The sequence below is a fragment of the Eretmochelys imbricata genome, chromosome 6, assembly GCF_965152235.1.
Source record: "Eretmochelys imbricata isolate rEreImb1 chromosome 6, rEreImb1.hap1, whole genome shotgun sequence".
NCBI lineage: Eukaryota > Metazoa > Chordata > Testudines > Cheloniidae > Eretmochelys > Eretmochelys imbricata.
In genome coordinates this window covers 124,123,451-124,246,447 of record NC_135577.1, presented here as the reverse complement: position 1 = coordinate 124,246,447, position 122,997 = coordinate 124,123,451, and the positions used below count along the sequence as shown (strand labels likewise).

The window sequence follows — 122,997 nt, the reverse complement described above, 5'->3', positions numbered from 1 at the left end:
GGCCCTGGGTCACGGCAGGACAGCAGAGAGTCAATGGCTCAGGCCCTTAGGTGGCTGAGCAAGGCAGGTAAACAACAAACCCAGGCTCTTGGCTCTGAAGGGCCTGGGCGATGGGGAGACTGTCAACCACAAGCTGGGGTGGCAGGAGGGATGCAGGCCCGCCCACTCCACTGCATCCCAGCCCGGGGCCTTAGCAGCAGCAGAAGGCCTGCTGCCGAGTCAGTGAGGATCCTGGCTGCAATACACTGACATAGGCTCTGGCAGTGCTGCAGCCAGACTCAGGTCGGCTGCCCCCGGTCTACTTCTGAACTCCCCCTCGGGAGGTACCTGGGTCTGGATGGTGTCCTCCGGGGGATTGAGCACTATGGGGTTCTCTGGGTAACTGGTGAGGGGCAAGCCAGGCAGCTCCTCTGGGGGGTCAAGCACCATGAGGTCCTCTGAGTAACTGGCGAGGGGCAGGCTGGGCAGCTCCTCTGGGCTCTGGTCGGCATCAGACATTGGCAGGTCAGGCCAGTCCTCGGGTCTGCCGTATATCGCCAGGGTCTCCCAACCGGGAGCTAGGCCAGAGGCATCTGGCCTCTCCGGCGGCTGCCCTCAAGTGAGCTCTGGGGTTGGGCTTTTATACTTCCTGTCCTGTGCCTTCACCTCTGGGGGGCGGGCGCAGGACTTGCTGGCTCTGCCCATTTTGGTGTCAGGAGGGGCTCATCCCTCTCTGGGGCAGCGGGGAACCAGACCGCCTCGCTACAGCGGGGCTTGTTGCACCTTGGCGGTACCGACAGACCCAGTGCCCGGGAGGTAGATGGAGGGCTGCTCCACTCCTCTCTGGTAGTTACGCCAGTCATGGATCCAATTGCGCAAGTGGGCGCATAGCCTCTTCCATGAGGAACTTGCGGAGATGAAGTTCCCCAGCTTCCCATACCTGGGACAGGAACGATTGGCAGATGGTGCAGCTAGTGACCACGTGAGCTTCGCCAAGGCTGTACAGAAACCACTGGTGCTCACCACTCACTGAGAAGAAGTGCGGGCACAATGCACAGTTTTTGAAGCCAACTTGATGGGGCATACTCCCTGGGATGGGAGACCTCTCCAACAGGGGATGAACTCTGCTAGAGAGAGAACTAACTACACTACAAAAAACAAGAAAAGCACTATTGAGAACGATTTACAAGGAAGAAGAATGGACAAAGCACTCTCTTAGCTAGGCTAAGAGTGTGGGGGAACAGGGGTTCTGACTCAGGCCATGTGACAGTAAGAGGGAACTGGAGCAACATTATCCTGCATGGCCTCTTATAGCCTCAGCTGCAGACATGAGGATGATGAACGACACTCGTGCACGTCAACCGACCCTGCTACGAATCGCTCTGACTCCAGAGCATGGCACACATGTGCAGCCATGTTTGGAATCCATCACTTGAAGAAGAATCACTGTTCTATGGTAATGACAACCTGTCGCAGACCCCTTAGACATAGTCTGAGGACCCCTCAGACCACAGGTTGAAAACCACTGATCTACTTCATCAGACCAGGGGCCCGAGACTGATGTACAATATCCCGTAGAAGAATGTTACACTTTAACTCCAGAAACTTGACAAAGCCAGAAAATGTAATGTTAAGATAACATCTCCACTACTTCCGGACAACCATAACTCTGTCCTCTTTGGGATGCCATGAGAAACTTGAGTATCAATACTTTATGCTTCCATAATAGACACTACCATTATATCAGTGTCCAGCACAAACAGACAGGACTCTGATTTCACATAATCCAAAAAGTCCCTCCATAAGGCCCACTAGATACTTATTACTGTTCCCGTAGAGACCTAAATGGATGCACTGAGCTGACTTTATTACTTGTGTTCTGTACAATGAAAGACTAACAGAGCTTGGGAGTTCATGGGCTTGGTATACACACAAGTTTTGTACCAGTATAACTATGCCAGTAGTGTGATATTTTTAAAAAACCACGAACAGTCAAACCAAAAGAAGCATTCTTATATTGGATATCAATCTCCTTCCTGTATGGGAATAAGCTATACCTGTATAAGCACACACATACTAGATGAACTGTTCACATTAAGCAGTATAGCTTCTATGTTTAAACAAGGCACTAAAGTTGCCTTTCCTGGAGCTTCCATAAGGAAATTATCCAATTAAGAACAGGAAAGGGGATTGTAAGAAGCTGGGAATGAGTCCTATGGCTGTCTAATACTAAATGAGAAATGGGACAGTGCTTTCAATCCTTAGTCACCATTTCTATATAATTAGCTACGTCACACTGAAGAAAAATATCACACAAAGCATAACTGCCAGGTGGCGGAAACAGTCACTTACTGCTGCGGCTCAACATTCTGGAGGAACAAACCCACTGATACACTTCAGCAGGCAATTTTCCATGTATTATTAGATACAGACTTACCAAGTCTGTTACTGTCATCCCTAAAAGGGCAGAGTTAAGGTTATCCAAATATATTGTGTGGAAAGTATCACCTTCACTCTGCATGTCCTGGTTCTCAAGTTCAGGACAAGGGGGATATTTGTTAAATTAACTTTCTTTTAAGGGAAGCACGTGTGTAAGCTAAGTTGGCACTTCCTGGTTTACATGTAAATTTGGAGATTTAAAAAGGTTAATATTCAAGAGGTACAGGGAAGAGATGATGCTGTTGTGCAGCTGCAAACTTAACAAAACTATGTGGAAATTTAACCCTAACTCAGTTTCGGAGTTTGGGGGTGTGTATGAGTGAGTGATTGGGAGGGAACTGGCAGGAGAGGAGGAGGAGAATATTTAAAGTTCTCCTTATTCGTATATGCAATACTAGATTCTATTTACAATGTTACTGCAACTGCATAATTATAGTTTTGAATCTCACCGAGGCAGTGATAGTGTGATATATAACATTCACCAGAAAGGTCCTGGACACAGATTTTCCTCCTCTATAATCATGGCTAGTTTTTATGCACTTCAGCATGAAGAACTAACAGTGCCAGCTGCTGTGTAAATTTGCTCACACTGCTCAGCCAGTAAAGTCAATCCTTTGTAATTCCACTGCTACAGCTCAGAGTTTACTGGGGGGCCTGCCCGTTGTGCAGATTTCCACTAAACCTCCCTTAGGGCTAAGAGGGATCTCCAAGAGTATAATGTGGGGTTTTTTTTAATCTAAACCAGCAGTTCTCAAGCTGTGGGTTGGGACCCCAAAGTTGGTCATGACCCCATTTTAATGGGGTCGCCAGGGCTAGCTTAGACTTGCTGATGCCTGAGGCCAAAGCCTGAGGGCTTCATCCCTGGGCATAGGGACTCAGGTTACAGGCCCCCTGCCTGGGGCTGAAGCCTTTGAACTTCGGCTTTGCGTCTCCCCCATGCTCCCACCGGGTGCTCAGGCTGGCTCAGACTTCAGTCCCCCCTCCTGGGGTCACATAATAATTTTTGGTTTCAGAGTAGCAGCCGTGTTAGTCTGTATTCGCAAAAAGAAAAGGAGTACTTGTGGCACCTTAGAGACTAACAAATTTATTTGAGCATGCATCCGATGAAGTGAGCTGTAGCTCATGAAAGCTTACGCTCAAATAAATTTGTTAGTCTCTAAGGTGCCACAAGTACTCCTTTTCTTTTTATAGTAATTTTTATTATCCAAAAGGGGTCACGGTGCAATGACGTTTGAGACCCCTGATCTAAACTATGATTTACGCTGGTCTCTGGGAAGGGAAGCTCTGCTAATTAATCTCACCACAGTGCACTGATTTAATCTTCCATTTCTCATGGATGTGCAGTTACCATGTTAAAACATCATTTGGCCACAGCAGAGGTATCAAGGGGGATACAGCTGGGTGGTGCTGGAAAAACAACTCCCTTCTTACTTAAGAGGTAAACAAGACAGTCAGCAGGATACCATTGCTCAAATTGGGTACAGGATAGAATTAGGTCTGGGGAGGGGAGATGGCGGCAAACTCACTTAATCTCTAGAGCCTCACTTTCCCCAGGGAGACCAGGACAACCCCCCTACTCCCAGCATGGTCATTAAGTCTGTAGTTGAAGAAAAAGCCCATATGTAGCTTGTGCCCAGACTGCCTCACTGAGGCAGACTTCAGAGTAGCAGCTGTGTTCGTCTGTATTCGCAAAAAGAAAAGGAGTACTTGTGGCACCTTAGAGACTAACAAATTTATTTGAGCATAAGCTTTCGTGAGCTACAGCTCACTTCATCGGACTGTGGCTCTCTGGTCTGTCTGAGCATGGAAGACAAATCTTAGCACCAGAAAGTTAACCCCTCTCCAAACTCTGCTTCCTCCCTTTAATTTCCTGTTCTCCTGCTTATTTCCTCCAGCTGAAGGTTCTATCCTCTCAGCTTGACTTTTATGGCTGATGTTGCTGGGGTGGAGTCTGCTAGCCATCTCATTAACCCCTTCCTGCCCTGGCCCTATGGGAGTGGGGGACAACTCCATTGTGCAAATAAGAAAAGGGACCATTTACTGAACCTGGTTTTTGTAAGCACAGAGTAAAACGTGGAACAGGGATCTGCAATGTGCAGTGAAATGAAAATGTGCTCTTACAGGATGGTAAAGTACACAGAGTGTGCACTCCATCATATATTATCATAACCATTCATTGATTATTTATTTGTTTTGTGACATCACCCAAACCCCCCCAGCACCCAAACTCTAGGGCTGTGGTTTTCAACCTGGGGGACAGCAGACTATGTCTAAGGGGTGCACAAAAGGTTGTCATTAGCATAGAATAATGGTTTTCAACCTGTGGTCTGCAGACTATGTCTAAGGTTTACAAAGGGGTCCGCACTTCCATTCAAAATTTTTTAGGGGTCCACAAATGAAAAAAAGGTTGAAAACCAATGGTCTAGTAGATTAGACGCTAGGCTATATCTCAGGAGACCTGGGTTAGATTCCCAGCTCTACCACCGACTGACTATGGGCAAGCCGCTTCACTTCTGTTTCCCATCCCTGCTGCAGTGTTTCCAGCTCTCCTGATACTCGGTCTTTTCCTTAAAGCCCCAGATCTTGGAGTCAGGGGATTACATGATAATATCAGTTTTCATTTTTTTTTTAAAAGTAAGTTTCTAGCCCTCATGCTTATGGAAAAAAGCCTGAAAACATTGCTCATGTGTATCCTAAAGGCTCAATAAAAAAAAAAAAAGAGCACCCCAATGTGTTATAAAATCTCATGGTTTTTAAAGTAATTTCATGACATTTGAGGTCCTGACTCACGATTTTTGAACATCTGGTAATACTGTATCTGTCTTATTTATTTAGACTGAACGCTTTTCAGAGCGGGGGCCATTCTCTGATCACATGTTTGTGCAGGATTTAGCACACCAGGGCCCAGATCCAGGGCCCTAGGCACTACTGAAATACAAATAACTAATAATTGTGCTGTACAAATACACCACGTAGGAACACATGATCCCTTCCCTGGGAGCTTAGTGGAGATGGGGCTAAGCTGTAAAATGCCAAACCAGATTTTGAGCTCTCCAATGTTTGCATCTATAGATTTGGTTCAGCACCATCATATATATATATAAAACTTAAGGTCAGTCCCAAAATTCAGACCTATATCACGGCTTAGATACCATAACCATAATAAACAAATCAGTGTGCTAGTACCCGTGATGTGGTAGGAGCCTTCTAGATATTCAAGAAAGGATGGTTCTTCCCCAAGGAGCTCAAAGGCTAAGGACAGATGGATGGGTAGGCAGATCAGGGGACAAGGTTAAATAGTTAAATAGTTAAAAAACTATTAATTTTTTTTATACAAGTCATAGATATATTAGATCAGCAGTTCTCAAACTTCATTGTACCGTGACCCCCTTCTGACAACAAAAATTACTACATGACCCCAGGAGGGGGGGACCAAAGACCAAGAGCACCCAAGCTCCGTTGCCCCAGGCGGGTGCGGGTGGGAGGGGCAAAGCTGAAGCCCAAGGGCTTCTACCCTAGGCGGGGGGCATGTAATCTTAGCCCTGGGCAGTGGGGCTTGGGCTTTGGCCCTTGGCCCCAGCAAGTCTAACATCAGCCTTATGGTTCCTGACCCACAGTTTGAGAACCCCTGTATTAGATGAGTTTCAGAGTAGCAGCCCTGTTAGTCTGTATCCACAAAAAGAAAAGGAGGACTTGTGGCACCTTAGAGACTAACAAATTTATTTGAGCATAAGCTTTCGTGAGCTACAGCTCACTTCATCCACTGAATGCATCCGATGAAGTGAGCTGTAGCTCACGAAAGCTTATGCTCAAATAAATTTGTTAGTCTCTAAGGTGCCACAAGTACTCCTTTTCTTTTTTTTGTATTAGATGAAAAGATTAGAATAGATAACGTACATACACACTCTCCACCCTAAGTCTGGGGGTAGTTGGAGCTGCTGAGAATTTGCTTCAGGCCCATTTCTAAATTCCAGGTGGCTATTGTTTAGCTGTAACCTCTCCTGTCTCTCTCTATTTCTGCAAGCAATGGCCAGCCTGTGCCTCACTATGAAGTCCTTTGAAGCAGTCCAGGTAAGTTTTGACCTTTCCCCGGCTTTATACTCATGCTATTAGCTTCTTTTGTCCTTTCTCACATGGGGTCTGTCTGCCTACATTCTCAGTATCAAGTACTGTAGTTGCCACATGGCACCTAGGAAATGGTAAAAGGGTCAAAGAGACAAGAACAGGGCAGGGAAATGTGTCATAGAACATGACTCATTTACCCTCATCTCCCTGCTAGTACCAATGCTATGTTCACTAAAAACAAGGTTGGAAACAGAAACACCCAAATATCGTGGCTCTGATTTTGACCTCAGTTTGCTCCAGTGTAAACCCAGAGTGGTTCAGGTGAAGTAAGTGGAGTTACACTGACATAGAGGCAATATGGGAGCAAAAATCAGAGCTTCTGTTTTTATTGCTCATGACGCCGGATCAGGAATAGACACTGCTGACTAATTGACACAGGGAATCAAAACCGAACACGGATGTATAACCCAATCTTGGGGGAAGATACATACCTCCGCAGATACTTGACGGGGGTCTATCTTGGTTTTACATTTGGCAACATTTTCGTAGCTTGTCATACCAATATCTCATTGAATTGAACTGATTCAAATTCTAGAACATCTGTCTATGTAGGCTGTGCCAGCGCCCTTAGTCCAGATGTGCAGATTAAGGGCCTAAGCCAAAACTCATTGAAGTCAATGACAAGAGTACCACTGATCACAGTGCCTATTTCACAGGTTAAAGATTTGCTCGGTAGGCCCTGCTTTATTTCCTCCAAGATACATAACTATACGATAAGCATCTGAAAGACTATTTTAATCAAACGAAAGATGCAAGTAAATGGGGATAGGAATGAAGAAGAGTTTATTAAACCATCATCGTGTACCCACTGTGACATGCCTAATCTTTTTCATTTATTTCTTAGAAAACATGAGAACAAAGTTGTGCCTGAGTCACACTATTATATGCTTAGGAATTCTAGGGTCTGGTTTCCATTTTTACTCATGGTGATTGTTCCTTTTTCAAAGTTACTGCAAGTGCCTTGTGAATTCCTAGAAGAACCCATTTCTATTGGTGTTTGAGTTGCATCTGCAGAAGTCTGAGCAGGATCTTGCACTGCCTTCTGAATCATCAAAGTTTTAGTGTTAAGTGTATTTATAGTGATCTGGGTATAAGCCATGCGCTGCCCGTAGTGATATGTAGTGTCATAAGATGACCTACTGTATAGAAAACTTTACCTGCCCACCCCTCAGTGCCTCAAGAAACCAGCCACTCTGCAGGGCAGTACTACCACTGGATTGCTTTAGCCCCACTGTGTGCCTCTGCCACCCTGGGACCGCTCGAGGTAAGCCAGGCCGGGCCGGAGCCAGCACCCCAATCCCCTCCTGTACCCTGAACCCCAACCCCCTGCCCTGAGCTCCCTAACCCCCTGCTGCACCCCAATCCCCTGCTGCACCCCAACCCCTGGCCCTGAGCTCCTTCCTGCACACCGCACCCTCTCCCACACTCCCTCCCACACCCCAACTTCCAGCCCCAGCTCTAGCCCTGCATTCATGGCCCTGCATACAACTTCCCCACCCAGATGTGGCCCTTGGGCCAAAAAGTTTGCCCACCCCTGCCATACATTGATACAGGCCACTTCAACGTTCACTCACTTGGGTATTCTGCATAGTAGGGAAGGTGAGTGCAGCCATCCTCCCAGCCTCACCTCTTTCCATCTGCCTTTCCCTGTCCATCTGTAAAGTCCAGTCTCCTTAGCATTTGGGTCTGACGGGGTCACGGAGAACACCGTAGCATGCTCTGGAGCCAGCACTCCCTCCTCTCATCCTCACATTCCCACCCCTGTCATTTTTTTGGCTCTTCTCCTCTCCTGGAAGAAGAGAAGCATTGGCTTTTTGCCGCAACATTAATAATTACAGCAGCAGTAAGTGGTTGCTTTCACAGCTACATCAGTTTGTAGTCACCCTGCTGTTGCATGCTGTGCCACTGCCTGTTTTGAAAGGATAATCAAGAGGAATGGCTGGAGCAATTAGCCTTATCTGGCACAACAATAAGTTTATAATCAAACACCAGTATGAAGAGCAGAGTCAGCTGACAGAATGCCAACTACAACTTTGTAGCACAAAAGGACAAGACATGCTCAATGTCACATTGGCTAGACATAGTCCTTGCTGATTTGTTAAGTTTTTAAGGAGTGGCTAGAAGGTACTGTGGGTGTGGGAATAAAGGGGGTCTCAGCACTGGATCTGGCCTACGGGACCCAGGCATAAGAGCCTGCCTTCATAATTCTCCACAGAAACTCCAGCTTGGAAGCAAGACAACCCTCAGCTGCATGGGGGGCCCCTGTCTAACAGGAAAGAGGGCAATACAAGTATTGCCTCAGGAGTAGTGTTCTCTCATAAATTAAACCACAAAGTTCCCTAATTTGGGGCCTTACCGTAAACTAGGCTATTCAATTACCCAATCTGCCAGTAAAATAGGGCTTCAAAATGCACCATATAAGGAATCGAATAGGTAGGGTCCAGGGAAAGGTAACCTCTCCATATTAGGAAGCAAACAGGTCGGATCTGGGAAGGAGTAATCCTCACCATATTAGGAAACAAAAGGATGATTCGGAGGGTAAGGGCTAGGGCGGGTACCAAGAGAAGGGTAAGGGTAAAAGATGCTGTAACCATAACTCGGGGTTCACTTCGTTGGTCGTGAGACTGAGGGGAATGAGCAGTCTGGATGCTGTAACCGAATAAATCGCTTCTTACCACTCCACCCGGCTTCATCCATCATTCGGCCCTGCAACAAGTACCTCCTTAAGATATTTGCCCCCAAAAGTTGCCAAACTTGGTGGATTACACAAAGCAGAGAGAAGAGGCATCACAGTGGCAAAGACAACGCAGTGACTTGCGAGCGCAGACCATTTTGAACAGCACAAAACAAAATGAGACCTACAGCATTCCAAGTTCTTGGCTGATAAGGTGCTGAAAAGATGCACCTCTGTCTTCGGAGAGTATAGAATGCAAATGAGAGGAGATGTTCATTTTTGGAGAAGCGAGGCAAATCTGCCAAAAGCATTATTGCTCATTTAGGACTTGATCCTAAGCCATTGATGTCAATAAGAGTCTTTCCGTTTACTTCAGTGGGCTTTGGGGCTCTTGGGGCTCAATCTTGTGAGGTAAGGAGCACCCCGAATTCTGATTAAAGTCCTGGGGAGCTGAGAGGTCTCAACACCTTTCAGGATTCACGCTCTTAAAAGAACCAAATTGTGCAATGTTTGCTAATAAAGAGACTCTCTAACTGTCCGCTGTAGTCTCTATTGCCATAATATACCATTAACAGCTCAGAGGAGAATAGGATGGTTCAAATAAATGCTGCTAATAGCATTTAAGCAGAATTTAACCGGACTGTGTAAGGTGAATAACGATATACACAGGTGTACACGTTGAATACAGCAATAATCAGTGACAATGTCACAAAGTACTTACTTATTTCCTATAGACTATTAAATACACACGGAACATTTCTCTCAGTGCTATGATTCATCAGTCATTTGGATCTGGATCTGTCAGTTTAAAGAAACATTGAGTTAAATGTAGTAGAATTTCAGCATCTAGAATAAAAAAACAAAATAGATGAGTATTTAAGGCACCATACCCCTATGTGGCCTTCTTCTCCCTAGGGGACAGGAAACACTGCAAGTTTCCACTCACAGTTTTCCTATAATGCACCCTCTCCATTAACTTACCTGCAAAAGTCCTCTGGTGTTAGAGGAGAAAATGATGCTGCAAAGAGCAATTTTGCTCAGCCCCATATGCTCCAAACCATACCACAGAGCTTTGGAGCAGGGACCATCTCTTTGTCCTGTGTTTGAAAAGCACCTAGCACAATGGGGTCCTGGTAAATACTTATCATAATAAACACATGAGAACCTCTCCGCAAAGGAGCTGCTGTGGGGATGGTGGAAGGATTGGGGGTGAAGCTATAGAGGCATAGCTTCCGTCTTACCTATTTCCCCACACAGATCTTCTGCTATATAAACAAACAACAAATATAAAATACATTAAAATTAAACCGCCTAGTGTTATAAACATTTCCAGCTGATTACAAGGTATAAAAATTGTAATCTGAAAACAAATATAATAAGGCAACTCTGTTTACACCAAAGATTATAACTGCTCTTCCCTTAAAAGCAGCAGTCTTCTATAAACCTTCATCTAAAACAAGATCAAGCCTTTGATTAAAGGAAACTAATTTAGTAGTTGTGTCCCTGCATCTCTCTACTCGTTTACTTTGTGGCATTATCATCCTGGGATCAATAATGTGATTTGTACACTGGACACAGTTTCCAGGCAACACACATCTTGGAACGATTCTTGTGAATTTCCTCTGTCATTCATGTCCAATTGAATCTCACATCAAGTGGCTCATTTCACAACCTTGGTGGATATTAGTTTTGCGTGGCTTTGGTGAATGAGGGAGCATAAGATTCTCCTCTTTGCTACTGCTGTTAGTTTTCTGCAAAACTGTGTTAACAAGGTAGTAGCCTATCGTTTTACAGAACGGCAGTTTATTCTTCCAGTGGAAAAAGATATTAATTTTTTTAAATGAAAGTTTAGTATTTTGCATAATGTAGAATGCAGCAAAAAATGTGGAGACCTTTACTTTGTGGGATACACACTTCCTTCTTTCATTCCTGTAGTTTTCTCACATCTCTTAAGTTGTCAGGTTGAGGGGATGATTTTGCTGTATGTGTTTCCTTGAGAGCCTTAGTCTCCCTTGTATGAAGTGCAGTGAAATGCAAGACCTATCTTGTCCTTGCCTGGCCCTTTGGCCTGGATTAGGCCAACATGAGAAAATGTGGAGTGATATAAAACGGTCCAGGGACTTCATTAAAGGAACATTTTCAAAATCATGAACCACATCTTCTGCTTCTATCAGCTCAGGATCTGCCCCTATGTATTGTTAACAAGCCAGGGTCTTTTAAATAATCAAGAACATTATTAGTAAATACCTACAGAGAGAGAGAGAGAGAGAGATTCATTTGTACTGGACAAATATGATGCCAGGATGTGCAGCAATTGTATGGGTACTTGCAAAACCTTTAAGATGGGATTTTCAAAAGCACTTGTCATTCATCTATTTTAATTTAAATCAGGAGTTTTACCATTGGCATTTACCAAAGCAAATGCTAAGCGCTTTTGAAAAGTCACTCTTAAGTTAAAAATAATGTTCCTGGTGTGGTTTTGCAGTAGGCAGGCAGGAAGCTGATTAGCCTGCTTCACTAAATTTCTACCAGTCCAGTTCATTGTCCTACGTTTTCCATCATTTCACGTACCTGTTTTACTCCTTGGTAGACTGCCAAGCACAATGTTGGTACCTGGCACACTAGGAATGAACATGTGTCAAGTCAGTGCTTCTGTAGCAGGGTTTGCGCCAATATAGAGCAGCAACGCTGCTGTGCTTGGTCTTCATTTATTTCATCCTGGGATCTCTAAACACTTTACCAGCAGTATACAACTGAGCTGAAGTGGGAGAAACAAAGTGCAGCTACCTCTGAAATGGATTATCACTTTCATATACATACATACACCAGCAAAAACCACAGAATGGCAGGTATTACTACACACACACACACACACACACCCACCCCTTTGTTTTTTTATTTCTGTGGCAAGAGGATGTCACAGGTAGGTAAAATAAGGTTCTGTTGCTCTCAGTCTAATCGCTTGAGGCCAGAATTGAGCCCAGTGCCTTGGAAATACTATAGATAGGAGAGGTAAAACAGGAATTTTTTTGCCATCCATTATATTTCATCAGAAAAGTTTCAAACATTTTTCATGAAGTGTATTTCACAACATGGAGATTATATGGCCTGCTGTGAAATAGCTCTGACTAGCAAACAGAATGTGCGTTGTTGAGCCACCTCATAAGGGGTCACATTTCCTGCTCCTTTTAGGACATGCTATTATGGTGCTATAATCCACATGCACAGGAAGGGGCATGCTCATGGAGACTGGATTTGGGACACATTTCACACTGGAAAAAAGATTAAACAAGAAACGTCATGTCAGAATCTGCTGTCACAATGCTCTGAATCCATCCCCAGCCAGTGGGCTGATAAGAGTTACGCAGCCCACAACAGCCTTAACTGGCAAATCCAGACATTTCACTTAAATAACCACTCTGCTTCTGCCATCTAGTAATAAGAACACATCCCAAACTAGTTAACCAAGCTGTCCAAGCCCAAGCACACTGTTACAGGCTATTGAAATGCCAACATTGGCCAACACCAGAGCAGCCACTTCTTTGAAACAACTTACAGCCCTGTAAGTTGAACGTACATCTCTGTCATGTTGCACTACTCATTCTTGCAGCAACAAAAAGGGGAAGGTAAGATTTACCCAATAGTTACTTATTTTTCTAATCAGTAAACAGAAATGCAAAAGAAATCACCAGTGTGCAGGGAAGGAGCATATGGCTTGTTGGAGTGCCTCAGTGAGTAACTATTGCAGCAGAACATAAGAACAGCCATACTGGGTCAGACCAAACGTCCATCTAGCCCAGTATCCTGTCTTCCAAGAGTGGACAATGCCAGGTACCCGAGAGGGATTGAACAGAACAGGTAATCAAGTGATCCATCCCCTGCCGCCTATTCCCAGCTTCTGGCAAACAGTGGCGAGGGACACCATCCCTGCTCATCCTGGCTAATAGCCATTGATGGACCTATCATCCAGAATCCTTTAAGAATGGATAGATTTTCAGAAACCCAATCTAGGGATGGTCTATTTTAGTTAGACACAACATGTAATGTTAAGACAGTATTTAAATGCACAGAACCAAGTTTATCCTTTATGTATAATACTAGGAGAACACGAGTAGATGCCCTAAGCAACCCAAATGACATAGGCAGTGGAGAGTCACTTTTCTTCACCTAATGGAGATGAGTATCTTAATTAAAAATTGCATTGCTAATTCACTGATACAAGATGATGACATAAACTTCTCAGTCAAATGTTATTCCACAAAAGAGCCTTCTCATTTGAACTCCCATGCCAGTTAGGAAAGAAAATTAAGAGGGCTTAAAAATCCTTGTATTAAAAGGCATTGTGACATTACCCCAGGGTACAAATTGCACGGTTGAACAGCTATGTCCCCTCAGTTTTCCAGCCTGGGGTGCCTTTCACACTGCTTTGCTGTGAGAACAACCACTCCCGATCTGCTCTCACACTGCCTCCAGCATGTAAATTACTCCCAGCTATACTGTATGAGAGCTATGTCAAACCACTCTTGAATTACACTGCAGAGCAACACCAGCAAATTCCCAGTCCCAGACTTTCCCCCAGAAATGTGCATCTTGTACCGCCCAGCCCTCTCCTGGACAACACAAGCTCATATACAGACTAGCATTTTATTAATAGAAAATGATATGCACAAATCCTGTTATCTCAAATGGAGTTTCCCAAACACTTCAGGTGCCACAAGTACTCCTTTTCTTTTTGCGAATACAGACTAACATGGCTGTTACTCTGAATCCAAACACACTGGTTTAAATAAAACAAATGTATTAACTACAGAAAGATAGATTTTAAGTGATTACAAGTAGTGAGGCATAAAAGTCAGAATTAGTTACAAGAAAATAAAAGATAAAACACAACTAATATATAACTTAACAAGCTAAATGAATTCAAAGCAAATGTCTCTCTCACCACATGCTTCAGCAATCTTACTGGCTGGTTTCCATCCAGCCAAGATGCCTCCCCTAGTTCAGTGTTACTTTCCTCGTCTTTCAGGTGTTGTTGATGCTGTGGGCAGAGAGAAAAGGGGTATTTTGAGGCATCTGTTCCCCTTTCTTATAGTTCTCTTTTCCTTCTGAAAATCATCCCCAGCTGGGGTTCAGGAGACAAAGTCAGTGGGGATGGGAACCTCCAGCTGTTTGTTTGACAAGATGTAAATTTCTCGCTCAAACCCTTTTTCCTGTCAAAGAATGGCTACTTAACCTGGTGATAGTCTATTTGATTTTGTTGACACCTGCTGAGGCTTCACTTTGCCTTTTGTCTCTGAGAAACTGGTTTGGAACCTGTCTGAGTAGTATCATACCGTAGAATCTTATAACTTTACATACAATGTTGCCACAATACTTTACCAGGACAGTAATGATCAGCAAATTATGAGTTTTCAAATGATACCTCACAAGGTATATTTTGAACAAAATTTATCTTAGTCTTGTAAAAGGGGTAAACATAGTGATACAGACTGTCACAGGTATAAACTCTACAGTATTTTATTTGATTATATCTTGTCTAAACAATATGGATAGAATCATAGAATCATAGAATCATAGAATATCAGGGTTGGAAGGGACCCCTGAAGGTCATCTAGTCCAACCCCCTGCTCGAAGCAGGACCAATTCCCAGTTAAATCATCCCAGCCAGGGCTTTGTCAAGCCTGACCTTAAAAACTTCCAAGGAAGGAGATTCCACCACCTCCCTAGGCAACGCATTCCAGTGTTTCACCACCCTCTTAGTGAAAAAGTTTTTCCTAATATCCAATCTAAACCTCCCCCACTGCAACTTGAAGCCATTACTCCTCGTTCTGTCATCTGCTACCATTGAGAACAGTCTAGAGCCATCCTCTTTGGAACCCCCTTTCAGGTAGTTGAAAGCAGCTATCAAATCCCCCCTCATTCTTCTCTTCTGCAGGCTAAACAATCCCAGCTCCCTCAGCCTCTCCTCATAAGTCATGTGTTCTAGACCCCTAATCATTTTTGTTGCCCTTCGCTGGACTCTCTCCAATTTATCCACATCCTTCTTGTAGTGTGGGGCCCAAAACTGGACACAGTACTCCAGATGAGGCCTCACCAATGTCGAATAGAGGGGGACGATCACGTCCCTCGATCTGCTCGCTATGCCCCTACGTATACATCCCAAAATGCCATTGGCCTTCTTGGCAACAAGGGCACACTGCTGACTCATATCCAGCTTCTCGTCCACTGTCACCCCTAGGTCCTTTTCCGCAGAACTGCTGCCTAGCCATTCGGTCCCTAGTCTGTAGCGGTGCATTGGATTCTTCCGTCCTAAGTGCAGGACCCTGCACTTATCCTTATTGAACCTCATCAGATTTCTTTTGGCCCAATCCTCCAATTTGTCTAGGTCCTTCTGTATCCTATCCCTCCCCTCCAGCGTATCTACCACTCCTCCCAGTTTAGTATCGTCCGCAAATTTGCTGAGAGTGCAATCCACACCATCCTCCAGATCATTTATGAAGATATTGAACAAAACCGGCCCCAGGACCGACCCCTGGGGCACTCCACTTGACACCGGCTGCCAACTAGACATGGAGCCATTGATCACTACCCGTTGAGCCCGACAATCTAGCCAGCTTTCTACCCACCCTATAGTGCATTCATCCAGCCCATACTTCCTTAACTTGCTGACAAGAATACTGTGGGAGACCGTGTCAAAAGCTTTGCTAAAGTCAAGAAACAATACATCCACTGCTTTCCCTTCATCCACAGAACCAGTAATCTCATGATAAAAGGCGATTAGATTAGTCAGGCATGACCTTCCCTTGGTGAATCCATGCTGGCTGTTCCTGATCACTTTCCTTTCATGCAAGTACTTCAAGATTGATTCTTTGAGGACCTGCTCCATGATTTTTCCAGGGACTGAGGTGAGGCTGACTGGCCTGTAGTTCCCAGGATCCTCCTTCTTCCCTTTTTTAAAGATTGGCACTACATTAGCCTTTTTCCAGTCATCCGGGACTTCCCCGGTTCGCCACGAGTTTTCAAAGATAATGGCCAATGGCTCTGCAATCACAGCCGCCAATTCCTTCAGCACTCTCGGATGCAACTCGTCCGGCCCCATGGACTTGTGCACGTCCAGCTTTTCTAAATAGTCCCTAACCACCTCTATCTCCACAGAGGGCTGGCCATCTCTTCCCCATTTTGTGATGCCCAGCGTAGCAGTCTGGGAGCTGTCCTTGTTAGTGAAAACAGAGGCAAAAAAAGCATTGAGTACATTAGCTTTTTCCACATCCTCTGTTACTAGGTTGCCTCCCTCATTCAGTAAGGGTCCCACACTTTCCTTGGCTTTCTTCTTGTTGCCAACATACCTGAAGAAACCCTTCTTGTTACTCTTGACATCTCTCGCTAGCTGCAGCTCCAGGTGCGATTTGGCCCTCCTGATTTCATTCCTACATGCCCGAGCAATATTTTTATACTCTTCCCTGGTCATATGTCCAACCTTCCACTTCTTGTAAGCTTCTTTTTTATGTTTAAGATCCGCTAGGATTTCACCGTTAAGCCAAGCCGGACGCCTGCCATATTTACTATTCTTTCGACTCATCGGGATGGTTTGTCCCTGTAACCTCAACAGGGATTCCTTGAAATACAGCCAGCTCTCCTGGACTCCTTTCCCCTTCAAGTTAGTCCCCCAGGGGATCCTGGCCATCCGTTCCCTGAGGGAGTCGAAGTCTGCTTTCCTGAAGTCCAGGGTCCGTATCCTGCTGCTTACCTTTCTTCCCTGCGTCAGGATCCTGAACTCAACCAACTCATGGTCACTGCCTCCCAGATTCCCATCCACTTTTGCTTCCCCCACTAATTCTACCTGGTTTGTGAGCAGCAGGTCAAGAAAAGCGCCCCCCCTAGTTGGCTCCTCTAGCACTTGCACCAGGAAATTGTCCCCTACGCTTTCCAAAAACTTCCTGGATTGTCTATGCACCGCAGTATTGCTCTCCCAGCAGATATCAGGAAAATTAAAGTCACCCATGAGAATCAGGGCATGCGATCTAGTAGCTTCCGTGAGCTGCCAGAAGAAAGCCTCATCTACCTCATCCCCCTGGTCCGGTGGTCTATAGCAGACTCCCACCACTACATCACTCTTGTTGCACACACTTCTAAACTTAATCCAGAGACACTCAGGTTTTTCTACAGTTTCGTACCGGAGCTCTGAGCAGTCATACTGCTCCCTTACATACAGTGCTACTCCCCCACCTTTTCTGCCCTGCCTGTCCTTCCTGAACAGTTTATAACCATCCATGACAGTACTCCAGTCATGTGAGTTATCCCACCAAGTCTCTGTGATTCCAATCACATCATAGTTCCTTGACATTACCAGGACCTCCAGTTCTCCCTGCTTGTTTCCAAGGCTTTGTGCATTCGTATATAAGCACTTGAGATAACCTGTTGATCGCCCCTCATTCCCAGTATGAGGCAGGAGCCCTCCCCTCACAGACATTTCTGCCTGTGCTTCCTCCCGGTATCCCTCTTTCCCACTTACCTCAGGGCTTTGGTCTCCTTCCCCCGGTGAACCTAGTTTAAAGCCCTCCTCACTAGGTTAGCCAGCCTGCTGGCAAAGATGCTCTTCCCTCTCTTCGTAAGATGGAGCCCGTCTCTGCCCAGCACTCCTCCTTCATGGAACACCATCCCATGGTCAAAGAATCCAAAGCCTTCTCTCCGACACCACCTGCGTAGCCATTCGTTGACTTCCACGATTCGACGGTCCCTACCCAGGCCTTTTCCTTCCACGGGGAGGATGGACGAGAAGACCACTTGCGCCTCAAACTCCTTTATCCTTCTTCCCAGAGCCACGTAGTCCGCAGTGATCCGCTCAAGGTCATTCTTGGCAGTATCATTGGTGCCCACGTGGAGAAGCAGGAAGGGGTAGCGATCCGAGGGCTTGATGAGTCTCGGCAGTCTCTCCGTCACATCGCGAATCTTAGCCCCCGGCAAGCAGCAGACTTCTCGGTTTTCCCTGTCAGGGCGGCAGATAGATGACTCAGTCCCCCGGAGGAGAGAGTCCCCGACCACCACCACCCGCCTTCTCCTCTTGGGAGTGGTGGTCGTGGAACCCCCAACCTCAGGACATCGCATCTCATGCCTTCCAACCAGCGGAGTCTCCTTCTGCTTTCTCGCCCCAGACATATCATCTGGTCCACTCTCCGCAACGGTACCTGTGGAGAGAACATGAAAGCGGTTAGTTACCTGTGTCTGTGTTACTGGAACCCGGACATTCCGCTTACCTCTTCTGGAGGTCACATGTTGCCAAGCTTCTTCACTGGCCTCTTGGCTCCTGTGTGCAACCTGCTCTATATCTTTAGAGCTTTGTGCCCCTAGAAGCCTATCCTGAGTTTTGTCCAGAAAATCCTCAGTTTCTCGTATGCAACGCAGGGTCGTTATCTGTTGCTCCAGACCTTCAATCTTCTCTTCCAATATGGAGACCAGCTTGCACTTTGTACAGACAAAGTCGCTTCTGTCCTGTGGAAGACAAACATGGCACATCCAGTGCAGGTCACAACAGCTGAACCCCGCCCTTCCATACCACCTTCCTACTACGAGCTTCCTCAGAGCAGTTTGCAAGACGTAAGCCTCACTGGGTTCACTCCAGGCGAACTCCCAGGCAAACTCCTGCTGTGAGCTGCTCTGCTGTCCCCGCTGCTCAGCTGGTTCGCTGCCGCTCAGCTGGTTCGCGAAGCTCTGGCTCCTTTTAAACAGCCAGGCTTCCCTGACGCAAACAAACAGACACCCTAGTGCCCGCCCCCTGCAGGCTAGCAGCCAATCAGACACTCACTCAGGCTCTCACACTGCCCTCCCAGCAAACACACGCTCGGATACTTCCTCAGCAAGCAAACAAACACACACTCGGATACTTACCAGTCCCAGGCAAACTCCTGCTGTCCCCGCTGCTCAGCTGGTTCGCTGCCGCTCAGCTGGTTCGCGAAGCTCTGGCTCCTTTTAAACAGCCAGGCTTCCCTGACGCAAACAAACAGACACCCTAGTGCCCGCCCCCTGCAGGCTAGCAGCCAATCAGACACTCACTCAGGCTCTCACACTGCCCTCCCAGCAAACACACGCTCGGATACTTAACATCCAGGACATGGGGTTGATTATTGCTGTTATTTAAAGGGCAGTGAAAGAAAACAATGTGGACAAATCCAATATTCTGAGGACTACAGATACTATTTTATGCTCAGGAGTCTTCAGATTCCAAAAAAATTAATCATCACAGACTTATGCAAAACAAGTGGCTAAGAAATTGGGGAGGGAGAGGGCGAGGAAGAAGGAAGAAATACCAGGCTTTATTTTTGCAAGTACCTTGGCAGTACAGGCCAGAGAAAATTAGACAAGGCAAGCTATGCAAAGTACATTTCAACAATTCTTTGTGAGCCCAAGCATCATCCTGGGTGCCCTCAGGCAACCCACCTACCAGATCATTAAACAGATCTATGAACCAAGTGCAGAGGCTGTGTGAGTCTGGCAGTCATGAATTTGTGCCAATGGGGAAAAAGCACATTTTTCTTCACTTGGAAGACAACACACAGACCTTCGAAGCCTCACTTCTCTGTGTTGGAAGCTCCCTCAGTTTGTGTTAAACTTCCTTAAAATTAACTCTTTCCTCTGATGAAGGATTTTGCTCTGTGTCTGAATGAGGCACTTAAAATTTAACCTTTAAAAAAAATTAAAAATCCCTCATTCCAGTTGGCACAGCTTGAAAGCCTTGCATAATTGTCTTGTTTTGGACTCAAATATTATGGAGCAAGTGCATGGAAGGCCAAAGAAAATGTTCCTTAGTAGGATGATTGGTGTATTTTACTTATTTATAGCACAAATGTTTCTCTCTTGAAGAGGTGTGTAGGTTATGAAATGCAATATGCCTGGTATTCAGGTATATTTTGCCTGTGTTCAATTTAATCTGATCTTTAGGATGGCTGAGTACTGTAACTCCCATTTGAAGTCAATGGGTCTCAGCATGTCTTTTAGGCTCAAACCTCAAGTGTTGCACTTATAAAACCCTTCTTTAAGATGGGACCTCAGTGTGTTTCTTTTAGGGATGTAAATATTGTTTAAAAAGTTAACCGTTTAATCGGTTAACTGATTAAAGGGAGAGGGGCTGGGGCCGCTCCAGCTGGCGTTGCTCTAGCCAGCCCAGGGCTGGGGTCAGCCGGCCGATGCGGCTAGAGTTGGTCGGCCGGCCCGGGGCTGCTCCAGCTGGTGGGCAGCTGGGGCTGCTCCACCCAGCACAGCAGGGGTCAGCCAGTTGGCGCGGCTGGGGCTGGGATTTGCTGGCCTGGGGTTGAAGGTTAACAGTTAGGGTAGGTTAACCGATAAGACTAATGCTTACCTGTTAACCGTTTAAAATTTACCTCCCTAGTTTCTTTATGTAACTAAGTGGATGTGCAACCACTGAAACACATCAGCCATTAAAAGCCACCAGACAACTTTCATTTTGTGACCGTTGCAGCACGACGTGTGCATCCTTACAGACTACATGGTTTTTTTTAAGATCGCTGGGCAAATTGTAGCAGTCACAGCTTCTCAGCAAGAAGCATCTCTGACCTAGGCATTGACAGTATGAGACAGATATATATGGTCTAATTGCAACGATTTTCCATTGCGGAAAATTGTTGTACTGAGCCATAGCTGAGACTTCATAATGCTATCAGCGGTGAAATTTTATGGCGCTCTTGCTATGAGTTACTGTGGCAACCAAAATGACAGCAAAAGCAGATGCCAAGTAAACTAAAACACCTAAGGGGGTTCAGCGAAGATGGGTAAAGATGTTCTTCTAGTGTGAACACTATAGTAACTGTTATCCATTTTGTCCATACAACTTCATTTTGTACATCATCTTTCTGACATAATGCACGAGAAAACAGCTTTCTGGGGTCACATGCAATGAGATGGTTGAGCAAAACAAAATCCTTTCCCCCAAAGAAATAAAGTTAAACTGACCAAAAAGATTCTTTCTTCAGCGGGGATTTGAAAAGAGGTGAAAGCAGTGAGGATAAGAGGCAGTTCACTCCAAATGACAGGAGCCACGGCAAAGACTCTCACCAATACTAAGGAGAAGACAGCCGAGCAGTTGGCCAATATTCAGAGCCTTGCTGGGCTGTTCCCATTAGGAAGAGAAATTGATTATGTGAATCAGCTGTTTCCTCAATGCGATCCTGTTTACTTCAAAAGAATGTACACAAAGCCCTGTTTCCCTGAACACTGAATGAACAAACAGCAGGCAGTTTCCTTGCTCATGATTTCCAAGGCAGGCTTCGCAGACAGTCCTGTGCCAGACATGCCAAACCCGCGGGGAAAAATGCAGAATTGGCCTTATTTTTGGCTTAATTGGCTTGTGAGTTGCTTGTTGGATAGTTTTTGGCTTGTAGCTTCTTGCAGCTTGTTGCTGCCGCTTTTTTTTTTTTATTGGCTCCTGGCGAGCAGGGTCAAGGGGCAAGCCAGGGGAAGAGGGAGAGTGTGTCGGGGTGCACAGCGGGCCCACCACAGTCCCAGACTGCACTTCGGAGGGATCTAGTCACATAGAGTGTTGGGGTTCTTAGGGATTGGCTTGTTTTGAAATGGGATTAGCTTGATTTTTGGCTTATTGTCAAAGTCGGGGTGCTTATTTACCATGTGAAAGTTGGCAACTGTGTCCTGTGCCCCAAGGAGCTCTTTCTCAGGGCCATGCTCACAAATGCTACTCTGACTTTCTGCATAGGACTCCAGATCAATGCCCCAGCATTTGCAATCAGTCCCAGGGAAATCCCTCTTATTCTCCCTTCCCATGAGATCTAGTACCTTGGATGGTGGTTTCTTCTGTTTTAGCCGTCTCACTCCATCAAGGTGCTCAATTATTTCTTCCATTTAACTTGAATGAAGGGTGGCTAGCACAAGGTCTGTGCAGCCATAAACACCTTTTAGAATAACAGTACACAGATAGTGCTAGAGAAGCAGACTGAGGGTCTCTCTATATTGCAATCACAGGGTCTGACTGCAGCTTAAGTAGACACACCCAAGCTAGCTTAGATGGAGCTAGCTCGAGTCCCAGTAGTAGTAAAGCAGCAGCAGCAGCAGCAGCATGTGCTTCAGTACAGACTGGAGAAGCCCACCACAAACCCTGGGTAATTACTTGCCGGGCTAGCCTGTGTTGAAGCATGCACTGCCATAGTGTCACTGCTTGGGTACTCGAGCTAGCTAGATTAAAGCTAGCTCACGTAGGTCTACATGTGCTGCAACCGCACCCTGTGATTTCAAGACAGACAGACCCTGAGGACAGACTATGGTCGGAGAGGAGGTGTGGAGTGAGGTCATTGAAGGCTCCAGCCTCCTGCACTTGTCATGCTGCCATGACCAGACATGTGAGATAGGTGTATGCCTCAGTGTTTTATAGTATATACACACATAAAATGTACTATGTAAATCTTAGGAATTCAGTCAGTATTTTCTAAAATGGCAGCATTTGCATAATGATCCCAGAATGGTTTAATCTGTTTTCTCTCTTTTTACTTACTGATGTGTACAGTGCCTTATATCATTTGTTTAAAAGCATGTAAGAGTAAAAACAGTATGCAAAAGTTTGTGTTTATCAAATACAGATAGATTATTTAAGCTTTATATTAACTGGGTTAATACATCTTCAGATTTCCTTCCATTTGCTTGCTCATAGCTGCCAAGATCACCTCCACTTTTCCACATATAGTGAAAATTGCCGTGATACGCTGAAATCTCAAGGTCAAGTTTTTCAAAATGAAAAACGTTAAAACGTACAAAAATTCTCACTTTATCACTAACATCTGAAATTTAAATTCTCTAGGATTTAAGAGGTTTTTGCTAAATCTGTTACTCCTAGATCTTAAAATGAAAATCAATGTGTGCTTGACTTCCAGTCATCAGACACTGTATTTTATCCATCTGCAAGAACGGTGTATATAACTGGCTTCTGACTATGAGGTGCAAGTCTACTTCCTAGTGCAACATGAAAAAACTGAAAAGGAGACTTCCACCAACCTAAACACAGAAATGTTCACATTTTATTGTAAACAAATATTACATACAAAACCCACAAATTCTAAAGTTAAGAGCGCTTTATGGACCAAATTCTGGGGTAGAGTTCTTCTGCAGAGTGTAGGTCAGGGGAGGAGCATACGCATGTACACACAAGACAGCTTAAACCTCTCCTCTGTACACCCACTGTTTCCAGTACAGCTTCGGTACATGGCTGGACCCTCATTACTAAATTAGGCTGCTGGAGCTCAACGGCTGGAAATCACCATAAGGAGTTGAAACTGCAGCCAAAGATCAGTATGGTACAGGGGCATCTTTCTCTTCCCCCATAGCTTTTTCTCCTTTCTACATTGACAGGAGGAAGAGTAAGTGACATAAGAGCCCCTACTTTGGCTCGACAACACCATGAGATCATCCTTACACTTTGCTGATTCTCCATGGGCTAACTAGCTGGCTTTAGGATCAAATATCACAACCGGTACGGCACACAAAGGCAATGAGGCATCATAGAATCTGGCCCTATATCTAGAAAATAATCAGTGAATTATGACTATTTGTATTAACTATACACACTTCATATAAAAATTAATTTGCATGAAGGATCTCAGGGATGCTGCATCACTTCCATCATTCCACTTTGTAAAGGAATGTTTAGGACAAAACACTTACTCTTTTTTGCAAGTGCACTTAGAGTATGTTGGCAAAATTTCTTAATACTGGAGAAACTAATGTCTTGAGACAAGAAAACAGTGGAAAGGTACCAATTTTGATTTAGCTCTGCTTGAATGCAAAGGCTGACAATCTGACATTTGTAGATGGATCTAACGGCTTCCGCTTTTTGGGCAAACTGGAGTCCTCCTTTGATTTTTCTTCTAGTTTCTCTTTCTCCTCATTCTTTGCATCTGCTGGGCGCTTCCTCTTTTTTGCTTCAGCTGAATTACTAGCTGCTCCTCCTTTGGCTTTCTCTGTCCAGATCTTAAAAAAGCAGGTATGTTAAAAAACTAAAAACCAAGCATATTATTGTGAATTCTACTACCCTACCATATAATCACAGAAAGAAAACATTTGCAGAATAAGTCAGCACTGGAATAGTGACTACACTGACCACTGCTAAAGTTTGAGACACATTGGTAAGGTTGGAAATTACTTCCCAAGTCCAGCTTGTGCTACTGTGGGACTCTTCTTTACATCAATATCTTAACTAGTCTAGTTGTGAACACTAATGGTAGTATTTTAATGATCACTCTTGACAAATTATTCAATGGTCCTTTGTTCTAAATGCACACACACACACACACACACACACACACACACACACACACACACCACGTTAAGGTTGTGTTTAAGTAATTTTGACAACAAAAAGAAATATTAGTGATACAACAATATCGCTTAATATTGTTAATTCCATATTAAGATATGTACCTATACGTGTCAAGACAATGTAATTGGATGTCTTAATGTGAATGACCCAAATATCAATAAATAAAAACCCCCTCACCCGCCAAAAAAATGTATTATGTTTCTCTCAATTTAGCATGATGGATATTTAATGCCCCAGGCTTTAGAGCACAGTTATAGTCCCTTTGTTGATTTCTCTAGCCTATACATTTTAAAAGCCAGGTTTTATTCAGGCCTTGGTCCATTTGTTTTTGTAGGTGAAATTTGGACATCTAATCACTAATATTTGCACCACGAGATCACTACAGGTCCAAAATAGCAAAGTTTTCTTGCCTTCCTTCACATGTCTTTTCTGTAACAAATAAGGAAGTGCTGCACACACCATTTCACGTAAAGATGGTCTAACCAAGGCATTGTGAAGAACTATTATCTCTTTGCTCTTACATGCCACAGCTTATTTATACATACCATTATGGCATTTGCTATAACTGCAGACTGTAAGTGCTTGTCTAATTTGCTGCGAATGATCACATCTAGGTCTTCTCAATATTTCTCCTTTGTAACAAGTATTCTTCCATTTTGAACTTCCGTTTGGTGTTTTCACCTCTTTCTCTCACCTTACTAATTCTTGACCACTTCTCTGAACTTTTAAATTCCTTCCTTTACTAGTCTCTGCATCCTTTCCAAATCTGATTTCATGTCTGCAATTTACTATTGCAAACATTACTCCTTCCTCTAAATCATTATGAAAATAAACAATTTATAAAGATCTGGCTGATAATTAAAGCATGTATTTTGGGTTTTGGCCTGGTATAATATTTTGAGTCCAGATGGAGAGCAGCAGCATTTAAGGAAATTTCAAAACTGGAATTTCCACAGGATTCAGTGGTAAAAGAGAAACAATTCTTGAAAAATATAGCGCAACACGGCTTTCTTACCATCCTTTCATCAGATGACAGCACTCTAAATTGACTCATGCCTTCTTTTATTATGTCTGCTTCCTCCAAATCAGGATTATCTGCCAAAATACTCTCTCTGTTTTCTTCTAGCCACATCTGGAATCCTGTCTTTGGTCTAAAATTGTCACAAAAAATAATTTCCAGTGTATGAAGCCTATAGAACAACTTTACAAAAATAGCATTTGCAACAAGAACTGATTGGAGTGTTTTTTATTGCCACAGAGATCCTGTCTAGAAAAGCAAGTCAGCATACTCAGCAGTTTCTATTCTCTCTTCAGAACAATTCACCAGTAGGTTGCAGCAACAGATCAAATCTGAGTGTTTTTAAAACAGAGTACTTGATTTTAAAACAGTGGTGGGCAACCTGCGGCCCATGGTCAATGTAAACAAATTGTCTCACGGCCCACCAGCAGATTACCCTGATGGGCCACACGCAGCAGGTTGCCCACCACTGCTTTAAAATGATCTCTGCTAAAAAGTTCTCTTTTCAAATTGGAGACTTTCATGCAAGTCCCTTATGAATCTGGAACCACTTGTGAAGCCTTTAGATTTAGATTTTAGATGTCAGGAAATGTTTCAAATTTAAATACTTCCAGTACTTCCATCTAGCATAGCAGCATGGCTTAACCTATTGTTCAACGATCAACATCAGATGCATAAATAATACCCAGGCAGAAATCATGGCCGAGGGCCTAAAACTTACATTACACATCGTACATGACTATCAGTCACATACAAATGCACCTCTCTCAAAGTGACACAAAATCAGCTGTGAATGGATTTTCTGTAACTATCGGGAGACATGCAACATTCTATGCTTTCACTGTGTTTTCCTTACAATCGCACGATTTGTTTTATGCAGAGACAGGTTTGACAATACATATACTATAAATAGCAGCCAGCTAAGATCATAAAAGTGGCTTCACAACTGCAAAAACTTATTAATGAATGCTCTTATCATGGTTTTATACAGCTTCATCTCATTCCAATGCCATCAGAAATCGTTCCTACAATCTTGGTGTGTAAGGACTACCTCTAGAGGCGAGGCAGCTAAGTCTTCATACTCAATTAGCTAGTGAGACTCAGAAGATGAATATAACAGAAGTGTTGACGCACCACTTTTATAGCTCATGTTCCAAAATGTTCAAACCAAACTTTTAAAAAAAAATGTGACACTTCTAGGGTACATCAACATTGCAGCCTGGGGCGCAAATGGCAGCTCATGTAGATGTAATCTAGCTAGCTCGCGAAAAACGGAAGTGAAGATGCTACAGCACAGGCTTCAGTGCGGGCTGCACAAGTCCACCTGACCCTTCTGGGTATGTACTCACTTGCGCAGCAACTGCTGAAGCCCATGCGGCTGCATCCTCACTTCTATTTTTAGTAAACTAGCTAGAGCACAGCTAGCATGGGTTCATCTCTGAGAGTTACCATTCACACCCCTGGTTGCAAAGCAGACATACCATGAGACTAGCCAGATCTAAAGCACTGAAGAACATTAATGTACAGATGAGAAAAATGAAATAGCAACAATTAATGAGCCTTATATTAGAAATGCAGACATTTCTGAAATTGTGTCAAGTGTATATATCAAAATTAAAATTAAGTGTTATGTGAGAAACAAAATCCCTTGTATTCACTCACTTTTTGTTTTCAGTGTTTTCACTGGCAGCATATTGGATTTCAGGCAATATATTTTCAGCTTTTTCTTCTCTTTCTTCTACTGTTTTGTCACCAGCATGGGGTGTACGGGGCTGGAAAAAAGTGGCTGCTAAAGCCTATAAAAATTTATAGAGATTTTAAAAAATCCACTGGTGATATTTACACATTGTGAATACGTCTACATCTGACAATACAAATCATATCATCCCAAGGAAAAGCGATTTGACTGAGGGTTTCTGTTGTTAAACTGATGGTTTAAAACCTTAAGATGGTACATGGTTATTATCAATACGCTATTATTAAATAAGAATAACTACTGAAGTCACCGCAAGGACATGCTTTCTACAGCTTGACAAAAAAAATCTCATATTGCTTTTTAGTCTGCACATGGTGTAGTTCTACACATTTCTGTACTCTGCTTGGACAGAGTTTTCCATCTGGGTTGTTTCATTCAATCAACAGTGTTTCCTATATGCAATAAGAGCAGGGAAAATTCAATTTTACTCACTAACTTTTTGCTCACTGAACTAGTGTAAAGACCAGAAATATTACCTGCTTGGACTTGGGCTTGGGGATCAGAGGCTTTATAACTGGAGACTTTTGTTTGTTTACAGCCCGGCTGTTAGGTGTTGGGGTATTCTTGGAGAACTTGCTCATATTATCTAGAATGTTAGCTGAGTGAGCTGGTGGGTCTTTTTGATTAGCAGATACCTAAAGTAACGAACAGTTGGGAGCATTTTATTTTCAGTGACAAAAGGGAGTCTTCTTTTCCAAAGAATTTCTTTTATATGAAAATCTTAACTTTAAAAAAAAAAAAAAAAATCACTATCAGATGAACTGCAAAATTCTTACCTTAAAGGGATTGACTCGTCCTTGGCTGCTTGATGTAATTACAGCTTTTGTTACAGAAAAGGGAAAAAAACAACACATGAAAATCTGAGAAGTACTGTGTGTGTTCCATAAGATTAAATGGAACATTTTTCATTTTATTTCCTTAATTAGAAAAATAAAAGTATTCCAGCCTTGTTAAATGAAAACTGAAAGGTCTGCACTTTTACTACGATGTTAGGAAACAGGAGGCAAGGCAGATGGATAGATACTGACAACAAAATGATAGACCTGATAACAACATTTTCTTATTGGAATAAAATGAGATTTACTCACCAGATTTAGGAGTAGACATTTCTGGCAATCCTACAGTTTTGCAGAATGGATTCTGTCCTTCAGAATAAAAAGATACATTTTAAACTCATAACAAAACGCAAATATTAAAACAGCACAACTCATTTTAAAAAAATCCTAGTGAACTCATATGTAACTTTCATCATTACTTTATATTTTAATATTTGTGTAAGTGCTTTAACAGACACATTTAAATCATTGTATCCCTATTTGGGCTCACCTTTTCTAAGAAGAAGGAAAGAGCTGAATGTTTACTTTGCTAAGCTAAGCTTTACTTTGCCACTTTTATGGATAACCCCACTTAAACTTCATCTTTTTGAGCAGTAGAAGCAACAGCATTTATTTAAAATAATTTCTAGTACTTAAAGTGTTACCATAATACAGAAAAGAGCATGCTAAGAAAAAATGAACTTATAATTGCATGTCTTCAAAGCAAGTTTCAGTGTTCGCACTCTTCATTCCTTCAAACAATACGGTAAGCACATGCTAGACAGTAGTTCAGTGATTATTTCCCCTCCAACCCCTCCATCTTAGAGTCCAAAGCATTCATATTACTATATATGTATTAACACACAGAAGGCGGGAAATGGAAAGCGCACAAGGAGATGCGTGCTAGAAAGTCTGTCTGGAGGTGATAGTGAAGATATAGCAGAGCATCACAAGCTCCCTATAACCCTTTTCCTTCAGGTGCCCCAGAAAATGGGCATTGGCAGCCAGGGAGAGGGCACAGCCAGGGTGTGCCTTCATTCTGTTAATTCAGCCCATGTAAGAGCTGAAATGAAACCAAGAAAACAGTTCCATCAGATAAGCCAGAAGTCAGCAGGTGCTATTGTTAAAAATAAAACCACCAAAAAAAAAATGCAATGATAGTAACGTAGTTAAGTGGGATGTTCAAACCAGACAGAACATGTCTAATGGTTAGTGTCCTAACTGGAGTCAAGAATACTTATTTCTTTCCACTGACTTAAGTGGGCTTTGGATCAGGCCCTATGTGTAGAGCCCTACAAATCCACTGATATCTGCTTTGCATCCGCAGATATGGATATCCGCGGACCATTTTTGCAGATTGAGGATGGATGCGGATCCAAATTTTATATCTAAAGCCTTGCAAATCTGCAGATATCAGCTTTATATTTGCGGATCATTTTTGTGTATCGCAGCTCAGATGCGGATACAAATTTTGTATCCGTGCAGGGCTCTACCTATGTGTCTGACCTGCTGTGTCACTTAACATCTGTGCCTCACTTTCCTTGTAAGATGGAGATGATACTTACCTACCTCACATTGGTCTCCTGAAAATTAATTCTTTAAAAATGTTAAACGCTATATAAATTGTTGTGTTATCATCCAATCCATTTTATAAAGTTATGAGGGGAATTTCCATAATGAAAAATTAATTCCTATTAAATCTGTAAAATAAAGGTCTGTGTAAACTTCCCAACCTGTCCCAAAAGTGTTTCTTACTAAATTTTTGTATTTCTGGCATTTTTTCCACTTCCTCAACTGCATCAGCCTCCTTGCTGTCTTCCATATCTTGTTCATGCAGAAGGTTTCTGACTCGAGGCTGGCTCCACTCTGTACCAGAGTTGCTATAACTAAGTGGAAATAATTAATTTTAATAAGGTTGTGCATGAAACTCCACCTCATCCAAAGGGAAAGAGGAACACTCATTAACAGAAAGGAATAAAGTAAGACCAAGTTACATTTCTGTATTAATTTTATAAAATGAAAACAGTCTGGGCTTTTTTTTTTTTTTGATTATGCTGTTGATTAATCTGTGGTATGACAGTCAAAACAATTCAAGGGTTTAATAAATTAAATATCAATAACCACTTCAGTGCCACCACCACACAAAATACGTTCAGCACCACCACCACAGTATTCCTATGACACTAAGGGGGATCACAAGTGCCCGTGTTTTCTCTTGAAGTTCACAACACTGAATTCAAACAGCCTGCACTGACCTCTAATGTACTCAGAACTCAAAGGCTCAAAGACAGACCACACAATTTTACCTTACTCCCCAAGATGGGCAAGAGTAAGGTGGGCTCTGAATAAGAAGAACCTTGCAACCATTTCTGGAGGAAGAGTTAAGGAGAAAGGTGCTAACTATTGAGGAAAGGGATAAAACATCCGAGATCTCCTGCTATATAGTGTTGACAATTTGCAAAAATATAAATGGGCCAAGTTTTCAAGACTAATAATTTAATTATGCACACATGCCAATTACATGCACAAACTACTCATTTAAATACAAAGCCAAATTACTGGATTCATATATTTTCAAACTGCAATTTAGGCAGAAAATGTTAAAAATATGATCTTGTATTTTACTGAAATCCCATTAAATTACCAAGTACATTTTCTATATTTCTCTCTCAATCTTTGCTGATTACTAAGATGTGCATATATGTAAACAGAAGCTCTCGTTTTCCAACAAGACTCTTACAGCAATGACTGAATCTGGCAATAAGAACAATCTAGTTTTCGTGATATAATCCAACCCTAGAAGAGACTAAAATCACTAACATTAGACTGTGGCTTCCATTCATGAACCAGGAAATTGGAGCAGACTACTTGGAAGGGAGTTATCAACCTGTTTGCAGCCACATATTCCAAAGGAAACCTGCAGACATTTTTACGTATGGGCCTTAAACTTGTTGCAAAATTAGACTTCTTTCTATCAAAATAAGCTCCCTAACTTTATGCACTGTACTGTGATGCCATTATCTCAGTGCTGGTGAAAGGCTGTGAAAGCTTTTCTATCACTGGATTAGTGATACTGTTTAATACCAGCTCTAATCCTGTGTATTCCTAGAGGGGACAGGTGCTGTGAAGAACATCCACTTTGGCTGTAAATAGCAACTAAGGGCTGTTCTACCACATTCTTGCATTGAAATAACTAAATTGGTTTTAAGTCACAATTTTTGTTATTTTGGTGCAAGTCTGCGTGTGGACACTAATAACAAAAGGTGTGCATTAAAACTGATCTAGTTATTTCAGGATCAGTTTGTGTGTAGACCAGCCTTAAGTCCCTGCACTGCCAACTCAGCCTAGAATCTCGAGAAATCAATCTGCGTTCCTTCAGCCTCATGCATCACCAACAGTAGTTTGCAATCAGAAATTAATTCTATTCTATATAGGTTCATATGCCACCCTCATTACTGTGGTATTTGAGTGACTTCGATAAAAATTCTTCGAACACCACATAAGCAGGAAATGAACCAACCCACTCTCTCTAGCTTTGCTGGCTCTTCAGAGCTAATTTATTAAAATGAATCCCAAGAAGTAGAGCTATTGAACAACACAGCTCTACTTTTATATAGACCATTGTTAGAGTAGAATCACACTAGGATTAGAGCCAATTGTCACACACTAATAAATATATTGCATGTTTATAGCATCGGACAATAAAATTGTATTGACTGCACCATAATTTTGAATATATCCGTATTAACAAAAAAATCTGCAGGTTTCTTTATCATGTCAAAATTATTTTTACCCAGCATTCAGATGGTTTCGGAAATCCTCCTCCTCCTCATTTTCTTCAGGTGCTGCCATCTCTGTCGCTTTCTCTACAGCCATCTCACTAAGCCGCTGGGCTAGTATTAGTTTTCTAGAGCGAGATGCATACTTGATAGCTAAATTGACAGCATTTTGGGTCATGAAGTCAGCAAGCTCCACACAACGAAATTCACGTTCCAGTTTACACGAAAGCTAAGAAAGAAAAACAATCCTTTAGTTACACACTCCACAGGCATGCTTCCTAGAATAACCGAAAGAGAATAATTAATCGTAGTAATGGCACTAAGCACCACCAACTTAATATCTCATAAGGGGTATAGCTTAGCCAGACACCTGTATATACACCTTATAGCTCCCTTATTTTGTAAGGACAGTAACTTTTCTTAGGCAACACAGACCTATTGGCCAATTATATATACACACACACATATATATAAAAGCCTGGAAATTCAAAATAGTTTTTTAATAGGAGCATGCATGGGTATGCAAGCCCATCAATTAAGGCTTTCGTTTATTAAAAAAATGTTGGAAATTTAGTAATCATGACAGTGAAAATTTAACAACACTCCCTTGAACAACGAACGATAGACCTTATCCTGCTCTCCTGGCTCTCTTGATTAGTGTTACTGATTTCAGTATGCCTACTTGCATAAGAGAATTTAACAGGATTTGCACAATGTGGGCAGGAAGTATGCAAACATTTCACATAGCACTGCCAACACAATTCAATTCTGACCCTGCAATACCTATAGTATTCTGGTGCTAGACATATTAGGCAGAGTGCGCCAACAGTACTTAATGGTATAGCAAAAAAAGTAGTTCTCTCTGTGCAACACCTTTTCCACGATTGAGAAGCAATACTGTGGCTAAAATCATACAGTGTGTTAGGTGGATAACTGTACACATGGAAGAAAATGACAAAGTAGCTATCCATAATTAAACTGCATCAAATACCATCTACTGAAAATTAATGCTCAACAATAATCTTTAATTTCTTTTGCATTTAAATTTTACTTACAGCAAACAATTTCATTAAAAGCTCCTGCTGTTCTTTTGCTGCCTCATTTTTAGCATTTTCATCGTATTCATATCCATTTTTGGATAAATAATCCAAGTGATTGTGAAACACTACTGAACGCCAGAATTGTTCCTGAATAAGAGAGAGGGGGAAAAAAGCATACTAAAGGCCAGGGAAAAAAAAGTGCTTAGTACTTTCCACCAACTTGTATCAAATTATTCTCTAATGTTCCTTTTCACATTCTGTTGGGGCAAGAGATAGATATTTGTCCTTAAGCCTTTATCTGCAAAAGAAAAACATACCACACTAAGAAGTTGGACAAATTGGAGAGAGTCTAGAAAAATGATTAAAGGTCTAGAAAACATGACCTGTGTTGGAAGATTGAAAAAACTGGGTTTGTTTAGTCTGGAAAAGGGAAGACAGAGAGGACATGATAACAGTTTTCATGTAAAAGGTTGTTACAAGGAGGAGGGAAAAATATGGTTTTTCTTAACCTCTGAGGATAAGACAAGAAGCAATGGGCTTAAACTGCAGCAAGGGCGGTTTAGGTTGGACATTAGGAAAAACTTCCTAACTGTCAGGGGGGTTAAGCACTGGAATAAATCGCCATGGGAGGTTGTGGAATCTCCATCATTGGAGATTTTTAAGAGCAGGTTAAACAAACACCTGTCAGGAATGGTCTAGATAATACTTAGTCCTGCCATGAGTGCAGGGGACTGGCCTAGATGACCTCTCAAAGTCCCTTGCAGTCCTATAATTCGAACTTTATGGCATGCTTGTAAACCACATCATATCCACACACAAAAGTGCTCCAAATAGTGTTGTCAATGTTGGTTGTATGTATTTCTGGAGGTTTCATCACATGACATAATCTTTAATTCCTGGAGACTCCAGGACAATCCTGGAGGGTTGGCAACCCTAGCTCCAAACAGCTTACATGCACAACAAATGCCATTTATATTATACTTGTTCACAGCTGGATTGAATCTGGTCTAATCGGAACTATCTGAGCCTTCACCAGTTTAGTGCTAGAGTGGACAATGCTAAACCATTCAGAATAAAACAGTTCGAACAGTCCTACTACTACTGTGCTACAGTGCATTGGCAGCCTTTCAAAATCCCCAGAATCCACTACTTCTGGGAGCTGTAACAGAAACTGTAGGATAGAATACCAGAAGGCATTTTAAGTGAAACAGTATAAAACAGCACTAGCATGGACACTGGCCAAAACTGCAGTGGTCTGCAACACAAATAAACAGAGCTAACATGCACAGTCGGAACCATTTGTGTTTAAGCTAGTCCATGCTCAATGGATCAATTGGGAACCGTTCAGTCCTGTAGTGTGTAGACGAGTGGTTCTCAAACTTTTGTACTGGTAACCCCTTTCACAAAGCAAGCCTCTGACTGAGACCCCCCTTATAAATTAAAAACACTTTTTTATATATTTAACACCATTATAAATGCTGGAGGCAAAGTGGGGTTTGGGGTGGAGGCTGACAGCTCGTGACCCCGCATGTAATAACCTTGGGACCCCCTGAGGGGTCCCGACCCCCAGTTTAAAAACCCCTGTAGACACTACCTAAAATACAAGCTCCCTCCAGCCAAATTAACACTTCAGGAAGTCCTTCTTCCACTGCTTGGCAAGGACAATGAGACACACGTTCAGTCAGTACTGTTGAAAAATGGAGGAAAACCACTGAACACTTCACAAAAGAATACAGTATTTTTTACTGAAGCTTTTTCTGTATACATCAGGGGTCTCAAACATGGCGTTATTTCCTGCGGCCCGCCATAGGTGCTGACTCCACCGGCAGCCAAGCTCTCCTCCCCCCCGCCAGTCCCTCCTCCTCCGAGTGCGCCGTGTCCCAGCTTCTCCGCCTATCTCCCAGCGCTTCCAGGGGTGGGGCGGAGCCTCATGGACTAGACGAGCAGTCTGAGGTATGACATTCATCATGGATGATTCTTTGCTGAGAGTAGCTGGGAAGAATGTTTGTTAAAAGTGGCAACGTATTTTGTATGAACAGTTACTTTAAAAAGTTCCTGCCATTACAGCTATGTTGATAGACTGTTAGTATAGATCATCATCAGTGTTACTGACCACATAAGGAATGGTTACAGGTATTTATATTTTATTAAAACCCCTCTTCGCATTACAGTTTTAAAAAAGTTAATACATTGACTTTTAATTGCATACTATATTACTCCTCATTTTTTTCATTTTTGACTCTACTTTTGTATCATTGTATGAAAAGGTTTCAGTGATGCGGCCCTCGGGCCAATGTACTAGTCCTCATGTAGGCCTCATGGTGATTTGAGTTTGAGATCCCTGGTATACATAGATCAGTGAGCATAGATTTCAAAACATATGAACAGGTTTCAGAGTAACAGCCGTGTTAAAATAACAGAACGCCACTAGCCGTCACCTTCAGCCCCCAACTAAAACCCCTCCAACGCATTATCAAGGATCTACAACCTATCCTGAAGGATGACCCAACACTCTCACAAATCTTGGGAGACAGGCCAGTCCTTGCCTACAGACAGTCCCCCAACCTGAAGCAAATACTCACCAGCAACCACACAACAGAACCACTAAGCCAGGAACCTATCCTTGCAACAAAGCCCGTTGCCAACTGTGTCCACATATCTATTCAGGGGACACCATCATAGGGTCTAATAACATCAGCCACACTATCAGAGGCTCGTTCACCTGCACATCTACCAATGTGATATATGCCATCATGTGCCAGTAATGCCCCTCTGCCATGTACATTGGTGAAACTGGACAGTCTCTACGTAAAAGAATAAATGGACACAAATCAGATGTCAAGAATTATAACATTCATAAACCAGTCAGAGAACACTTCAATCTCTCTGGTCACGTGATTACAGACATGAAAGTTGCGATATTAGAACAGAAAAACTTCAAATCCAGACTCCAGCGAGAGACTGCTGAATTGGAATTCATGTGCAAATTGGATATAATTAACTTAGGCTTGAATAGAGACTGGGAGTGGCTAAGTCATTATGCAATGTAACCTATTTCCCCTTGTTAAACCCTGGATTTGTGCTGGAAATGGTCCACCTTGATTTTCACACACATTGTAAGGAGACTGATCACTTTAGATAAGCTATTACCAACAGGAGAGTGGGTTTGTTTGGGGGGAGGGGTGTGTGGGGGGGGGAGAAAACCTGGATTTGTGCTGGAAATGGCCCACCTTGATCATCATACACATTGTAAGGAGAGTGATCGCTTTACATAAGCTATTACCAGCAGGAGAGTGGGGTGGGGGGAGAGAAAACCTTTTGTAGTGATAAACACCCATTTGTTCATAATTTGTGTGTATAAAAACAAACATCTTCTGTATTTTCCACAGTATGCATCCGATGAAGTGAGCTGTAGCTCACGAAAGCTTATGCTCAAATAAACTGGTTAGTCTCTAAGGTGCCACAAGTACTCCTTTTCTTTTTGCGAAAACATATGAAATTGCCCCTGAGATGGAGGTTAAAACTCAGTGCCAATTTACACCATGTGCACCCCAACTGAAATGAGGTTTAAATCAAATCAGAATTTGGAGCAAAGTACAGATCTTTTGCGGAGATACCAAAGAATATTCTACATTTGCATCTTTTTTCAACTAGTCTCTACTTTAAGAGACAAATTAAACCTGAAGACCAAAACTTTCAGAATGACTAATAATTTTGCATGCTTAATTAAATACTTTAAAAGAGCCTGATTTTTAAAAGTTGGGTGCTCAGCAGTGCCTGAAAATCAGACACCTATAATGGGTTTCAAGTTGGGCCCCAAACACTAAGGCAGCCAAAAAATGTTAATCACTTTTGAAAAGCAGACAGATTAGATTTTGATGATCAAAGGGAGATAGCATTTCTTAATGTGTAATCTTACATTGATTCTATCAACTTTGTTCTATATTTATTCTCCTTGGTACATACAATTATTTTAACAATAAAAAACTTGCATGAACTACCAAACCTGAACGAACTCCACACCTAGATCTCTTCTGCAGACTCTATGCTGCCTCTTTGTAGTACAGGTCCCAAATTGTTTATTGGGGTTAGATATTTTGCAATAAATTTAGTGAAAGATGCCAGACTGACAGCTCTGGAGACTGAAGACCCCTATTTACGTACAGATTGACTTCAGAAGTGGAAGCTTCCCTATACTATCCTACCGATGTGCCTCAACCTTGACCTAGGAGCAGAACACTAATTCAGTGCTGTCATGTATTCAATAGTTTGCCTCTTTACAGTGGGGGTTTTAATAATGTGGACCCCTGTTCACTAGGAACACTTAAGACAATCTCATCCCAATTTGTTGGTAAAGTCTACATACCTCCATCTGTCCTTTTTCTGTTGTAATTTGACAGTAAGGAAGTTTAAAGGATAAAATTGCTACAGCAGGACGTGGAAGTGTAGGAGGGAACCGAGCTCCTTTACAAGGAATGCACCTGTCCAAGGAAAACAAAACACATACAAACCACTCAAAATCTACAGAAAAGCCAAACTGCAAGTCAGGTCTCCTAAGAATATAGAAGGAACAAGGTATTTTAACAGGGTTTGTCATTTACAAAAATTGTATTTTTACATCTGTACAACTGGTGAGAGAAATAAAAGCTCATGGAAAGACCAGAACATACGCTCCACAATGTCAGCTACACCAGAGTTCTCTGTTCCATTCTCTTGTTCACTTTAGATACTTTAAATACAGCAAACAATAAAAACATTATAGCAAATTTCTAACACATGATTTAGTATATTCTAGAAACTCTAAATTCCAATTTATCCAAATCACGGTCCACAGAAAAACAGAAGATAATTGCAAAATTTGAGCTGGCTTTCTTTTATTTGTTTTATTTGTTTTATTTTTGGCTGAGGAGTGGCGTGTGTGATGGAAAGGGACGGGAACACACACACACGCACTCTCTCTCTCTCTCTCAAGACAGTCTTGTAGCACGTTCTGCTTTTTGACGTACTGGATCACACATACAGTCCTGAATAAAGTGACTCTAGTGTTATTGGAGCACTATAATGGCATTTAAGTTGGCACTCTCTTGCAGGGTTCAGCTAAGTAAAATGTCAGTTTGGGAAAGGTGATCTATAGAGCTGCATCACTGCAGCATTAACAAAATTTCTCCTTAACACTGCATAAAAAAAGAGGAAGCATTACTGGTCTGGTTAGGTGTGTCAGTTATTGTATAAGGTTTGATAAATGAAACACCAAACAATGAGCCTCCCCTGCTTTCTTATCTTTAGCAGTTGTGGTGGCTTTGAATAAAACGTTCTTTGTAATTCATAGAGGAGCACCCTTTTTCTTAGAGGAGCAGGAGGAAAAAACTCATGATGACTCTGACTCAGTCATCCCACCAGTTTGATACACATTTTAATGAGTTTCCTGGAGACCAGGGTTATTTAAAGAGCTGGAAGAGGAAGTGGACAGCGAATTGAAGTCTGCCAGTGACACAAAATACTTTCACTTAATAAAAAACTACAGAGGAGTGTAAAAAGCTCAATTTTGAATTACAGGAGAACCTCAGAGTTACAGATACCTCGGGAATGGAGGTTGTTTGCAATCCTGAAATGTTCTGTAACTCCGAACAAGATGTTACAGACTTCAACTATGGGGGCGTTGGCACTGCAGCCATGGGGTGGGGGTGGTGTCAAGGCTCCAGGTGTAGTGGGGAGGGAGGACCCTCAGGTCCCAGGGCTTTAAACCTGGAGGGAGTGCTGGGACTCAGGATTTTAGCCCCATGGCTCCGCTCCCTGTTTCAGCCTCACAGGGGGAACTGGGGCTCAGAGCTCCCCACGGCTTCATTCCCGGTTTCAGCCGAGGGGGTGGGGGGGAACATGCCAGGGCTTGGGGCTTTAGCTACGGGGGAGCACTGAAGCTGAAACCTGAGGGTCAGAAGCCCCGAGCCCCCTTCCCGGACGCCTGACCCCCCTCCCTGCGGCTGCAGCCCCAACCCGTTATGGCTGAAGCCCTGAGCTGGTTGTTTTTTGGTTCTTTTTTTTGTCTCCACTGCTGCCTGATTGATTACTTCCAGTTCCACATGATGTATGGTTGACGAGTAAGTCCGTAACTCTGGTGTTCATACCTTTGAGGTTCTACTGTACATTTTTTCTAAATTTATCTGCCAGCAGTCTGTAGGGTACTGCACCACTGAAAAAACAAGCTGATGGGTTCTGAACTGGCAGGAACCTCTCTGGAAAAGGATGTAGGAGAAGTCATAGATAGCTGAACAAAGAGGCTAACCTAGTGTGGATCAGCAATTAAACAGATAGGATGCTTGGGTGCATTAAAAAAAGGGATAGAAAACTATCAATTCCTTAAAACAATGTTATTGTCATATATTGAGCTATAAAATGACAGTTCGCTCACAGCTCCTCACAGTCATAGGCTAAGTATTATCACACAAATAACCAGCTACGATTGGATCTGCACAGGGGTCAACTCATGTGGATGCCACTGCAGGATCTGGCAATTATTGAGGGGATATGAGGAGGAAAAGTACACAAAGTGATCAAGGTATTAAAAAAGCAATGTAGGACTGGACCAAATGGAATTGGGAGCTTCTGATGCTGTTTTAGGAACCCCATAGAAGAAAGATTACAAACTTATTCGCTTTAGAAAATTGTAATTTTAGTAAGGTTTGTAATTAAATGTCCATTTTAAAAATTACATATATAATTGGATCACTTTCTGAGCATATTTATTAGCTATTTACCCTTTAAAAATCATGTTAGTTAAAGTTTCTCTACAGTTTCTATTATTCTAAAGGGGAAATGTAACATTTATACCATGACCAAGACAAACAACTCTCTTTACAAAATCCCACCTCAGCTGCTGGGGGTTTTCATGGATGCCAATTACCCAATAATGATCAGATTTTCCTTTGCAGCATTCTCGTGTGTCACATACTGGAATCCAGGTGTTCCCAAGTCCTCTGTTCAACATCTTCACAATTCCCTCCGAATCCACATAACATGGGGTACCTATTTATAACAAACACAAGCATTGTTCTGGCAGCCAACTCAATCTAAGACCGCAATACGACTGAGGATTTATGGGCAGATGCTGCTAGGCAGCAGTACATGGTTAGGATGCCCAAATATTAAGTAATGTCCTCCAGCCCAAAAGTACAAACTGTTTGGGAGAAGCTACTGTTTGATTAGAAAGCTGCACCACCTGCTGGCCAGATTATTCAAACTGACATTTAAACATGGAGATACGCAAGAGATTGAAATTCCTGAAAGATTTCAAGAATTTGACAGAAAATAAGCTACTTTAGGAAAAACCACAACTTTGGGAATAAGCACTTTTTCCTACTATAAATCTCAGAAGTTAGAAATTCAACAGAAAAAAGGTTTCTCTCTTCAACCCGAGGCACAGCAGTATTTACAGTTTATCCTGAAACTCCCAAGCAGGTAGTTCCCAAATTCAGCTACTTAGCAGCTGACAGGTTTCAGAATAGCAGCAGTGTTAGTCTGTATTCGCAGAAAGAAAAGGAGTACTAGTGGCACCTTAGAGACTAACCAATTTATTTGAGCATAAGCTTTCGTGAGCTACCGCTCACTTCTTTGGATGCATTCAGTGGAAAATACAGTGAGGAGATTTATATACACACCCATTTTTTCATGTTCCGTGTGTATATAAATCTCCTCACTATATTTTCCACTGAATGCATCCGATGAAGTGAGCTGTAGCTCACGAAAGCCTATGCTCAAATAAATTGGTTAGTCTCTAAGGTGCCACTAGTTCTCCTTTTCTTTCTACTTAGCAGCTGTAATCATAATCTATATTTGATTCAGATGGTGCAGTCTCTCTGCTCTCTCACTATCCAACCAAAATTGGGGCCTGGATGAAGGTTAGATGGTGGAGACTCAATCCACAGAAGAAAGAGGTAATACTGGCTGGCACAGAAAATATTCAGAAGAGATGTTAGGGATGATACCTGTCCTTGGACTCGAGGGTGTTTATCTGCATTTAGTCAATAAGATGTGCAAGCCAGAACCCCAGTATTTTTTAGCACTCAAGTAGCATTAATAGCCGAGAAGGGTTCTTCTCATCTGTGTATAACTAGCAGATTGGAACCTCTCTTTCTGGATGCAGAGCTGCCCAGCTATCTGGTCTTTGTTACCTCAAGCTGCAATTATTATTGCACTCAAAGCTGTCATTGAAGACCACTCACATTTCAGGTAGTGCAGAATGCAGTTTCTGAATATTTAGTGGTGCTTCTCACTGGGAGAATGACACCTGTAGTTCACAGTGTGCTCTTGTTTCTAATTTGTGTCCAGGTGCAAGTCAAGGTGTTGGCTGCAACCTATAAAATAACTTTCTAATTTTGTTCCTGACTATTGCAGAGAACACCTCTCCTCATGCTATACTGCAGCAGTTGAGGTTAGCTGAAGAACTGACTTAAAAGCCCGCATATGTAAAAGGGGAGTGGTTGGTGGCATAGGGTTCCCAGCTACGGACCCTCAGTTCTAGAACTCACTCCACACATTGATCTGACAGAGGAGACTTTGTTGACCTTCTTAGAAGGCTACAGGGCTTATCTATTTTTCCTCACAGGCTTTTCCCTAAGCAGATATTTGGGACAGATCTCAAGTTTTTTCTATTTCAGTAGAAAGGCAGAGATGTAGCTTTTTTGGGGGGAGGCAGGAGGGAAGCCAATTGGCTCAAGGTTTTTTGGTAACATTTTAAAGTATTTTTTTAATACTGTAAATACACTAAAATTTCCAATTACCACATTTATATCAGAGGAAGATGGATGGATCAGTGGTCAAGAGACTTTAAAAACAAATTTGAGTTACAGGAACATCTTATTTTTTAAAAATTAGGTGAACGATTCTGCAAAATTCTCCATCTAAAAAAGCCAAGGTTGCTCACTGGAACTCTCATCACATAGCTGCATCATCTTACCTTCTGCTGAAAATCCTACCCACGTCAGGTAGGATTTCCTTGTAAGAGGAAGTGGGTCTCCATGTAAAACCTGTCTCTTCTTTTTTCCTATCTCTATCAGCTGTACTCCAAGGCACTGGTCCCCATCAAAGCCAGTACCTAGTAAGAAAAGAAGGTCAACCCAATGACTGTGTTGCATAACAATATAATTTTATACTTGATTAGACAGAATCTGAAGGTAAAATGCATCTTCCTCTGAGTAATTCTATTTCAGGTCTATGCCTGAACTGGTAGGTCAAATAACTGAGCGCCCAATTCTGATCTCAGATATGTGGGTACATGTTGTGTGTATCTTATAAGCTCAGCTACAGCTCTTACGAACACATGCGTAATACTTGTTTTTACAAACTACAAGTTTCTACAAACTTCCTCCTGTGTATCTGAAATCCAAGTTGGATCATGGCTATCTTACAGTTACAATCCTCTCCCCACAAACTCAGCCAATTATCGAAGCATTCATTTGTTCCTGCCTAGCAATTAAATGTCTATTGCATATTCTTCTTCAGAATTCAAGCTATTTTAAGCGATAGATGTGTATAAATATGCAATGAGGCCAACATCTGCAAACTTGAGTGCCTAAAATTTCAAGCAAAATTTTTTTTTTGCTGATTTTCATAAGTGTTGAGCACCTACAACTCCTACTGAAGTCACTGGGAGCTGTGCATCCTTAGCACCTCTCAAAATTAGGCTACTTATTTTTAGGTGCCTAATTTAAGGCACTCAAGTTTGAATATGTAGGCTTTATTGTTTAATGACATTTGTGGGTTTGCTGCAATAAAAGGAGTTACTGGTGGAGAGGGAGAGAGGAAGCACAGAGTGAGGAAAAGAAAAGAAGAATTGGTGACCATGCGCATTAACCAATACCTGAAACCTCTGACAAGAGATGGTAGGGATTTCAAACAAACCAAAAAAAAAAAGCATGAGAGGAAGAAGAGTACCTCTGTGATAAATAACCACAAGCTGCTCTCCATGTCCCGCCATTGACACCACCGGACCAGGCAGACTGAAGATCTCTTTCTGAACTCCACCAATTGTAAACACACGAGTTAGCATTGCACTAGTGGCACAAGCAGCCCAGCCCTGACCCAGACAAATAGCTTCAATATCTTCATCCTTTGGCATATCTACTGTCCATTCCTTGTTGGAATCCCAGGAGCTAAAATGAACGCAATGAAGCTTGCTAAAAAATGAGAGGAACAAAAGGAAAACATTTAAACATTTAAGTCTGAAATAGATGGCATGACTTAAAATACACGATCGACTTACCTGTGCTCTGTAAAGTTTTATTATTTTCTGAGACTTGAGGGATTACCTACAATCTGCAACTATCAGACAAGTGAAATGGCATGATACGTGCAGATTACCATTTGTAACCCTATTGCTCAGTGACTGATCATCCAATTCAACTTGCAGCTTCAGAAAGCCAGATTTTTCAAAAGTATGATGTTGAATCTGATTGGAGTCTATGGGTGGGATCTTCAGATGTGCTGAGCAACTCCAACTCCAATTAAAATTAATGTGATTTGAGGGCGCTAAGCACACCTGAAAATGAGGCCCTACAAATCTTGTCACATTTTCCTGACAAATTCAGGGGTTTTTTTAATTAAAACTTTTAATTTTTAAAATTTAAACTTTAAGAGACAGACATAAGCAAATTGCTTTTAAAATTTCAATTTGATGAGTTTATTTGCATGAATAGTTCTATTCAGTGCTGCAAGGACATAAAAAGAAATAAAAAAGACAAACTCCCACAGATATCGGTCAGAGGTAGGTAAGATCTACCCAGGGATAGGGCTACATGCTTAGGGCTTGATCCCTGTGTCCATTGGTCATTACTAACCATTATATTCCTGTTTGTCACTTAAAGGTGGAATTCCAAGTGCAACATCTTTCATATGGCAAATAACAAATACAGCCGCTTTAGAGTCCTGTTACATTCAAACACCAGAAGGCAAAAATACAGCCGCTTTAGAGTCCTGTTACATTCAAACACCAGAAGGCAAAAAAGGCAGACTCCCAAGTATTTGACACACTTTTGAAAAAGCTTTGAAAAACGTACAGGTTTTTCAGAGCTCCTATAACTAGTAGATGCTGATCACATTTTATAAATGAAGATCTACATTTTGGCTAGTTGTACATGGATGAACTGGGTGAGGAAATGGGTGAAGATCTTTCTCGCCCCTGAACATTCCCCAGCTGCTGTTGGAAAGTATGTACTGCACGTTTCATCAGCAGGTTCTAAGAAGCACTATACAGTGTACACACTTAAGTCATTCTGTCAGCGTGTGCCCTGCAGCTAAAATGCATCTACGCACCAATGCTCAGACACAATAGCTTTCTATTATCACTCCTACTACTGCAGAGGGAAGTAACAATCTTCCCAACAATGCCTTATCATGCATTATTGACTTGAGGGGACTGAAATTCTGTCATTAATATGTAGAGTTTTGTTTGAGACATCAATGCATTAAAATCTTCCAATATACACTTGGAAAGACAGAAGAACTTCAAACAACAAGAAACAAAGAAAACTACCTGCACTACATAAAGTATTAGGATACTCCTTAAATCTACATAGCGGAAGGATGTGAAAATCTACCACCATTTTTTTTTTTAAATTAAGATCAAGAACCAAAAAGTGATAACTTCAAAGAGCTCTTCGAACATGCTGAATTTAATTCCACAATACAGGTTCCATGCAGATGCACTATAGATTACCTTGCAAGTTCCTCTGTGCTCTCACATGCCAACAGGATAGCTTCACTGGAGAGATCAGCCATTGTGTGATTCAGAGAATTTGGCAAGTGTGTTGCATGATGTATAGAGGTATCGTGAAATTCCACATCTATAGCGTTGTCTTGCTCATCATTATAACAACGAATAATACCAATAGAGTTCCACACCTATAAGACAAAAGGTGAAGAATATTAGCAATTCCAAAGAAGCCAGTTAAATTAGTCACACCTACAAACAGTTTAAAAGTGGCTGTGGCTGTCAGCTGCTGGGGCCGGAGCTGTCCCCACTGTTCCCCCTCATGGCCAGAGCTGTTCCCCCTCCCCCTGCCTCCCAGCGGCCACAGCTGGAGCTGTCAGCAGCCAGGGCTGGAGTTGGTACTGTCTCCCCCACCCCACTGCCTGCAGCAGCAGGAACTGTCAGTCCCCACCTTCCTCCCACAGTGGGACTCAGGCTGTCAGTCCCCCCAGCAGTCAGCCCCTCCTCCCACCCCAGTTATTTTTAGTAAAAGTCATGGAAAGGTCGCAGGCTTCCATGAATTTTTGTTTATTGCCCGCAACCTGTCCGTGACTTTTACTAAAAATAACAGTGACAAAATCTTGATCTCAGTCATAGTTGAAGATAAACGATTTAAAAGAGTATTTTATCTAGAATGCAATAGCACAGGTACAAAATGTCATATTCTAATTTTCCCTTAAAACAAAATATTGTGTCTACATGAAAATAAGTAAAAATAGGAACTTCTCACTCATGTGTGATTTAGGCAAGTTACTTAACCTCTCTACAGCCCACTTTCTCCATGTGTAAAATGGCGATATATAGATATATAGGTATAGATATATAAATATATATAACGCTTACCCATCTTTTTAGAAGTACTTTGAGATTTACAGGTAAAAGGTGCTAAGTGTAAAGTATACCATTAAGAGCTCTGGGTATTAACAGAAGGCTACTTTTATTATTTAGCTTTAGAGTTATGTCAAATTTTACAGTTTTTCAAGATAACAGTAAAAGAATTGATTTTAGTCTTAGGCAAGTCAAACAAGAAGTAGTGTCAGTAATTACTGAAAAAGTTATTATATCAATCAACACAGCCATAGATAAAATTAGATTTACCATGAAGCGGTGAGTGAGGTGTGAAGGGGTAGAACCAGACTGAAATGGCTTTTGCTGGGGAGTTGGCATTGGTCCATTATAGAAAGGTCTTTGGGTGGTCGATACTGGCAGAACTGGAATGCTACCATCTTGGTCATTGTCATCATCTTTTTCAAGATCGGAATTAACTTTCATGAGTGCAGTATCTAGAAGGTAAAACTTTAATATCAGAGGATTACCATGGCAGATGAGATAGAAAACAATTAAAGAAAACACTAAAAACTGTGCAGTGTGATAAAACAGAGGCCATATTTGAACAGAGGATGTAGGTAAGACTCACTAAAATGCTATCAGAGCCCGAAAAAACACTAAGAGCTGTAGAATCCAGTTCATTCTGTACCTAGTGAGTTCTCATCGTCCTCTATTATTGCCCCTCGTTGTCTAGGATGGCCTGAAGCTAGCATGAGGTCGTCATCATCATCATCATCATCTTCCTCATTAGATAGGACCTTTGGAGATGACCGTGGCTCAATCAGGTCTGTGTTTAAAAAGTCATCATCTTCATCAAAAAGATTGTTGTAGTCCTTTGTCACTGCACTGGAGACCTAAAGTGAAAAAACAATCCTCAAAGAGCATTTTTCTGAACCTTGCATTCACAAATTGGATTAGCTAATAAATCAAACCATACAGGGGCTGAGGCTGCTAGAGCTTTGAGTTTTTATGTACTCAGTCAAAATAAGCATGATTGCTTAACATTTACAGATAAGGGTTAAGTAATATTTTTATTACCTTCCCACTTGATTTCTTTCCATCTCTATCACAAACATTCTCAAGCAGTCCCAGATTTCCTTCAGTGTCTGTATATGCTATTTGCCCACCTTTGGGGTGCCATGCCAGCCCACAAATTGTGTAACTTTTCTCATGTTTCATCCTAAAAACAAAAAAAAAAGTTTTTAAGCTTCTTAAGGTAGGAACCTTCATAAGTGTATTCTGCAAAGTTCTAGTGCTCCTTGTACTATAAAACAACATACAGATAAATGTAGCAACAACAAAATTACAAGGTGCAGAGAAGGGCTACTATGATGATCAGAGAAATGGAGAAACTGCCTTATGTCAGGAGGCTTAAGGAGCTTGGCTTGTTTAGCTAAAAAAAAACAAAGGCTGAGGGAAGATATGATTGCGCTCTATAAATACATTAGAGGGATAAACAACAGGGAGGGGAAAGAGTCACTTAAGTAAAGTGCCAATGTTGGCACAAGAACATCTGGAAATAAACTGGCCATCAACAAGTTTAGGCTTGAAATTAGACAAAGATTTCTAACCATCAGAGGAGTGACGTTCTTGAACAGCCTTTTAAGGGGAGTAGTGTGGGTAAAAAAACCTAACTTGTTTCAAGACTGAGCTTGAGAAATTTATGGAGGAGATGGTATCATGAGGTTGCCTCCAATTGCATACAGCACATCCACGACTGCTATTAGCAAATATCTCCAAGGGCCACAGATGAGACTCTAGATGGGGAGAGTTCTGGGGAGAGGGAATTTTTTCCCATGTGTCTGGCTGGTGAGACTCGCTCACATGCTCAGGGTCTAACTGATCCCCATATTTGGGATTGGGAAGGAACTATTCCCCCAGGTAAGATTGGTAGAGATCCACAAGGGGGTTCACCTTCCTCTGCAGCATGGGTCACTTGCTGGTTTGAACTAGAGTAAATGGTGGATCTGTGACTTGAAGTCTTTAAAATCAAGATTTGAGGACTTCAGTAACTCAGCCAGAGGTTATGAGCCTATTGCAGGAGTGGGCGGGGGAGAGGGTCTGTGGCCTACAATGCGCAGGAAGTCAGTCTAGATCAGTGATACTCAATTAGATCTACCCATGGGCCAATTTGAGTATTTTATGACGAGAGGCGGGCCATTAGTGCAGAAGGCTGACAAAATAAAACACAAAACAAAACTTCAGCTGCCAATAAATAAAGACCTTGACTGCAACATAACTATTAGTGTTTCTTTTAACAAAGTTTATAAATCAACATTATTACCTGTTTCATAGTTGTAGCCATGTTAGTCTGTATCAGCAAAAAGAATGAGGAGTACTTGTGGCACCTTAGAGACTAACAAATTTATTTGAGCATAAACTTTTGTGGGCTAAAAACCCACTTCATCGGATGTATGCAGTGGAAAATACAGTAGGAAGACACACACACACACAGAACATGAAAAAATGGGTGTTGCCATACCCACTATAATGAGAGTGATCAGTTAAGGTGAGCTATTATCAGCAGGAGAAAAAAAAACTTTCGTAGTGATAATGTAGCGCAAGAACAACGCTTCCTCAGCTCTCGTCCCCTAATGCCCCTACTCTACTTGCACTACATTGATAATATCTTCATCATCTGGACCCATGGAAAAGAAGCCCTTGAGGAATTCCACCATAATTTCAACAATTTCCATCCCACCATCAACCTCAGCCTAGACCAGCCCACACAAGAGATCCACTTCCTGGACACTACAGTGCTAATAAGCGATAGTCACATAAACATCACCCTCTACCAGAAACCTACTGACCGCTATACTTAGCTACATGCCTCCAGCTTTCATCCAGACCATGCCACAAGATCCATTGTCTACAGCCAAGCTCTAAGATACAACAGCATGTGCTCCAACCCTTCAGACAGAGACAAAAGCCTACAAGACCTCTATCAAGCGTTCTTACAACTACAATACCCACCTGCTGAGGTGAAGAAACAGATTGACAGAGCCAGAAGAGTACCCAGAAGTCACCTACTACAGGACAGGCCCAACAAAGAAAATAACAGAATGCCACTAGCCATCACCTTCAGCCCCCAACTAAAACCTCTCCAGCGCATCATTGAGGATCTACAACCTATCCTGAAGGACGATCCCTCACTCTCACAGATCTTGGGAAACAGGCCAGTCCTTGCTTACAGACAGCCCCCCAATCTGAAGCAAATACTCACCAGCAACCATACACCACACAACAAAACCACTAACCCAGGAACCTATCCTTTAAAAAAGCCCACTGCCAACTCTGCCCACATATCTATTCAGGGGACACCATCATAGGACCTAATCACATCAGCCACACTATCAGAGGCTTGTTCACCTGCACATCTACCAATGTGATATATGCCATCATGTGCCAGCAATGCCCCTCTGCCATGTACATTGGCCAAACCGGACAGTCTCTATGTAAAAGAATAAATGGATAGAAATCAGACGTCACAAATTATAACATTCAAAAACCAGTCGGAGAACACTTCAGTCTCCCTGGTCACCCGACAACAGACCTAAAACTCGCAATACTACAACAAAAAAACTTCAAAAACAGCCTCCAACGAGAAACTGCTGAATCGGAATTAATTTGCAAACTGGACACCATTAAACTGCACGCAGCCAATGAAGTGGGTTTTAGCCCACAAAAGCTTATGCTCAAATAAATTTGTTAGTCTCTAAGGTGCCACAAGTACTCCTCATTCTTTCTGATCATTACCTGTGTTTCTGGCAACCTCTAATGGGAGAAGTGATATTGACGATCTCTGGCAAGCTTTATGAAGCGTGTTTTGTAGGAGGTCAGGGCAAGGCACATGCACTGTTGAAGATGCTCTCATCTGTCAGGCAATTGCAGCGTTGTTTTTTTATAATGTTCACGGTAGAAAACCCAGATTCGCAGAGGTACGTTGATCCGAACATTGTTAAAAGATAGATGAATAGATTCTGGCTATTCTGAAACTGCTCAGCATATTAAGTCCAGAAATCACAAAGTCCCACTTTTCTGAATTTTGCCTTCAAGACATCTGAGCTCTGGAGCCTTACAATTTCTAATTGAAGGGCACCTTCATCAATTAAATCAAGAATATTCTTTGCTTTAGAAGGGCAAGGTCCATCAGCAGAAACAACAAACAGATAAAAAATAAATAAAAGCAAATCCTTTGGAATTTTAAAATTTTCAAATCACATTTTAAAATTTACAGTCAGATCGTTTAGAAATTCTTGGATCGTTTTCATTGAAGTTTCATCTGTAACAACATCATACAATGTGGGAAAATGCAGCATCTTTCCTGTAAAGTCTGTCTGAAAGACTTCACGATTCACACACTTTTTCAAACAGATCCCCAACACTGCTTGCATGGCCTTGGAGTTGCAAGCTGAGGGAATTCAAGTGACCAATAATATCGCACAGAAAAGTTACCTGTGACATAGAGGAGACATCATTTATAAATTCCAGGAACTCACAAGCCTTGGTCTTGTGGTTTGAAAGAAATTCGATTATTTCTTTTTGAATTGCACAAAACTTCTTTAGCATGCACCTCCTACTTAACCAGTCAATGTCGTTGTTCTGCAACAGGTCACTGTATGCAGCTGAAACGTCTTGTAAAAAAGGTTTAAAAAGACAATGTTGCAAGCTAGAAGTTGAGTGTATATGTAGTTCACTAATGTCATCACAATACCCACTGTTTTTTTCAAGTCCCCAGACAATTTACCGCATAGGACAGTCTGGTGAATCATACAGTGAAGCATATTTAATGAAGGGTGTGTCGCTGCCAAACAGGAAGCAAAGCCCTTCTCTTTCCCAGTCGTGGAGGGACCTCAATCTGTAACAAGCAAATTTACTTTCTGCAGATCTAAACCATTTTTTTCAAAAAAGCCTTTTACCTTTTCAAAAATGATCTCTCCTGTGGAGTAGGATTTTAATGGTTTTAAGCACAAAAATTCTTCCTTGAAAATGTCACCATCATAAAATCTAACAAACAGCAATAGCTGAACAGTGTCACTCAAATCGCTTGATTTGTCCACTGCAAGAGACGTGTATTTGGCATTTTTTAAAACAGAAAGAAGTGCTGACAAACAACCCTCGTAAATTACCTCCAATCTTTGCATTGCCATGGAATCAGACATGGGAATTTGCTTCACATGGTTCACATTGTCATCTTTGTTTTTATCTCCGGCAAAAAGCTCCTCCAGCATTTCCAAGGGCACTCCTTCACAAGCTCGGCACCCAAGAAAGGCTTTTTCTTTTTAGCTAGTACCAACATTATCCGAAGAGAAGCAGCTGTTGCTTTCTCTTGTAGTCGCTGACGTTGTGAGAATGACATTTGAAGTGTGATACGAAGACTTCAGATTTTCAATTTTGTCACGTTTTGCAACACTGCCAGGAGGCTAGGCCGTGTTGAAGTTACTGTGCTTTGATTCGAAGTGTCACCTCACATTGATGACCTTGTAGATGGATACAGTGGTTTGGCATATTAAGTGCAAAGGTTTTGCGTTTAAATGAGGTGGCGTAATAAAAGGAAAATCTGCTGTCCAGTTTGGGTTAAAAGCTTGCTTTTTTCTGTCGACTTTGCGATGTTTACTCCCACTCGCATTCATTTTTGGCTCCATTTCCATTCCTAATGAAAAAATGGGCAGCAACCTAGCTCAATCATAGCCAACGCTATCACGAGAACTTAAGATCCAGTCAGCAGTGCTTAATTTGTGCGGGGGTTCAGCCTTCGCACCTCTGGACTCCCAGCCAGCAGCTGCCGCTCTCCAGCTGCCCAGCTCTTAACGCACCGCCGTCGTCAGCAGCAGCGCAGAGGAGTGGCACTACCATACCACCCTTACCTCTGTGCTGCTGCTGGTTGCAGCGCTGCCTTCAGAGCTGGGCACCACCCAGGAGCTGCCCCTCTCCAGTTGCTTAATTTGTGTTTAATTTGTGCCAGGACTTGCGGGGGCTGAGTCCCCGGCACCTCTTTCATGACAAATTAAACACTGCAAGTAAATTACTTACTAAGGAAATCATAGGCAAATGATAGGCAGCGGAACATTTTTTTAAGGTGAGCTGGCGGGTTATACAGGAAGCTTTTTCGGGCCTGCGGGCCCCCTACGGAGTATCACTGGTCTAGATGACCAAGATGGTACCGTCTGGCCTCAAAGTCTATGAACTGAAGTGAAGTTAGCAGAAATTTGTAATATAGCACCTAGAAGTTCTTCCTTTCATATGAAAAAAATCAATTTGAGTTTTAAAATAATTAATAAATCAGAATTATATTCATGAAATGATAATTTCCCACTATAGGTGGAAAGAGAAAAGTAATTCCCCAGCAGACACGTCCTGCTGAATTGTCCAGTTACAATAGCACACATGACTGCTTTCGTGAATCACATTTGACTAATTAGCCCTTTGCCTCTAATGTCAAATGGATTAAGTCTCGTCTCTCCCTTTGTTCTCACATAAGTGTCCTCCTACGAATCATCGGCATATAATCTTCCTGGGCTCCTAACATGTATTTTAAAAGTAATAAATCATGTTTCTTATCTGACTTATTCACATGCAAAAACCCTCCCTCCTCCTCACTTCATCAGACTTATGGAACAGAGATACTTTACTAACAAGACAGTAGCACAATCAGGTTCTGCCTTTTCTCCTTTGGGGCAAAGGCGAAAGAGTGGTTGGCTCCCTGATGAATCTTTATTTCCCCTCCTCCTGATTTAAGTATCCCATTCTTGAAGAAATGCATCACAAGAGCCACTGTTCTTGCCCTTTCGGGAGGCTCAAAGCCATATTCCCCTCACAGCCTGTCACAACACTACTCTTTATAAATTAACCAAAGGATGAAGGTGAGTAATAAAATGCATCACCTTATCCACTGCGAGCTAGATAGTGGTATTTAGTCATAAACCCACACTCAGGTCCCTGCCCCACAAGAATCCCCAGGAGGCATTCTGACTCAAAGTGAGCTAGAGAATACCTCCCAGAGCTCCCTGGTTGCCCTGAGACGAAAGTATGGTGCACACTATGTGTACATATGTGAAGATGATGATGATGCCATGGCTTTGCCTACTTCCCACCCTCTGTCTGGGAAGTTGCTCCTGGTGAGGGGAGGAGGTAAAGCACCTCAAGCAGCCCCTGAGCTCCCTTGAGTGCCAGGCCTGCAGTTCTGACCATCCCTTTCACAGGCTGTACAACAGTGAGGAGACTCCATGCTCCCTTGTCCCACCCACTGTGGGGCCATATAAAGGGAGTCACTAATCTAACCATGAGTGGGCTGCCTCTCTACTGCTCCCAGCTCAGGGAGCAAGAGAAAGTGGGTTTTTTTATAAATCTAAATATATATCTTTTTCAGAGCTTTCTATAAGCAAATTATTAAGAGTATAAAAATATTGCTCGGGCATGTAGGAATGAAATCAGGAGGGCCAAATCGCACCTGGAGCTGCAGCTAGCGAGAGATGTCAAGAGTAACAAGAAGAGTTTCTTCAGGTATGTTGGCAACAAGAAGAAAGCCAAGGAAAGTGTGGGCCCCTTAATGAATGAGGGAGGCAACCTAGTGACAGAGGATGTGGAAAAAGCTAATGTACTCAATGCTTTTTTTGCCTCTGTCTTCACGAACAAGGTCAGCTCCCAGACTGCTGCGCTGGGCATCACAACATGGGGAATAGATAGCCAGCCCTCTGTGGAGAAAGAGGTGGTTAGGGACTATTTAGAAAAGCTGGATGTGCACAAGTCCATGGGGCCGGACGAGTTGCATCCGAGAGTGCTAAAGGAATTGGCGGCTGTGATTGCAGAGCCATTGGCCATTATCTTTGAAAACTCGTGGCGAACGGGTGAAGTCCCGGATGACTGGAAAAAGGCTAATGTAGTGCCAATCTTTAAAAAAGGGAAGAAGGAGGATCCTGGGAACTACAGGCCAGTCAGCCTCACCTCAGTCCCCGGAACAATCATGGAGCAGGTCCTCAAAGAATCAATCCTGAAGCACTTGCATGAGAGGAAAGTGATCAGGAACAGTCAGCATGGATTCACCAAGGGAAGGTCATGCCTGACTAATCTAATCGCCTTCTATGATGAGATTACTGGTTCTGTGGATGAAGGGAAAGCAGTGGATGTATTGTTTCTTGACTTTAGCAAAGCTTTTGACACGGTCTCCCACAGTATTCTTGTCAGCAAGTTAAAGAAGTATGGGCTGGATGAATGCACTATAAGGTGGGTAGAAAGTTGGCTAGATTGTCGGGCTCAACGGGTAGTGATCAATGGCTCCATGTCTAGTTGGCAGCCGGTGTCAAGTGGAGTGCCCCAGGGGTTGGTCCTGGGGCCGGTTTTGTCCAATATCTTCATAAATGATCTGGAGGATGGTGTGGATTGCACTCTCAGCAAATTTGCGGATGATACTAAACTGGGAGGAGTGGTAGATACACTGGAGGCCAGGGATAGGATACAGAGGGACCTAGACAAATTGGAGGATTGGGCCAAAAGAAATCTGATGAGGTTCAATAAGGATAAGTGCAGGGTCCTGCACTTAGGACGGAAGAACCCAATGCACAGCTACAGACTAGGGACTGAATGGCTAGGCAGCAGTTCTGCGGAAAAGGACCTAGGGGTGACAGTGGACGAGAAGCTGGATATGAGTCAGCAGTGTGCCCTTGTTGCCAAGAAGGCCAATGGCATTTTGGGATGTATAAGTAGGGGCATAGCGAACAGATCGAGGGACGTGATTGTCCCCCTCTATTCGACATTGGTGAGGCCTCATCTGGAGTACTGTGTCCAGTTTTGGGCCCCACACTACAAGAAGGATGTGGATAAATTGGAGAGAGTCCAGCGAAGGGCAACAAAAATGATTAGGGGTCTGGAACACATGACTTATGAGGAGAGGCTGAGGGAGCTGGGATTGTTTAGTCTGCAGAAGAGAAGAATGAGGGGGGATTTGATAGCTGCTTTCAACTACCTGAGAGGTGGTTCCAGAGAGGATGGTTCTAGACTATTCTCAGTGGTAGAAGAGGACAGGACAAGGAGTAATGGTCTCAAGTTGCAGTGGGGGAGGTTTAGGTTGGATATTAGGAAAAACTTTTTCACTAGGAGGGTGGTGAAACACTGGAATGCGTTACCTAGGGAGGTGATAGAATCTCCTTCCTTAGAAGTTTTTAAGGTCAGGCTTGACAAAGCCCTGGCTGGGATGATTTAATTGGGGATTGGTCCTGCTTTGAGCAGGGGGTTGGACTAGATGACCTCCTGAGGTCCCTTCCAACCCTGATATTCTATGATTCTATGTATCTATATACATGGACAAAGTCTAAAAATAAGGGATAAGAAAAAACTCCCCTTTGTGAAAACAATAGATAAACATTTATATATTTTATGGAAAACAATGAATACCTCTCCATGCACTCCTGAGTGTCCACATTCCAAACTGCTATACAACCATCGACACTTCCAGCTGCTACATACTGTCCGCAGGGAGACCAGGTCACAATACTCAGAGTCTAGGGAAAGTAGACATTACTATTAGTTGAGCGCTAACAATGTTCTTGGTCCCGTATAGTAAAATAGACATCTATGAAAAAGATCAAGAACTTTTAGCAAACTATATCCAGCTGTCTGTGGGAGGATTTTTTGCTACCCTCTTATAAGAGCCACTTCTTAAAAATCAGCATGTTTTTTATTCCTTTTCATTCAGAGTACTTATTTTCAGTCACTGCATGCTATAAAGAAGTGCAACAAAGTCTGAGTTTTTCAAATGTCCTGCAACATGTGGACAGCAGCAAAATGCATTTTGCAACTGCAGAAAGCAACCATTTTAGGTGGAGTTATGTACGCATAAAAGACTGTTTTATATTTTAATATTTGAAAGACTATTAAGAACTGTTCCACTGACGATACGCCCAGTGATTTACACGTGTACTATACCAAGACTCTTGTAGGCCTAGGTACACATATATCTAAATTACCATGTAGGTGAATTTGCATTCTCCTACCCAGCGATCTCCAAAGACGGGATGTTTTAAGACAGGAGATCGCAAAGTTGCTATTTCCCTACTATGTAGGCAGATTTCAATTAATCAAAATATAGAGTAGAATAATGAAATCTCTATTATGCAAGCAAGCAAAGAAATATTTCTAACAGTTCTCTTTGTATTAAATCTATTTGGAACAAACATCTGGAACAGATGTTCCCAAACTCAGACCCACAGAGATCTGGCTGGTTACATGGTGCTGTCTCTCCTCTTGATTTTCTACCACATTGCATCCAAGGATACTTCAAAACACTTCAGATACTTTCCTAATATTACTATTCTATATAAACTACTGCTGTAGATTCCACAGGACTGTAACAAGATTGCAAATGAGAGGGAAGTTGACCTGGAGGGTACATGTCCATGAGACAATTTCTAAGGGGATGTGTTTCACCCTATGACAAAGTTTACAAACCTATGATTTAGGGCACTTACCTGAGTAATGAAATTATCTGAAAGATCAAATTGATTATTCCAAGTTTCTCTTCTGTACAGTTTAACAACTTTCTCAACTGGAACTGCTAGTAACTATTCAGGGGAAAAAAATCTGTTAATTTAGGACAAATCAAATTTTGTTAAACAGCTTTAGTTTTATTTCACATGTCCCTTCCCCTTCAAATAAGGCTAATTACAGCAGCCAACAAGCAGTGTAGTTCCTTTATTCAGAAGTGACATTATAGTTGTAACTGTCACAACAGCCAATCTGACACAGTATCTTAATTAGCATCCCAACATTGTTGATTGATAAAATAAAGACAGACAAAACATTGTGAATTGTATTGGAAATTTCAAGAAACCATAAGTAAGCATAGTTGAGCACAGCAGTTTGTATTTTAATCTGCATTTATTTCTGGCAGAAGGGTGAAGAGGCTGACAGCTGCCCCTGAAAATTACAGAAATTCTGACCTTTGGAACTGCTAGCAAAATTTATAAATAGTTTTCAACTGCTTATAAATAAAACTTTCCCCAATGGACCCCTTCAAAAGTTGATATCTATAAAACCTTTTGATAGGATGTATTAATATTTTATACTTATATTGTTAGATAATATTTTATATATAAATCTTTGAATATTTGACACCTAAACAAGATAATTTCACCTAATTCAAAGAGTATAAAAAAATAAGGAAAAAAACAAAGTTACTGCCAGTCACCCCATAGACCACTGCAGTTCAAAGTACTTCTTACATTATGTCTAAATAAGAAAAATAATATATTTGTTTAAATTTCAAGATATGAATGCAATATAGATTGTTCTGCCAATCAAAACTGTTACTGTTTTAGAATTGTATACAAAGTGCATACCTTTAAAGAAACATGCACATCTAATGGACTGTAAGTGACATTCAAGCAGCACAGAAAAGTGATACATGGTCTTCTGCACAACTTAAGCCTCCTGGTACCAGTGATAGTGGACATGGGCAAAGAGACTCCACATAAAGCCCCAGAACAAGATGGCCTGAAGTGGATTCTTCAGGCAAGCTTTGTGAGGGGACAATGGAAATGCATTTATGCAGATCCAGTGGATGGGAACCCCACATGGCGTGCAGAAGTTGCAACCATTTTTTCAGATCATAAGTTGGAAGAGGGGTTTTGCCATGTCTCCCACTTTCACTTAGCTCCCTGTCCAAAGCTCCTTTACTATGGCTGTGTGCATGGCTGGGTAAGTTTCACATTGTATATACATTTTATTTGTAATGTGACAATCAACACTTCTTCATCCCACACTAAAATCAATTTTATTCTTCTGTTGAAAATACAATAACTTATTATTTAAAAGGCTTGTTTATTTATACAATAGAAATTATTCACAGTATAAAGTTTACTTACATGAAAGAATGACTAAACCACTTTGATACCTAGTAGTGTACAAAGATGTTATTTCCCCACCAACAGGGTTCCTTCCTGTTCAGCATAACTTGAATATATAATACTGTATCAGGCTGACAGCTGGAGTATTACCAGCCTCACTTTGGCACTGACTATACAGTACTTTAACAAGTATCCATTTCCAGGGTTTGTTTGTTTTTTTAAATAATTTAATCAAAAACACTTTTCTTATTTTTTGGTGTTGGGATATTGATTGGCCTGGCTTAAATTCCGTTGTTAACAATGTGCTAAGTACTCGCAGAGAGAGAGGACTAATACAGACAGCAAAACAATGTGTCACTTACCTTCCCACTTTTAGGCTGCCAGGCAAGCCTACATATTGATTTAGCATTTATCACATCGTTACACTTCTGCAGCAGTGGCCAGCTTGTCACGCATGTCTGAAAACAGAACATTTAGGGACTAGGTTCTCTAGATTGCAACTGCAAAAATCCTTCTGTATTATAAAAAATAGAAAGTCTTAAAAGTGGAGTGTAGGGAAAAGAGGTAATTATACTAGAATTGTGGAAGTGAAGTAATATATCTCACCCAAATATGATATTAAGTCTGTCTTATTATTATTATTATAAAAAACCATGTCCAGGTTTTATAACTTAGTGAAAATATTTCTATAAAAATATAGCCACTTATAAAATATAAGTCTCAGACCAAGTACAAACCTTTCATTTTTATTAAATACGGTACAAATCAGATTGGTTATTCTACCCGACTAATACTTTGTAAAACCACAGTGATTTTAATAGGGTTGGACAGGGTGTGTGTCAAGGCAGGATCTGACCACAGTGATAAAAAAAGGGTTGTATTGTTGTGCCCCATATTACTGCTTATACATTGAAATGCAAATCACAGCTATAATCTCAAAACATTGTCTACGAAAAGTTACAGTGCCAACATTGCTATACAAAAGGCATCCACGATCATAACTTCTAATGCTAGGTCTGACCATTTAGGTGCGTATTTGTCTTAAAAACTAGCGAGTCACAAGGATACTACTCAATCCTGCAATCAGCCCATGTATAAATTACTCCCATTTGGAGTCCCATTGTAGAGTCAACGGGATTTAAGCAAAAGTAATTCTAGACACAACTCTGCAGGACTGGGCCCTAACTCTGGAGAACTACATTATTATGAGCTATTGTCAGCATTAAATCTGCAAATTAGATTTCACCTGTATTGGGATTTTTAAAATATTTATCTTTTCCATTTATTGCCAATATACCAATTCTGACACATCAAAAGACAAAATGCATTATTTTAGTTAAGATCATTCTTTTGTAAAATACACACAGTAAAATCTAAAGTCTAACTCCAGAAGATTAGCATTTTACCTGATCTGAGATTTTCCATACTCTGACAGACCCATCACAGCTTGCTGATGTCTATATAAGAAAAAGTAGTTTTTAAAATGTCATCAACAATTCGCAGTAAAAGTAGCAAAAGTCATGCTACAATTAGAAGTTTAAGAGGTGTACAGCCAGTAATATAAACATACACTATATGAACTGCCTTTAAACAAACTCACAATAAATTTTATATGATTTATATTTTTGATATTAAATAAAATATAAATTATCTTGTTTGAAAATATATGAAACCCTTGTTCATTCCAACCCTTCTGTATTTACAAATTCTTCACAATGAAGGGGGGGAGGGATAGCTCAGTGGTTTGAGCATTGGCCTGCTAAACCCAGGGTTGTGAGTTCAATCTTTGAGGGGGTCATTTAGGGATCTGGGGCAAAAATTGGGGATTGGTCCTGCTTTGAGCAGGGGGTTGGACTAGATGACCTCCTGAGGTCCCTTCCAACCCTGATATTCTATGAAATACTTAAAATTAGATGTAATTTTTTTTTTAAATCAACAGTTTGTTTTAAATTATGTTAGTGGATCAACTTCTCCCCCCAGCAGTAAGGACAATATAAAAATTTCACATTGAGAATGTACGTGTAGGAAAATAAAGCTAAGGTTATTGGAGACAGTTTGATATTCACATGACCCTTTTGATAGGCCGTACTCAGTAGACAAATGAAATAAAAACCATGTCCTCTGTGCCTGTGGACCATTTTATGATTTAAGATCCCATAAGAAACATAAAATATGAACTGCTGGAGGAAAAAGTACAAGGTAGAAAGTGACAGGAAAATTTTTTACCAGAAAAGCATCTTGGGGATCAAAAGACAGACTTAGGACAGGGGCATCATGTCCTCGGAATGTTTTCTGTTGGCTGCTATCGGTCACCTCCACAACTTTGACCATAAAATCACTGTGGATGAAAGCAAAATACTTAATTAACCATATTACTTTAATACTGACAGGCAGTATTCTGCTTTGCTTGAAGTAAATGTGAGTTCTATCTTATTGATCATTGATGGATAGGGTGCTTTTTTAATCACATTTATCACTGTAGAATCTATGTGAAAATGGAAGTCTTGCCATTTGCTTCAACAGGAGCAGGCCATCAATAGCAGAATAGAATAACTTTCCCCCTAAATTAAAGAGGAAATGGAATGCTTTAGTAAGAAATCATATATATGTGTCATAATCACACCCACCCACCCCATATTAATATCTATATTATTATGTAATTTTAGATTAATATCACCTAAATCTGTACTTTGGCTGTTGAAAGGTAGAGATTTATATTTTATCAGTACCACAACTGATTGACTTATCTTGTTAAATAGCTGCTACATATGCATATTAAGCTTGTTTGCTAAAAATCATTATGAAACTTTAAAATATTTCATGTAAATAATGCATTAGCTAATTTTCAAATATTTGGATTTTTTCAATATTATGACTCAATTTAGTCCATAATTAAGAATACTATCAACTTTTAAGCCATACTAGGCCCCACAATAGCATCTTCACCCAGCACTCTCCACACACTTAAAAAATAATGTAAAATTTAAAAGTACTTGAATTGAGGTTTCTGATGTGTGAAAAAATAGAATACTAGTTAGAGACATCTGAGGCTCAAATTCAGTTTGGAATACATTTTTATGGTTGACATATGAACCACTTAAGATCAGGATTATAATGCACTTCCCAAAAAATATCTTAATAGCACTAGAGAGTTGCAATCTACATATTCATTAAATAAATCTAACCTTGGGCCTCAATCCTGCACTTTTAAGCATAATCAACTCTTTTCAGGATCACAGCCACAGTTTCTGCAAGATACTAAGGGCTTGTCTACACTGTATGGCAAGCACTTTAAGGGGTGTGATTTGTAGAGTGTTCTAAGGTGTTGAGCCCTAGCTGCCCAGCATAGACCCCACTGGCACACTCTAAAAGGTACCTAGTTTGCATTAAAGGGGACAAAGTAGTCCCTGTTATCGCAAACTAGGTACCCTTTAGAGCAGTGGTTCTCAAAGCCGGTCTGCCGCTTGTACAGGGAAAGCCCCTGGCAGGCCGGACCAGTTTGTTTACCTGCCGCGTCCGCAGGTTCGGCCGATCGCGGCTCCCACTGGCCGCGGTTCACCGCTCCAGGCCAATGGGGGCTGAGGGAAGGGCAGCCAGCACGTCCCTCGGCCCGCACCAGTTTTCGCAGCCCCCATTGGCCTGGAGTGGCGAACCACGGCCAGTGGGAGCCGCGATCGGCCGAACCTGCGGACACAGCAGGTAAACAAACCGGCCCGGCCCACCAGAGGCTTTCCTGGAACAAGTGGCAGCCCTAGTTTGAGAACCACTGCAAAGTATACACAGGGCAGTCAGGGCATAACATGTTACAGAGCTCATCAGATCACACCCCTCTGGAGCGCTTTGCCACGTTATGTAGACAAACCCTGAATATTTTAGTCTAACACAAAAAATTGCCATAGCAAGAAGTGTATAAATTGTATTCATTCATTTCCATATTACTATTATTTTAGTATCTTTATAACATGCCTTGCAACTTTAAAACAGAACAGTTGACGAAATTTACCTTTTAAACAAACTACATAAATATTTCCAAATAGATCAGGTAAGCCTTTGAAACAATCCATATGTAGAGCTCTGTGTGGATACACAAGTGTGTATCCACATCTGATCTGCAAACCGCAAAAATTATCTGTGGATATCTGCAAATATCCACGGATTTGCAGGGCTCTACACGGGGGTGCAGACTGAGGCTCCGAGGTGAACCACCCTCCTCCACAGCCTGATCGGGAAGAGATGCACTGGCGGCTGTAGGGAGTCACGGTGGATCCTCCACCTGCCCTGGGTGGGGGGCCTGAGCAGATCCTGACCCCTGTCCCTGCCCCCAGGCCTCCCGACCAGGGCAGGTGGAAGATCCATGCTGCAGTTCCTCACAGCTGCTCGCCCGTCCTTACAGAGCCCTGCACGGATACAAAATTTGTATCTGCATCCACACTGGAATCCACAGAAATGGTCCAAGGATATAGAGCAGATACCCGTGGATTTGCCGGGCTCTATCCATATGTTCTGCATTTAAGTGGAATGTACTGTCAACTCACAAAGTTCTAGACTTCAAGTAATACTTGAGAGACTTGTGACAATTAAAATAAAAACAATTTATTTGCATTCCCTTTTTTTTGTATGTCACCCTCTCTTTCAACACTATTATGGCAGAAATCTCCAGGTGGCACTGTTAAAGTCTTACAAGTTCTTAGTGTGGAAGGACTGCTCGGTCTGAAAAAATACTGTATTTTTGTTAGATCTGTGATAATTTTCTTTTCAGGAAAGCTGTTGCAAGCAGCAGGAGAAAGTTCTCTGCTTTAATCTAACTAGAGTCAATTATTGGGGCAGAGCTGCTCTCTGGAAACTGGGAATTGGCATTTTGTCTAAAATTAATGAATAAGAGGACTGTTTTACCACCTCTGTTAAAGAACTGGTGTATATAGTGTAAAATAAACAAGTTGCCCAAGATATTAACTAGACTTTGCATCGCTCCTTTCTCCTCCTCAGCGGCCAGGGGTATAATCCTGCACCCAACATTTACTACTGCTCTGCAGAGGGGTGACAATATATTATGTTAGAAAATAATGTCCCAATCCAATAAACATGCACATGCTTAATTTATTCGTGGGCATTAGCGTTTGCAGTACTGGGTCCCTAAACTGTTAACAATACTGTGATTCTTAATACAAAGTTAATAACTAAAGCCCTGATCCTGAAATGAGCTCCATATGGATGAACCCTTGTGCTGTCACAAAGTAAGCGCCTGAAGAATATAAATTACATCCGGAAACTTGATGTTGTGGGGCAGATATTTATGTGGCCCCAACCTCTCCCATAAAAGTTTTTCTCAATGGCCTCCTCCATTTGACTTTTTTCTTCTATGATGACCTTTTGAGGCATTGTAAAACCTTCACAAAATGCAGATTAATTAGATGGCATTGCGAACAAAAGTCACATCCCAGGAAGTCGCTAATGTTCCACATTTAGTGTGGCTATTGACTTCTCCTGCATCAAGATCAAATTACCTGGATCCAGCAGCAATTTTAGTACCATCCCTGTTAAAGACAACATGGTTTGCATTCGTGGTGAAACGAGTCAGGATGCCATCAGGAGCTCCTTCAGGGAACGTATGAATCTGGACGGTATTGTTAGATACTGCAGTAACCAGTCTTCCATTCTACAAATGAAACAAATAAACTCTGGAATTCGTGGATTAAAGAAAAATATTTTGGTCCAAGGAACAGAAAGCCAGTTCTTTCCATATATAATCTTGAGTAGTTCCACAAGAGCTTCTGGTTTTAAAAAGGAGCAGCAGCTGGGAAATGTTCTTCCAGCTACATTTCTTCCTCTTCCCTCTCTCCCCCCCGCCACAAAAAAAATTAACAGAAACCAAGAAGAAAATTTTCAATTAACAAGTACAACCCTCCACACTTTTAATTTAATAATATTACTTAACAATCTTCCTTAAACCAGTGGTTCTCAACCAGGGGTACACATGCCCCTTGGGGTACCCAGGGGTCTTCTGGGGGTACCTCAATTCTCGACATTTGCCTAGTTTTATAACAGGCTACACAAAAAGCACTAGAGAAGTCAGTACAAACTAAAATTTCATATAGACAAATGAGAAAGTAAGCAATTTTTCAGTAATAGTGTGCTGTGTTGTGACACTTTTGTAGTTTTTAAGTGAGGTGAAGACAAATTAGACTCCTGAAAAGCATGCAGTAGTCTGGAAAGGTTGAGAATCACTGCCTTAAGCTATTTAAAAAAGTTACTCCTTTAGGCCCCAATCCTGCAAAGATGTATTCACATGCTTAAATATTTGCTCTGTGAGCAGCCCCGCTGGCTTCAATGGGACTAATCACAATGCATAGTTACGCATGTGAATAGGTCTTTACAGGATCAGGGCCTTAGAGCCTTGTGTCTTTCCTAAAATAATGAGCGTGAGAGTCCAGGAATGGCACTAATGAGATCTAATGAGATCCATTCAATCTTCTTCACTAGGAAGGGGATTATGAGGCCTTAACTGTGGAGAGTATGAAGCAGGAAAACAAGGAGGATTCTCAGGGTTTTGTTAGAGAGGAAAAAAGTGCACTTCCCAACATAAAAAGTTTAATCAAAATATACAGGCAGTCCTTGGACTTACGACACAATCAGATCCTGAAAATCGTGTCTTAAATTGAAAACATCTTAACTCGAATTTCCCGTAGGAACAGTGTCCGATCGAGCGTCGTAAAGTCGAAACACAATGACAATTTATAAACATCGTAAGTGCCGTTCGTCATAAAGTCGAGAACTGCCTGTATTTGGTTTTTATGTGCCACATGATCATGAGAGGGCGCCCTTGTCCCAAATATCACAGACTAAATGCCATTAAGGAAAGCTTGATGGTTTGTCAGCCATAGTTTAACAAATGACCAGTTTGCAGAAGTACAAACCAGAAGACCGTCACATTAATCTTTCCAATATTCCCTATTCAGAATTCCAAATTAATATATGGTCAAGTGCCATGGCAATCTTTTATGTTTATAGAAAAGATCTATTGTTAAGGTGAAAATATATCATTCCTCTTCACGCATGTGTGGCAGCAGGTTCGACAAATAATTTAAGTTACAGGCTATATAAAATACATAATTACAGCTGCCATGCATATTTTTCTCCAAAAGCAGAGTTACATAAAGTTTACATAAATATTACAAAAAATATACATGCAGCAACACTCAGACTAGATAATCTACTGTGTGTTAAGAGATATCAATCAGACTGTACTTAACTGATTCAGACCTACTTCAATTTAAAAACTTTTTTTCCTTAAAGATAAATTATTTATGAGTGAATTAAGAATTACATCTAATTTTTAAAACAAAATTACTGGAATTAAGTCTTGGAAAACGTTTTTGAAACTCAGGCTAAGAAACTCAGACATACATCTTTGAAAGCAGTGGGCTATTTAATCCAAAAAAATAAAATCAGTATTCCTCAAAATTTTCCTGTTTTAGTGAATTTTTCTTTTTAACATTGAGTTTTTGCTTATATATTCAAATGTAGTCATTTTTTTTAAGTACACATCAATAATTGCTTATTCATTCCCCCCAAAAAGTTACCAAAATTTAATAGCAGATTTATTTTTTAAAAATGCATGTATCACTGCAAACTTGTATGCCACAAACACTGTTTTCTATTTGAAGATTAATTACAAACTCCTGGGATCATTTTCTCATTTTCAAAAGATGCTGTAAAATGAGGGGACATTTCAGATTTTATACAAAAACAAACAAAACTCAAAGTATTTATGTAATACATTTTAATGTAGCATAAGAATAGCTTCAGACAAAGGAATTACTATGAAAATTGTCAACACAAATATGTGAAGTTTTCAAAAGATGCATTAATGATGCACAGTTGACCCCTGTTATAAGAAGTGATGTAACTCATCCTTATTTTAATGATCATATCCAAATAATCATTCCATCCATATTTATAAAAAATATGAATTTCCTTCATGAGGGATAGATACAGCAAGTTATATTAGGCACTTTAATGCTAGAGCAGATCAGTTAGATTACTAGAATAGGTTCTAATCATCACTCCCACAAACTACTATTATTTGCAGTGGAAGAAGGATTCAAGACTCAATTTCTCTCTTACCTTTGAAAAGGTCAGAGAATCATCTTCTGGATACCCAAAAATCTTTAAAGCCAGACACCCACTGATTAGCAAGGGCAGAGTTATCTGTACCACTAGGAAATGACTTCTGGAATGTAATTTTTGATCCATATAGCCAAATGACCACTACAAAGTCTGAGCATCATAATTAAATTACACTGTGGATTAAAAATAAAAATAATTTGCTGTTTCAGTTTTTCTAAGAGAGTTTAAAATCATGAAGTCAGAATATCCTGATGTGAAGTGATAGATATGTACATTAGAGAAACTCAGCATGAGGAAAACTTCTGTACTTCTTTACCCCACTGAATGGGGTAAGGAATAAATGGTCAAATCAATATACTCTAAAGCATTTTAAAGTTCTTGAATGATTTATCTAAACTATAAACCAGATAGACATGTTCAACCAATTAGATGTTTCTAGTGATTCAACATTAATCTCTCTTTTGGGAACAGATGTCAGTAGATGTGGGGGTAAAATGATATTTAAAGTAAATTGATCAATTTTTAATGGCTTTAATACCTTCACCTAAACACATTGGTGGAGGTCAGTCACTTTTGCAGTTTATGCAAGGCACAACTGCAAACTATTCTAAAGCAAAGAAAAGATAGGAAGAATAGTAAGATACCAATATGGCTCCATCAGGAGTTCTTTAATTACCTGAAAATCAAAAAGGAATCCTACAAAAAGTGGAAACATGAATGAATTGCTAAGAGGAGTACAAAAGTATAGCACAAGCACGTGGGCACAAAATGAGTTACACCTAGCAAGGGACATAAAACGCAATAAAGAAAGGTTCTTTAAAAGGAGCAAAAGAAAGACAAGGGAAAGCGTAGGTCCTCTACTTAGTAGGGAAGGAGAGCTAATAAGTGACAACATCAAGAAGGCTGAGCTGTTTAATGCCTATTTTGCTTCAGGCTTCACTAAAAAGGTTAATGGTGACAAGATACTTAGAATTAATAAAAATAGAAGTGGGGAAGGAATGCAAGCCAAAAAGGGAAAGAACAGGTTAAAGAATATTTAGATAAGTTAAATGTATTCAAGTCGGCAGAGCCTGATTAAATTCATCCTAGGGTAATTGGGGAACTAGCTGAAGCAATCTTGGAACCATTAGCAATTATCTTTGACAACTCATGGATGACGGGTGAGGTCCCACAGGACTGGAGAAGGGCAAACATAATACCTATCTTTAAAAATGGGAACAAAGTGGACCCAGAGAATTATAGACTAGTCAGCCTAACTTTGACACCTGGAGAGATACTGGAACAAATTATTAAACAATCAATTTGTAAGCACTTAGAGAATAATAGGGTTATAAAGCATAGCCACATGGATTTGTCAAAAACAAATCATTCCAAACCAATCTAATTTCCTTCTTTGACAATCTTAGTTGCCTAGTGGATGGGGGGGAAGCAGTAGACATGATATATCTTTATTTCAGTAAGACTTATGAGAATGTCATGTGGAACTGTAACATAATCAAACTAAGGAAATGTGCTCTAGATGAAATTACTATAAGATGTGTGCACAACTGGCTGAAAGACCATACTCAAAGAGTAGCTATCAATGGTCCACTGTCAAACTGGGAAGGTGTATCTAGTGGGTCCTGCAGGGGTCAGTGCAGGGTCTAGTATTATTCAATATTTTCATTAATGACTTCGATAATGGAATGAAGAGGATGCTTATAAAATTTGCAGATGACACCAAGCTGCAAGGGGTTGCAAACACACTAGAGGACAGGATTAGAATCCAAAATGACCTTGACAAATTACAGAATTGCTCTGAAATCAACAAGTTGAAATTCAATAAAGACAAGTGCAAAACACTTCACTTAGAAAAGAAAAATAAAATGCACAACTACAGAATAGGAAATAACTGACTAGGTGGTAGTACTGCACTGCTGAAAAGGATCTGGGAGTTATTTCAGAGTAACAACCGTGTTAGTCTGTATTAGCAAAAAGAAAAGGAGTACTTGTGGCACCGTAGAGCATGCATCCGATGAAGTGAGCTGTAGCTCACAAAAGCTTATGCTCAAATAAATTGGTTAGTCTCTAAGGTGCCACAAGTACTCCTTTTCTTTTTGGGAGTTATTGTGGATCACAAATTGCATGAGTCAACAATGTGATGCAGTTGCAAAAAAGGCTAATATTCTGGGGTGCATTCACATAAGATACAGGAAGTAATTACTCTACTCAGCACAGGTGAGGCCTCAGCTGCAGTAGTGAGTCCAGTTCTGGGCACCACACTTTAAGAAAGATGTGGATAAATTGGAGAGAGTCCAGAGGACAGCAACAAAAATTACAAAAGGTTAACAAAACCTGACCTATGCGGAAACATTAAAAAAGCTGGGCATGGTTACTCTTGAAAAAAGAAGATTGAGGGGGGAATCTGATATGTTAAGGGCTGTTACAAAGAGGAAGGGGATCAAGTGTTCATGCCCACTGAAGGTAGGACAAGAAGTAATGGGCTTAATCTGCAACAAGAAAGATTTAGGTTAGATATTAGGAGAAACTTTCTAATTATAAGGGTAGTTAAGCTCAGAAATAGGCTTCCAACCAAGGTTGTGGAATCCCTATCACTGCAGGCTTTTAAGAACAGGTTAGACAAACACCTGTCCGGGATGGTCTAGGTTTATTTGGTCCTACCACAGTGCCAGGGGCTGCAGCTGTTGATCTCTCAAGGTCCCTTCCAGCCCCACATTTCTATGATTGTATGATTAAGACAGATCCTTTTAATATCATGTAAGATGTGTCTGTGACAACATTAAGAAAAAAAGTTAGCTTTCAACAAATACAGTAGTCTATGTTATGTAAGTTAACGCAATGAGTTTTATGTGTAACATTAAATCAAGTTTGCTAAATCCAATACCATTCTAGCTCCAGTCCTGCAAATATTTCCAACACATGCTTAACTTTATGCACGTCAGCAGTCCTATTGAGTTCACATGCATACAGTTAAGGACATGAGGAAGATTTTGCAGGATCAAGGTATATATCAGCACCTGCATTGCACATTTCATAGGAAATGTTATACTAATACCTTTAAAGCAAATGAATATGCTTTTTCTCCCACATTAATGGACTTAGGATCATCATCATCCAGGTTTTGCCAGATCCTAACATCTCCATCACTGCCACAAGTTACAATACAGCTGTTAAGAAAATAATATTATTTACATTTGTGTATAGCAGGGTTATTTTGATTTTCCTCAGCCCAAAATATGGGGGGAAATGTTTAAAAATTCACATTTTTATTAAATGAAACACATTTTATAAGTGTATTTATTCTTCAAATAATATGAGAAAGACACTCATATTATACAACATGAAAAACTTGTAATTCTGCTAGCATAACACAATAATTGAGTATAAGTCTACTAACTAGGTTTGCCCATCCCTCTTTTGTATCTGACCTTAGATACTCAGACACTAACCAGCCAATTCATTTTTCAGCATCTAGGAGGAAATTTTCAACAGCACAAAGGAAAGTTAGGATCCCATCTTGCACTGACTTTCACTAGAAGTTGGGCACCCAACTGCCCTTTGTGCCTCTGAAAATCTGCCCCCTATCCTGTCACAAAGTTTTGACCTAATCCAAATGTGTTAAACACACCTGATTGAAGCTGAGATGGCTGTACAGGAGGGCAGGCCTTTTAAAAACTGTCAAGATTCTGAATTCAACTCTCCTGTCGTTCATGATTTCACTTCTACAACTTTGATGCAACAAATTGTTACACAACATTCTTTACCAACAGAGATTTGGAGCAGAAATCTGAATCTCCAATTTTAAATATTAGAAAAACAGGAATGATTTCAGGATTCCGTTATATCAGCAACACTTCAGCTCCCTCTTAGTGTCCTTACCTCAGACTATGACATTTGTATTTGCTATCAGTCATGCTGGCTAAGTAATGCAAAGGTTTTATAACGTCTGTCAATCATTTTTTGTATTTTGTCCTTTTGTGGTTTTGGTTCTTTGTTGGTAGATCAATCCCCATACCATTCTGACCCTGATACCCTTTTTAACACACACAGACCACGTCTACACAACAAAATTAAGTTGACCTAACTTATATTGGCATACAGTCACTGCAGTAATTACATCGCTTGTACATGTCTACACTTTGCTCCATGTGTTGGTGGTGCACATCCGTCACCACGAGTGCTTGCACCAACTGAACTCCTCACTGTGGGCATTGTGGGATGGCTTCTGAAAGCCAATGACATCAATGTAAACAATGCACTGTCTACACTGATACTGCATCAACCTAACTACATCAACATTGATTCTACACCTCTCGTGGAGACGGAATTATTAAGTCGGTGTAGCAGTGAGTTACACTGGAGGGAGTAAAATTTTAGTGTAGACACTTATATAGTTAGGTTGATGTAAGCTGCCTTGCATCGATCTAACTCTGTAGTGTAGAACAGGTCTCAATTTCAATTCAGCAGCATTATCACGCTTGACCTTTAGTAGACCTCAGCATAGCTATGTCTCTCATGGTTGTTAAAAATCTACTCCTCTGAGAGATAGCTATGCAAACCTAACCCCTGGTGTAAACAGTGCTAGATTGACAGAAGAATTCTTCCTTTGATTTAGCTACTGCCTCTCAGGGAGGTGGATTAACTACAGCAATGGGAGAACCCCTCCCGTTGCTGTATTGAGTGCCTGCACTCAACACTACAGCAGCGCACTTGCAGCACAGTAGCTGAACTGCTGTAATGTTTTAAGTGTAGGCATAGCCTATTCTCACCACCTTTAGCCTGACCTGTTTGCTACTTTGTTATATAACATAATATGTATATGTGTAAAATGAGTATGTATGCTTTTGTTTAGCTGTGTGTACCATATAGTTGAGCTGATTATTTTAAAGTCATGTTAATATACAGAAGTTTGCATTTTTAATACAGTAAGAAATTGAGTATGTGACTGAACTTTGCATTCTTTTCCCTGCAACTGGATAGTACACTTGTACTCTTACAATTATAATTAAATAAGTAGCACTGGAACATAGGAGTTGTGTGTTTCTATGCAATTTTCAGTTCTTTGATGAGTGCATGCTGAGATCCATAGTATTGCAGAGCAGCAGCTGATCATGTTACTGAGGGTGGGAGTGGAGTGTGATAAAGGTAGCGGGCTAATGCTTGTAGGCTGCAATTCTGATTTCCTTGATTTTTAGCATTTGACTTGTGATAAACACACTTAAGAAACCCCAACTCTAAGTGAACAAATTTTTTTGTTGGGAAGATTAAAGTTATCTGGCTAAATCTTCACATAAGGTCTGATCCAAAGCTCACTGAAGACAATAACAGTCTTTCAAATGACCTCAGTTGGCTATGGAACAGGTCCCTAACACACTTAACGCTTGCTGCCTGAGTTTTTTGTAGACTCAAGTTAATGGAGACTGTTTGGTTTATATCCTTTCAACTTCAATAACATAGTCCAAGATCTATACCCAAGAGATCACTGAAAGATAGCAAGCCAATAGCTGGACCTGTGCAGCTACATTTTGGATTTCCAATGTCTATATATACATAACACTTTTCCTCGCACTGCCCCATTTCTACTTCAACCTATGGGACTACTCATGGGTGTAAAGTTGATTTAATGTGTAAGTCATTGCATAATTGAGGCATCAAAATGTAAATTATAACCAACTTTCAGGAAAGTCACAGGAACATAGGAATTGCCACACTGGATCAGACCCAAAGTCCATCTAGTCCAGTATCCTATCTCTGGCAATGGTCAATACTAGATGTTTTATAGAAAGGTGTAAGAACCATAGCAGATGTGGGATAATCTGTCCTTCACGTTATATCTCAACTTGACCTCTAAGATTTAGAGGTTGGTTTAAAGCCTGAAGCATGAGGTTTAATATCCCTTCCAAAATTTGTATCATTATTAATTAGGACAACTCCAGATATTCTTGATATGAATATCGGGAGCTGTACTAATTAATGATGATAAAAATATATAAATATCCAATAACTTTTTGAAGCTTGTTAAGATCTTGGCCTCAATGACTTCCTATGGCAGTGAAGTCCATAGTTTAATTGCACATTTGTGAAAAAGTATTCTATTTATCATTTTTGAATTTCCCACCTTTCAATTTCATTGAATGTCCCCTTGTTCTCATGCTATGAGACACAGAGAGCAGAAGCTCTTGATCTACCTTCTCTATACCGTTCATTATTTTAATACACTTTTATCATGTCCTCTATTACTCAGTTCCTTTCTAAGGTAAACAATCCCAATCTTTTCAACATCTCTTCATAAGAGAGTTTTGCAAGGCCGGTGAACATTCTCATCACTCTTCTCTCACCCTGTCTAGTTTTGCAATATCAATGGCATTGCTTGCAGACACATGAACTACTGAAATAAGCCCTAGTTTCAATAATTTACCTTCCAGTGTCATCAAAGCAGACATCTGTGTGGCCTTCTGTGTGTCCATAGCGCATTGGCTTTTGTGTTGAAGGCATCCTCTCATCTATATAATTAAAAAATGTAAAAAGCTTTATAAAACAAATACAAATGATTTGTTAGTGTTAATAACAGGAAAACACTATTGAAACTTCAGTAGTTAAAACATTTTGATGCAGTGATATTTTTGTATGTTTTTTTCCTATTAAAGATCTTGACAATGTTGATAAGAATCACTACAATATATGTATTTTGAAAAATATTCCTGAAAAGTATGATGAAGGGAAATGAGGAAATTTAGAGGGGGGATTAGCAAATACTGCAGTATTTCTGGTTAAACAAATATAAACCGAGAGCATACACCACCACTTTACTGTATGAGAGTTAAATTGATTAGAACTTTATTAACAACTGCTAGCCTATGCCAAAAACGTTAGTGCATCCCCAAGTCCTGTAACTGTATCCACAAAGATAGAACCTTGCACCCATGTAGAGCTCCAATGACTTTAACAGGGTCCCATGCAAGCATCAGGGTTCACCTAGGTAGATCCAACTGAAGTACTGGGACTCACATAAGCAACGCCGATATCTTTGTGACAAGCCTATATCTTTATTATGAGGGAAATAAATATGGATAAACATCAGCTCCAAATAACAGTCATTTCAAAGTATGTAGTTGCAACAGAAGGCATTTTTTAAAAAGCCATCTATTCTAAAATTCTACATATGTTCTAAGTTGTATTGATATAAGCAGAACAGTTCTGTATTTTAAATTCTTCATGAACTAACTGTGACTGAACAACACACACAATGCACTTCACTTTTGCTTCTATTTTTTGAAGGTCCAGAAGGATCATAGTTAAAAAAATATTAATCACTTGGGGTATGTCTATACTACTACAGCGGGCAGCGATCGATCCAGCGGGGGTTGATTTATCGAGTCTAATCTAGAGGGCATAAATCGACCCCCGAGCGCTCTCCCATTGACTCCTGTACTCCACCGGTGCAAGAGGCAGACAGAGTCGACGGGGGAACGTCAGCAGTTGACTCACCACAGTGAAGACACCACAGTGAGTAGATCTAAGTAGGTCAACTTCAGCTACGTTATTCATGTAGCTGAAGTTGCATAACTTAGATTGATCCCCCCCAGTGTAGACCAGGCCTTAAACTTGGTTAAACACAGTGGCTCTTAAAATAAGAAAATTGCCTCCACATGTCTGCTTTTTTGAATACCTCTGTATTTTACCCTGCCAGCAAACCTATAAACTGGATAGAACCTTAAAACACACAATTCATATACATCTGTTATATTGATTCGATGTATGTTTTACTTTTTACAATATATGGAAAAAGTGACTTTAGCAACCTCCCACGGAACTAGTGAAAGCCACTTCCCTAGAGTGAAAAGAAAAGGAGGACTTGTGGCACCTTAGAGACTAACAAATTTATCTGAGCCTAAGCTTTCGTGAGCTACAGCTCACTTCATCGGATGAAGTGAGCTGTAGCTCACGAAAGCTTATACTCAAATAAATTTGTTAGTCTCTAAGGTGCCACAAGTCCTCCTTTTCTTTTTGCGAATTCAGACTAACACGGCTGCTACTCTGTTCCCTAGAGTGGTGGGCCTTTGGCTAATGGTGAAACAAAATAAGGCTGCAGGACTTGGAAGTACAGTGGCTGCTCAAGAGTGTTGCCTATTGGAGGTAGGGACCTCACTGCAAGCATCACTGTATAGTCACTGGCAATAGAAAAAATGACCAGATATCAGATTCAGGTCATTCATTCAGTATGTAGCATAGGGCTAGATAACCATCATCCCCTACCAAGGAGCAAAATACCTCTTGGAAGGGGCAGATCATTCCACCAGTTCGGAATGAAGTTTGTCCCTCAAGCAATGAGCTGTATCCACGCTGCAGAATGACAGGGCTTGCACCCAAGTCACAGTGGGACGTGGGCTCTGAGCCACCCCCCTAGCAGGGTCCTAGGATCAGGGTTCTTTGTCCTCACAGACCTGAATCTGACTGATTTTTGTGTGGCTGGCAGGGGGACTTGGGCTCAAACCCGAGTCAGAGCCCAGGCTTAATATGCAGTATAGACATACCCTAAAGGCTTCCCTGCTGGCCCCTGGCTGCTCCTAAAACCTCCACATTAGATCAATATGGGGGACAGGATGGGGAGAGATCCCCTCAGAAATTATACAGCCCTGAGATAGGATTACGTTCTCCACAGGAATGGTGATGCAGGGGGAGATATATCCCCACGCTCACCGTGTGTAGGTCCTGAACCCCAAGTAGGAGGCAAAGCCTGGGGTGGCTGGTATCTAGAGGCTACTGCCTCCATCTTCTGTGTGTCGAAGGGGAGATCTGCACCCAGCCCCTGAGGGGTGATCGGGCCCAGTGCGGGGGTCACAGTGAGACACCCCACAATCCTCTCGCCTGCTTTCCTGCAAGGCCTGATGTGTGCATAGCCCCCTCCCCTTCCCCCTCCTCAACCCAACCCCTCCTCCTCCCCCCCCCCCCCACCCAACCTCTCCTCTCCTCTCCTCCCCTCACCCCACCCCACCCCACCCGCACTCAACTCCTCCACCACCCCCCCACACACACACATACCCCCTCGCCCGCCGCCACCGGCGAGACCCAGCCACCCGTCAGCCCGGCACTCACCAGCCACGGTCCCGCCCGGCCCCGCTTCCAGCCTTCCCGCGCTCCCTGCCGGCGCAGCTGCGCCTGCGCGGCCCTGGCTCGGCTCGGCTCGGCCCGCCCCCCGCAGCTCGGGCCTGCTGCTCCCGTCAGTGGCCGGGGCGGGGCCGGCGGGGCGAGCCCGGGCCGGGGAAGAAGGATGGCGGCGGTGGCCGCGACTCAGGCCGCTTCGGAGCTGCTCTGCCCAGGCAGGTGAGGGGATCGGGGCTCCGCCGAGAGGGGAGCGCGGGGAGAGGGCCGGTTCCCCCCCCCTCCCCCCACAGAGCCCGGTAGGCAGCTCCGTACCCTGCGCCGTCCTTCCCGTCCCCCATCAGCCTGCCCCCCCTCCCCCTGCCCCCCCCTCAGCCTGCCCTCCTGCCCCCCGCCCCACTCCCCCTCCTCCTGCTCCCCAGCCCCCTTCTCCTGCCCCCTCCTCAGCCTGCCCTCCTGCCCCCCTAGCCTGCCCCCTCCTCCTCAGCCTGCCCTCCTGCCCCACTCCCCCTCCTCCTGCCCCCTTCTCAGCCTGCCCCCCTGCCCCACTCCCCCTTCTGCCCCACTTCCCCTCCTCAGCCTGCCCGCCTGCTCCTCAGCCCCCTCGTCAGCCTGCCCCACTCCCCCTCCTCCTCCTCCTGCCCCTTCCTCAGCCTGTCCTCCTCCTCCTCCCCCCTCCTCAGCCTGCCCCACTCCCCCTCCTCCTGCCCCCTCCTCAGCCTGCCCCACTCCCCCTCCTCCTGCCCCCTCCTCAGCTTGCTCCCCGCCCCACTCCCCCTGCCCCCTCCTCAGCCTGCCCTCCTGCCCCCCCAGCCTGCCCTCCTGCCGCAGCCTGCCCCACTCCTCCTCCTCCCCCTGCCCCCCAGCCTGCCCCTGCCCTCCTCCTGCCCCCAGCCCCCTCCTCAGCCTGCCTCCCGTCCCCCTCCCCCACTCCCCCTCCTCAGCATGCTCTCCCTCCTGCCCCTCCTCAGCCTGCCCTTCTGCCCCACTTCTGCCCCCCCTCAGCCTGCCCTTCTGCTCCACTCCCCCTCCTCCTGTTCCCTCCTCAGCCTGCCCTCCTGCCCACCTCCCCCTCCTCCCGCCTGCCCACCTCCCCCTCCTCCCCAACTTCTCCCACCCCAGCCTGCCCCACTCTTCCTTTCCTCCTTTTGCCCCAGCCCCACTCCCCCTTCCTCCTGTTCCAGACTCTTCCTGCCCCTCCATTCTCCCTTTCTTCTGCCCCAGCCTGGCTCACTCCCTCTTCCTCCTCCTCGCTCCCTGACTCAGCCTGTCTCATTCCCCCTCCTCTGTATCGCAGCCTCCCCCTCCCTCCTTTTCCTCGTGTCCCCTCTGTGCCCCCAGGCCTCCCTCCTTCTTTCCCCCCCCCGTCCCATACTCCCATTACTTCTCCTGCCTCTCTCATTTTCCGCCAGTCCCCTCTCTCCTCGTCTCCATTCTCTCTTCTCCAACCCCACCCCCATATTCTTCCTCCTTCTAATCTCCGCTTCCTCTCTCCCTATGCCCCCTCTGTCATTCCTTCTTCCCCTTGCAACCCATCCAGCTGTTCAATTAATCCAGTCTATCTTTGTGTCTGATGGTGAGTGTTATCTGCTGCTGCCTGGCATGAGGTCGGGCTCTGAGATTCCCACCTGCATATTCCCCTCCTAATGGCTCTGCTGGGGAGCAGCAGGTAAGTAATGTTGGCTGCATTTGCATTAGGACAGTGCTATTCTTTTATTTATTGCTCAGGAGCAGCTAAAAGAGAAGGGCTCAAAGCTTTGATCAGTTCACACCTTTTAGCATGTTCCTTAAAATAGGGTGGGATGCTGGGTTTTTAATACTGCTCAGAACAGACTGTGACAGAAGCTAGTGTTTAGAACTAAGTATGCACAAATCTATGCTTCATTTCAAATATGCATTATTTTCCATTTATACTCTTTCACGGTAGTCCTAAAGAAGCAGTTATTTAGCTTTGAAAATAGTTTTAGGCTGAACTTTTAATAGTGGGGTAGTATCTTATTCATGGAGTGAAAGCTCTTGTATCTCATTAATGGAGTGAAAGCTTTACAATGTAGATAAGTACAAGTAATGGTGTTTTCCTTCTGTTGTTAATTCCAGAGAGTCAGGTATTAAATGCCTGTGATTTCATAAGCACTAGAGAGACACATAATAGTATTTTGAGGACACGTTCCCTCTTTTCTGATACTATTGTCTTTGTGAAGGGGAGAATAACAGGAAATCGAACTTGTCCTCCTAAGTATTTTGGTGCAGGTTTGTGGCTGTAGATAGTTGTGACGTCTACAAAAGCAGTTAAAATAAATGTTGATGTCTTATAGCCTGTGTTTGCAGAACACATTTTATGTTTCATGCTGACTTACATAGTCATTTTTACTAAAATAGACTTTCTCAGAATACATTGACATATTTTTGTAAACACAAGTCGCTGTCTTACACCATTCTGAGTGATGCTGCTGTTATAATTTTTAGCTATAATAGCTTGACTGTACAAGTCAAACCTGCAATGTGTTGTCGGTAGTTTAAAAAAAAAAAAGAAGTTGTCCCTGCAAGCACATTTGGTCCTTTATAACCTTCATTAATTAGTATTCATTTTTAAAATTGAACTAAAATTTCCCTTTGTGATCTTAACTCCTCCATTCTCAATGAAATTGTGGGAAGCTCCAGTTAAAGAACAAGTCCTTATTCAGGCATCATATTGATGTTGGCGGGTATTGAATAAAGAGTGCAAGATCTCACCGATTGTGGGATCGTTCTCAGAATCATGAGAGACTAATCTGTTACTATCCTATAACTAGCATATCTTACTGATACTGTACTTACGATGACTATACAGTTGTAGTTAAATGAATAGCTACTCCAATACATAAACCAATAGGCTGTATTGCTTTGAACCGCTGTATTCAGCACTAAAGGTGCAATACAGTTTTATTTCTTTAAGGACGAAAAAAATGGCTTCTCTTAAAATCACAAAGTATCTGAAATAAGAAAACAGATCTGTTTCCCCTTCCTGTCCCTTTAACCATATGGCACATTTTATTCATGCTTCCAAGAAAAATTGCTTATAGGCTGAACCCTTTTATGCCCAGTTTTATTCTGCATTTGCGCTATTGGTGCCTGGTGGAGGGAAATAATTTTTATATTGGAACTGTTATTGGGCCCTTTGTAATAGTGACATCATTAGTGCTTTCATGTTTGAGTCAGTGACAGTGTTAGACTCTAGGCTTCCTTTATATTTTTTATTTTTTAGTATTCTCAGCTCTCATTATGGAACCTTGTAGAAGCTGTGCAGAGACATGGTTTTCAGTGGGGATATGGGGTAATATGTGTTCTAACAAATTATTCTAGTAGGAACGCCTAATCAGGTGAGTGGGAAGGTAGAACTACACTCTTCAACTCATAAATTTCTTATGGGGGCTGAGGGAATTTCATGTCAAATGTTTTAAAACAATTCAGTAGTCTTATGCATAGTGTCTTTCATAAACGTTTTAATGATTTCAGCTAAAATGCTTTATACTGTAAAGGATGCTTTAAGTACAAAATCAGGTTACAGCTAATCTTGCTGAAGCTGAATCCGTATAAGATTGATATAATGTTGTTAGGTTAGGAAAGCCATCAGAAGATATAGTGATAATTGTCTGCCCTCCATTTGTTGTAAGTACAATCTGGGGGCATTATTGGATCCTTAGCTGCTGTTAAAAAATTGTTTAGCTGTAGTTTTTCTGTTAAGGCTTGTTTCTTTTTTGCTTGGCCAAGAGGATGCAACCATTTTTTTCCAGACCTTGCTACTGTCATCTATGCATTTGTTGTCTGAGTATTAGATTATTGCAGGGGCTACACTTTAAATCTACTTGGACGGTGAAGCTTGTGCACGTTGCAGTAACTGACTTATTAATTGCTGTAAATTTGCTGGGAGCATGATAGCAGTGCTCCATGATTTGCACTGTCTGCCTATTCGGTTTCTGTGTGGAATTTAAAGGCTTAGTCTTGAGCTGTAAGGCCCTGAATGTCTTGGTGCCTGCCCACTTGAGATACTGCTTTTCTCCCTGTGCCACATGGCCACTGCTGTTTAGTCTGCAGAGGCACGTTTTCTTTTTTGGAGCTCCTTGAGTATAAAAGAGAGGGAACTTTTGGTAGGGCATTTTGCATGAGTAGCCCTGAACTTTGGAACCTATTTCCCACACACATGCACATACTGGATATGAAATAGCCCCGGTATTTAATCTTTGGGCATGGTGCAAGGCCCATCTACCCAGGGTTTTGGCGGAGAAAAGGGCAGGATAAGAATCAGGATTTCTTCTTGGGTTAGAGGTATCATCTGGGTATTGATTTTATCTCCTAGTAAATTATTTTCTGGTGTAAGGGTGAGAGGTAGCTGCTGGTTCCATTTTTGAGTGGGATTGTATCTATAATGTATTACAGAGGCACCCAGAGATAAGGTTAGGTACTTTTAGAATCTGAAACATAAATCAAAATAAATAAATAGTTAGAATTGAGACAAATTAATGGAGACAAGGGAATTGAGAGTTAATGCTATGTTTAACTGGGTTTATTTCAGAAGTAAGTCAACAGAGTCCCACCTTCAGTGGAAGTGAAAGTGTTAAATTAAAATGAGGTGTGATGGCCAAAATAATGACTGGGCAAAGATTAATTTGAACAGCAGTTGATCAATGAGAAATATATAAATAACTGAATATATTTTTGTATATAATAACTAGGACTGGATGACAGAGGATGGATCACTTGATGATTACCTATTCTGTCCATTCCCTCTGAAGCATCTGGCACCATCTGCTGTTGGAAGACAGGATACTGGGCTAGATGGACCATTGGTCTGACCCAGTATGGCCATTCTTGTGTTCTCAACTTAAATCATTTGTTTTAAAAAAATCTAAAAAAAATAACTAAAAATACTAATATAAAGAGAAGACAGATAAATATAGACCATTCAAATAATATATTTAATTTATACAAGTTATTGAAATGTAAGCAGTCTGAAACTATGGGCAGTAGTTAGGAAAAAATATTTAATAGATTTGAATGCTATAAGTTACATAAAAATATCAACTTCCACAATTATGACTGAAATTAACCTTATTGGTTAGTAGTATACCAGTGGTGGGGTTGTGTCATTTAATGAGAGGAATAATCAGATGGAGACACTTGGATTTTTGTATTTGAGTAGAGAACTGTCCTAAATAATTAATCACATGGAAACTATAACTAACAACTTGATTAGAAAGGTTTTGGAAGGACTGGCAGTGGAGTGCAGACAAACATTCACGGTGACTGTAGAAAAAGAATATTTTAGGAGGGGAACACTCAAGTTATTCAGAACAAGACTTCCCTGTGTTTGTTATGGCCCTGATCCTACTGCTTCTGAAGTCTATGGGAGTTTTGCCATTGACTTCAGCACACAGGATCAGGTTCTCTCTCTTCTATATTTTCACTGGCTGGTGATTGTTGCCTACTGTCTGATTGAGGGAAGCATTTTCATTGTATAAATGCGTCCGCGAGAAGATGTTGCTTTTAGTTGAGATCCTGAAGTTTATGCCAGGACACCGTGTAGCAATGACCCTGTAGGGATTTTAAAGCTATGATGATATCTAATGACCTTCAGAATCCGGTGGCCTGACATGAACCCTGCTTTATCCATGCATGTTGTTTTGTCTTGTCATTTGTTTAGGAGGAAGAGTTTCATGTTTAAGAGTTTTGTCAGTTGTATCTGCTTCTAACATGCCTAAGGTATATGCACTTTACAAGAAAGCCTCAGGAGACTCTACTCTTATGGGTATAATTTGTAAATGTAAAGTTCTCAGAGCTGATGTGCATAACTTGGTATACTGGATAGCTTCTTCATTTAACATTGCCCGGTAGGTAAAAGTATGCTCTCTATCTCTGCTGCCTTTCTCTTTTTCTTTTTCCTTGGGTTGCGTTTTAATCACTAATGGAAGTACACCTACGTGGCATTATTTGGTTAGAAAGTCTTCAGTTTATGGATAGGATACGTGTACAGTACCTCTCCAAGGTTCTTCTATGACCCCTATCACTATAGTGTCTGAGCACCTCAGAATCTTTTAAATCTCACAATGCCTCTGTGACTTTGTTGTTCACCTGATTTTACAAATAGAGAACTAAGACCTGGTCTGTGCTTGAAAATTAGATCAGTTTAACTACGTCGGAGAGGGGTGTGAAAAATCTATCCCCCTGAGCGGGGTAGTTAAGACCGACCTAAGTTTCCATGTAGACAGAACTAGGTCAACAGAAGAATTCTTCCATCAACCCAGCTACTGCGTCTTGGGGAGGTGGATTGGCTATGCTGACAGGAGAACACTTCCTACACCTACGGGAAGTATCTACACTGAAGCACAGCATTGATGCAGCCGTGCCGCTGTAGTGTTTTAAGTGTAGACAAGCCCTGAGGCATGCAGAGACTGAGGGCCAGTTTTTTAAAGGTATTTAGGCACCTAACTTCTATTAATTTCAATAGGGTTTAGTGTCTTGCTCAACTTCACACAGGAAGTATGTACAGAGCTAGGAGTTGAATTTGGGTCTCCCAAATCCCCAGCTAGCCACTGCACCCTGCTTTCTGTCCTTTTATCAGGCCAAGTTCAGATCTGGTTTTGAGAGGGTGCAGCTCCAGGTACTCTTGCATAGTCATATATTTTGAGTAGCAATTGCCTTTCTAATTGGCCTGACAAAATTAGTCTGCAGTAGCAGATGAAACTGGGAAAATAATATTCTCTTTGGGGCAGGGCAACCTTTTCATTATGTGTATCTACAGTGCCTACCACAGCAGGAGCCTGAGCCCTGATTGGACCTTCTAGGCACTACTGAAGTACAAATGCTAATTGTTCATCATATATGCATATGGATGTAAATGAAAACTGAGCCAGTGAATCTCTTAAACTTACTCTCCAGGCCTGTAGTTTCCATTCTCCAATACTAGATATTGTTGAGTTTTTAATCATCAAGAGTGCTCTGTGAAAAGTATTCGATTAAACTTCTGGGACTTCCTGTATATTTCCCCTACTCGACATAAAAGGTATGTCTACACAGCAACTGGGAGTGAGCCTTCTAGCCTGAGTAGACAGGGTGGGGCTAGTGTGCTAAAAATAGCTGTGTGGATGTTGAGGCATCACCGGCAGCTCAGGTTTGCCACCTGAGCCTGGACTCGGGAGGTAGGGTGGGTCTGAGCTCAGGCGGCTGGGCCGAGCCTCCTCCAGTGCTGCAGTGTTCACACAACTATTTTTAGTGTATTCGTGCAAACCCTGCTCCCATATATCTGTCTACCCAGGCTGCAAAGTCCATACTATGCCTGCGGGAAATACTTTCTAGTAAAATGAAGTGACTCTCCAAAATTCCACAGTGGAGTTACATCAGGGACGAATTTGGCATATTGATTAAATTTAAACATCTTGCTAGCCTAATAGTAGTGCTGTATAGTTCTGTATGAGAGACATAGGTTTCATTTATCATCGGACTCTCTTGCTCACTAACAGAGGAGGGAACTCAGCATGCAGAAGTGTCAGCGTGCTCAGCCCCTCAGGGAATGCAGAGCGATGGGGTATAATACTGGGTAATTCTCACGATGAGAATGGATTTGATGAAGAGAGGAAGCGTATGCCTTTTCTTCCCCTTCTTTGTATTCACCATCTCTATCCGTTTTTAAACAGTTGAGGAGAGGACGCATATCCTGATTTTGGTATGGAAAAAACCCACCTCAGATTATGACAGACCTGGAATGCTCAGGTGCACCTTTGCATGCATATTGAAAAATGTACTACTATACTTTCAGCTATGTACTCACAAGGAGATTTTTTCAAGATGCCCCCCTCCCTTCCCCATTGTACGTACACACACACAAACATTTAAACTCTTAAGAATACAATAAGCCTTAGGAAGCAAACATAGGGAGTGAAATAAGCATGTATAAGTCTCAGGAAAACGCTCATTTAATGTAAATTTTCCTCCACAATGAGTAATAAGAAGCTCCATCTTTCATGGCCTTTTTTCAGTTGCTTTTAGTAAGGGATCTGGATTTGTTTTAATCCTTTTCAGTATGTAAAGCTCCAGATATTTCAGCCCCCTGGGGACCTAATGTTGTGTTTTTTAACTCCATTTTGAAAAATAAATGAAAAAAGCATTCAGAGATTGGCAGAATCTGTGACTTATTTTTAATTTCTTTTGTATCCTGAAAGTGACCCAAAAGTGTCAATTAAGAATAGGATCCTAGGCATCAGACTTTGTGGATTAGTTATAAACAAACATATCATCTAGGTACAGTAGCTCTTTGTACTCTTTAACCTACTTTGTTTCTGTTCCGGCTTGTTCTTTCCTGAAAGGCTGATTGAAATAGTTGCAGCATTTGCTCAGTGAACAACTAAAGCAATATAACCTAATGCATGTGATGTGCCATTTTAAAACCTACCTCGTGCAAAATTATTGTCAACAACCAGGTCTTTCTGCTATAAAGCATGATTGAATGTATGCCTTATTCATACTCAAAGAGATGGTAATTACTGGGAAATATTAATAATGGAGAAGGATTAAGGGTGTCTAGGTCTGCGACCAAGGCAGCGTTTGTGAAGAATCTTCCTAATGAATTGAGCTTGATGTATATTATTTATACATATGCCAGCAGTTAATTGCCATTACGTATATTATTTATACATATGCCAGCAGTTAATTGCCATTACTGTCACTTATACAGTTGCGTTGGTCTTGTGTTATGAACTTGTAAAGCTGTTAACCTAGCTGTGTTTTCTATTTCCTTAGATACTTCCAAAAAATGCCTGAAAGACGCTTCAAGCTGTAGAAACTGTTACAGAAAAACACAACATATAGCTCTGGGACTTTTGGAGTTAAGCTGTCAAAATGGAGGAAAATAAAGAAAGTAATAGTAAAAATGTCGATGTAAGACCCAAAACCACCCGTAGTAGGAGTGCAGACAGAAAGGATGGTTACGTATGGAGTGGAAAGAAGCTCTCATGGTCAAAAAAGAATGAGAATTGTTCTGATGGTGAAGCAGCAAGTAGTGCAGGAAAACCAGTGGCTGGTTTAAGGAACCAAGAGAGGAAGCACAGCTGTTCATCTATTGAACTGGACTTAGATCGTTCATGTGGCCACAGATTTTTAGGCCGGTCTCTTAAACAGAAATTGCAAGATGCTGTGGGACAGTGTTTTCCTATAAAGAATTGTAGCAGTCGGCACGCTTCAGTGCTTCCATCAAAGAGAAAAATTCATATCAGTGAATTAATGCTAGATAAGTGTCCTTTCCCACCTCGATCAGAGCTAGCTTTTCGATGGCATTTAATTAAAAGACATACTGCCCCCATAAGTCAAAAATCAGAAGAGTGGATAATCACTGATTTATCCCAAAGTGAAGAGACAGATGATCAGCTGAGAGATGGAGAGAGCACAGATCGGGGAGGAAACACTTTCTCACAGCCATGTGACATTTCAGATAGCAACTCCTGTAAATGTGATCCTAGGACTGAATCGGTTATGAGTAAGGTGTTAAAGAACAATAAAGACGAGAGTGATATGGACTCTGATGATGAAGTTATAACACTTTGCACAAGTTCTAGAAAGAGGAACAAACCCAAATGGGAAACGGATGATGAGCTGCTACAGTTGGAAACTCCTCCCAAATACCATACCCAGATTGATTATGTCCACTGTCTTGTCCCAGACCTTCTCCAGATCAATAATAATCCATGCTACTGGGGTGTAATGGACAAATATGCAGCTGAGGCACTACTAGAAGGAAAGCCAGAAGGAACTTTTTTACTACGAGACTCTGCCCAAGAAGACTATTTGTTTTCTGTTAGTTTTAGACGCTATAGTCGTTCTCTTCATGCAAGAATTGAACAGTGGAATCATAACTTCAGCTTTGATGCTCATGATCCTTGTGTCTTCCATTCTCCTGACATTACTGGTCTCTTAGAGCATTATAAAGACCCAAGCTCTTGTATGTTCTTTGAACCACTTTTATCCACTCCCTTAAACAGGACTTTTCCTTTTTCCCTTCAGCATATATGCAGAACAGTTATTTGCAACTCTACAACATATGATGGCATTGATGCTCTTCCTATTCCTCCATCTGTCAAGTTATATCTGAAGGAATATCACTATAAATCAAAAGTTAGAGTACTCAGGATCGATGTACCAGAGCAACAAAGCTAGAATGTATTTTTTGTGGGGGGGAATAGGGGTTGTCTCTTGATCTGATAACGTTTGTGTTGTCCTTCCTCCCTTGCATTTTTTTTCTATGGCGATTTGAATCTTTTCTGTAGATTATTTACAGTCCAAATTGACCTCTGCCTGGGTCTTTCTGTCCAAATGTACTTTGACTCTTCCTTCCACCCCTTTTTAGTCAACTCACTAGAGTCTGTGGTTTTTTGGTAATGTTCATACCCTAGGGTTTTATGGAATTTCAGGTAGGTTTTCTAGGGTTTCCACATAAGGATAGTCTTTAGATTTAAAAATAAAAATTCATATTTGAATTTGATCTGTCTTTTTATATTGTAATTTGCATATGTTGCAGGCATGTTTGAAATGTATGCACTGTAAACTAAAGATTGACTAATCTGTATTTTCTATCTTTTAAAATGAGTGCTAATGACCTATATATAAAGTAAAATTAATCAGTCTATTTCTAACACTATTACTGTGTGTAAAATATTATTTTGATGGGCAGTTATTGCTATGAATTTTTTTCTACTTTTTTTCTTTAAACACTTGTGACACAGCACTATTTTATCTTGCACTGTTAATCCTGAAAAGAAGATGGATAACCTTCTTACTTCATTCGTAGCGGGAGGGCTTTTTTTTAAATATGGTTTAGAAGAAATAGCTACAGATTGATCAAATGCTACATCTCCCCAGAGAAGATTGCTTGCTGCCAAATTCTGTGTGCAAGGAAATTATGCATGGATAATCCTCCAGAAAGCGGCACCATTTTACATTATATTTGTGTGGTCATTTACAAACATCAAACTCTTGCCTTCTTTTCAATAAAGTTATTCTGCTCATACTTGAATCAATGGCACAATCCCAGTGAACCTCAGTGTGTGCAGGTTTAGGCATAGAATTAGTCACTGTAAATGGCAGAGGGGCCCAATTCTGTAAGGTGCTGAGCACTCCACAATCTCATTGTCTTCATTGAAGGGACTCACCACTGCTTATGGCACTGGGCCCAGATTAGCCAATCTGTCAAATGTGATAAGTAATAATATAGGTAACTAAAGTGAGCATATTGTTTTTCCCTTTAACCATGTGGACAGTTTTGACATGTTGAATAATCCCTTACGAATTTAGGCCTTGATCCTTTCCTTTGTGATTAACTTGACTCATGAGTAGTCTCTTTGACTTGAATCAGATCACTCACATGCAGAAATGTTTGCAGAACTGGAAGCTAAAATAGCATTTACATTGTTTCTTTGGCCATTTTTATTTCAGCTGTCAGAAAATTGTGTGAATTTGTGGGCAGCAAATCTCCCTTCCCACCAAAGTTGGAGACTGAGTAATGCCGGGGTGGTTATGCAAACTTTCCCCCACAGCTCCACTGAAGCACAGCATTCCTTGCCTAAAAATTCTTCTATAACATCATCTTAAGGTTCAATCCAGACCAGTTAGGGGTTGTGTCATCGCCTCCCTTGGAACTCTGGATACCTTAAACGCTAGGCTGCTGTGGGTCACAGCCTGAATGCCAACAGTCAGTCTACAAGCATGCAGGTTACACCCGGGCTTCCACAGCCCAGTTACTGTTTGCATAGTGATGCCAGTGACCCCCAAATGCCAAATTTCTTTAGCTGTCTCCCTGCGGCCCGCTCCTGGAACAGTCACAGAAGTTACCTTTGTTGCTCCTTTAAAGAGAATATGCTGCAGCTTGTTAATTTGACTGAGGTTTGACAAACGCTCTTACTTTAGTCACAGAACTGAATAAAGTTTTAGCGTTAGAAGGGTATTTTTACCTATGACTTTTTGTTTAATAAACTTGTTTTACTTTTACAGTTTATTAAACAAAAAGTCATAGGGTCAAATTATACACTATTCTATTTGTATACAAAATACAGATAGAAAGGGTTACAAGCAAACAAAAGTAAAAATACCCTTCTAAGACTAAAACTTAATTTCAGCACGATACAATCATTGCTGAAGTAGGTTTCTCACCTATATTCAGTTCCTCACGTCTTTAACTCCTATTGAACATTTGACATTGAAGGACCCAATGTTCTTTGATTTCAAAAGCTCTGGCCCCTTGAATCACGCAAGTAATGGATCACTGTCTTTTTGCCCCCTTATATCACTCCAAAGTTCATTGTCTCTGTTTCAAGAGTCAGAAAAGTTTCCTGTGGACTTCCTATCCCCATGCTGATTTGTATGTTAGTAGGGCTTCTGTTTTTTTGATTCTAGATTGCTTAATTAACATTGGAGACTGGTATAGAGCTCCTTCCCTCCTGGCTGAGAGAGAACTTTTTTGTCCCTGGGTTTGGTCACATACTTTAAAGCATAATATCAGTGAATATCCAAAATTCCTCATATAGTGTTAATGAATATATTTCACAATTATATTAATCACCAGCATGTCATAGGCTTTCATAAGACTTTATTCAATATACTTTTATAATACAGCAATATTGTTTACAATCAATTGATTCAATGGCTTATGATTTGAGGTTCAGACCCCCTGTCTTTATTGACCAATAAACTTTTGAAATGTATTCTCAGATAAAGTAACTTTTCTCCTATGGGGAAGAGATGCCATGCAGTCTGAGGAAGACTTCATACTGGTTCCTCCCCCTGTTAGCTTGATGGCTTTGTTTCCTTTTTACGTAAAGTACCTTCAGTATTTCTGCCTGAGGACCAGGCTTGTCAGACAAGCAAGTTCACATTCCTTCATCTAAGGCAGTCTAGGCTTACGCATTTCTTGCCAAACACATTTTAAGAACATAATTCTAGCACCTACTTATAACTCTTTGTACACATCCCATACATACACCACTCAGGAATTTTAATGATCAGTGAGTTATTAGTTTTCCAATGATAGATTACTTGCCACCTTTTGGGTATACATCATGATGTTAGGTGTAGCGAGTAGGGCAGGCCTGACGAGTTGCTGACAGAATAGCGAACCACTAATAGGCCTCAGTGTCACATCTCCTTTTCAGGCCTCAGCCGTCTCAGCATAGAAAACACACTGAACTAGTCTGGTGTCCTTGTGATGTGGACATTTTTCAACTAGAGACTAAAAGGAGACCATTGTGTTTGTTTTCACTTGTAGTTTAAATTGGTTTTGAACCAAAGTCTCCAGGAATAAAATATTAGTGCATCAATCCATGTTATTGCATGAATATATGTTGATGAATATGCTATGGGGCAGATTCTCAGCTGGTGTAAACTATAATAGCACAATTGATGAGTATCAAAAGTTTACATCAGTTGAGCCTCTGCCCCTGTATGTGCAAATGGCTATTAGGGAACTGATATTTATGTAACTATCCATAGCCATCAATGCATAGTTCCTTGTACTGCTTCAATTCAATTAACTTCATTGAATAGACCAGACATTCTCTTAAGAGGATTCATGATTTTTTTTAAGCTAGTTCATATTAGGAAATCTATTTCTTCATTATCTATTGCTGCCATATTCACATAAGACTGGATGAAAAACGGGAATCATCTTTTGTTCCATGTGTGCGTAGCATCAAGCACAATGGGATATTGGTCCATGATTGACTAATAAATAGTCCAAACCTAAATTTATCCAAAATTTGCAGAGGCACTTTGTCTGCTTAATCAAAGTTGTCTCGTTCAGAAACTCCAATCTAAGCCAAGCACTTCATAACTAAAGGATTTCTTACTTAAGTGGAATTGTTCATCATGTTTTCCACAACACTGTACAAAAACTAGATTGCAACCCATAAAAATGATCTAATATATTTAAGTTCTTACACTGAACCCGTTAAGAAGAAAGATGAGTGCTTTAATGAAGGCTTACAAAGCGAAGACTATCTTCATTTTCAAGAACAAAAATTGTCCCTTCACAATGAAAGGCCATCAGACAAATGTGTCTTGGATGCAATTTTACAGCCTGCTGCATTTTTTCAGCTTTGTCTATGTATTTTTATGCAGCCTTTATAATGGTGGCATCTGTTATAACACTGAAATGAAACAGTAGCTTGGTTTATTCCAGATTTTTCTACAATTTTAGGAGACTAAATAGTTAAATAGAATAGCTATTGTGTGTGTAAAAACAGAGCCTTTCATGTGTGGGTTAATTAATCATAACTGTTTAACTAGATAGGAACAAAATTGCTGAACATGGTTTTTTGAAAATTTGTGCAGGTTTTTGTTTTGTTTTGCCAATTTAATGTGATTTTTTGCACCCCTGGGATCTGACTGTGGGCGTGTAATTTCACAAGACAAAACTTTTTTTACTGTGAAGCATGTGAAAACTCAAAAAGCCCCTTTTGTTCAAAAATTCAAACTGTCAGGTTTTTGAGAAAGAACCCTTTAAGAGGCTATCTGGTTTAGAACATCCTTGAGTTCTTTTTCCACCTCTGCCACTAACAAACTTGCTAATATGTTGTCTTAAATACAAGGCCTAACACCACCTCTGTGACCATACAATTCATCCAACTTGCGGAAGGCACTTTCAGTCCAAATGCAGAAACGCCCAACATGGCCACCTGGAGTAAGTCTCAAAAGATTCAGCTTGTCTACATTGAGAGGAGTAATTCCTGGGATATTTCTAAAAGCCCTGATGATGCCATTGTCCTCATTATAGATAATGCAGGGTCCCCTGTGCTGAATGTGACGGCAATTCCTCATTTTACCCTTCCCAGCATGCATACACTGAGAGGCATAAACCTTTTTTATGTCATTCCATGCTTTAAGCTTCTGAAGTAGGCAAATATGCCTGCTTCAAAGATAACTGGGGCTGACAGAAGTTAAGTGACAGGCTCAAGATCACACAGAGAGTTAGTTTCAGAAGCCAGATAAGAAATCATCTTTATGATTCCCAGGTCCATGCAAAATATAGTAGACCTGGGCAGGCCATTTAACTTCTGGGGCTTGATTTTTTTTCCCATGGTAATCCTACATTGTACCACGCTGGTCCTATTGTCTGAGGCTGCAAACCCTGGCATAAGGAGGTCTGGTCTGCTGATCACCTCTCCTCCGTTTGTGCTATAGATCACACAGCGTACTCAGTGTTAGGAAAAGCTGAGCACTGCTGTCGTACTGACGCTACAGTTCCTACTCCTAACCCAAGACTCCTCACCTAAAGCTGACCCAGTGGATAAACTCTTGCATATGTCAATAGTTTGACAACGGGTCCATATGTTTGTCCACCCTTGCTTCCCCAAGTCAACAAATGAGTGCCAGTAAATTATTGTTTGTAGGTCACAGTCAAGTGACCCATTGTGTTAGGTACTGTACATACACATAGTAAGAGACTGCTGCCTCCTCTATTTAAGTTGCAGACACTAGCCTGAGAGGGGAAAAGGGTACAGGGATGTGAAGCAATTGCACAGGCTTATACAGCAGGTCAGTGGCTAAACTGGGAATACGACGACAGGTTTCAGAGTAGCAGCCGTGTTAGTCATGCATCCGATGAAGTGAGCTGTAGCTCACGAAAGCTTATGCTCCAATAAATTGGTTAGTCTCTAAGGTGCCACAAGTCCTCCTTTTCTTTTTTTGGGAATACAACCCAACTCTCCCGAGAGCAAGCCCAATACCTTATTCACTGGACTACACGGCCAGTCTTGCCATAAGCAGAATGACTGTGGGGCGTGGGTACCACTCTGAAGTGCTTTCTTTACCCCTACATTAGGAACATGTCAAGCTGATTGTAATAAATGTGAAATGCTTTTAACTTTTGCTAGTTAGGCCTCCCATCTGGTAAGGAAAAGAAAAGGCCTGGCTATCATTATCTTCAGTAAAATAGTTGTTTGGTAAGAAAGCATAGGAAGGAAAGTCAGGCCCTATAATGCACAATGGACAAATTTCAGATATAAGCTTTTCCTACAGAAAAGATAGTGTTGGTTGTTACTCTTTACATTGGATTTTACTCCCACTGAGTTTATATCGCACTTTGCAGCAATGTAAATTATTGGCCTGACATCAGCAGTGCAGAGCCCTGGTAACTCCCATGGAGTGAGTGAAGGTTTTGGGTGCTCAGCATGTCTGATAATCAGGGGCATATATTTCTTGTCGATTTTACTACTCTTCAGCAGCTTCAAACCAGTGAAATCTACGGTGCAGTCATTTCTTACAAGCTATATCTCTTTAGTAGCACATCCAGCTGCAAAGAAATACAGGGATCATAATTTATATGCTGTCCCTTTAAAGAAGCTGCCCACGTTTCCAATATAAAGAAGGAATATTTGTATGATGCTGTCATACATGGCCTTACTGTAAAACTGACATGCTCTTAAATAATTAAAAAGGGGGTACTTTAATTTTGAAAAAAGACCCCATAGGAAGGAGGTTGAAGGAAGCTTTTAGTCAGCTTTGAGGCTAGATTTATTGATCTGGTGATCAATCCCATCTTCTTTCCTGAATTTAAAGCTAATGGGAGATTGTGGTCAAAGATGAGTGGCTTTTAGTTAAGGTTTTTGACTCTGATAAATAATACAACAAATGTCTTAGTAAGTAATAAGAAATAAGGAATTCACTCATTCTTTTAAATAGAACAAATGTGGCAAACAAGACTCAACTGTAATTTTTGAAGTCATTTATTAGACAAATTGCTCTTCCTTACTTTTTTACAAGAGAGAGACATAAACCATTATATTATTTATTCATGAATCATAGCCATTAAGATGATAAATCAAATTATCAGCTTCCTGTCTCTTCAGTTTTAATCATTTTTTATAGTTCATGTAATATAAAGACAGCTTCCTTCCTATGAAACAAGAGACCTTCAGAGACCTATTTATTGTAAACGTACATTTCCTTCCCATTTCTAAGTATATCCTAGTGATTTTCTCTGTCAATTTTAGCTGTAATAAAAATCCAATAAAGAAGTTGTACGTTGGTCCGGTGTAGCAAAATTAACTGTGAAGAAAGTGTTTTTTTAATCCCTGAAGTACATTATAATAGAAAATGCTGTTGAGGTTTGTTTGTTTGTTTTATTTTTTTATGTGTATGGGATGTGATAAGTTGATGGCATAATGAGACACAAATCTTGACCACAGCTCATATACTGCTGATGGGAGCTTTCTCGGATGGTTTGGGATTTTAGGTTGATCTATACAATATTCTCACTTTCTTTGATACTGAGAGCCATCTTCTTTCTCGGTCCCAGCACTGCAGTCATATATCTATTATATTCTGCCTCTCGGCAGGGTGCACAAGAGCTAATGCCACTCCTAGTCTGGGAACCGGCTAGCACTGGAGAATGAATGATGTAAACACCATTTCAAACATCCTCTCCTCCTGGCTCCATCTGCACCAGCCTTCGTTTGCTTCAGAAACCAAACGTTTGATTTTAAGTTGTAGATTGTGATATGTGTAGAGTCATCTGCAGGCAGAGTATCTATTCTGACACAAGCTGGACTACAGTCGGGTGGCAATCGCTGTCTCCATTGCCCTGTGTGAGATTTGACCTCCTGTGTACATTGATTTCCATTTGAAAGAGAGGCTGTAGCTGTTAACTGATTTTTAAACTTGATTGTCCATATTAAATGCTACTCTCAGGAAGCAAGGGTGAGGGCATAGTTTCCAAGAGTGTCATGAAAGCCTTTAGAATGGTGGAAATATTCATCATGTGCTACACTATAAAAATCGATACAGGTTTACTCCCCTCTGCATGATTTGCTAGGGCTGCATATAAAATAAATAGTACGTGCATGGGGTGAATTGCAGTAACTTCACCCCCAATACTCGTCGTAATTATTGCCTCAATGAATGTCGCTGATGCATTATCTAAATGTTTCCCCTCTGATAATAAAGTCAAAGTGCTGAGGAGTGCGTGCATTTTTAAAGGTGTTTGCTGCACCTCAAAAGATTCTGGTAAACTTCCCCGGACTCCAGATCTGCTCCTACGGATGCTCAAAAGGAGTTTTGCTATAAGACCCCTTGGTCAGGTTGTCTGTAGAAAATGAACTAGGGACATCTAGATCTAGAAGCATGAACCTCTACTGCTAGAGCTAAAGAACCAACTCCATAGCTTGAAGGCTGTAGCAGGCTTATAAGCCTCTTTATGAGGTCTGGCCATGAGAAAGGACAAAAACACACTTGGCCAGCGTGTTAGACCATTGGCTTTAAAGGGAGCTGAATCAGGCCTTAGATGCAATCTCTCTTCTTTCTCCATCCACCCCCCTCACTCCATCCACACACAAACATTCTTGGCAAACTCAACCCTCCCTGATCTTTTGCCACATATTCTAAGAGTGGCAGTTCCACCCCTTTTGAAACTGTTTTGCTCATTTTATTTTCTCTACATTATGTAGGTAAGTGCCTGTCTCCAGTGGAAGCTGGAATTCATACCCCTAATAAAGCCTGAGTGCTTCTTTATTTTCATTAATTCTTCTGTGGGATCTCTGTCCCTGATTCTGTTCCCTGAGATGTCAGTGGCAAAATTTACGCTGACCTTTATGTATCTGTTACAGGTGCCAAGATTCATAGATTCCCAGGCCAGTGTTTCTCAACCTGGGGCTCACGGGACAGGTTTAGGGGGGTCTCAAACAGGGCTGGTGCTGGGGGACAGGAAGCATTGTGTCTGGGGCCCTGTGCCACAGGGGTAAGTCCAAAGGGGATCGCCCATACAAAAGGGTTAAGAAACACTGATTTAATCTGACCTTCTGTATAACAAAGGCCATGGAACCTTCCCCGCAAAATTCCTAGAGCACGTATTTTAGAAGAACATCCAGTCTTGATCTTTCAGACAGACTCGCCATTGATGTTAAGTGTATTTGATCAGCTAATCTATCTATGAAATTTATATCATCCTCATTGAGAATAGCCCTGCAAGGACTGAAATCCTCTCTGGATCTGCAGATCTGCTATAATGCAGACAGTGCCATTCCTGATCAATGTGATTCAAACTAATGGCACAAACACTTTGAAGGGGGTGAGCAGTTCAGCCTTTAAGTCCATGTGGCTTCTCTATTGTGATAGACTAGATGGGTGCCAGCTGTGCTGGTGGTTCTTGTATATGGAAATGGAGCCCAAAAGTCACCACGCTTGTTTCACATACTGTTGCCCGTGACGAAAGAGCAATCAATGAATCCATTTGGTAACAATTGCTGGAAACTGCCAACCTGATCAGGAGTTGAACAAATAACCTAGAGGTGCATGGCTTTGTATCTGCAGCCTAATCCACCTCGTCCTGCTTTATTTCTTTTTCTAACCTATCAGAGAGAAATGACTTCTTATTTACCTTTTTACTCTGTATATTTAGGCAATTTATTTAAAAGTGTCATTGTGAGCCAACAGCTAGAAAAAGCTCTGGATTTGCATCAGCTGAATAGGTCCTTTTTACAGTGTTTTTAAAAATACGTGTTAATCAGCACCAATTGCAACCTATTGCTTGCATTAACCATGTGATTTTTAAAGGAATAGACTGCAGTTTGTCCTCCTGCAGCAGCTGTGTAGTTATATTCCCAGGACAGGCCTTTGAAAAGTTACAAGATGGCCAAAAAGCCCTGTAAATGTCTCTTAATTTTTGATGCTGGTCTGACTAGAAAGTGGCCTTATCAAATTTTGTTTCCAATTAAAAAAAAAATTGGATTAGCTCTTGGGCTGAAACCTACTGTGTCATTTTTATTTTGCAGGTAAGGACCCTCTGAAAATAGAGCTGCATAATGTAAATATGCTGATTGGTGCTGCTGGGATGGTCAGGGAAATACATTAGCAGATCAAACAGGGTAATAAATCTTCTGCCACAACCTCCCTCATTAAACTAGATAAATTGAAATTGCCTCTGGGGTATTAAACAGTTCATTATTTTGTAGGGGAATAACACACAAGACAAATGGAGAGCGTTATTTTAATTGATATTCAGACCCTGACAAATTGATCAAGTAAACTTAGTTGGGTGAAAATTAATCTGAGCTATGTCACAGAGACTCCCAAAACTCATTGTCTCATTGGTTCTGGGTCCTCCCCCACCCCGAAAATAAATGTTCTTTAGCAAAATAAGCACAGAAGAATTGTATGTATGTGTGTTAGCAGTGTCTCAAAGCCTGACAGAGGTTGGTGACTAAATGCTTTTTTGTTGTTTTGAGCAGTTGTCAGCTGCTTGCATTTATAAAAGAATGGACCTGGTTTGCATTGTCAAAGTATTGATATAAATACCAGAGGCCACTGATGCTCAGTGCACACAAAGCGCTACTGGCCCAAAGTAAACAGAACAAGGGAAGACACAGCAGATATCTGAATGGAAAAGTTTCAGAGTAACAGCCGTGTTAGTCTATCTTTGCAAAAAGAAAAGGAGTACTTGTGGCATCTTAGAGACTAACCAATTTATTTGAGCATGAGCTTTCGTGAGCTGTACGAAAGCTCATGCTCAAATACATTGGTTAGTCTCTAAGGTGCCACAAGTACTCCTTTTCTTTCTGAATGGAAAACTGCAGCGATAAGAGAGAGGTGTAGATGGAAGGCTGAGTGTGGTGCAGGATCAAATTGCGGGAACCACTGAATGTTTCTTTGTAGCAGGGCATGCTCTGCTCCTGCCTTCTTGCACCACCTGCTCCACACTGTGCTTTTCGTATATGCTTCCTCCACCAACACCTTTCAAGGAATACGATTTACCACATCCCTTGTATCCTCAGCCCTTCTCCCAGGCCCCAAGAGAAGTCATCTCACTTCCAGGAGATCTCTCTGACCTACAACACAACCTCACCACTCTCCTTCTCTTTCTTGCACTGACATCCTGTGCTTTTATCAGTCTTGCACTGATGGGCTAACTGGCTCTTTAGCTCACCCAGCCTCCACTTACCTGATTAGATCATTAATTTCCATTACCCAATCAGCTCTCTCTTGTGGAGCTAATTAGTGCCAGAGTGATCAGAGTCCAGGCTCCACAGTTAGTTCCTTGCACTGTCACAGTATTTCATTCATAAAAGCAGGAAACCCCTCTCTCATATTTCCTGTGAGGGAACTCGATACTGCAGCTCTTGAATGCTGCTCAGAAATCCCCCATCTATCTCCTTCCAAAAACCTTACAGCTCCAACAGCTGTAGACTGAGGGTCAGGCTGATCCTGTTAAGATCTTTTGTTGAATGACAACATTTTTGTTTTGGAGCTTCGTTTAAATCCAACCTCAGTCACTCTCAGACGGGATTAATGAGGCCATCTACTGGCATTTTTAAACTCTGGGATGAAATTAATCCTTGGTGTAGCTCCAAAGGTTTCAGAACATTTACACTGTGGATGGATTTGACCCAGTGTTCGGTCAGGTGGAGTAGGTGTGATGGTGAATAGGAGATTAATTGAGTGGGTAGATACATGCCAGGGTGACATTGTGTGGGTTTGTGTGACTTTAAACATATAAACTGTATAAGGCACTAGGATTTCAAAGAAAATCTCACTCATGATTGTATTTATATAAACCGTAGTGAAAAGATATGGAAAGGAATAGGAACTGCTTAACGACACAGGTGCATTCCCTTGGTAGAGATTAGAGGTGTAGGTAGCAAACTCATGGCTAGACAAAGATTGGCTGATGAAATCAGAGGTTTCTTTCTTTTCTTCTTTTACATGGGTCAAGGCCATATATTCAATACTTTTATATTTTTCTTAATGTAATGACAAAAGCAGGAAATAAACTACCACCTTCTTGTACTCAGAACGCTCATTTCTTTGGAGTCAAAGTAGCCAGGAATAGTTGGGAGGTGGGGTTCGGGGGGAGGGGCGAAAGCACTTGACTCATCCATTTCCAGCCACTCATCAAGTCAACAACTGTGCCATTGTTATTTAACTATAATGCCTTCCGTCCCCAAAACTGCATCCTTAAGCAATTAAACTCCTACACTAACATGACCAAATAGCACTCTAGAAAGCATCTTTTAGAGCTCAGCCTTTCAACACTTTCCAAGGTTGCAATATAAATTATACTGTGGAAACTGGTGTAACCCTTTATGATTCAAGAAAGATGCATACCCCATTTCACACAAAAAGCATATTGTATTAATGAATAAAAATTACATGTAGTGGCAGTTAAGGTTGTGACAAGACACACTCTATCCACCCACAACCTTAAAAACATTAAAATAAGAAGTTAGGGGGAAAGACTTGTGCAGTCCTTTCCACCATCATCTGGCCTTCAGCCCTAACAATAACATGCTCCAATGTCCCATAAGGCTTTAACTTCTGTCTCCAACAGATACCCAAAAGCAGAAGCCTCAGCTTCCCCAGACTTGTACTCTTATGCAAAACCATAACCATGACCTCATCTGCCTTCATATCACTTCTCTGGCAGACATTCAGAAAGGACATTTGTATAGAGATGTGGTCCTACATGCTACATACTGATTTGAATGGAAGTTAGGTGCCTAAATACCTTTGAAGATCTAGGCCATAGTGCCTAGGAGCCCCAACCAGGGATCAGGACTCTAAGGTGCTAAGTGCAGTACAAACACACAGCAAAAAATGGTCTCTGCCCCCAAAGATGGATACAAACAGATGGATGGAGCACAAGGTAACAATGAGATAATTATGGACAGTCAAATAAGCAGTAGCGACAACACAAGAGCTGCCTAACCAACAGTGTAAACAGTAGCTTAGTAGAACTAAGCTCTGGGCTAGCTATATAAAATCTCTCTTTGCACTTCCTTGACCCACCTAGTATTTAATGTAATTTTAGAGGGATTAGCAGCAACCTGGAATAAGAATATTTTGGGTAGACCACATGATAGCTAGTTTAAATGCAGGAAGATAGTAGGTCTCATGTCTTTTGGCATTAATTTCCTTTCACATATGTTTCTGATTTTGCTCACCTTGTAAAATATCACTTTCCTATTAGCCAATACATTTTCTTCAACCACAAATTTGCAATAAAATATATTTTTATTTGGGAGTATAATATGAATCATTGAGACCTGACCATATTTCATAAGCTTTGGTTCAAATACCATAAAGTGCAAGGGGAATAGACTTTATGGTTCAGATACTGAATCTTTGTAGTAAATAATGATTTAAAATGATCCAAACCACTATTGCGTGGTCTAATTTCAAAATGAATCAGCAAAACTAAATTCTCTTCCTACATCCTGATTCAGCAAAGCACTGAAGTACTCGTTGAACTTTAAGCACATGCATAAGTCCATTGAGGCCAATGGGACTTAAGCACTTGCTTAAAGTTAAGCATGTGCTTAAATGCTGTGCAGATTTGAGGCCCTAATGTATAAGATTTGGTTTCTTGCCCTGCAACCTTTATTCACATAGTAGTCTTTCCATGAAGTTAGTCTTGTGAGTAAGGACTCTTCATAGGATTGCAGTATTGTGCCCTTTGCTCTTAACTCGCTGTTATTTGATTTAAACAACCACATAAATAGTAATATCACAAAATCTTGGGCTGCTCTTTGGAAGCACTAAAAATACTTGGTACTGAAGGGAGAAGAGTGCTTTGAAGCATCGGTAGATTTAGGGGAAGGTCTCCCTCCCAGTTAGGGAGTTGGTCCATTCTAGCTACTTTGGCAGCAAATCTTGTTTTCTCAAAATGTATTTAGCAAGATTAGTGGTGGGGAAGGGAGAGAGATTTCTTTGAACTGTTCCAGAATGTGACTAGTTTTCTCAGGTCAGCAACCAGCCCCGATGTTATGTTTTTCTGCAAGAGATCTCCTTTCTATATGTGATACTAGACAGAAAAGATGTAGACAGCTGAGTGTTATTTATATTAATTATTTGTATTGAGATAGCACCTACCTAGAGGATGGGGGCAGACAGCTGGAGGCTCAGGGTGGCTGGAGCCCCTCCAAAATTTAGGGATTGCACGAATAAAGAAAGAAAACTCTGAGCTTGGAATTTAAGCTAATTTATTTCACTTTATTAAAAGTGGACAAGTTTAGTCATGGTACAAAACTACTCATTAGAGTGATATTTAACAACTATTAGTTTATTGTTTCTTAACTTTATTACCCCCCAACCCCAAATAAAAAAAGTTGTCTTTGCCCCTCTAGAGGCTGCAGTCCCATTGTTCTAGGCACTGGAAACTCTAATAAGATGGTGTCCGTCCCAAAGAGTTTACAATCTAAGTATAAGCGCCAACTCTGTGGGTGCTCCAGGGCTGGAGCACCCATGGGGGAAAATTAGCGGGTGCTCCGCACCCACCGGCAGCCAAGCTCCCCCCCCCGCCTCCTTCTCTCTCCCATTCCAGAGTGCACCACATCTCCGCTCCTCCCCCCTCCCAGCGCTTCCTCCCCCCCGCCACCTAACAGGTGTTTGGCAGCGCTTAAGACTTTCCAGGAGGGAGGAGGAGGAGCGGGAACTTGGGGGAATGGGGGCGGGGTGAGGGCGGTGCAGGGGAAGGAAGAGGCAGGGCAGGGCCAGGGCCAGGGGTGTGGAGGGATCAAGCACCCACTGGGCAGAGGGGAAGTCGGCACCTATGAATCTAAGTATAATTCAAGGGAGAGGAGATGAATGCAGCAAACAGCTTGGGGAAAACCAGGTAACAATGAGACAGTTACTAGGCTAATATAATGCTGGAGTGTATTAAAAGGAGTGTTGTATGTAAGACTCAGGAGGTAAGTGACCTGCTCCACTAGACACTGGTGAGGCCTCATCTGAAGTGCTGTGCAGGGGCACCGGAACTAGGGTGGGCCAAGGGGACCGTGTCCCTCCTTTTTAACTTGGGCATAGTTTGAGGGGCTGTGTTGCTCCCCCAAACTGCAAGCTTCGGGCAGGTGCTGAACAGCCCTGACAGGGGCTGCGCTTCACGGCGGGGGAGATGATCAGCTCCCCCGCGGTGAAGCACAGCCTCTGCTGGCATCTCCAGCCTCTTCCCGGTGCGGGGGGACCGAGGTTGGCCGTAGCACCCCCTCGCCATGAGGTCCCCTCTCGCTCCTCTTTTTCCCCTGAGGCCCCGCCTGCTGGCCAGGCCAGAAGCCAGAGTCAGGGTTTGGTAAGAGCTGCCCAGGGAGCCTGGGCCACTGTGGAGAGCTCTGGACCCTTCACCTGCCCCGGGTGTTTGCCCCAGGAGGCAGGGACATGGGCTAGGGGCTGCTCTCAGGCTCCCCTAGCCCAGGACAGGGGGAGGGTCCAGAGCTTCCGCCTGGTCAGGGGGTGGGGCCTCAGGGGAAAGAGGAGAAGCGTGGCCATGGAGAGGGGCAGGGACATGGGGCCACCCACACACACTGTCTCCTGAGGTTCCAGCTAGGGTTGCCAGGCATCTGGTTTTTGACCAGAACGCCCAGTTGAAAATGGACCTTGGCGGCTCCAGACGGCACTGCCAACCGGGCTGTTAAAAGTCCAGTCGGCGGCACAGTGGGGGTCCAGGGCTAAGGCAGGTTCCCTACCTGCCCTGGCTCCACACGGGTCCCGGAAGCGGCTGTCAGGTCCCTGCGGCCCCTAGGTGCATGGGTGGCCAGGCAGGCTTGTTAGGGGGCTTATTCCTTCACTCATTTACTTCCCTGGTCCTTCTCGCATGAACAGAGAGCAACAATACCCGAAGTCCAAAGGTGCAAACAATTCGATGTTTATTGGGGTGAACTTCCAGCAAGCATGATTCCAGTTTCCTTCCTTAGTATCCTCCTTCCCAGCTCTGACACCACAGAGCCTTACACCTGTGTCCCTGTTCCCATTCCTACCCTTAGCCAAACATGATTCCAACTTCCTTACTCCCATTCCCTGTTCCCATTTCCCCCTTTAGCAAAACATGATTCCAATTTTCTTACCCCCATTCCCTGTTCCCATCTCCCTTACCCACATGCCCATGCCCACCCCCACCCCCACCCAGTCACTTCCTCATTGACTACAGATTATATAGTAAAACTTGAGTTCTGCTTAGCTATACCTTAACCAATCATTTTCCTGAAATTTAACTAACCAATCCTAACATATTGTAACATGATTATGTAACCAATTATATCCCACCACCTTAATTAGTTTACACCCAGCAAAATTAATTATACAACAGACAGGAACAATCACAAAACCAGACAGAGATTATATAGACAAACAACAGCAAAGTGGGAACTATAATGACAAGACAATACAGAAGTGAGGATTTCACATTCCAGCTATTGATAAATGAGTTCTTGCCAGACAGGATGCTATCAAACTAAGTTTCCTTTTACATTTTCTAGGCACTTCCCTTTCTCTGGAGGTGATAGGAACTATCAGGACAGGATTGTATTCCTAACAGCCGAATAGCACCTTATTTCAGTGTGACTAGTTTGGAATGTGAGGATGTGACTGGTCGCTTCCCAGCTTATGGCTGCCTCTGCTGCTTAGCCAAAGGCCTTAGCCTAAGAACAGGGCCTCAGACTGTCACAGTAAGAGAAGGACCTTACACCAGCAGACAGTGATTTTGATTCTTTCTTTTATACCTCTATCACTAGCCAAGTGATAAGAATACACCTAAATTCTTAGAGTATAGGCCTTTACAGACAGGCCTGAATATCTATATCCTAACAAGGCTCTGCACATTGCCCCCACCCCCAGCACCGGCTCCACAGCTCCCATTGGCCGGGAACCATGACCAATGGGAGCTGCGGGGGCAGCGCATTCAGGCCCCAACCTCCTTACCCAACCTGGATCCCTCTCCCACACCCCAAACCCCTTATTCCCAGCCCCGCCCCAGAGCTCGCACCCCCAGCCGGAGCTCTCGCACCCCCCCTGCACCTCAACCTCCTGCCCCAGCCTGGAGCCCTCTCCCGCACCCCAAACTTCTCATCCCTGGCCCCACCGTAAAGCCCGCACCCCCAGCTAGAGCCCTCTCCCCCCTCCTGCACAACCCCCTGCCCCAGCCTGGTGAAAGTGAGTGAGGGTGGGGAAGAGCAGGCGACTGGGTGGCGGGGGGGCCTCAGAGAAGGGGTGGATGAGGCAGTGCCTTGGGGAACGGGTGAGGAAGGGGGTGGGGCAGGGGTGTTCACTTTTGTGTGATTAGAAAGTTGGTATCCCTAGTTCCAGTGCACATAAGAACATAAGAACGGTGATACTGGGTCAGACCAAAGGTCCATCTAGCCCAGTATTCTGTCTTCCGACAGTGGCCAATGCCTGGTGCTGCCTATTAATTTCATTTGGTAACCCCTAGTTCTTGTGTTATGAGAAGGGGTAAATAACACTTCCTTATTTACTTTCTCCACACCAGTCATGATTTTATAGCCCTCTATCTTGTCCCCCTTAGTCGTCTTTTTTTCCAAGCTGAAAAGTCCCAGTCTTATTAATCTCTCCTCATAAGGCAGATGCTCCACACCCCTGATCATTTTTGTTGCCCTGTTCTGAACCTTTTCCAATTCCAATATATCTCTTTTGAGATGCGGTGACCTGGTGCTGTGTCCAATTTTGGGCGCCACACTTTAAGAAAGATGTGGACAAACTGGAAAAAGTCCTGGGGAGAGCTATAAAAATGATAAAAGGTTTAGAAACCCAGACTGTGACTGGGTGCTCTCAACAGCAGCCTGATCACTAACAGTGCTGCAGCCTGGAGGAGGCTGCAGGCCCAGGTGAGGGCAATTACACACTTTCTGGTGGGGAATTGTGAGCATCTGGCTGACAATCACGGGGCTAACACGGTAACTGTGGAGAATATAAGGGGTGGAAATGCAAGAGGAGCTCGAAAGGAAACTCAGAGGGGAAGCCTAGTCAGAGGGTGCGGGCTGTAGGAAAGCCTGTCCTTGCCGTAAACCTGTGTTGCATAGTATCGTTATGTCAGAGGGAAATAAATGCACACCCTGGTGAAAGATAAATGGCCTGGTGTGGGTTTGTTACTGTGAAATCATCTGAACAGGCCAGATAGTGAGGTTCACTGGGTAGTGATGGAGGCATCCTGTGACTCTGACCTATGAGGAAAGGTTATAAAAACAGAGGATGGTCAGTCTTGAGACAAGAAGGCTGAGGGGGGACTTGAGAAGAGGATTCTACTATGTTAAAGGCTGCTCTAAAAAGGACAGGGTTCAATTGTTCTCCACGTCCATTGAAGGTAGGACAAGAAGTCATGGGCTTAATCTGGCAGGGAGATTTAGGTTAGACTTTAGGAAAAACTTTCTAACAATAAGGATAGTAAAGATCGGGAGCAGGCTTCTAAGGCAGGTTGTAGATTCCCTGTCATTGGAGGTTTCTTAGAAAAAGTTAGACAAACATCTGTCCGGGATGGTCTAGCTGTTTCCTGCAGCTCCTGCCTCAGTGCAGGGGGCTGGATGAGATGATCTCTTGAGGTCCTTTCCAGCCCAATATTTCTATGATTCTATCATTACATCCTCTGATTCCTGTGACAGAGCTATCTATCAAACCAAATGTGTTTGCTATGTGCTTTGTCGAAATCTTCAATTCTCTTTCTTTCTATCATGATTGCTATAAATATTTATATTCATTAATTAGGCTCAATTCTCCCTTTGCAAAAAATTTCTGAGGGAATTTTGAATCAGTGCAGACAGACAAAGGAATGGGCCATGATTTTCAGCAGACAGATAAAAGAGCCAGGATAGCATCTGCTGTTCAGTATCATACCTCATAGTTAAAGGAAGACTATGCGGTCTAGTAGTTAAAACAATATTTTAGACACTAGTAAGATCTTGAGATCTTATCCTGGCTGAGCTTGAATGAGCATAGGGAGGCCATTTGATTTGACAACAGGTAGGTTGCTGGTGTGTTGAGACGATAGCCTACCTGGCTGACCACTATTGACTCATTGTTTCCTGGTACTCCCCCATCTGTCTGTTGTCTCTTGCCTTATACTTAAATTCTAAGCTCTTTGGGAGAGGGACTGTCTTTTTGTTCTGTGTTTATACAGTGCCTAGCACAGCAGGGTTCTGGTGCATGACTGGGACTTATACACAGGATGATAAAACAAATAATAATTCTCTGAGATCCCAGTCCAGCCAGCTAGAATGCTAGGTAAACTGTAAAAGCTGGGCCTTCTTAAAAGGTCTGTACTTGAGAGCAGAACTTTAAAATCAAGATAAAAAGGAGGCACAGACATGAAGACAGAAATCTCTCTATTCATACAGAGAAGAATATTGTTAGCACAAATTGACCATGTGCTATACTGTTATGAATTACACCTGGTAGGACACGCATGCAACTGCTGCGAATTATACCTTGTAGGACACGCACACAAATGCTACGAATTACACCTGGTAGGACACGCACACAAATGCTGCGAATTATACCTGATAGGACACGCGCACAAATGCTACGAATTACACCTGATAGGACACGCATACCAATGCTACGAATTATACCTGGTAGGTCACGCACAGTTCAAATCTAGGCTGAGGCACAGAAACAAAGTCCACAACTGCAGAATTCCCAAAAGACACTAAGTTTATTATGCTTGAGTGTGGTGCCCCCCTGCTAGCCAGGGGGGGACCCTGAATACAGATTATACAAAGGTTATATACTTTTTAGCAAAGCATGTTGCCCTCGTGCATCGGAAACCTTAGCCAATAAACAAACCCTTGTCTTATCTACCACCTATCCCTGCTTGGTGCATTCCTCGTGCTATACCAGTATGTTAATTACACAGCATGGTCCTAAAGCCATGCATCAGTAACTTTTATTATCAGAATGGGAGGCCTCACATCAAGGCCAAGAGACTAACAAAAACCAGATACTGGGAGTCAAGGCAGGCTGGAGACAAGGAGGAGGATTTTCTCAGGGATTCAGTATCTAAGGATCACTCCTCCTGGTGTATAATGTGCTGGCATTTAAACAAAGGTGGGCCCCAAACCAAAATGGAGTCACATGTGCTAACTTTTCCTTAACAATACTCTACCTTTTTGAAGAAACTGATAAGATTAATGTCACAGATGAATTCAGTGATCCTGAAGGAGATGAACTGAGTGGCACGGCAAGCTCTCTCTTAGAAATCCATTAATTTCAGTGTATGCAATCTGACTTCCCAGAATATAGCCCAAGGTTGGTTTAATATTTCGGTAATCCCCACTGTGAAACCCAAGTTGTTGCGAGCTCTGCCCACAGAGAAAGCCTTGGCAGCATGGCTCCACCAGATGAGACCTGTTCATCGTGGACCTTATCCAGAGCCCTGAGATCAATATAAAGATTCCCAGTAACTTCAGTGGGCTTTGGATCAAGCCTATTAAGAATGTTCAATTACCCATCTTTTAATTTATCACTGAAATGTCTATAAAACTCCCCAGGGATGCGAGCTAGGGTTTAAAATACTCCTACCCTGCATAATTTCTTCCTCTTTTCATAAAAAGGAAGAGGAACTGGTGATTATGCTAATTGCCTCGAGAGTTGGAAGAACAGAGATTTTCATGGAATTTGTCTGAATTTATTATCGCTGCTGTATATTTGACTAAAGAGACCCCTAAGATTAAAATATGTTCAGGGTTTTATTATGGGTCTTTTGGCTTGAACTGATTGTGCTTTCAATTAATTGCAGTCTAATTTCTGGATTTTAATAGCTCTGTCAAACAGGTATTCAAAATATCTCAGTCTCTTATTTATTTACAGGAATCATTCATCCATTGATGGCTATTGATTTGGCAAATCCATTTGATCTAAAATGCTGCTGAACAAGTATCACCGTGGTGTTTTTATTAGTTGAGAAGAAAAGCCTTTCCCAGGCTATCCTCTTTTCTTGCTGAGCTTTTCCTGAGGGCTGATGTGGAAATAAAACCCAGCTATAGAAGCACGCATGTGGGTTTTCAGAAGCAATATTGTGAGAATGCTTTCCCCTGCCACCCCTACAGCACTTTCACATGGATTGAAGATGCAGGTTGGTATTATCAGCAGTAAGAGACTGATTCAACAAAGCACTCAAGCATGTGCTTAAGTGATTTGCCAAAGCAGGGCCTTAAATCTGAAAAGGGGAACCAAGGAAGAATAACATGGGTATTATTTATCCAGATTTGCTTTGAATGGTGGAATGCCCTTTAACTTTAGCTATGTGGGAAGAAATGTCCTTGTTAGTGTTGATTTGATGAGCTTTGAGAGCGATATGCCTGTTTTTACAATTTGCTCTTTAAGGGTTGGAAACTGACAGAGCAATGTAAAAAGTGGCTGAGGTACAGGGAGTGCTGTGGAGTTGGATCCTGCATTCCTGGCAGCATTGCAGAGCAGCCATCAAGTTACGAGCCAAAGTGGGGAGGATACAGCTAAACATCTCAGCTTTGCTCCCACTGTGCACTCTTCGGGTATGTCTACACTACGAAATTAGGTCGATCTTATAGAAGTCGATTTTTAGAAATAGATTTTATACAGTCGATTAAGTATGTCCACACTAACCACATTAAGTCGGGGGAGTGCATCCTCACTACCGTGGCTAGTGTCGACTTTCGGAGCGTTGCACTGTGGGTAGCTACCCCACAGTTCCCGCAATCTCCGCTGCCCATTGGAATTCTAGGTTGAGCTCCCAATGCCTCATGGGGCAAAAACATTGTCGCGGATGGTTTTGGGTACATGTCGTCAGTCGTCCCTCCCTCTGTGAAAGCAATGGCAGACAATTGTTTCACACCTTTTTTCCATGCAGATGCCATACTGCTGTCAGCAGACGGTGCAGTAGGACTGCTAAGCGCCGTCGTCATCCACCACTTCCACTGCAACTCTGCTCTCCTGCTTTCCTGGTGCCATGAATCCACCTCGCAGGTCCTCTCATTGTTCTGTATAAATATCTATTCTCGTGGCATCCCTCATCATCCACTGCTTCCGCTGCAACTCTGCTCTCCTGCAGATGCCATACCACAGCAAGCATGGAGCCCGCTCAGCTCACCACTGCTGTTGTGAGCATTGCAAACACCTTGCGCATTATCCTGCAGTATGTGCAGAACCTGCAAAAGCAGGCGAGGAGGCGACGATACCGTGATCACGATTGTGATGAGGACATGGACAGAGACTTCTCTCAAAGCACGGGCCCTGGCAATTTGGACATCATGGTGGTAATGGGGCAGCTGTGGAACACCAATTCTGGGCCCGGGAAACAAACACAGACTGGTGGAACCTCATAGTGTTACAGGTCTGGGATGATTCCTAGTGACTGCGAAAGTTTCGCATGCGTAAGGGCACTTTCATGGAACTTTGTGACTTGCTTTCCTCTGCTCTGAAGTGCAACAATACCAAGATGAGAGCAGCCCTCGCAGTTGAGAAGCGAGTGGCAATAGCCCTCTGGAAGCTTGCAATGCCAGACAGCTACCAGTCAGTCGGGAATCAATTTGGAGTGGGCAAATCTACTGTGGGGGCTGCTGTGATCCAAGTAGCCAACGCAATCACTGAGCTGCTGCTATCAAGGGTAGTGACTCCGGGAAATGTGCAGGTCATAGTGGATGGCTTTGCTGCAATGGGGTTCCCTAACTGTGGTGGGGCAATAGATGGAATGCATATCCCTATCTCGGGACTGGACCACCTTGGCAGCCAGTATGTAAACTGCAAGGGGTACTTTTCAATGATGCTGCAAGCACTGCTGGATCACAAGGGACGTTTCACCGACATCAACGTGGGATGGCTGGGAAAGATGCATGATGCTCGCATCTTCAAGAACTCTGGTCTGTTTGAACAGCTGCAGGAAGGAACTTACTTCCCAGACCAGAAAATTACCATTGGGGATGTTGAAATGCCTATAGTTATCCTTGGGGACCCAGCCTACCCCTTAATGCCATGGCTCATGAAGCCATACACAGGCACCCTGGACAGTAGTAAGGAGCAGTTCAACTATAGGTTGAGCAAGGGCAGAATGCTGGTAGAATGTGCATTTGGACGTTTAAAAGCTCACTGACAGGTTTCAGAGTAACAGCCGTGTTAGTCTGTATTCGCAAAAAGAAAAGGAGTACTGGTGGCACCTTAGAGACAGCATCTGATGAAGTGAGCTGTAGCTCACGAAAGCTCATGCTCAAATAAATTGGTTAGTCTCTAAGGTGCCACCAGTACTCCTTTTCTAAAAGCTCACTGGCGCAGTTTACTGACTAGGTTAGACCTCAGCAAAACCAATATTCCCATTAAGTAAAGGAGTACTTGTGGCACCTTAGAGACTAACAAATTTATTTGAGCATAAGCTTTCATGAGCTACAGCTCACTTCATCAGATGCATTCAGTGGAAAATACAGTGGGGAGATTTATATACACAGAGAACATGAAACAATGGGTGATACCATACACACTGTAACCAGAGTGATCGCTTAAGGTGAGCTATTACCAGCAGAAGAGAGGGGCGGGGGGGGGGAACCTTTTGTAGTGATAATCAAGGTGGGCCATTTCCAGCAGTTGACAAGAACGTCTGAGGAAGAGTGGGGGGTGAAGGGAGGAATAAACATGGGGAAATAGTTTACTTTGTGTAATGACCCATCCACTCCCAGTCTCTATTCAAGCCTAAGTTAATTGTATCCAGTTTGCAAATTAATTCCAATTCAGCAGTCTCTCGTTGGAGTCCGTTTTTGAAGTTTTTTTGTTGAAGTATTGCCACTTTTAGGTCTGTAATTGAGTGACCAAAGAGATTGAAGTGTTCTCCAACTGGTTTTTGAATGTTATAATTCTTGACATCTGATTTGTGTCCATTTATTCTTTTACTTAGAGACTGTCCAGTTTGACCAATGTACATGGCAGAGGGGCATTGCTGGCACATGATGGCATATATCACATTGGTAGAAGTGCAACTGAACGAGCCTCTGATAGTGTGACTGATGTGATTAGGCCCTGTGATGCTGTCCCCTGAATAGATATGTGGACACAGTTGGCAACGGGCTTTGTTGCAAGGATAGGTTCCTGGGTTAGTGGTTCTGTTGTGTTGTGTGTGGTTGCTGGTGAGTATTTGCTTCAGGTTGGGGGGCTGTCTGTAAGCAAGGACTGGCCTGTCTCCCAAGATCTGTGAGAGTGATGGGTCGTCCTTCAGGATAGGTTGTATATCCTTGATGATGCGTTGGAGAGGTTTTAGTTGGGGGCTGAAGGTGATGGCTAGTGGCGTTCTGTTATTTTCTTTGTTGGGCCTGTCCTGTAGTAGGTGACTTCTGGGTACTCTTCTGGCTCTATCAATCTGTTTCTTCACTTCCGCAGGTGGGTATTGTAGTTGTAAGAATGCTTGATAGAGATCTTGTAGGTGTTTGTCTCTGTCTTGGGGGTTGGAGAAAATGCGGTTGTATCTTAGAGCTTGGCTGTAGATAATGGATCATGTGGTGTGGTCTGGATGAAAGCTGGAGGCATGTAGGTAGGCATAGCGGTCAGTAAGTTTCCGGTATAGGATGGTGTTTATGTGACCATTGCTTATTAGCACCATAGTGTCCAGGAAGTGGATCTCTTGTGTGGACTGGTCCAGGCTGAGGTTGATGGTGGGATGGAAATTGTTGAAATCATGGTGGAATTCCTCAAGGGCTTTTTTTCCATGGGTCCAGATGATGAAGATGTCATCAATGTAGCGCAAGTAGAGTAGGGGCATTAGGTGACGAGAGCTGAGGAAGCGTTGTTCTAAGTCAGCCATAAAAATGTTGGCACACTGTGGGGCCATGCGGGTACCCATAGCAGTGCCGCTGATTTGAAGGTATACATTGTCCCCAAATGTGAAACAGTTATGGGTGAGGACAAAGTCACAAAGTTCAGCCTCCAGGTTTGCCGTGACATTATTGGGGATACTGTTCCTGACGGTATGTAGTCCATCTTTGTGTGGAATGTTGGTGTAGAGGGCTCCTACATCCATAGTGGCCAGGATGGTGTTTTCAGGAAGATCACCGATGGATTGTAGTTTCCTCAGGAAGTCAGTGGTGTCTCGAAGATAGCTGGGAGTGCTGGTAGCATAGGGCCTGAGGAGGGAGTCCACATAGCCAGACAATCCTGCTGTCAGGGTGCCAGTGCCTGAGATGATGGGGTGTCCAGGATTTCCAGGTTTATGGATCTTGGGTAGCAGATAGAATACCCCTGCTCGAGGTTCCAGGGGTATGTCTGTGCGGATTTGTTCGTGTGCTTTTTCAGGGAGTTTCTTGAGCAAATGCTGTAGTTTCTTTTGGTAACCCTCAGCGGGATCAGAGGGTAATGGCTTGTAGAAAGTGGTGTTGGAGAGTTGCCTGGCAGCCTCTTGTTCATATTCCGACCTATTCATGATGACGACAGCACCTCCTTTGTCAGCCTTTTTGATTATGATGTCAGAGTTGTTTCTGAGGCTGTGGATGGTGTTGTGTTCTGCCCGGCTGAGGTTATGGGGCAAGTGATGCTGCTTTTCCACAATTTCAGCCCGTGCACGTCAGCGGAAGCACTCTATGAAGAACTACAGTCTGTTGTTTCGACCTTCAGGAGGAGTCCACCCAGAATCCTTCTTTTTGTAGTCTTGGTAGGAAGGTCTCTGTGGGTTAGTATGTTGTTCAGAGATATGTTGGAAATATTCCTTGAGTTGGAGATGTCAAAAATAGGATTCTAGGTCACCACAGAACTGTATCATGTTCATGGGGGTGGAGGGGCAGAAGGAGAGGCCCAGAGATAGGACAGATTCTTCTGCTAGGCTAAGAGTATAGTTGGATAGATTAACAATATTGCTGGGTGTGTTAAGGGAACCACTGTTATGGCCCCTTGTGGCATGCAGTAGTTTAGAGAGTTTAGTGTCATTTTTCTTTTGTAGAGAAGCAAAGTGTGTGTTGTAAATGGCTTGTCTAGTTTTTGTAAAGTCCAGCCACGTGGAAGTTTGTGTGGAAGGTTGTTTTTTTATGAGAGTATCCAGTTTTGAGAGCTCATTCTTAATCTTTCCCTGTTTGCTGTAGAGGATGTTGATCAGGTGGTTCCGCAGTTTCTTTGAGAGCGTGTGGCACAAGCTGTCAGCATAGTCTGTGTGGTATGTAGATTGTAATGGATTTTTTACCTTCAGTCCTTTTGGTACGATGTCCATCTGTTTGCATTTGGAAAGGAAGATGACGTCTGTCTGTATCTGTACGAGTTTTTTCCTGAAGTTGAAAGATTTCCCCTCCATACGGCTAAATTCAGTGCCTTGCATAATGACAGGTTTCAGAGTAGCAGCCGTGTTAGTCTGTATTCGCAAAAAGAAAAGGAGTACTTGTGGCACCTTAGAGACGAACCAATTTATTTGAGCATGAGCTTTCGTGAGCTACAGCTCACTTCATCGGATGCATGTAGCTCACGAAAGCTTATGCTCAAATAAATTTGTTAGTCTCTAAGGTGCCACAAGTACTCCTTTTCCTTTTGCGAATACAGACTAATACGGCTGCTACTCTGAAACCTGTCAATATTCCCATTGTTATTGCTGCTTGCTGTGTGCTCCACAATATCTGTGAGAGTAAGGGGGGGACGTTTATGGCTGGGTGGGAGGTTGAGGCAAATTGCCTGGTGGCCGATTATACACAGCCAGACACCAGGGCAATTAGAAGAGCACAGATGAGTGCCCTGAGCATCAGAGAAGCTTTGAAAAACAGTTTCGTGACTGGCCAGGCTATGACGTGACAGTTCTGTTTGTTTCTCCTTGATGAAAACCCGCCCCCTTGGTTGACTACTTCCCTGTAAGCTAACCGACCTCCCCTCTTCGATCACCACTTTCAGAGGCAATAAAGTCATTATTGTTTCAAAATCATGCATTCTTTATTAATTCATCACACAAATAGGGGGAAAACTCACAAGGTAGCCCAGGAAGGGTGGGTGAGGAGGGAAGCACTGGGTGGGGTGGTGGATGAGGGAAGGCAGGAAGGACAAGGCCACACTACAGTTCAAAACTTATTGAATGCCTCCCTTCTGTTGCTTGGGCAATCCTCTGGGGTGGAGTGGCTGGGTACCCATAGCTTCCCCCTGCATTCTTGGGTGTCTGGATGAAGAGGATGTGGAACTTGGGGAGGAGGGCAGGCGATTATACAGGGGCTGCAGCGGCAGTGTGTGCTCCTGCTGCCTTTCCTGCAGCTCCACCAGATGCCTGAGCATGTCAGTTTACTCCCCCATTAGACTCAGCATTGCATCCTGCCTCCTTTCATCGTGCTCCTGCCTCCTCTCATCGCATTCATTTAATGCTTTCCTGGACTCTGCCACTGTCTGCCTCCACGCATTCTGCTGAGCTCTTTCAGCGTGGGAGGACTGCATGAGCTCTGAGAACATTTCGTCGTGAGTGTGTTTTTTTCACCTTCTAATCTGCGCTAGCCTCTGGGACGGAGATGATAGGGGGAGCGTAGAAACATTTTCAGCTGCGGGAGGGAAAAAAAGGGAGAGTAGTATTTAAAAAGATACATTTTAGAGAACAAAGGAAAGACTATTTCACACTGAATCAAGTGATGCACAGTTCATAGCACATGTGCTTTTGGTACAAGGTCGCATTTGTCTCTTGTATTGTGTGCCTGCCGGTTTGGTGTGAGACATCACACATGCTCAGCTGGGCAACAGAATTCGGCTTGCAGGCAGCCATGGTAAGACAAAGAGTTTCGGCTTCTTCAACCTTCATAACATGTGGGAATGGTTTCAAACAGCAGCACCCTCCTTTCCCATACCAAGCAAAGCCCATTGGGTTGGCCATTTAAAAGGAGGGGCTGTGGTTTTAGGGTGAATGTGCAGCACAACCCAATGCTCCCCAAATTCTCTGGGATGATCGCTTCAAACCCCCACACACACCCCGGCATGGCTAGTATCAGGGAAGATCCCTGTCAGCCAAACGCGAACAGCTCGGCATGCACGGGTCTCACCCCACCACGTGGCTAACAGCGGGGATGATTTCTTTTCAGCCAAAGGCATACAGCCCAGCAGGAACGGGCACCTCTGAATGTCCCCTTAAACAAATTTCTCCTGAGGCTAACACAGAGAGTACCTCCAGGAGAGCTTCATGGAGATCTCCGTGGCGGATTTCCGCTCCATCCCCAGACACATTAATAGATTTTTCCAGTAGCTATACTGGCCTTGAATGCATCCCAAGTTTTCAGGGCAAATTAATTATTAAACATGCTTGCTTCTAAATCCTGTATTATATTTACAAAGGTACACTCACCAGAGGTGCCTTCTCTGGCTTCATGGTCCGGGAGCCTGCTTTGGGAGGTCTGGGAGGATATTGGCTCCAGGGTGATGAACAGCTCCTGGCTGCTGGGGAGAAGAGATTCTCCACTTGCCTACTGTGAGCTATCCTCAACCTCCTCCTCCTCATCTTCCTCATCCACAAAATCCTCATCCCTGTTGTGTGAGACTCCCCCCTTGCAGGTGTCCACGGACAGTGGTGGGGAAGTGGTAGGTGCTCCCCTTAGAATTGTATGTAGCTAATCATAGAAGTGGCATGTATGGGGCTCTGACCCGGAGCGACCGTTTGCATCCTTTGTTTTTTGGTAGGCTTGCCTCAGCTCCTTAACTTTCACGCGGCACTGCTGTGTGTCCCTGTTGTAGCCTCTGTCCATCATGCCCTTGGAGATTTTGGCATATATACTGGCATTTCATCTTTTGGAACGGAGTTCTGCCTGCACGGATTCTTCTCCCCATACAGCGACAGGGGCAGCAGGTTTGTATAATTTTTGGTGGTGCCCAGAATGGGTCCAAGTCCTGCCTGCCGCCCCTCCCAACACCTGCCTAAGGCTCTGGGAGGGAGTTTGGGTGCAGAAGGGGTGCGGGCTCTGGGAGGGAGTTTGAGTGCAGGAGGGGGTTTGGGGTGCAGGCTCTGGGAGGGAGTTTGAGTGCAGGAGGGGGTTTGGGGTGCAGGCTCTGGGAGGGAGTTTGGGTACAGGAGGGGTGCGGGCTCTAAGAGGGTGTTTGGGCGCGTGAGGGGTGTGGGCTCTGGGCTAGGGCAGGGGGATGGGGTGCAGGAGGGGGTGCGGGCTCTGGGAGGGAGTTTGGGTGCGGGAGGGGTGAGGGGTCGGGCTCTGGTGGGAGGGAATTTGGTGCTGGATGGGGCTCTGGGCTGGGGCAGGTGGTTGGGGTGCAGGAAGAGGTCTGGGGGCAGGCTCTGGGAGGGAATTTGGGTGTGGGATGCAGGCTCTGGGCTGGGGCAGGGGGTTGGGGTGCGGGTGGGAGTGAGGGGTGAGGTGCTTTCCAAAGTGACCGGCACACACCCCGCTCTGGGTGGGGGGGCGCAGGAGGTCTCCACGCTCGCCGCTGCCTGCAGGCACCGCCCCCTTAGCTCCCATTGGCCACAGTTCCCAGCCAATGGGAGCTGCAGAGTCAGCGGCCAGGGCAGGGGCAGTGTGCAGAGACACACCCTCCCCAGGGGCCGCGGGGCCATGCTTTGCCGTGCCAGCCACTTCTGGGAGTGGTGAGGAGCGAGGATGGGCAGGAACTCGCCTTAGGCCCGCTATGCTGCCAGTGGTGGTGGCGGCGGCCAGGGCCCCCCAGGCCCTTTTAAATTGCTTGGGGGCGGCAGTCAGGGCCGAGAGACACTCCAGGCGGGGCGCGCAGGGGCAGCAGGCAGGTGCTGGGGAAAAGACCCGGCCCCGAACATTGGTGGAGACGGGCCTCTGTGCTCTGAATATTCCTGGAGCACAGGTACCATGGGCCCATATAACTCGCCGCCCCTGTACAGCGATCAGATCCAGTACCTCCCGTTCGGTCCATGCTGGAGCTCTTTTGCAATTCTGGGACTCCATGGTCACCTGTGCTGATCAGCTCGCCACGCTGGCCAAACAGGAAATGAAATTGAAAAGTTCCCAGGGCTTTTCCTGTCTACCTGGCCAGTGCATCTGAGTTGAGAGTGCTGTCCAGAGCAGTCACAATGGAGCACTCTGGGATAGCTCCCGGAGGCCATTACCATCGGATTGTGTCCACACTACCCCTGATTCGACCCAGCCAGGTTGATTTTAGCGCTACTCCCCTCGCCGGGGAGAAGTACAGAAATCGATTTTAAGAGCCCTTTAAGTCAACAAAACAGGCTTGGTCGTGTGGATGGGTGCAGGGTTAAATCAACCTAACGCTGCTAAATTTGACCTAAATTCGCAGTGTAGACCAGGGCTCGCTCTCTGTCCTGCCTCTGTCCCGTACTTTACTCCCATGAAATCCCATAGCCCAAAGTCACTGTCCCCCTGGCTGCATGATGCTTGTGTTCCCAAAACTAGCGCCAGCTCCACACTAGAAAAGGTTTGCCAGTATCCCAGCAAACCTGACTCATATAGACCCAGTTTATACCAGAAAAAACGTGTTTTTGGTGATATAGCTTATACTGGTTCATAGAATCATAGAATATCAGGGTTGGAAGGGACCTCAGGAGGTCATCTAGTCCAACCCCCTGCTCAAAGCAGGACCGATCCCCAATTAAATCATCCCAGCCAAGGCTTTGTCAAGCCTGACCTTAACAGTGAACAGGGTAAGCTATACAGTACTGGCAAAAGCACTTTCTGCCTGTATAACTGAGTCAGCACTGGGGCTTTTGCCAGTACAGAAATGCCTGGTCTGTCTCTCGCTCATGACTCTACCCCACCTCCCCAATTGACATTACGATCCAGGTAAAAGGTTCTAGTGTAGGCCTGTCCTTCCCTAGTCTAGGTTGGGCAATTAACCTAGCCTGGCTGTTAAAACTTCTTCTATGCTGCTGCTCTGAAACACAAAGGAACCTCAAAGAGGTTCAACTTAAACCAAATGTCCACAGGAGCCAACTCCTCCTATAGTCCCCATCCAGACAAAAGGGAAAGTTTAACCCACCCCCTTTGTCCAGGTGAGGTTCCTGTGTCTAGCTCTTGGGCCAGACCTTCTATGCCTAACCCTTTCCACAAACTGCTTCTGACTGAGTACTTATATCAGTAATTCATGATATGCCTTTCATTAGCATCTTTGCCATCAGAGTAACTTATAGACCCCTGACAAGTCCAAATGATCCATATATGCTTCATTCCAATCATTAATACAAGCCATTCAACTGAAAATGTGTTCTCTGGCACCAATCAGTGAATCATTGACCTTACCCATATGTGTGTCATTACTATACATTTTAACTAGATAAATGAGAAACCTTATATTGTGAACAATTAATTTCACATGTAGAAATACATGCATTAATGGCTCTACAAAGTTAGAGATCTCAAAGGAACTAAGAGGGATTGCTAGAGGAAATGCAGCATGCTTGATAAAGAGAGAAAAAAGTGTGAATGCACGTTTATCTTGAGACAGATGGATGGATCCTAGCAACATTGCACAGAAAGACAAAGTGAGACACAGATGCATTCACAAGCTGACTCACAAGTAAGCAGTCAAGTGGCAAACAATTGACTGATGTATCCATGTTGCTGAGTCTCTGAAATGACTGCAGTCGGTGTAATGTGCTATGTATGCAGACATGAATCCTTTTTCGTGTCCTAGGATACACAATATACTCCCTGCTCAGGGCTACTCACATGGCCATAGAGGCAATCTTTGGACATACTGCCTACAGAAAATGCTGTTCTTGCTTTGGACATATATTTGTGGGCCATGGGAGAATATGAATTGCTTTAGTGCTGTTCAAAACAGTATCCAAAATAAGAGCAGCTGCAGAAAAGATTTCACCTTGAACACAGGCCCAGACCCTCAAGCATATTTAGGCACCTCACTCCTATTGATTTCAGTGGAAATTAGAAGCCTAAATACCTTTGAGGATCTGGGTGACAAGGCATATAGCTTTTGACCAATCTATCACATGTATGTACCCAGCAGCTGCACCATCAGAGATACAGGAATACAACATTCTGTGGAGCTGAAAAGTAGTACCAGGCACCGTAATGGAGCTCTTATTATCCATTAGAGAATTGGGGGTCAACCAGGGAGTTTGAATCCACAGTATTGGTGGCCCCAAGCATTTAAGAATCCTGTCAGGCCCCCCACAATCATGAGATTAGCTTTAAAATCGTGAGTTTTTTTAAAAATTATAAATTTGGGGTTCTTTTTATTTGCCTTCTGCTTTGTGGACCCAGGGGTGTCACGTTTTCACGCTTTTTTCCACCACAGTGAGGGCTAGAATCACCTGGTTCCAGAACTGGAGCTTTAAGCAAAGCAGCTGAGGTTGTAAGACTTGACAGTTCGCATCACTGGAACAAGATCCAAAATGTGTGGTTAGTGCAGATGTAGGGGGGTTGATTTGGGTCCAGCTCCAATGTTTAGTACTTTTTAAAACATTTTTTTCCCTTTTAGAGAATGGAAAATGGTATGAGAAGCTCTGAGGAGGCCCAATTTCTGGGTGTCAACATCTACTGGAAATACCTAATTCCTACTCAGTGAACATCAATGGAAAGTAAACATCTTCCTCCATAGATGGGGTTGTCCTGGCAGCTGCTAAATACATTCAGGTGGCCACGTATGTGAGGACTGAAAAAAGTTCCAACAGTAGTTTGACATGTAATCAGGGTCTCATATATTCCCCAGTCCGACAGGCCCAGAATTTGCTGCAGAATTCACCCCTTGCTCCAGAGTCTAAGTGATTATCAAAGTGTCTCTAGTGACAGACCACCTGTATATAATTCCGGAAGAATCAAAGGTTCTACTATGTTAGCACTGCTTCTTTTCCAGTTAAACCCAGTCTAATCTCATTTTCTCAATAGGATGCATTTTCCATTTCATTGCAGATTAAACCAGCTTTCTGATTTTATCTTCGTGGCAGTAAGGATCTGCCTAGAGAAAGAGCAATTATTAACTAGAAGACAGCATCTTTTTCAACATGATTTATTTTATGAGGGTTTCTGAAATAAATTATCAGTCTGCGATTGGCCATAGGGGAGAAGCACATAAAAGCTTACCACATGCACTAAACATACCATCTGGTATCCTTTACAAACTAGATTCAGGGTGGGTCAGCTAATTCTTTAGAGTGCGTGATGTACACAGTGCACAATGATGGATATAAAAATGGAAGTAACTCAGTAAGACCCAGCTCTGCGTAACTGCAGATTAATTTCACATTCTAGTCCATTGTAAGCTTTTGGCAATTTCTTTCTGTCTTAACTACAAGTAATTTTGTATTCCAGAACTTTTATTGGGCTAAAATATAAAAATCCTTTTATTAGGCTGGGTGTAAAAGATGCTTCTTTTCTCCATTCTGTTATGGATTTCTTGGGTCCGAGTAGCTGGATTCACACAGCTGGTGCAAAAAAAGATTTTGTTGTTGTTCCTCTGGATAGCTTGTTTGTGATATGCACAGCCTGGAGGGTGTGATTGGATTTCCTGGCTCTGATGTTTGTCATCTCCACATCTCTGCTGTAGTCTCTGTAAAAGATTAAATCTGACTCGGTAGGAACAATGACAGCTCAATTCCTGCGAAATATAATTGAAGCACCATATGCAAATTTCACCCTCGTTTTTCACTCCTGCAACCCCAAGGAAGCCAATGTTTGTGTTCATGGACAATGGAATTGCTAACAGTTCTCACATGGAATAGCATTGCTGACACTTTGTTCATATTTTAAATTCTAGATTAAGTATTTCCTAACAATCTTTGCCATATACCAATCTACAATGAGTAGCTAAGGATGACAACTCTGCCACTAAAGAAAAATACAAGCTACTATACAGTGTACTTCTAATGTGGGCCTACGTTTAATCATAGCCTTGTGTCATCCTTTCTGAAGTCATCATTTGCATCATACATTCCCCATTCCCAAAATGAATGATGCAAAATAATGTAAAATAGGTTTTTTTAAGTTAAGGGCCAAATTCTACAATCAGATACTTTCACATAACTTCCATTGACGTCGAAGGGAGTTGCATGCCAGTAGTGAGGTTACAGTTACATATTTTAGAATAAACAAATAATATTGACTGGTAGATACAGCTTGGAACTGGAAGTCAGAACTCCTGAATTTTGTAGCTGGCTCTTACACACAGTTGTGTGGCCTTGGGCAAATCACAACCAAGGCTACATTTTCCAGCCTTCATGCCTTTTGCACCTGCAACATATGCATTTGCACACATACACAAAATATGCCTTCGCACAAAGAAATGGAAGACTGTATGTGCAAATAGGTATCTTTGGTAAAAATGCACAATCCTTTGTTTCCTGGGGGAAGAAGGAGGGCAATACATACCAGATCTCTCTTTCTTCATGCTTGCAGTATTATGGATGTGATGGATCTAGAACGGTGGTTCTCCACCTTTCCAGACTGCTGTACCCCTTTCAGGAATCTGATTTGTCTTGTGTATCCCAAGTTTCACCTCACTTAAAAACTATGTGCTTACAATATCAGATATAAAAATACAAAAGGGTCACAGCCCACTAGTACTGAAAAATGGCTCACTTTCTCATTTGTCTATATGAAATTTTAGTTTGTACTGACTTCGCTAGTGCTTGTTATATAGCCTGTTGTAAAACTAGGTAAATGTCTAGATGAGTTGATGTACCCCCGGAAGACCTCTGCGTACCCTCTAGGGGTACGCATACCCCTGCTTGAGAACCACTGATCCAGGGCAGCTTTAGCTCAACGTTTAAGGTTATACATTGTAACCATCATTAGCTGCACAAATGCTCTTTAATTAAGAGTCCTGGCTACCAGGTTATTCAGCACAGGGCAGGCATGCTATCTGAACCCCAGCTGCCACTACAGTGTTCACTACACAGTCTGGGGCACTGAGCAGCTGCCATGCTTGGACCCCTTAATTTGGAGTATGCTACTAAATGAACCATTGTGAATGGCACACTGTTGGCAAGAGGATACATTTTACTATTATGTTATTTCCTTATTTTTCCAACTTGGTCAGGATTGTTCTGATATAAGCATCAGTGGTGATGATACTGGCCAGACAATCTAAAAAGCCAAAGATAAAATTACAGTAGTAAAGAATTGCTGAAGCTGGCCTAAATGATCCATTGTATTTCATTAAATGCTTAGTGAGCTGATTAGCAGAGATACTATTAAATCATCATTTGCCTCATAAAAGGATTGGGGCTGTAGTTAATATATTTTGGCTTAGGCAATAATAATTTATGTAAATAAATTGCATCGGCAAAGCTATAGCATTCTCATTCCCATTTCAGCTATGGTAACATTTGTGGCCTGTTGCTGGTCCTATTGAAGAGAGTGGTACTTTTGTAAGTGATTTCAAAGGGGAGCAGGAGCAAGATCTTGGAAAGTGATAAAAGAGGTACATTTATGACAAAAGTAAAATGCATCAAATGAGGGGCCCAATTCTTCAGAGACGTGCATACTCGCATGAATACATTTCATTGAATTCAATGGGACTATTCAGATACAAAAATGTTTGCAGGATCGGTACTACAGTTTGGAGTGCCAGGCAGGAGTATGTCCCTAAATATATCACCAATGCTGTGATATAATTTTAAATAACACATTGCAGGGTTTATGCTCATTAAGATGAAGACTCAATAGCAAGGGCTACATGTGCTAGGTACCATATTTGGAGCTCATAGACAGATTCATAGATTCCAAAACCAAAAAGGCCCATTATGATCATCTAACTTGATGTCCTGGATAACACAAGCTATAGAACTTCCAAAAAATAATTCCTAGAACAGATCTTTTCGAAAAACACCTAATAGTGATTGAAAAATTGTCAGTGATGGAGAATCCACCATGATCCTTGGTAAATTGTTCCAATGGTTAATTACTCTCACTGTTCAAACTTTACACCTTATTTGCAGTCTGAATTTGTCTAGTTTCAATCATTGGATCGTGTTAGACCTTTCTCTGCTGGACTGAAGAACCCATTATTAAATATTTAATCCTCATGCAAGTACTTATAGGCTGTAATCAAGGCACCCCTTAACCTTCTCCTTGCTAAGATAAATAGATTGAGCTCCTTGAGTCCTAGATAGATCAATAGACAGGCTGACAGAGAGTGACACCTACCTCCTTTGTAACAGAGTAAGATCTTTGGATGGATGGTGCTATACAAGTGCAAAGGGTTGTTTGTATATTTATTATTTATATATATAAATGTATGTGGTTGCTACAGCTGTTTGACATTTTTCTGATAAAAAGTCTTTAAATAAAAATTAGAGTTTCATAAAAAATGAAGCAATTTATGGAAAAAAAATTCACCAAAATATCCAGGTTTTCTTCAAATAACCAACCCCCCACCCCATTGTATTCTTCTGTTATTAACCAAATCCCCAGCATTTGGGGATTTAAGTCAGAATTTTTCCATTTCGGATGACTGGGTTGTGTGTTTGTTTTCCTTCCCTGAGAGCTGCTGTTTCATTGTTTGTTTCACCTTAAACAGGCAACGCTCGTGTGACTTATTTCACATGAGGCGGTTGCTGTTTTATTTGTAAAAAGGAGGACTCGTGGCACCTTAGAGACTAACCAATTTATCTGAAAGAAGAAAAGGAGGACTTATGGCACCTTAGAGACTAACCAATTTATTTGAGCATAAGCTTTCGTGAACTACAGCTCACTTCATCGGATGCATACTGTGGCAAGTGTAGAAGATCTTTTTATACACACAAAGCATGAAAAAATACCTCCCCCCACCCCACTCTCCTGCTGGTAATAGCTTATCTAAAGTGATCACTCTCCTTACAATGTGTATGATAATTTGAGCATAAGCTTTTGCAAGCTACAGCTCACTCGAAAGCTTATGCTCAAGTAAATCGGTTAGTCTCTAAGGTGCCACAAGTCCTCCTTTTCTTTTTGCGAACACAGACTAACACGGCTGCTACTCTGAAACCTGTTTTAGTTGTTTTTCTTGGCTTCTCGCAGAGGGTTAATTCTATGAACAATAAGAAAAGGAGTACTTGTGGCACCTTAGAGACTAACCAATTTATTTGAGCATGAGCTTTGTGAGCTACAGCTCACTTCATCGGATGCATACCGTGGAAACTGCAGAAGACATTATATACACACAGAGACTATGAACAATGTTACTGGGCAGGGCGCTCTTGTTAATGGCCCGAGCACTAGATTCACAGCAGCACCTCTCTTGCCGTCCACTAGGGGCCGCTGTGGCGCCCTCCAAAATCGGCAGCGGCGCAGGGCGGGAGCCTGGACCCGGGAGGAGGCTGGAAGCTGTCCCGTCATCCACCTCGCGCCGGGAAAGGCCGCTCGCGCTTCGGGCCGCAGGGCGGGGTCTTTATCACGTGACCCACCGTGGCTGGGGCCGGGTTCGCTCGCCCCCGCGTCAGGAAGGGGCGGGCCCAGCGGGCGTGACCTTCCTGTCGGGGGAAGAGACGCACTTCCGCTTCCGAGTGGGAGGCTGGGTCGCGCTGCTGCTGGGCCGGCTGCCTCCCCCGCCGCCTGCGCCGAGCGAGTCCCCCTCGCAGGTAGGGCGGCCGCGGAGCCCGGGCCGCGCGCGCGCCTGGCTGGCTCCGCTCGGGCCGCGGCCTCCAGCGCGGGCGGGGGAAGGTGGCCTGGCCTGGCCTGGCCCGGGTGCGGCGGGGCCCGAGTCGGGGAGGGCCGTCGGGGGCGGGCTGGGCTCGGGGGCCCGAGGCCGGCCGGGGGGAGGCTCTGGCCCGGCCGGGGGGGAGGCTCTGGCAGATCCTAGCCGTGGCTTCGGTGGGTCTGGCCCGGTTCCCTCCCGGGGGCGGGGAGGGCGGCCGGTGCCCGGGGAGCAGACTCCGGTCTCTCTCCGCCCTGCGCGAGGCGCCCTGGCGGCTGGTTTCTTTCCGCGCCGCGGAAGGGTTTGTTCGCTTCTTGTTGGCCGCCGCCGCTGAGCCCTTGCGCGGCGGGGGATGTGTCCCTGCGAACCGCGGAGGCCAGCGCGCCCCTTGCGTAGGGGCGCAGCCCCGCACGTCCGCCCCCTGCTCTCCAGAGTGCTGCGCGAGCTCCTGCCGCCTGCGGGGTGCAGTGTCCCCCGCGGAAAGCGCTGTGGAAAGGAGGTGCCTGGGAGCGCGGCCACCGTGAGCGAGCTACCCCGAGTCATCCCGCAGAGCGGCGCTAAACGAGTGCCGCCTTTGGGGTGACAGGAAATGGTGCACAAAGGAATTCAGTAACTGCGGCAGCACGCCGCGTTACACCAGGGGGCACGTTGGTAACCCGTTGGTTGGTGCTTAGGAGCTGATCGTCAAGATGGCATTTATACTAGTTAGCGCTGTGCTCGTACACCACATGTAAAAAGCAAACAGGTTCAGTCTCAAGTTTGTTCAGCTGTGTATAGTGTAATAGTACGAAAAAAGCTTTGCTGTGTTTTTTGATTGTCTGAAAAAAGCATTTTGTCCATTAAGCTTATAAAATGCTTATTAAAATGTATATTAACTCGGGCAGAAGGACGCCTCATTGAAGAAAGCCTTTGGCCAGTCTGTTTCCTTTCAGTGTGACCTTAGTTCAGATCATGTGAGATGTAATACCTAAACATTTGTAAGCTGTTTGAGTTAGTATCACATGACATTCTGATTTTAGAATTAACGTGCAATATTATGTACAGGTTAAATAGGTTAATTGGCTAATTGACAGACTTCAAATTTGTCAGTGGGGAATCTTCATCATTGATTAGTGGGGTTCTTCAGGGTTTGGGACTAGGCCTGACACAGCAACATTTCCATCAATGAT

General features: G+C 42.6%; 3 protein-coding genes across 6 annotated transcripts in view; 2 read left to right on the top strand and 1 right to left on the bottom strand.

Annotated features, from left to right (window-relative positions):
* Window positions 1–23,223: 23,223 nt before the first annotated feature.
* Window positions 23,224–74,602, bottom strand: WDHD1 (WD repeat and HMG-box DNA binding protein 1). The gene is made up of 26 exons (XM_077819597.1): window positions 74,591–74,602; window positions 71,913–71,997; window positions 68,550–68,661; window positions 62,872–63,023; window positions 59,594–59,705; window positions 58,774–58,824; window positions 57,730–57,825; window positions 55,991–56,083; window positions 54,918–55,024; window positions 46,566–46,707; window positions 46,177–46,381; window positions 45,798–45,982; window positions 44,667–44,851; window positions 42,887–43,128; window positions 41,910–42,047; window positions 39,823–39,979; window positions 37,323–37,437; window positions 32,972–33,103; window positions 31,931–32,145; window positions 29,893–30,023; window positions 28,411–28,467; window positions 28,099–28,142; window positions 27,799–27,957; window positions 27,229–27,362; window positions 25,564–25,699; window positions 23,224–24,199 (listed from the first exon to the last, which is right to left on the bottom strand). Exons 2-26 carry the CDS (start codon window positions 71,987–71,989, stop codon window positions 23,996–23,998), a joined length of 3,381 nt encoding a protein of 1,126 aa, XP_077675723.1. The 5' UTR covers window positions 71,990–71,997; window positions 74,591–74,602; the 3' UTR covers window positions 23,224–23,995.
* Window positions 74,603–74,680: 78 nt separating this feature from the next.
* Window positions 74,681–85,614, top strand: SOCS4 (suppressor of cytokine signaling 4). 3 transcript variants are annotated; one of them, XM_077819594.1, is made up of 2 exons: window positions 74,681–74,814; window positions 83,369–85,613. In XM_077819594.1, the coding sequence occupies exon 2, from the start codon at window positions 83,468–83,470 to the stop codon at window positions 84,776–84,778; it is 1,311 nt and encodes a 436-aa protein (XP_077675720.1). In that variant the 5' UTR covers window positions 74,681–74,814; window positions 83,369–83,467; the 3' UTR covers window positions 84,779–85,613. The 3 variants fall into 3 exon arrangements, with proteins under 3 accessions (XP_077675720.1, XP_077675719.1, XP_077675722.1); XM_077819593.1 differs by having other exon boundaries at window positions 74,682–74,818; XM_077819596.1 differs by lacking the exon at window positions 74,681–74,814 and adding an exon at window positions 76,247–76,265 and having other exon boundaries at window positions 83,369–85,614.
* Window positions 85,615–121,657: 36,043 nt separating this feature from the next.
* Window positions 121,658–122,997, top strand: part of MAPK1IP1L (mitogen-activated protein kinase 1 interacting protein 1 like) — a 14,020-nt gene continuing 12,680 nt past the window's right edge. Inside the window, exon 1 of one of the 2 annotated variants that reach the window (XM_077819591.1) lies at window positions 121,658–121,772. The gene's annotated coding sequence lies outside the window, so the exon portion shown is untranslated. The remainder of the gene's footprint in view (window positions 121,773–122,997) is intronic. The other variant, XM_077819592.1, reaches the window with a different exon arrangement.

Bases quoted from the DNA above. Each gene is read 5' to 3' on its own strand.
- WDHD1 (XM_077819597.1), bottom strand. From the start codon at position 71,989: ATGCCTTCAACACAAAAGCCAATGCGCTATGGACACACAGAAGGCCAC. The intron at 59,706-62,871 runs GTAATTTGATCT...TTTCATCCACAG, and splicing joins AAAATTGCTGCTGGATCCAG to TGATTTTATGGTCAAAGTTG. The intron at 27,958-28,098 runs GTAAGAATTTTG...TCGTTACTTTAG, and splicing joins GACGAGTCAATCCCTTTAAG to GTATCTGCTAATCAAAAAGA.
- SOCS4 (XM_077819596.1), top strand. From the start codon at position 83,468: ATGGAGGAAAATAAAGAAAGTAATAGTAAAAATGTCGATGTAAGACCC.